General features: G+C 42.8%; 15 protein-coding genes and 1 long non-coding RNA gene across 21 annotated transcripts; 11 read left to right on the top strand and 5 right to left on the bottom strand.

Annotated features, from left to right (window-relative positions):
* The first annotated feature begins 2,643 nt into the window (after positions 1-2,643).
* LOC122757543 lies at positions 2,644-3,360 on the top strand. Its single transcript, XR_006357610.1, has 2 exons — positions 2,644-2,720; positions 3,075-3,360. It is a non-coding gene; the product is annotated as an uncharacterized LOC122757543 (long non-coding RNA).
* A 23,109-nt stretch (positions 3,361-26,469) lies between these two features.
* Positions 26,470-32,108, top strand: LOC6583240 (mediator of RNA polymerase II transcription subunit 1). 2 transcript variants are annotated; one of them, XM_032730883.2, is made up of 4 exons: positions 26,470-26,605; positions 26,669-28,024; positions 28,087-29,960; positions 30,694-30,958. In XM_032730883.2, exons 1-4 carry the CDS (start codon positions 26,572-26,574, stop codon positions 30,868-30,870), a joined length of 3,441 nt encoding a protein of 1,146 aa, XP_032586774.1. In that variant the 5' UTR covers positions 26,470-26,571; the 3' UTR covers positions 30,871-30,958. The 2 variants fall into 2 exon arrangements, with proteins under 2 accessions (XP_032586774.1, XP_002008913.3); XM_002008877.4 differs by having other exon boundaries at positions 26,471-26,605; positions 30,689-32,108.
* A 284-nt stretch (positions 32,109-32,392) lies between these two features.
* LOC6583239 (adenylosuccinate lyase) lies at positions 32,393-33,996 on the bottom strand. The gene has a single exon (XM_002008876.4). It carries the CDS (start codon positions 33,912-33,914, stop codon positions 32,469-32,471), a length of 1,446 nt encoding a protein of 481 aa, XP_002008912.1. The 5' UTR covers positions 33,915-33,996; the 3' UTR covers positions 32,393-32,468.
* Positions 33,997-34,262: 266 nt separating this feature from the next.
* On the bottom strand, positions 34,263-39,864 carry LOC6583238 (mediator of RNA polymerase II transcription subunit 1). 2 transcript variants are annotated; one of them, XM_002008875.4, is made up of 4 exons: positions 39,726-39,862; positions 38,314-39,669; positions 36,381-38,251; positions 34,263-35,653 (listed from the first exon to the last, which is right to left on the bottom strand). In XM_002008875.4, exons 1-4 carry the CDS (start codon positions 39,751-39,753, stop codon positions 34,409-34,411), a joined length of 4,500 nt encoding a protein of 1,499 aa, XP_002008911.3. In that variant the 5' UTR covers positions 39,754-39,862; the 3' UTR covers positions 34,263-34,408. The 2 variants fall into 2 exon arrangements, with proteins under 2 accessions (XP_002008911.3, XP_032586744.1); XM_032730853.2 differs by having other exon boundaries at positions 35,376-35,648; positions 39,726-39,864.
* A 96-nt stretch (positions 39,865-39,960) lies between these two features.
* Positions 39,961-40,947, top strand: LOC6583237 (ORM1-like protein). The gene is made up of 3 exons (XM_002008874.4): positions 39,961-40,240; positions 40,309-40,460; positions 40,523-40,947. Exons 1-3 carry the CDS (start codon positions 40,064-40,066, stop codon positions 40,656-40,658), a joined length of 465 nt encoding a protein of 154 aa, XP_002008910.1. The 5' UTR covers positions 39,961-40,063; the 3' UTR covers positions 40,659-40,947.
* A 91-nt stretch (positions 40,948-41,038) lies between these two features.
* LOC6583236 (galactose mutarotase) lies at positions 41,039-42,511 on the top strand. Of its 2 annotated transcripts, none has more exons than XM_002008873.4 (2): positions 41,039-41,240; positions 41,317-42,511. In XM_002008873.4, exon 2 carries the CDS (start codon positions 41,340-41,342, stop codon positions 42,471-42,473), a length of 1,134 nt encoding a protein of 377 aa, XP_002008909.1. In that variant the 5' UTR covers positions 41,039-41,240; positions 41,317-41,339; the 3' UTR covers positions 42,474-42,511. The 2 variants fall into 2 exon arrangements, with proteins under 2 accessions (XP_002008909.1, XP_015018268.1); XM_015162782.3 differs by having other exon boundaries at positions 41,308-42,511.
* An 84-nt stretch (positions 42,512-42,595) lies between these two features.
* On the top strand, positions 42,596-44,308 carry LOC6583235 (fumarate hydratase, mitochondrial). Its single transcript, XM_002008872.4, has 2 exons — positions 42,596-42,907; positions 42,967-44,308. The coding sequence occupies exons 1-2, from the start codon at positions 42,722-42,724 to the stop codon at positions 44,236-44,238; spliced, it is 1,458 nt and encodes a 485-aa protein (XP_002008908.1). The 5' UTR covers positions 42,596-42,721; the 3' UTR covers positions 44,239-44,308.
* An 89-nt stretch (positions 44,309-44,397) lies between these two features.
* On the top strand, positions 44,398-46,057 carry LOC6583234 (probable fumarate hydratase, mitochondrial). The gene is made up of 3 exons (XM_002008871.4): positions 44,398-44,614; positions 44,676-45,684; positions 45,744-46,057. Exons 1-3 carry the CDS (start codon positions 44,480-44,482, stop codon positions 46,001-46,003), a joined length of 1,404 nt encoding a protein of 467 aa, XP_002008907.1. The 5' UTR covers positions 44,398-44,479; the 3' UTR covers positions 46,004-46,057.
* A 349-nt stretch (positions 46,058-46,406) lies between these two features.
* LOC6583233 (fibrinogen-like protein 1) lies at positions 46,407-48,612 on the bottom strand. Of its 2 annotated transcripts, none has more exons than XM_002008870.4 (5): positions 48,471-48,612; positions 47,848-48,176; positions 47,242-47,784; positions 46,635-47,182; positions 46,407-46,569 (listed from the first exon to the last, which is right to left on the bottom strand). In XM_002008870.4, the coding sequence occupies exons 2-5, from the start codon at positions 47,908-47,910 to the stop codon at positions 46,452-46,454; spliced, it is 1,272 nt and encodes a 423-aa protein (XP_002008906.2). In that variant the 5' UTR covers positions 47,911-48,176; positions 48,471-48,612; the 3' UTR covers positions 46,407-46,451. The 2 variants fall into 2 exon arrangements, with proteins under 2 accessions (XP_002008906.2, XP_015018267.1); XM_015162781.3 differs by having other exon boundaries at positions 46,635-47,188; positions 48,471-48,610.
* Positions 48,613-48,638: 26 nt separating this feature from the next.
* LOC6583232 (galactose mutarotase) lies at positions 48,639-50,019 on the top strand. Its single transcript, XM_002008869.4, has one exon. It carries the CDS (start codon positions 48,842-48,844, stop codon positions 49,943-49,945), a length of 1,104 nt encoding a protein of 367 aa, XP_002008905.1. The 5' UTR covers positions 48,639-48,841; the 3' UTR covers positions 49,946-50,019.
* Positions 50,020-50,145: 126 nt separating this feature from the next.
* Positions 50,146-51,289, top strand: LOC6583231 (copper transport protein ATOX1). Its single transcript, XM_002008868.4, has 3 exons — positions 50,146-50,361; positions 50,455-50,530; positions 50,721-51,289. The coding sequence occupies exons 1-3, from the start codon at positions 50,356-50,358 to the stop codon at positions 50,852-50,854; spliced, it is 216 nt and encodes a 71-aa protein (XP_002008904.3). The 5' UTR covers positions 50,146-50,355; the 3' UTR covers positions 50,855-51,289.
* A 3,406-nt stretch (positions 51,290-54,695) lies between these two features.
* On the top strand, positions 54,696-81,374 carry LOC6583230 (ankyrin repeat and BTB/POZ domain-containing protein 2). Of its 2 annotated transcripts, XM_002008867.3 has the most exons (7): positions 54,696-55,459; positions 64,134-64,314; positions 76,952-78,911; positions 78,969-79,944; positions 80,016-80,379; positions 80,438-80,765; positions 80,848-81,374. In XM_002008867.3, exons 2-7 carry the CDS (start codon positions 64,196-64,198, stop codon positions 81,091-81,093), a joined length of 3,993 nt encoding a protein of 1,330 aa, XP_002008903.1. In that variant the 5' UTR covers positions 54,696-55,459; positions 64,134-64,195; the 3' UTR covers positions 81,094-81,374. The 2 variants fall into 2 exon arrangements, with proteins under 2 accessions (XP_002008903.1, XP_032587825.1); XM_032731934.2 differs by lacking the exons at positions 54,696-55,459; positions 64,134-64,314 and adding an exon at positions 71,340-72,666.
* Positions 81,375-81,384: 10 nt separating this feature from the next.
* LOC6583229 (endocuticle structural glycoprotein SgAbd-9) lies at positions 81,385-82,006 on the bottom strand. Its single transcript, XM_002008866.4, has 2 exons — positions 81,906-82,006; positions 81,385-81,836 (listed from the first exon to the last, which is right to left on the bottom strand). Exons 1-2 carry the CDS (start codon positions 81,915-81,917, stop codon positions 81,411-81,413), a joined length of 438 nt encoding a protein of 145 aa, XP_002008902.1. The 5' UTR covers positions 81,918-82,006; the 3' UTR covers positions 81,385-81,410.
* A 5,990-nt stretch (positions 82,007-87,996) lies between these two features.
* On the top strand, positions 87,997-90,241 carry LOC6583227. Its single transcript, XM_002008865.4, has 2 exons — positions 87,997-88,579; positions 88,637-90,241. The coding sequence occupies exons 1-2, from the start codon at positions 88,108-88,110 to the stop codon at positions 90,097-90,099; spliced, it is 1,935 nt and encodes a 644-aa protein (XP_002008901.1). The 5' UTR covers positions 87,997-88,107; the 3' UTR covers positions 90,100-90,241.
* Positions 90,143-95,782, bottom strand: LOC6583226 (alsin homolog). The gene is made up of 5 exons (XM_002008864.4): positions 93,174-95,782; positions 92,492-93,116; positions 91,280-92,425; positions 90,750-90,901; positions 90,143-90,695 (listed from the first exon to the last, which is right to left on the bottom strand). The coding sequence occupies exons 1-5, from the start codon at positions 95,491-95,493 to the stop codon at positions 90,466-90,468; spliced, it is 4,473 nt and encodes a 1,490-aa protein (XP_002008900.1). The 5' UTR covers positions 95,494-95,782; the 3' UTR covers positions 90,143-90,465.
* A 240-nt stretch (positions 95,783-96,022) lies between these two features.
* On the top strand, positions 96,023-99,188 carry LOC6583225 (coiled-coil domain-containing protein 18). Its single transcript, XM_002008863.4, has 4 exons — positions 96,023-96,193; positions 96,245-98,302; positions 98,366-98,491; positions 98,553-99,188. Exons 2-4 carry the CDS (start codon positions 96,260-96,262, stop codon positions 98,790-98,792), a joined length of 2,409 nt encoding a protein of 802 aa, XP_002008899.1. The 5' UTR covers positions 96,023-96,193; positions 96,245-96,259; the 3' UTR covers positions 98,793-99,188.
* Positions 99,189-103,570: the final 4,382 nt, after the last annotated feature.

Genomic DNA, 103,570 nt, shown 5'->3' with positions numbered 1-103,570 from the left:
GCAACTCTTGAAGTGAATGCCACCTTTTAGCTATTAGAACCCAAAATACACACACATAGAGAGACACTCGTCTCTCATCTCGCATCCAGTGGCGCCGTTCGCCAACCGCATAACCGAATCGACAACGTAATTTTATCGGCGCTGCGTCAGCTCCTCCTCCTTGACCTGCCAAACAGCCAGCAGCCAAGCAGCGTTCACTAATTAAACTTAAAAACCCACAAAAGCGCATAATGCTCATTGGCGGCGACATATGTCGGCAACATCTCAGTAGAGATTATGATGGCTCGGATTAGGTGACTATTTGATACCGTGGAAACTACCCTCGGTCCAAAAATGTGTACTATGAGGAATATGGAATTTTTTGAAAATATATTATATTATATTAATATATTATTATATTATATTAATATATTATGCTTAAAGAAACTAGAAGATTTTGTTTGTATTTTTCATTTCTTGAAACAGAAATTTTTAATTATTATTAAAATTTCATTAATTTATATAAGGTTCTTTGGTTTTTCATTTGCCTGAAACGATAACGTCATAAGTGACTGACTCCTACCATGTACAGGCTTAAAAGAGCCCAGGCCATATTCTAGTTCATAGCTCAGAGTCTCATTTCATATCCCTGCCTTCATCTAGCTCCCACCAGTCTACACTCACCTCTTTTATAATTCGTTCACGCAATGTTTAATGTTTAATTAATGCTTAATTTTTAGTGTTGCATTTTTAATCTTTAAGAAGTTTTAAAGTTTCTTGCTGAAATGGGACGCGAAATTATATGTTAATAAGTCTTGTAAAAAAATAAATAAATAAATAAATATGTATGTAAATGTATAAATAAATAAATAAACAAAAAATAAATAAATGAATAAATAAATAAATAAATAAACAAATAAAGAGATTAGGAATAAAAAAATTAATAAAAAATAAGTAATAAAAAAAAATTTAAATAAATACATAAAAAAATAATGAAATATTATATTAAAAATAATAAATATTAATAAATAAATAAATAAAATAAAAATAAAATAAAACATTTTAGATCAAGACGAATCAAAATTATATAATATAATAATAATTTTACAATGATTATCGAAACATCTATTTGCATGGAATATGAAATCGAGACGAATCAAAATTATGCCTAAACGAGAACTCAACTGAATCAGAATATTACGATCTGATAAGCCACTCAAAATAAAGGAGTATTTCTCCGTTGCTCATAGCTAGACGTAACTGCCTTCTGAGTGCTTAAGTTTGTTGTTGCTCTGGCTGCTGCACAAACGGGCCACTTTGTGTTTGCTTTGCGATGGTTTCCACTTCGCTGTTTGTCATATCACCGCTAATATTGCCAGCCCGGTGCCTGTGGCTTAGCAGCTGTGCTCGCTCGCACTTGCCCTCTCTGTGTTTGTGTGTGTGTGTGTGTGTGTGGGTGTGGGTGGGATTGTTGTCGAATGTCAAATGCCAACACACAGTCTGGCAGCTTGAACTTAATTGCAAGGCGAACATGAAAGCACGACCACAATTTCAATAACGTATAACACATCGAATCGTTATTGCGCAAATTCCAATTACATATTCATAGACGGTGCATGCATGCACCTAATGATGTAATGTAACACAGCATTTGTTTAATTTCTGTTGATTCGAAAAGAGGATTAAGCAATCGAGTGACAGACTAATAACTTGAATGTAAGACTTCATTCACCAAGTCTTAGGCATATTCTCAACTGTTTTAAGCATAATCGAAGCATATAGAAGATGCTGAAGAGCTGTCAATCAAGTGTTGATGAATGCAAGATAATTGTTACAAATTGCATTATGAAGGCAGGTTAGAATGCTCTGATCGAGACTGCTCGAGTACGAGATCTCCTCAGGCATGCTGAAACTCCAATCATGTTACGCTTTTTATGCACACACTCATAGATCTGAGTGGATATTCCAGTATCCAGAGTATCCACTTACTGAAACAGATAACCTCATCTTTTGTAAATATACAAAGGTCCTACTGACGCCCTCAGTAGGTATATCCGGAGGTGTTCCAATTGAATATGCGCTTATGGAATGTACCACAATTAGATTCACTTGGAGCTCAACTCATCCCGTCCTACAGAAATTAGCAACATAGCGAGAGTCGATTACTTTTACTCGTTTAGCAATAATAATAAAAACACTTTACACATTGTCAAATTATCGCGGCAAGCTAAATTTGTATTTGACTATTTAGTAGCAGATTGGAAGCACGCACTCATTGCGTTCACAGCACTCCGGTGGGATGTGGTCGTAAGGCAAAGTCAATGCCGTAGCGATTGCCATACAGAATGTGAGCAGTAGAATCCACTTCATAACGGGGCTTTGTTGGACCTTGCTCTGACACCCTTTAAATAGCCAGATGGAAGGCGTATCTAATTATATTCCATAATTAGCATATTTTGTTAATTAGCATTCTGTAGCGTATTTGATTTGATTAAGTAACATTCTGTCACGTATTTGTTAGCCTTCTTAGTTTGAGAATGTCAACGTTTATCCCATTTTATATTACTTATGCATATGTATAAATTTACATATATTTATTCTATACAAATACACTCAATCTTCAATTTCCTCTGGTGGTCCAATTGCATTTGGTGCCCCGCAGCTCACAGTTCGAATCCAGAATGCGGAGTTTACATTCCTCAGTTCATATCGTATGGCTCGAGTTGAGCTGAGTACTTCAGGTAATCTGAGCTATTTGAGTGATTTTTATTAGCTACCGGCAACTTGTTGATGATCTGGTGGCAGCCTCTGGCAGTCTCTGGGGCCAATCAGAGTGAAATTTATTTCTTGACCTTATTTAGCGCGTAATTTATGCCACACACGGATGCCAGCGAATGGCTCCGCATGGCTCAGCAGCCTCACAAGATTTACACGTGGCCAGCCATAAAAACGACATTTATAACTGAGGAGAACCAGGCCAGGGGCAGCTGGAGCTCATCCACCACACGCTGGAGCTCATCCCCCAGCGCACTAGTGGCCGCAATTTTTTCAATCTCTACTAATTTATGTCAATTTGTTTATTTATGCTGCCACAGCGCTGTGCTGGGCTGTGCCGGGCGAAACTCCATTAGCTCCGACCTCTGGCCGACGCCCAGTAATTACAATTTGTTATCGCTTTAATTCAATATCGACGGGCACACATGGACTTTGCCGCACTGCGGGTGGCCGGCCTCCTGCTCGCTGCTCCTGTTGACTCAATCAGCAAAAACTTGACTCTGCGTTTCCCCTGGCATTTTGGGCAGTGTTTAAGCTTGCAGCTGCGCCTATCATCAGCTCGGCCTAATTTCATTTGACTAAATATATTTATTGTAATTTCATAGTTGTCACACAAAGGAAACGGATTAGCTGGGGAATATGATATATTTTGGAGGAAATATAGTAGAGCATAGCATTGGTAGGCTGGAGGCAGACCCAACTTCATTTAATAATTACAGTATTCACACAATTGAAAATCAGTGTTAATTGGGCCTTGTTCTCCTTTGATTTGCCTAATTTATTAAGTAATATAATTTATAGCTGCAAATATTTGGAGTACGTCAGCTATCTACATAAATGTTTTCTAATTCAATCTTCAATTATTAAGTTTATTTTTCCATAAATTTGAGCGACGAATGCCTGTGATTTGACAGACCTTGGTATAATTTGCGAGCTAGCCAAGTTTTTATCACAGCCTGACCCAAAACATCTGCCGGTGACAATTCGAGGACTTCATTAGGCATTCCGAGCCATAGAAAATTAGCCAGATTTTCGGGGCGACAGCCCAGTTGACTCATCACACTTATCTTTCCCTCTTAGCTAAGATAGAAAGAACGAGGGAGAGAGCGAGCGAGAGAGAGAGAGAGAGGCGGAGCTTTTATGTAAATTTCTGAAGGGTCTTTACTCGGAGCGTGTCAAGTTGCCAAAAGTAGTTTTTGGATTTGTTTGTTGTTTGCTGTTTACATTTGCTCCCTGCGCCTTCAGCTTGGCATGTGTTGTGGATTTATGGCCTTAAATTGAAATGGGGTTCGCGCTGGCTGGGCGCTGGGTGGGCGCTCAAGGGTGTGCAAGTGTCTGGAATATGCGAGTTGTTCGAGCAGCTTAAAAGAATTCAAATTACCAACAAATATTTGATCCTCTGCTGCCACGGGCAATGCCCACTTAGCGCTTTGATTTGCATAGGCTTTGCGAAATTCCGTTCAGGCGAAATGTCCCTGCTTACAGATAAATATTGTATGCGAAATAAATGAATCTACTTTTATTTATGGATAGTTGTTTATGAACCCTTCTGTAATTCAATTAGCTATTTATGGAAATTGAAATATTGCTTATAGTTATAGCTTATAAGGATTGTACAGAGAGCTTATGTGAGCACCATGTAAAGTAAGAGTATTGCATAAGATTTTTATATTTCTTAATATATGTATATCATTCTGGGACTTTCTCTATCTTTCTCTTACTGTTAATAGAAGTAGGCGTAATCATGAGATGTTTTTATTTGTTTGTATTTGTCGTTCTCTTCTCTAGATATGTATATATATATCTATCTTACTCTATCTTATCTAATGAAAGGCTATGAAGACAGGAGACAGAAATCCGCCTAAAGTAAGAGTAAGCTGGAGATAGTTCATTGTATCTCTTTCTCTGTCTCCAACTCGATTTTGCAGTTATAATGAAAGGAGATGAAGAATGAAGACAATGCTTCGTCTAAAGTAAGAGAATTTTTTAAGATTTCTCTATGTTTCTCTTACAGTTATAATAATAGGAGAAGAAATAAAACGTAGGCTTAATCATGAGATGTTTTTATTTATCATTCCCTCTCTCTCTCTATCTTACTCTACCTAATCTAATGAAAGGAGATGAGGATAGAACACAGTCACGTCTCAATGAATATCACTTACTATATCTCTTTCTTTCTCTCTCTATCTTTCTATCTTTCTCTCTCTCTTCCTCTCTCTCTCTCCATCTCTTTCATAATATTATAACGAAGGGAGACGAAGAATGAAGACAATGCTTCGTCTAAAGTAAGAGTAATCATGAAATGGTTTTCTTTCTCAAGGTATATAATTCTCTTTCTCTCACACTCCCTTTCTCTCTAGCTGTCGATCTCATAGTTGTAATAAATAAAGAAGAAGCAATTCCAAATTTCAATTAGTTTTTTATGAATGACTGGAAAGTTTTTCAAGGAGAAAATGTAAGCTCCAGTGGCTCATTCTCTACATTCTCTACTCACTGCTGTCGCTCCTGGTCCTGAACAAGTCGAGCAGTCCACACGTGTTGCCTGATGCTTCATTATTTGCTCGTCGGTCTACCTGTCAACGGCCTGACAACTGTCCAAGCTATGACGTAATGTGCCGCACCCCATCAGATGGCAAAGGCGAAACCCTTTGCCATGTTTTATTTTTCAATTTTCTGCTCCACTCACATCACTCTCTGCCTACATGGGTGTGTGCCGCGTGTGTGTGGCTGTGAGCGTGTGTGCGAGTGTGTGTGTGAGTGTGTTATGCATTTTGAATGATTGATTGAGTTTCGATGCACATTGAAAATTACTTTTTAGTGACCAGTTGTGGCTGCGAGCTCATCTCTTTGCCAACTGGGCTGTCGAGTCGTTGTTGTTGTTGTTGTTGTTGTTGCTGTTGCTCTTGTTATGCCAACATTGATCGACAATTTAAAAGATATTTTTAAATCTCGCACAGACTTAGCTCAGTTCCATGGCTAAAACCGCAAATCGGCTAAAACTCTTTTTTTTTAGGCAGTTGCAACCGCAACGAAATGCCAACGCAGGCATCCGCTTAACTTTTAGTCGTAATTAGCACACATAACCACGCAGAGTACGAGATTTGTAGGCCATCAATTAGGAAGTGGTCGTAATTTTGCCTAGTCCAAATACTGAGTGCTTTTTCAAGGTTGCAAGGCCCGAGCCCACAAAGTAATTTGTGGACTATTCAGAGAGCCTGCACATAATTATGAGAATGTGACTGACAATAATTTTGTGAGCTTTGCATATGAAGAGCACAACTTAAAAAAACTGAAGTAGCTGCAGTATTCTTGACTCGATTGAGCTAAGTGCGATTGCTGGGTACAAATGTTCTCTATAATAGAAATAAAAAAGTTAAATAAAATCGAGCTCAAATATACATACATATGTATATTTATGTATGCATAATTAACATAAATCCTTTAATAGTGACTTAAAATCACGATTCAGCTCTTTCGGGTGGATTTACAGCTATATCATAGCTGGTGAAAGCACATGAGAGCATTCGGCAACAAACATACTCCCACCCTCTCGCTCTGAGCAAGACGCTTCGGTTATTTCGTTTGGGTCTTCGGCTGAGCGCTTTTCGTTCTACTATTCGTGCCGCGATTTTATTGAACATCGTTTATGGGGGATACGATTGAAGAAGAAAAAGAAACGGCTGTCTATGCTATCTAATAAATATAAATATTAATGTACATATGCTTTTTAGCATATCAACACTTTGCATTATGAAATATATATATATTCTTGAACAGCGAAATGAGGTAATCCGATTTAGCTATGCTTTTTGTTTGCCTATATATGTACGTCTGTCCTTCAATTGGATGAAGAAGAACTACAGAGAATCATTTGGGTTGAATGTATGCAGGCAGCAGTACTCATTTGGTATTTATATTTGAGTAAAACGAAGCTAGAGAGCTCGAAGCAGAAGAGAGTGCTGCCATTGGTAATTTTATGCTCGACTACAGCGATCTCTACCTGGCGCCGTCATTGAGTGAGAGTCGCCCTATATAAAGGGCAGCAGCTGCAGCATTTCTTCAGTCGTCCAGGCCTGGTGGGGGTCAGTAGTGCAGTGCAGCAGAGTGAACTGAAGTGAATTGAAGTGTGTGATCGTTCAGCTAAGCATTAAAGACTTGGGAGAATATACTTGGAGGAAATACTTAGAGGTCACGCCTCCTTCTGCTTGTTAAATACAGTTAAGAAAACCAATATCCCGGTTTCCCATTCTGAATGGATAGTATATGGGTTTACTTTCGTGAATAAGTGTAAATACTAATCAACAACAAAATTAAAAATTAAAAAGATTTCTGTTGGATCTGGAGCGAATTTCTTGAAGAGCTGGCGCCATGGGTTGTTCTCTCTCAAAGTGTAAATGAAAGAAACGATCAACAGATATTTGCTCTACTAAACCCAAGTCATTTCTCTTTCAACATTTCTCACATACAAGCATAAATAGTGCAAGCTTCAGTTATAGGAAAAATGTGCTTGGAATTCCTGAAAAAAGCAGAAAACAGAATTTAAATAAACTTAAGCTCTTTAATCCATATCGCTTGGCAATAAACTAGTTTTTGTATGACGCTTTAAACTACATTCTTACAACAATGTGCACACATTTTAGCCGTGACTAAAAAAGTTAATAAATAAATACAATGGAAATAAAAACTCAATTGCTGATGTGGCAAAAAAGCAAAGAGGGGCGAACGCTGGCAGTGACAATACAAATTGAACAGCACATTGCAGACAGGAGGGAAAGTGTACGGGACAGGAAATTACTTACAGATGCACAAGGTAAATATGTACTATATAAATATATATAGAGACAGAGACAGAGAAAGGGGCGAGAGTGAGAGAGCATGTCCAGCATGCAATGAGATTTGTTAGAGTTGCACGACACAGGAAATGGCCAAATCCTAACTGAATTTTGGCAAAGTTTGAAACTTTTAGCCACGTGTAGAAAATAAAAAATAAAAAAATAAAAATAAATAAAATAAAACTAAAAGATAAAGCTTTTAGCAGTTTCGTTGGTTTTTCTTAAATTAAATGGTACACAGCCTTAACACTGAGCTAGCTTATTGATTACTCAATTTATTCCTACTCCTCGGAAATATTTTAAAATATGAATCGACTTTGAGTATTTTTCATTCCAAGCTGCTCATTTATACACTTGAGCCCAAATTGTGACCACGCTGACTTTTTCTGGCAATAAATCATTTTTTTGGCGCAGGCAAAGTCTCGTCATATAAATCAAGTAATAGCTAAAGGAACAGAACACGTAACCAATATACCCTTTTCACTTGACGAGGCAAGCATGGCAGCAATAAAGTATTTTTTCTATCTGTTCGCTCCGATCCCCAAACAGCAGCTAAAAAATCACTTGAATGCATAACAAAGCATAAAGCCGCGCCACGCATCACTGAATCTGGGCAATGTCCGAGTCCCGTGGTCAGCTCGTCAATGTGCGCGCTTTGTTTTGCACCTAAAAAAAAAAAAAAAAAAAAAAAAAAAACAGAAGAGGAAAATAAACTCAGAAAAGGACTGGCTAATGATACAAAATGACAACGTATAAAAGTTTGCATAGGAATTGACATGAAATAGATAAATTAAAAAAATATATATATAAAAGAGAGAAGAGATATACTATACCACAAGCTTATCACTCTCTTTCTCTATATATACCTCTTTCTCTCTCTCTTAAAGTGAACTAAAAAACGCGCAGTTTTACTTTGGTATTCTAATTTCCTGAACAAAGAAGTTGCTAATTTGATATACTGAGCATTATGTTGGAACAACGCGCAAAGACTGTTGATAGAGTAACTTACATTTAACTTGTCAAGTAGATCTAACTAAATCATGATCTAGCAAACTACAGTCAACACGATCTGCCAGTTTTGTTGGCGTATTTAATAAGAATCTTTAAATGGCATATTACGTTAAGTAACGTGCTGTAACGTATTTTATTTTATGTTACAAATCATTTATCCAATGATAATGCATAAATTGAAAATTCAATATCAGAAGAGACGCGGCTGAAAGTTTTCAAAAAACGAAGACAAATTCTAGATTATTATCCATAAACTCGTAAACTCGACTCAACTTGTCGCCTTAACCAAGAATATGAACACTTTATGGGGTCTGCCTTAGATTTCATATGCTGCCAGAGAGCTAGCTCATATGGCCAGAGCTAACATAAGATTGTTATTAGCTGAGCCGCGATGTGAATCTAATTTATGCAGAGGCAACCGCTAATAAACCAAAATGCGGCTGCGACACGATTGGAGCTGGCATTGCGGCAAGCAGGAGTGTGTCAACTCTTTTGGCATAAATCAGGGCTAGGATAACGCCGCTTCCACAATGCCGCAACAATGCCAGAAATGTCAAATTAATTTAGCGCGCTGGCGGCAGCCGGAAAACGCTGCGTGCGCCTTTTGGCTTTTCAATCAAGGTAACAGCAGCCGTAGACTGAGCCGAGCCGACAATGCCGAGTATATCGAAATTCCCGGAGTTGGCTGTCACGTCTTGTGAATTCGCCCGGACGACAGCTCGACAGGCTCACTCACATAAGACCAGGCAGAAAAACGAGCTGACTGCCGAGATTGTCAGCGGCGGCGTCAGCTTAGATAATGCGCCGCAAGGCTCAAGCGACTTTGGGGGAGCAGAGGCAGCAAATCCGTATGGCTACACAAGTGGGCTATGAAGTTCCGTGCGATTTGGTGCTGGGCTAACGGAAACGCAGCGACAAATACGCATAAATTACTCAATTAGTAGTCAAGATGCGAAGTGAAAGGGTCGCTCCAAGCCGAGTGTCGTCTGCCATCTGCCATTCTCCGTTTTCCAACCTCCATCCTCCGTCTGTCGTCTGCCAGGAAGTGGCAAAAGCCGCTGCCATTTCCCCCATATTGACTAATCAAATGGCAGGACATTAAATGCGCCTTACGGCCATCCAGACTCCCAGCGGATCACATAAAACAGTCGATGCGCGTGGCCGATTGCCATGCTCAAAACTGACACATTATTAATGGAGCCGTTCAGATTTTCTAATTACAGACAAAGAGCCGGATCCTAGAAGCGAAACAGCCAAAGACCAAGAGCGAGCAAGAGCTGCCAGCACTTGCAATCACAAAGGCTAAAGCCAACAGTGCCCAGAAAATAAAGCATATTTCGCACAATGCGCATAACGGCGAAATGCCCAAAAGGCGCAGCCAGGGCCTGCCCCAGAAAGTATGCTATACATAAATACAAATATATAGACACGAAATATATATATATGGTATATATGAGCAGGCTGAGCAGTTGTTGAAGTGGTGCTCGTGTGCCACGTATATTCGTGCGGGTATTAAAATAAACACAAGAAGAGTATATACCCTGTAAGGAATATTTGTCTACTGAATCGAGAGGCTGGCAAGACTTGCAGTCATAAATGAAGCTGTTAAGGTTTTTCAGTTGAAAATTGACGAACAAAATAAATATAAATATGGAAAGAAAGCGAAATGGGGCAAGCAAAGGGTTAACTAGTGTATACACGTTTCGGCTAAGGTAAACTCCACCGCCTGCTTGTTGATAATTTTGAGCATAATTTGTGTGCGTTGCACAAACAGCGCCGCCCACGCAGCAGTGGGTCGAGCTGGAGCTGCGCGCTGACCCGCACTTGGCAATACGTGTCCGAATTGTGACAATGTGGCTATTTATTTTGCTGCCTTGGCGCTTGTTGCTGTTTGTTAGTTTGTTTGCCGTAAGCAATTAGAAATTGCACGCAGCTATAATTAGAAATGCCTACGCAATGGGCGCCCCAACCGAAAACAGTGCTCAGCTGATGGATATCAGTTTACGGGCAGTTTTGCTGGTTAACCGAACAAATACTACCCTCATCACATAATGGGACCTGTTTGGGCTTATTAGCTTGATGAATTTGCTTGCGTGGCATTCGAAGACAACGAAACTAAATCTAACGAAACGAAAACTACGTTTTATCACATATAACAACAACAAACGTTAGCAAAGACGTTTACTTTACTCAATTGGCTGAAATGTAAATACATTTTTAATAAAGCTATAACAAATATGCTTATATTTATATAATTTTAAATAATAAAAAAATATTTAATAAAACTTATTCATAAAATATATCAATATTCTTACAAAATTGTAATATCTTTATTTTTTTAATACTTAACATTAAATCTGTTAATTCTTATTTGCGGTTTATTATTTTATTTTAGTATATATAAAAATGTATATTAAATACTTAAAAAAATTGCCCAATAAAAAATTCAAATGTTTTTAATTTGTATATTTAAATTATTCATTTAAGTATTTAATAATCTTAATCAATACAAAAAGTATTCATTGTCATAAAAAAGCATTCATTGATTGATAAAACTCTATTTTTTATGAAGCTTTCATTCCTGTATTACTTATAACTCTACATTAAAAAAAAAAAAAGAAAAAAAAAACACATACGTACATATATATTATTTTTTATATATATCTATATACATATAATGTATTAAATAATATATAAGATTTATATATGTTTATTGTATTTATATTTTAATAAATAATTGTCATTATTTACTTATGCAATATACACACATCTATGCTATACAGTAATACTCGTGTATGCCCCACTTGATGGCCTAACAGCGTATTCCCCACAAATGTCAAACTCGTAAAGTAAAAAGTAAGTTTTTTCTTCTTTGTTTGACCCGTGCAGAGGGCGTAGCATAAGCATAATTAATTAATTAATAAGTGTGCTGATTCGAACTGTATATAGTATATATATATATTCGGAATGGAATGGCTGTGCACTGACAGCAGACTTGGGTGTGGTATTCACTGAAATCAAGGTCAATTTTTGGTTCATTAATCACACTGCAGTGCGGTGCGGCAGCAGAAGCGACGAGTGACAGCCAAGCAAATGGACAGCAGACACACCCCGAAGATCTCACTCTCCTGCCCCAGCCCCAGCCCCATACCAATTCCAATCCCAATTCCAGCAGACTGTCAAAGGTGCCAGCTGTCAAGTCAGAGCAGTATCTGCAGCATGAGCAAGCACAGCAGCAGCAGCAGGAGGAGCGGCTCGAGCTGCACACTTCAAGTTATTCTGTGCCTTGAGGCGTTATATGAATGCCGCACCACGTTGCGTATGATTGATGTTGTTCAATGCGCGACTGACAGTGCCATTAAATGGCGGCGCTCGTGTGTGAGTGTGTGCGTGTGCGTGTACGTGTGTGTGTTTCTAAGGGGCTGTGTGTGTTGATAGGTGTATTGCTATTTTGCTGTACATACTGCAGCCTGCACACGACGATCAACACTCTGAACAAAGCTTGAAGGAAAACTGAAAAAGTCAAGAAAGCAAAGGAGAAAAACCATTGCACAAAATAAACAAAGGACTGAGAGCAACACCTTTTTTTTTTGCTCAGCGCCCTTGCAATTACATTGCGCTTCTGTGTAGGCGTGTTCACCAGACAGAGCTCTGACTCTGACAGCGGAAACACTGAGCAGTCCAATGGGGAGCGTCAGGTGCAATGCACTGGAGGCGAGCACGCTGTCAGCCCTGCCTCGAGCCAAATGCCACTTGAGAGCTCTGCTGTAACTTACATAATGAGTGACTATTCTGGATATGTTAAAGGCAACACAAATATTTTATATACAATAATAATGTGCATAGTCAGTACTAAGAGGATTATATACAAAAAGAGTTTAGATATGAAATATATTCAATTTTATACGTAGATAAAAACAAAAATAAAAGCTATATATCTGAAGCTGTATTTCAGGCTATAGCCTCATCGAAACACCCTTCTCAGCCCTTGGCTAGGGTATCGCAGTTACGTAACTTTTGTTAATGCATATTAAATAAGCGAAGCCCATTCCGTAGACTTCAGGCTTTTCCCAGAGAAAACTTTGCGCTTGCACATTTTCACGCTGATGAATTAAATTATGAAGAATGAATAATGTTTGAAGCGTTACGAAATTAACTTTCGTAAATGCCGCACCTACACACACAGCCCGCCCAACGGCGATGCCTGAACTGAACTGGCCGGCGAGCGTTTAATCATATGCAATTGCAATAAGTGTTGAAGCAGACAGAGACCTAATTATATAAATGCTTAAATGAGAAAAATTCAATTAATGTTTTATTCACATCCAACCAGTTTTTCTCATTGTAGCCGCTTGTTTTATTTTTTCTTTTTTTCTTTCCTACTTGTTTTTTTTGCGATGCATTTCCGCTAGGCTCAGCCGCACGCTTCATTACGTTCACAAAATGGCGTAAATGATTGTAGTACATGGAGCGGAGGCGCTGATGTGGAGGCGTGGCAGTCAACTGAGTGGCGGCATTTGCCCAGAGGCGTGTCAAAAAGCCTTGCACGTGCCCATCCATGTCCACACTTATGGCAAAACATTTTTTCAAAATATATCTTAATTTATTTTTCTTTCCCTTTTTATTTGCAAAAGCAAAAATTCTGCGAAAAAAATTGTGCTGGAAATTGTGCGGCTACTGCCAGAGTGATGAAAACAGCCTCTGGCTGTTTATGAAAAAACAACACTATCTACAACAATAACAACAATCAGAATAACAACAATCGAGCTGACATTCGCTTTGTGTGTCAACTTTAATTTTAAATTCAACAAGAAATGACCAGAGCGCATTTATTTTGTTATGAATGCATATATTTTTTAATAATTACTCGCAATAAAAGAATTTATATATAAAGGAAATACATTTTAATAATTTTTTTTTTTCTTAATTATTTTAGAGCCAGTAAATTCTGAACCAGACAAAGTAATCATATTAAGGAATAACCTTTGCTTTACTATTATTTTATAAATTGAATAATTCCCAGTTGCAATATTGTATGCTCACAGCTCTTCAAGCTAAATGGCTTTACTTATGATTACCTACAAAACCAGGTACCCAGATTCAATCAGCTTCTAGAATGCGCCTGTTGAGCTACCAAGAGTTTTCGTGTAACTCTCAGTTAATTCAAAGAAATTCAAGACATCTGTTCACTTTTTGATTTGTATAGATTTTTTGCCGATTCGTTCTAAAGTGACTTGGGATGTCTTACTGTCCCCTAATATATTCATATAATATGGCCAATCTGTAGAGCCTTCAATGCACTTGCCAAACAATAATAGGTACTCCTTACATGCATGAGAACGAACACGTATGCAACGAAAAGAGAGAGGAGATAAGCCATGACCGGAATCTATTTATTCTCTCTCTCTGTCTCTCTCTCTACCTCTATCTTCACTTGACTCTCATCCCCCGGGAGTACCACAAACTCAAACATAATGCAAACATAATGAAAAACAGTTTATGCATTTTCCAATGATCGCGGAAAGCAATATTTATTCGATATTACTTCCCTCGTGACTTAGGACAGAATACGTGGGGACAGCCATACCCATCAAAGCAGCAGTCAGGTGGATCTTGTTGACTATTTGCCGTAGCGATTGCCATCACAAATGTGAGCAGTAGAATCCACTTCATAACGGGGCTGTAGTCTTCAGTAAACTGGTTTGTTAGACCTTGGTCTGACGCCCTTTAAAGTAGCCAAACGGAACTTGTGTGTCCAATTAAAGTCTGTAATTAACTTATTGCGTTAAGTGATATATCAAATAATTTATCCCATGGAAATGCGCTAATCAGAAGAGGCATGAAAATATCATCACATATATAGTAGGGTTAATAGACCTATGTGTCATTACGTGCGCTGAAATCTGAAATCTGCAAGTCGAAGAGTATTCAAATTACATTTAAAGACGAAGTGAAACTATCGATTATTATCGATAAACTCAAAAGTGTATGTGTATTATATTCTATTTTGAATTCAGTAGATTTTGTTGACCTATCTTAATAATAATAATAATCACAATAATAATAATAAAGTTTAAATACAGTATACATATATACATACATACATACATATATCATAACCACTGTCAATGTTTAACCATAACCATGATTGGAATTTTGTCCACGCCTATTATAAAATAATTAGCCAAAACTTTGATGATAATCTAATCAATAGGCTAATCAACTAACAAAGTTACAAAATAATTAAATACTAATCAGCAGAATTATATTTGACTGCACAAAGAAATTCATTATCTGCAGCTGATGATTGACGTTTATCGAGCTGCGGTTGAGCGCAATGCCAAAGGCAAATGTAAACGCATTTGGTGTTAAATTGAAATTAAATTTTAAGCTCTATTCAGATGAAAATGTCTGTGGAGCCTCAGCTGCAGTTGTTCTGATTCGAGTTCGACTTTGAGCCGAGTTCATATGAAATTGCAAAGGTGCAGCCAATTCTCTAAATCAAAGCAACAAGGACGTGCTGCTGTGCAGTCCCGTTACCAGGTGTGGCACCTTTTGAAGACATCTCAAAGTACATACAAGGCCAAGGGCAAGGGCACGGACACGGACAACTACTTGGACATCGCAGGCGAATGATTAGGGACGGCAAAGCTGACTGTGTTGCCCCTCGGGCTGGCTACTACTTATCAAAGGCTTCGTTGAGCATTTCATTTCGCTTTTCGAGAAATAATGGCGCCGCTTGCTGCCCAGCGCTAAATTCCGTCTAGAAAGTCGTCTCTGTGGCCCTTGGCGAGCATTTGTAAGCTGTCTGTTGCCCACGTAATTGGCGGAGGATCAAAAAGGCTCATTTCCATCGCTTGGCACGTGGTCAATAGCCAAAGCAAAGCAGCCAGGTCGAGCGCAAGACGCATAAAGACAATCGTAAACACTTTGCAGATCAACAGTTGCCCAAAGGCTCTCGATTGAAAGGAATTCATAAGCCGATTACACTGCTGTTTACTACTGAAAACTATACTCGAATAGCAAGTTTAATTCAGTTTCAAAGGTATCGATGAAGATTTGTCTTGACCAAGAATATCCTTATGAATGTATAACTGTTGACATGCTTATTGATATTTGAAATTGAAAATATAATATCTATATGTAATATTAGGTAAATTAGATGAAAATATTGTGCAATACTTGATAATTATACAAGAAAAAGTTAATAAATAAATTTAATCTCTCAAAAACTTTGATGTTAATGAGCTTATTATTTATTTTGTTTATTTAATAAAGCCAATTCAATATATAATTTCCTTTGAGAAATTAATAAGCAAGTAATATGGATAAATAGGCATAGATACTCCATAAAGGAATATACTAAATAATTTTAACAATATATAATTCCAATTACCGATCGTTAATAATCAACTAAAGAACTTTGTCTTTCTTTATGTAGAGTCTTTCATTATAAACTAAATAAATCCAAAAATATAATTGTATAGCCTAAAATGTACAAAAAGTTATTACAAGCCGATACCACCAATTTTATTATTAAATTTGATACTGACAATAAATAAATACATGGAACAACCTTAAATTAAATACAATTTGTAAAACTTATGTCAACAAAATTTTATATTTCTCAGGAGCATAAACAACAATTCCCAAACGTATTTATGAAATTGAGTTTGGCTTCAGCAACAGGTTTGAGTTATTCTATGAAAAACATAGAAATTGTCGAACCACTGGAGCAGATGCTTGGCAGATACTGGAGTCAAAAGTTGACGCATGCGTTGAGAAAAAATACTCAAGGAACGCCAAATAGGGGAATCGAGCTGAGTTGAGCTGAGTTTGAGTTGAGTTTGAGTTGAGTGAGTTTTCGATTTCGTTTGAATGCTGAAAAGCTGGGCTAGTTGGAAAAGAACAAAGACAAGGATTTTGGTGTCCAGAGCAACGACCGTTCTGTTGGCAGTTACCAGAGTCAGATATGTTTTTTCCGGCACATTAAAGCAGAGACCGAATGCCATAAGTTGACCGCAGAGTGCGAATGCGTTGCAGATGCAGTTGCAAGTGCTGAGATGCAAAAAGGTTGCTCAAATCAAATGGGGGCGAAAAGAGCTGTATGTGTGTGTCTCTGTGTGTGTGTGAGGACATGTAGAGAAGTATCTTTCTGATTTCCGCAACAAATTAAATTAAATGTGGCTTGTAATATGATTGCAATTGGGGCAGGAAATGTAACGATAACGGCATACGACGGAAGCCAACGCCAAGTGGACAACAACTACACGGATGCCAACAATAAAGGCATTCCGACAACACGAAGAGAGCTGATGCTGGTGCTGATGCTGAAATACCATCATCAGCAGGCAGCAGGAAGCATTTGGCAGCCACTGACTGCAGCCAAGGCAACCAGAAGAATCAAGCGCTGGACGAGCATTTAAGTGTGTCCCTGGACATGAAACGACTTCTATGACTCGCTCGACACATTTTTATTGTAAGTGCTTTGCTTGAACATCTCATTGAATGTTGCTGCTGCTGGTAGTTGCTGTTGCATGCATTGTTTTGTGGCACTGATGTTTGCTTTCAACTTGTCGCTCTTGTCGTCACAGCGTTGCTTATCATACGACGAAGGCGTCTCAAGTGCCACGGGGTATAATAGAAAAGGTAGATGTGTGCTGAATATCGAGAGGAGCGAGATATTATATTTATTGCCAACATGTAGAGCTCGTTGGGCAGCAATGTGAAAACAAATGTGTTTATTATAGACTTTAAAGAAAGCATCATAATTGCGCTTGCTGGAGGACTTCCACAGTGCCAGAGCAACCCCATAAGAGCAACGTCTGCCGGAGTCCCATCAGGCTGCGCTATGTGGTGGGCACATACATACATATGTACATACATATGTCGTGGGTCTTTTTAAAGTATTTCCTTCCTGCTCGCACACTAATTGCCGCACAAATTACTCTTAACCAAGTGGCTCGTGCCCATTGTTGCTTACATTTCTTGATGATGGCTGTTGTGGCGGCTTCAAGAGGGCCGCCTACATGAAAAGCAAAGAGAAACTCATCAACAGCAATTGTAAGGAAGGAGATTTTTAATACATGTTTGCTTAAAGTACGACATGTGATACGAATCCGTTTTTTAATTGCCAGGCGAGAGGCGATTGGCGAGTTCGCTTTAAAGTTTCATTTTCTTTCGACTTTCAGGGCTTGCCACAGTTTGTTGCGTGCGGCATTCGGCATACAAATTGCAGCATTGAGCAAGCGAAATCGCATTTCAGGCAGCCAGGCAGCAACGTGGACGGTGGACGAGCTGATGGCTGCACTTAAGGTGATTCTTACGCGTGTTTTACGAGTTTTCACAGCGTTTGCGGCTTTGCCGACGAGCAATAAAAGAGCGTATGCATTGCCATACGGCCGTAGAAGGGGCAGAGCAAGCCGTATTAAAGTGCGAAACTGCGCACTAAAATAAAATATTTGAATACAAGTTTCATTCCACCGAAAAATATTAACATGAGAGCTGTTCTTTGATCTCGCATCCGTTCCACAATAAAATGCAAAATGAAAACAATTTCTCTTTTTTTTTTTTTTTCATATTTTAAACGTGCTCGCACATTAATTCATTGCGCACAACGAGAAGTGAAATTTCATTGTTTTTCCTTTTTTCTTCTTAAATCACAACAAAAAAAGAAGTGGCAGCAGTTGGGGTCGGCACTGAATGCCGCAGCAATATTTACAGAAAAGCAATAACCCACATTATTCACAAAAGACAACAGCGAATGCTTCCAATAATGCTGCACTGTGATTCGAAATGAGTTCAGCGAGAGCCGAAACGAATATGCAGAATATGAGCTTAACAAGAAAGGATATTAAAACCGTGAAACTATGAGGATTTTTAAGAAGCCGAAGCCTATATGCCCTTAAGACATAAGCTGCACGGGCTTAAGGTTATTGTAAATATAATATATAGAAATGAGAAGAGGCAAGAATAACTATAATAATTTTAAGTCTTTATGTGCACAGATGAGAAGAGGGAAGCATTAAAGAATAGTAAATTAAAATATATTATAATAGCTATAATAATTTTAAATGAAAATATATGATGTAAAGAATAGATATATAATTGAAATAAATTACGGCATATGTTATGTTTAATAAAAATTCATATTTATATCTATTTTCTAATTTCCAAATATAATATTTCTCTGTGGCATCGAATTATAAATTATACTTAAATTTATATTTATTATTTAACTATTCTCATTTAATGTACCAATATATCAAACTAGAATAAATACTCTAATTAATATTCAAAATATAGTTTGATTTAAAATAAAAATATAAAATTTATGAAATTTATATATAATTTAAATAAATAAAATTAAAACTTAAAATATTATATAAATTTCCCACATAACAATTATGATATTTCTATATCAAATTATAAATTATAATAAAATTATTTAACTAATCTCAATTCATATACCAATACATCAAAGTGGAATATATACTCAAATTAATATATATTAGTATTCTACGTTACGTCTTAATAATGAAATCGATTCTGTATATATACGTATCTGATATCCAAGTCGACTTTTTATGTGTATGTGTAAATAAAAATAAAAATATTTTTAAAATAGCATAAGTCCGTAGAAGGTTTTACAAGCAAAAGTGCTTACAAATGGAAAATGAAATATTTGGAATAGAAAAAAAGGCAAAAGGTAAAAGCAAACAGGATTTTATTGACGCGGCCATAAATGTCTCACGTCTAATATATGTATGTGTGTGAATGAATTGCAACGCAACCCGAAAATTGAATGTAAATTTCTCTATGTAAAAATGGCAAAAATGTTATTCGCGCAATCGAGCCAGGCAGGCACCAGGCCTGGAAAGTGCATCAGCAAGGCGTCCCACCATGCTGTTCCTGTGGCTGGCACTGACGCCAGTCGCTCTGCTGCTGGGGCTGCTGCCATAGTTGTTGTTGGCCGCTGTCAGTCAAGCAGTCACTAGGAGTTCCCTTGGCGTGCACGAAATTCCGGCTGCAACAAACGGAAATTGCATTTACACGCTTGCCTGGCCCTGGCAAACTTCAGGCCCACCTACTCAGCAGCTCTAGGTCAGCCTTTTTTCCCCTCATCAACTTTTTTTTTTTTTTTTTGTTATTGATTACAATGCCAAAGGCGTAAACAATAATACATACACACACACACACACACACACGCATACACACACACGCACACGTACACAAACCGATACTTCTCGGTTTGATCCTGCTTTTATTGAACTTGGCAACATGGCCGCCAGCGTTGATAGCACTAATCACCTGATAAGCAGACGAACGCCAACTCATAAATGTGTGGCAAATGTAAACAGCAACGTGTTGAGAGCTGATTGAAATTCTTTGCCAAGCTGTTATCAGATCTCCTCATAGAGATGCGCACGAAATGGGAGCTGAAGAGCTATAGTGCTCTATAAGCATGGTAACTAAGATATTAAATAAATAAATTAAAAGGTTTGCTACAAACTTATAAATATTTAATGAAATAAAAATATTAAAAATTAAAAACTTAATAAATTAAATGCAAATACAAATATAGTAATACTTAATAAATTAAAATAAAAGTAATATTTAATAAAAATAAATAAATAAATAAAAAAAAAATATATATATATATATATATATATATATATATATATATATACCATAATAATTTACTTTTATTTATTAAATACTAGTTTTTATTCTATTTATTAAATATTATTATATTTTTTATTGTACTTTTTTTTTTCAAAATACAAAATTTAGTAAATTAAATTAAATTATAATAATACTTGATAAATTAAAATAAGGATAATATTTAGTAAAGTAAATAAATAAATTTTATTTTACTATTATATATAAATATTTGTTAAATTAAAAGAAAAAAAATATTTAATTAATTATTATAAGTTAGATATTAATATTTAATAAATTATTATATATTATATATTAATATTTAATAAATTACAAGAAAAGTATTATTTAATATAATATATATTTAATGTCCATACAAAAATATTTAATTAATTATTATAAGTTAACTTATAGCTTAAAAGGGACTATTTCTATTAAGCAGATTAAAATTAAGTCAATCTTAATAGACTCTATATTTACAAGTGAATGCTGCTCAAACCTTAATTATCAATCTAGATTTAAAAAAAAAAAAAACCATTAAATGGCAAGGATTTCATTATTTTAAATTAATATTATGGCCATGTACGTTTCGAGCTTAAGCGTGATTTCTTTATAGTTTTCACTATGTTACGCAACACTAACGAATCCTTGTGTTTACTACTCAAGTTATGTGCCACGCCCACAGTTGGCATTCGGCCAAAACCAACAGGCTAAACAAACTGAGAGCCAAGCAAAAACAAAAATCAAAAAACTAAAAACGAAAAACAAGAAACGAACAACGCGCAACGAGAAAAGGAACCTGCCAGAATTTAAGACCACAAACATAAAATCTTATAAGTGCAAAATTGAAAATTTCAAACTGCAAAACAAACAGTGCGAAGGACCCCAACATATGGACAAGATTAATCGACGAGATTTACCCGAACGAGAGCTGTTAGGCTTCCACATGCAAATAATTTGCGGCGCACAGAACGTGTAAACAAATCGGCCAACTCGGTGTGTGTTGTACATAGATGGTCGGAAAGTTGCTCAAAACTTTTCTCTTCTCGAATCTGACACACTCCACGTAATCGGAGCGCCGCATTGCAATCCGCAAATACATCAAAGAGCCAAACAGAGCAGAGCCGTGGGCGGTGTCGCTGATGACAGATAAAGCGAGCAGCTGTCGGTTTGTTTGATGGCAAAAGTTGTTGGGAAACTTCAATTACTTTTCACCTGACAGCGTCAACAACAACAACAACAACAGCAACAACAACAACAACAGCAGCAACAACCAGAACAACTACAACAATCAATTGTTAAGCAGACACAGATACTAGCAGATAGATACACCCACTGCACTAACCTTACAAAGTTGACCATGTAGAACATAACCTCAGGGACATTAACAAGGACTGTAAAAATAGATCAACTGTAGCTAGTAAAACAGATTATTTGCTGTAGACAGTAATCATATAACATATTGTAGTATTTAAGTCACTAGTAGATTGTCATTGAGTAAGTAATGATCGATCTATCGATCTATCTGCTATATAAGCTGAAAATAAATAATGCAATAAGTATGTGTGTATATATAACAAACTGAAGTATATGTATATATGTATGTATGTATATGTATGTACGCCAAGATCTCGTAATATATATTCTTGTATACCATACGCAATACGAGCTTATCATACATTTTCGATAGCTCTTTCCCTTTCTCTTTATCGATAATTATCGATCATTTAACTTCGTTAGCAGTAAATAATAATGATGTTAACTGCTTGCTACTCCCGGCACTTTTCATCACACAATAAAATTTTAACATTTTTTAATGTATGGGATTTTATTACTACTCTTCTCTTCTGACATTGAATTCTCATGCATTATTATGCATATTCATGGGTTAAATATTGTATTTTATAATAAAATATATGATAATCTTTGGCATTTTCAAAATGAATGAACTAATCAAATACGTTACAGAACATTACTTAGCGGGATGCCAATTAAATATTATAATTAGATACGCCTTCCATTTAGCTATTTAAAGGGTGGAAGGCCAAGGTCCAACAAAGCAGTTTACTGAAAACTACAGCCCCGTTATGAAGTGGATACTATTGCTCACATTTTCAATGGTAATCGCTACTGCAATGAGTTTGCCTTACAACCCTCCGCTTTGCTGCGCTTTCGGTTGCCAGTCTAGTCTGTGCTATTTACCTAAAGTATCAAATCATACTTTGTTTTAGAGTCGAATATAAATGTTTTGCAGTTTTGCAGGTGATGCCTACCGACCTATATTTTATGGTGGCGACGACTCGTATAGTCAGTTTCTTTAACTATTCGTTTAGTAAATTACAACAGTATTAACTATATAAAAGGGTAGCAGGCCTAGATCCAAAATCGAAAATTCTGAAGATAACGGTCCCGTAATGAAGCGGATTCTACCAGTCACATGTTTTATAGCAATCGCTGTGGCAATCAGCTGGTCAGATATCCGTTTTCTAATTTCGTTGGCAAGGGATGCGTTGAGCTTGGAGCTAAAATCTTAATGCAGAATACAAGCAAAGAATTATTGTAATATCAGTTCCTCAAAGACTTCCGAAGGTCTCGTAACCGAAGGTGACGTAACTCTTAATTAGATAATGTTGAAGCTATTCTGATTATTCATAGGAATAGGAATTAAGAATATATTAGCTACAGTGAATCATTGATGACAAAACATAGGAATATTTTAAACTATTTGAAAAGCTAAAGCATGTCAAATAGGCCATTTAAGAATATATTAGCTACAGTGAATCATTGATGACAAAACAGCTCAATTAACGACATGATTGCCTATTCATGCAGGGCATCTGTTAGCCTGTACAGCTGATTTCGGGTGAACACATAATTGGCATAATATGTAGACAGAATCTCATGAGCCTATCTGGGAATCCGGTGTTAAGCTGCATTTAGATCCGTTTTGTACTGCCTACGTCATTCAGTGTGAGTCCCACTTTAATTGCTTGACATGCATTACGTGATTTCAGTTCAAATGTGTGCAAATTAAATTGAAACCACTGACAATTTCAGGTAATTGCCAAAGCGATGCAAGAGCCCACTAAGCCCTGTTCAGGATATGTTTGTAAATTAAGGGAGTGACGACAACTGTGACTTTCTGGAGCTGTTTGGAGAATTAAGGCTGGCAATCAATAAGCAGTGCAGCCAAGCGACATGACTCCAAGGACCAAGGCCCAAGGACGATGTCAGCAAAAAGGAAATTGAATTGCATTTGAAATGCATGCAACGCACGGCTCGGCACCTACGTGGCGCTTAAAGGTGCTGCAATATGTGCTCGGGCTTACGGCGGCTTAAGGCGCATTTGCCAGATCCGTTTGCCAAAATATTTTCATGGTGGATTAGCAGCAAGCAATAGACACTGCTAGGGCAAACACTTAAGTATCGCAAATATATCCGAGGTCTTTTTTTGTAAGTGTTAACCAAAAAAATAACAAAGAACTACATTGTGTGCTCTCTCATTCTCCTTCTCATTCCTTCACTTTCACTTTCTCTGTCGCTTTCACGCGGTTGCATTAAGTCTCACCCGAGTCCAAAATATAATCCTATTAAACATTATTACATCACAAAACGTTTATGAGCTGGTGTAAATCGAGCAGCCGCAGGGATAATATCAGCGATGCCAACGTCGGCCGCCCAAGGATCATCGGGGCGAGCTGATTGAAGCCTCAAGTGCCCATTGTAGCCAGCCAAGCAGAGGGCGAAACTTTCAGCAGCGGCTTCGTCAATTTTATGCAAGTGTAGTGCATACAAATTTCATCCGTTTTTCGCTTGCTTTTATAACTTGCGGTTAAGAGAGAGAGAGAGAGAGAGAGAGAGAGAGAGAGAGAGAGAGAGAGAGAGAGAGAGAGAGAGAGAGTGAGTGAGAGGGGGAGAGGGAGAGAGGGAGAGAGGGAGAGAGGGAGGCTAGCCACACTGAACTTGGTCGCCTCATCGTGACACGAGTGTCACGCATACATAATCATTTTTATAAATGGCCAATGCTGTACAATGTTGTGAAATGTGCAACAGTAAATTTGTGTAAATGTGTGTGTGTGTGTACGTTAATGTACGTACTAGATTATAACCAAAACTAAAGTGGAAAGGCTTATATACTTACTTAAATTTTTGCAGACATTATATTATACAACATTTTAATATGAATACAAAAATACTGTTAATTGGCAATTTTGTATTATTTTGTATTTATTTTCAAAATATAAAATAAATTTTAATAGATTTTTCACTTTATTAACTTATTTATATATTATGATATACATATATACTGGATTTTCTGAGAACTGCGAGAAATATTTTGAGGATTTTTATTGAAAAAAAAAAAAAAAAAATAAAAAAAAAATAAATTAAATAAAAAATGTAATAGTATACCAAACTTATAATTGTTTATTTAATTTATATGATAAATAGAAAATCCGTAAAGATCATATTTAGTCAGAATTAAAATTGAGCTTTTTCCATGTATCAGTTTAGAAATATGAAACTTATCTTACGCCTGATTACTAGACCTGAAAATAAATACATAGTAAATATATTATCATATAAAGGATAAATGCAACAAAGCTATAAACACATAATATATGCAAGAGCAAATGTGAGTATAATACAATAAAGCATATTCTATTTAATTCTTTGTTAATATTAGTTTGCTTTCTCGATTAGAAAATGGCCTTAACGGCCATCTCTAGGCGGATGGGTTTGGAGCACGGCCTCAGCAGTATTTGCCACCGCATGATGCAAATGTTGGTGCATATTAAAAACGCTGCAAGCGCACTTTGTGGCAGCCATAAGACGAGGTTGATGCGATAATCGCTAGCTATTCTATGTAAATTGGGTCTTGTTTGTTGGCTTTGTGTGAGACAACAAAGGGTGGGGGCGTGGCATTGGCCTAATGCTGAACCAATGAGGTTGTTACAACTTTAAGAAAATATTTGGCCAGGGCCATATTAAATCAGAGCTGAACTCCAGCCAGGCCAAATTATGCACATGATTGCGTTAATCAAGTTAAATTGGATGCTGCTGTCAGCAGGGGAGCAGCTGGAGCAGCTGAAGCATTTCATTTGTGATTTGTGTTGGTTATCTATCTCTACATCGACTTTTTCGTGAGCTAATTGAAGTGTGAATGAGAAGCAGAGCTGCTCTCTAGATACCCTACATAAAAAGGCTGTAAATATGAGCACTTCAAGTATACATATATTAGATATTTAGATTTAAAACAAATATATTTTACAGGCTCAACACAAATTGACAGCTGGAGAATTTGAAAATATCTGATTTATATTACAGCAGCAAGCCACGCGAGCACGCCAATTGTGCAGCCATTGATTGACTAGCCAAGTGGCATGCGGCTCCATAAGTACTCATTAAATTGTTAATGTGGTTGGCTTTTCGGCTTTTTGGCTTTCATGCCCCCTTCATGCTGGCATGAAACCAGACGGTCGACAGGCCGCCCAACTCAGCCTGCAAATTTAAATTGAAAATGCAATAAAGCAATTGTAAATAAAAAATGAAATCGAATCGTGCAGAGCGTATGTCATAGATGATGATGTGTGTAAGCATCTGAGCATGTTGAATGCGGTGATGCGGGGCTCGACTTGAAGCCAGAAGGCAATTGAATTATGAGTGAAGCTGCTTGTTTTGGCAGTTAGGATATTTGACGCAGCTTCCGGTAACCGAGCGGAAACAGAAGACTTACAGGCAACCTGCTAACAGGTTACTCTTGTTGGAGCCTAATGAAGTTAACATAGCTGCTTCGTGTGTCCTATTGTAGAAGTAAAATGTGGGGCAATCTGTGATTCCTGCCGTCGGGATTACTGCAGTATGGCGTTTGATCATACCCTATAATTCAAAAGTACATTAACTAATAAAGACTCTAATAATGACTATCAATGATATGTGATATGAATAACAATGAAGTGAATAACATTCTACATTTTTATTTATTCTAAAATCAAAAATTGTTAATCAATAATTTATATAACTATAATAATCACTTCAATTAAATTTAATAATTTAACTTACCTACCAACGTTGAAAATAATAATAAATATACATCCTCGGTATGGTTATCTACAAAAAGAAAAATACACGTTACAATTTAAAATCCACATATCGATATACTTTATCGATGAACTAGTTCCGAATATCGAACTAATCGTAGTGTATGGCATTATTCTGCACAGCATTGGTTCAGTAGGAAAAAATGGACGCGGAAAAAAAGTTGTATGTGTAAAATCCCTATTATTGCTAAATATCGATTTAAAATTAAACGAAAATGAGTGGGAATCACCCAAAAAACAGTGGCGGAGGTAAGTACTACAACTGCATATCAGAGCAACGATTTTTTGACTAATTTACACTGATACATGCAGCCGGCTACAGCAGCCAAGCACCCATCACAATCTCCATACCGAGCATTGAGCAAAAGAACAAGCAAATGCAACAGGAGACGCTGATGGAGAGGCTACGCGCCAAGTACCGCAACAAGCCAAAGAGCTACGAGGAAATCAAGAAATCGGTGCGCATGTATTTCATAGAGAAGCATTATCCGCTGGACCCACTCTGCAAGGCAGCGCTGCAGTCGGCATTGGATAAACTGCAGCACTACATCAAAGTCACGTCCCGGCACGGTCTTGTGGAGCGGTTGGAGAGTCTGTCCCGCCAGCTGGGCCTCAAATTCATGGAGGATCAGCAAACGCTATTCATTTCCACAGACATGTTCTACGTGGAGATCCTGCTGGACGCCAGTGGTAACCTCAGCGATGTCAAGGTGCACCATGAGTGCAAAATTGAGCAGCAGTCGAGTTCCAGTGCCAGCTCCACCGAGTTGCTGAATTGCTTGAGGGCAGGCGACTTCGCTGACTTCACAGTACAACTCGAAGGTCTCTCCTCCATTTACCAGCTGAACGCTGAGCCCAAAGTCAAGAAGAAGGCCTTCGTGGCGCTGCAGGCCATGGAAACGGACATATTCAGCCTCTATCAGCACCAGCTGCAGCTGCAGCAACAGCTCAGCAGCAGCACTGATAGCTACCACATCATGAACAACTCCTCGGTGGGCTTGGTCCTGCAGCGACGAGGTGGGCACCCGGTGAAGCTGACCTACTTCTGTCCGCCCCTCCACCTCATCGAGAAGAAGGTGAAGGGCGAGAAAGTGGCCACTAGCAGCGGAACCGCGAGCAGAGACCTGAGCATTGAGCAGGTCATAAAAAGCCCCAACGGACTCAGCGTCACGCTGAATCTTGAGGCCTCCTCTGCGAACAAGCTGCAAATTCTGCCGATTGTCAGCATCACTAACGAGGCTGGATTGCCTCTGGAGCAACCCGTCTATGCGCCGCTCACGCAGAACAACTCAATGCTGATGCCGGCCACCTATGTCCTGCGCCTCAGTAAGCCGATGCCCGTCTGCATTGAGTCTCTACGGGCTCTGGGCCTGCCGGGCCTCACAAGCAATGCAAACGAGGAAACGCCGACAGTAATGAATCTAATTGTGCAAACGGCCTCCAGGCAGTTGATCAGGAACACCCAGAAGGGCTTGTATGTGAATCTGCCCAAGGAGACGCACTGCTACTTCTTTACGGACAACCACAGACTGAAAGGCACCATGATCTCGTCCCTACCATTCACGGAGCCTGCGCAGGTACCTAAGATAATCGCGTTCCTCAAGAAGCAGGCGCTCTTCTACACGCTCCTCTCCAGCTGCATCAGGGAGCAACAGAAGCAGTACAATGGTGGGTAGAACCTCTGGGAAATTGCATAGTAACAATCTAATATCCGAGTGCATTTGTTACAGACATGGACAGCACCGTCATCTTGGAGGTAACCGCTGTCTCGCTCAGTCTGATCACAGTGGAACTGCAGCATCCGTACGAGGAGTCGCTGGCCACAGTTGACTTTCTATTGGAGGACGGCCAGGTGACCTGCACCATTTACTCCGTCAACGACGAATACGAAGCGCTCTCCGAGAAGCTTACCAGAACAGTGCGGCAGGTGCTCTCAATTCCGATGGTTATATACAAGCTGCTTAAGTGCTGGGATGAGGAGCACCAGAAGAAGATGCACGGCAACTTGGCCCCAGGCGCTGGCACAGGGAGCGGCGCATCGGGCGGCTTTAGCGGCACAGGAGGTGGAGTTGGCGGGGGCAGTGGCGGGATGCATGGAGCAAGCAACTTTGGACAGTTCGCCATCGATGCAGCTGGAGAGGGCGGCAGTGGAACTGGCGGCGGATTCAGTAGTCTTGCCAATCTCAAAATGGACTCAAAGGTGCGATCCCTGGCAGATGCATTCGCTGCATCTACTTCGGCTGCTGCGGCTATTGCTGGCCTCATTAGTTTGAAGCGAGAAACTGATCCGCAGTCAAGTGGAGGAAGCAGTCCTGTCCCCCCTTCCAGCTCTGGGCTGGATTCCAAGGCCACCGAGCACGAGATCGCCGACAAGTACAAAAATATCTGGAAAGACAAAACGCCCAACCTGAAGCATTGCGTTAGCATCACGCCCATTGCTGGCGATGGCAAATCTCCACTACAGCAGCAGCAGCAGCAACAGCAGCAACAGGTGGACGTGCAGCGCACGGGCGGCATCGAGATCATACCACTGAATGCGGCAGCCAGCGTGGGCGCCACGCCGAGCACGGGGTCTGCAGCTACAACAATCACCATCACACCTATCACTGGAGGTGCCAAAGAGGCGGGGAAAGAGGCGAAGAAGCCAATCCCCACTGGAGGTGCTACCAAGCGACCCCACGAGGGCACCTCCTCTTCGAGCTCGAGCAGCGGCACCGGCAGCAGCGCCTCCAGCGACGCACAGAAGGAAAAGAAGCGCAAGAAGAAGCGGGACGACTCGCCCATGGGGCCTCCAGAGAAGGTATATTCGCGCCAGAACTCGCCAGCCTCTGGCGGGATGACGGAAGCCTCAGCAGGGGGTGGAGTTGCGCGCAAGTTCTCGTCGCCCTCAACTTCGTCTTCATCCTCGCCCAAGGGAGGCAGTGCCTCGGCTGCAGCTGCCCTGGGCCTCATGGCCGGCCAGCCGTCGGCCCGGCCCAGCCCGAAGCATTCCCCGGTGTACAGCAGCCCAAAGCACAACAGCAGCAGTAACACGGCCTCGAACAGCCCCAAGTCGCCGTTCGGGACGCTCTCGCCCAAGCACGGATCCTCTGGCAAGCCGAGCATGTCCACTCTCAAGAGTGCAACAGCGGCCACCGGTCTGAGCCTCAGTCCCAAGGGTGAAAAGTCCATCACGGGAGCTGGAGGCGGTTCGAGCATTCCCTTGTCCACTGCTGGCTCTGGCTCTGGCTCTGGGTTAGGGTCAAGTGGAAATCCCTCTATGCTGCGGCCCGTGCCACCGCTGGCCAGCAGCAGCCAGTTGCCCGCTGCTATAAAAAAGGACAAGTCCATCGCCAGCAGCTCAGCATCTACTGCCCCATCGGGGGTGGCAGCTGCAGTAGCCGCACTCAAGAGCTCCCAGCAGCAGCAACAACAACAACAACAACAGCAGCAGCAGCAACTGAAGTCACCTGTGGCCAGTTTATCGCATCTGGCTGCAGGAGGGAATCTGAGCAGCTATGGGGCTCCTGCCGTGGCCGCCTTGGAGCTGAATGCACTGCGCAAGGGAATGGCGGGAGCGGGAGTGGGATCGGGATTGGGCGCAGCTGCGGGAGCGGTAGGTGCGGTAAGTCCGTTTTCAATTTATGAGTAGCTCTCGTTGTGTGCCCACCTCCGCTTCCAACTCAACCCCCACCCCACCTGCACCTCTAACCCCTAGTTGATTATCTGTTTCTATTTTTGCATACAACTAAAACTCTGATCGAATGCAAAATATAAAAGGAATACTTATAGTCTTATATTACTCTTATTATTATGATTAATGCGCTGTCACTGCTGTAGTTTTTGTTCCTTATTTTTTATCTGATCTACTGTATGTTATGTTTGTAAATATATTTACTTTTATTACCTATTTTCTAACTGCATCCGTGTTATTTGATCTTATTAATCCCCGTGATGGGCTCTATGCTTCAGTAGTCCTAAAGAAAATCCTCCTTTATGTAGTCTCCTTGCACGTTCTCTTCGATTTCGACTACATTATTATTCCCATTTCAAGAGATTACTTAGTGTTAATATCAATGTGGTTTAAGAGAACTCTATCTGGTATTCTTGCGAGTACTCCTTATATACCTCTGGCAAACTTTATACTAACGAGTTACTTTCTCTTTCGGTCTTCCTGCACATTCGCTGTGGTCCTGGCTTGACTCGGGACCTTAACCCTCAATCGACACTGTGCTACTTTTTGATTGCTTTAATTTGCGTTCTCGGTTCGTTTTTCATTTGTTTGTCTTCACACACACACACAAAAAACACAAACACCCACACACGCACACAACCACGCGCTTCCTTTGTCAGGTTAGTTTGATGACGTCGACGGCAGCTTCGACGGCAACCATCCAAACCACAACAACAGCAGCGGATTCCTTGGGCACCGCAACAGCAGTGGTGGAGGCGGGACCAGCAGTGGGAGCAGCACATGCAACAGCAACAGCAACAGCAGCACAGCAGCCGCTGCCGCAGCGGGCAGCGCCACATAGCACCGACAGCTCCAGTTGTACTAGCAGCAGCTCCAGTGCGGGAGTAGTCTCTGGTCTCTCCACGGGGTACATGGTGAAGCCGAGCAGCCAGGAGGGCCTCAAACTGACCATCAATAAAACGAGCAGCGGAAAGAGAGAAAGCAAGGGCGGACAGCCTGGATCATCTGCGTCCGCGTCTGCGTCCGCATCCGCATCTGCGTCCTCGTCCTCGTCGTCTTCAGCAGGCAGCAAGAAGCAGCACACGGGCCTAAAGCCAGGCGTCAACAGCGGACCAGCCTCGAAGAAGGCACTTTCATCAGCTTCGAGCACAGGGGCAAGCGGTTCTGGCTCGAGCAAACACCTCTTCCAAAAGGCCAACTCCTCTGGAAACCTGAGCAGCAAACTTGGCGGATCTGCATCGCTAGGCGGTGGCCTGCCACTAACGAAGAGCAATAGCACCAACTCTTTCCAGGAACACAGTGTGCCTAAGCGCCGGCCCAGTATGTGCAGTCCGGGGACTAGTGGTGGCAGTGGAGGTGGCTCGCAGCGGAAGTCATCATCAGGATTAGGGCCGGGAGGGGGAGCGGGAAGAATGTCACCAGCGGCATTGAGCGGGTCAATGTCACAGCCACCACCACGCTTCGATCACCACACAGACATGATGACCATTCTGCAGTACGCCTCGCCCTCCATGGCAGCCAGCATGGAGGGCTTCATCAAGGGACTGCACAACAAGTTTCAGATACCCAAATTGTCCCAGCGGCCAAGCGGCAACAATGGGGGAAGTGGGCAGACTTCCAGCACCACAGATCCGGCGTTAGCAACAGGCACATCAGCTTCATCTTCCTCTTCCGCCTCCTCGTTGGAACAGCAGCAGCAGCAGCTGAACGCGGACTTAAATGCTCTGGCGTCCAGCATTACCTCCACGTCCTCGTCCACGTCCAATAGCAGTAGTGGAGGGCAGAAGCCATCGACAGGTCCCTCTGCAGCGAGCGATTTGCTGCTTACTCTAGGAAGCAGTGGCACAATGGGATCAGGTGATGGCATCGACGAGGAGCTGCTCGCCAGCTTGGCCGGCGAATGACAGCTCGCGCTGATTCAACCACTCTCTGCAATCCAATCTTAGTTCAATTAATGTGTTAAAGGCCTTCGGCTGTACTCTGACAATGAGCTGTTCGTTCATAGTCTTAAGTGTTTGTTAAGTGTGGATGGGCGTATCAAGTGACTGCCGTAACTCAATAAAATGCTGCATTATTTAATATAGCTTTGCATACTTTATCTATATAGATACCTCTTAGTGATAATAGTCGTCAAAATAAAGGTTCGTGTATGCTCTCGACTGGGCTCGAGGGAATGTGTAAACAAATGCCGGGGTTATCTGATGCGGTTTCCGAATCAACGCTGGAGGCCTGTGGTTTTGATCACGTCAGGCACATGCGAAGTAAATAGGAATTGCATCGGGGTCTGCGGGTCAAAGAACTGCAGCGATAACCCCAACTCGTGGGGAGGTGCAGGGCGTGTGATCAATGAAACAGATACGTCATAAAAGTATATGCGAATGTATTTGTGCTTTGAGCTTAAAGGCCTAATAAATGATGCAATAGTTGCTTATGCTTGTATTAGATATTGAGCTGGACATCCTGGACGCTCTTCAGGGCGTCACTGTAGCGGGCCAGCACGGGCTGGACCTCCTCGGCAATGAATTCGTCCACCTGCTCGCTGGCACGACCCGTGAAGGTGCGCGCGTCCAGTATGTGGTCCAGCTGATCGAGAATGGGTGCAAAGTAGGCATCGTTGCGCACGCGGCTTATCAGATCATTGTCCTTGCCATACTGCTTAACCTGAGCAGCGGCCTCTTGGGACAGAACTCGGATCTTCTCGTGGCACACTTGGCGGTCTCCGCCGGCTTTCACCATTGCCATGATAATGTTCTCCGTGGACATAAAGGGCAGCTCCTGGGCAATGTGTCGCTCTATGACCTTCGGATAGACCACCAGGCCTTGGGAGATATTCAGCAGCGTGAGCAGAGCTGCATCAGCAGCCAAGAAGCCCTCCGACAAGGTCAGTCGCCTATTGGCCGAGTCATCCAGAGTGCGCTCCAGCCACTGCGTGGCGTGCGTATTTGCGGCATTGCTGAACAATGTGATCAGATGACGAGCCAGGGCGCAGCAGCGCTCCGAGCGCATCGGGTTGCGTTTATAGGGCATCGCCGATGAGCCAATCTGGGTGCTCTCGAATGGCTCCTCCAACTCCTTGCGTGAGGCAAGAATGCGCAGGTCAGAGCACATCTTATGAATAGTAGTGCCCAGGCTGGCCAGAGCAGCCATCACCTCGACGTCCACTTTGCGGGAATACGTTTGCCCGGTGACGGCGTACGGCTTACTGAAGCCCGCCAGCTGGGTGACCAGCTTGTCCAGTTGCTTCACCTTCTGGCTGTCCCCGTTGAAGAGCTCGAGGAATGAAGCCTGCGTGCCCGTGGTGCCCTTTACACCGCGAAAGCGAAGATCCTCAAGACAGCGACGCAGCGCGCGCTCGTCCATGAGCAGGTCCTGGATCCACAGGCAGGCGCGTTTGCCAACTGTAGTCAACTGAGCCGGCTGCAGATGCGTGAATCCCAGGGTCGGCAGAGCCTTGTATGTCTCTGCGAATTGCTGCAGGCGTCCCACAACGGTAGCCACGCGCGGCAGCAGCAGTTTCAGTGCATCGCGCAGTACAATGAGATCCGTGTTGTCGCCTACGTAGCAGGAGGTGGCACCCAGGTGGATGACCGGTGCAGCAACCGGGCATTGCTTGGCAAAAACGTGTACGTGCGCCATGACATCATGCCTGGTGAGACGCTCCTCGGCGGCTGCCGCCTCGAAGTCTATGTCCTTTATGTGTTGCTCCATCTGAGCTATCTGCTCTTCGGTAATGTCTAGGCCAAGTGAATGCTCCGCCTTGGCTAGCCAAACCCACAGTTGTCGCCAGGTCGAGAACTTGTTCTGGTCACTGAACAGAAGCTGCATCTCCTTGCTGGCATATCGTGTGCTCAGAGGAGACTTGTATCCTTCGTAACTAGCAGACATTTTTCTCAATACTTCTCTGACAATTCAGCGGACCAACCACAACACCACCTCTCAAATAAAGATTTCCTACTAACCAGAAAAAAATACCACATGTTGCGCATTCCGGTATCAGTGTTACCAGAGCAATGAACTCGTCAAATCTACATATATACGATTAATCAGTCGTTTATGCAACAATCGTATTTAGTATATTCATTCTTCACATGGCGCTCGATTTAAAAACTCATTTTTCCTTATGAACCATTCTAATTAAAGAGAAAGACGCAATTACAACTATGTAAGTATGTAAGTACATAATCTCATTCCAAAATGTTTATATGTTTATGTTGGCCAAGACAAACAATTTAATGCGGATAAATTAGTTAAATATTTAATTCTTATTCTATTTGACATTTTAAAATCAACAGCTCATTGTCAGAGTACAGCCGAAGGCCTTTAACACATTAATTGAACTAAGATTGGATTGCAGAGAGTGGTTGAATCAGCGCGAGCTGTCATTCGCCGGCCAAGCTGGCGAGCAGCTCCTCGTCGATGCCATCACCTGATCCCATTGTGCCACTGCTTCCTAGAGTAAGCAGCAAATCGCTCGCTGCAGAGGGACCTGTCGATGGCTTCTGCCCTCCACTACTGCTATTGGACGTGGACGAGGACGTGGAGGTAATGCTGGACGCCAGAGCATTTAAGTCCGCGTTCAGCTGCTGCTGCTGCTGTTCCAACGAGGAGGCGGAAGAGGAAGATGAAGCTGATGTGCCTGTTGCTAACGCCGGATCTGTGGTGCTGGAAGTCTGCCCACTTCCCCCATTGTTGCCGCTTGGCCGCTGGGACAATTTGGGTATCTGAAACTTGTTGTGCAGTCCCTTGATGAAGCCCTCCATGCTGGCTGCCATGGAGGGCGAGGCGTACTGCAGAATGGTCATCATGTCTGTGTGGTGATCGAAGCGTGGTGGTGGCTGTGACATTGACCCGCTCAATGCCGCTGGTGACATTCTTCCCGCTCCCCCTCCCGGCCCTAATCCTGATGATGACTTCCGCTGCGAGCCACCTCCACTGCCACCACTAGTCCCCGGACTGCACATACTGGGCCGGCGCTTAGGCACACTGTGTTCCTGGAAAGAGTTGGTGCTATTGCTCTTCGTTAGTGGCAGGCCACCGCCTAGCGATGCAGATCCGCCAAGTTTGCTGCTCAGGTTTCCAGAGGAGTTGGCCTTTTGGAAGAGGTGTTTGCTCGAGCCAGAACCGCTTGCCCCTGTGCTCGAAGCTGATGAAAGTGCCTTCTTCGAGGCTGGTCCGCTGTTGACGCCTGGCTTTAGGCCCGTGTGCTGCTTCTTGCTGCCTGCTGAAGACGACGAGGACGAGGACGCAGATGCGGATGCGGACGCAGACGCGGACGCAGATGATCCAGGCTGTCCGCCCTTGCTTTCTCTCTTTCCGCTGCTCGTTTTATTGATGGTCAGTTTGAGGCCCTCCTGGCTGCTCGGCTTCACCATGTACCCCGTGGAGAGACCAGAGACTACTCCCGCACTGGAGCTGCTGCTAGTACAACTGGAGCTGTCGGTGCTATGTGGCGCTGCCCGCTGCGGCAGCGGCTGCTGTGCTGCTGTTGCTGTTGCTGTTGCATGTGCTGCTCCCACTGCTGGTCCCGCCTCCACCACTGCTGTTGCGGTGCCCAAGGAATCCGCTGCTGTTGTTGTGGTTTGGATGGTTGCCGTCGAAGCTGCCGTCGACGTCATCAAACTAACCTGACAAAGGAAGCGCGTGGTTGTGTGCGTGTGTGGGTGTTTGTGTTTTTGTGTGTGTGTGTGAAGACAAACAAATGAAAAACGAACCGAGAACGCAAATTAAAGCAATCAAAAAGTAGCACAGTGTCGATTGAGGGTTAAGGTCCCGAGTCAAGCCAGGACCACAGCGAATGTGCAGGAAGACCGAAAGAGAAAGTAACTCGTTAGTATAAAGTTTGCCAGAGGTATATAAGGAGTACTCGCAAGAATACCAGATAGAGTTCTCTTAAACCACATTGATATTAACACTAAGTAATCTCTTGAAATGGGAATAATAATGTAGTCGAAATCGAAGAGAACGTGCAAGGAGACTACATAAAGGAGGATTTTCTTTAGGACTACTGAAGCATAGAGCCCATCACGGGGATTAATAAGATCAAATAACACGGATGCAGTTAGAAAATAGGTAATAAAAGTAAATATATTTACAAACATAACATACAGTAGATCAGATAAAAAATAAGGAACAAAAACTACAGCAGTGACAGCGCATTAATCATAATAATAAGAGTAATATAAGACTATAAGTATTCCTTTTATATTTTGCATTCGATCAGAGTTTTAGTTGTATGCAAAAATAGAGACAGATAATCAACTAGGGGTTAGAGGTGCAGGTGGGGTGGGGGTTGAGTTGGAAGCGGAGGTGGGCACACAACGAGAGCTACTCATAAATTGAAAACGGACTTACCGCTCCTACCGCTCCCGCAGCTGCGCCCAATCCCGATCCCACTCCCGCTCCCGCCATTCCCTTGCGCAGTGCATTCAGCTCCAAGGCGGCCACGGCAGGAGCCCCATAGCTGCTCAGATTCCCTCCTGCAGCCAGATGCGATAAACTGGCCACAGGTGACTTCAGTTGCTGCTGCTGCTGTTGTTGTTGTTGTTGTTGCTGCTGCTGGGAGCTCTTGAGTGCGGCTACTGCAGCTGCCACCCCGGATGGGGCAGCAGATGCTGAGCTGCTGGCGATGGACTTGTCCTTTTTTATAGCAGCGGGCAACTGGCTGCTGCTGGCCAGCGGTGGCACGGGCCGCAGCATAGAGGGATTTCCACTTGACCCTAACCCAGAGCCAGAGCCAGCAGTGGACAAGGGAATGCTCGAACCGCCTCCAGCTCCCGTGATGGACTTTTCACCCTTGGGACTGAGGCTCAGACCGGTGGCCGCTGTTGCACTCTTGAGAGTGGACATGCTCGGCTTGCCAGAGGATCCGTGCTTGGGCGAGAGCGTCCCGAACGGCGACTTGGGGCTATTCGAGGCCGTATTACTGCTGCTGTTGTGCTTTGGGCTGCTGTACACCGGGGAATGCTTGGGGCTGGGCCGAGCCGACGGCTGGCCGGCCATGAGGCCCAGGGCAGCTGCAGCCGAGGCACTGCCTCCCTTGGGCGAGGATGAAGAGGAAGTTGAGGGCGACGAGAACTTGCGCGCAACTCCACCCCCTGCTGAGGCTTCCGTCATCCCGCCAGAGGCTGGCGAGTTCTGGCGCGAATACACCTTCTCTGGAGGCCCCATGGGCGAGTCGTCCCGCTTCTTCTTGCGCTTCTTTTCCTTCTGTGCGTCGCTGGAGGCGCTGCTGCCGGTGCCGCTGCTCGAGCTCGAAGAGGAGGTGCCCTCGTGGGGTCGCTTGGTAGCACCTCCAGTGGGGATTGGCTTCTTCGCCTCTTTCCCCGCCTCTTTGGCACCTCCAGTGATAGGCGTGATGGTGATTGTTGTAGCTGCAGACCCCGTGCTCGGCGTGGCGCCCACGCTGGCTGCCGCATTCAGTGGTATGATCTCGATGCCGCCCGTGCGCTGCACGTCCACCTGTTGCTGTTGCTGCTGCTGCTGCTGCTGCTGTAGTGGAGATTTGCCATCGCCAGCAATGGGCGTGATGCTAACGCAATGCTTCAGGTTGGGCGTTTTGTCTTTCCAGATATTTTTGTACTTGTCGGCGATCTCGAGCTCGGTGGCCTTGGAATCCAGCCCAGAGCTGGAAGGGGGGACAGGACTGCTTCCTCCACTTGACTGCGGATCAGTTTCTCGCTTCAAACTAATGAGGCCAGCAATAGCCGCAGCAGCCGAAGTAGATGCAGCGAATGCATCTGCCAGGGATCGCACCTTTGAGTCCATTTTGAGATTGGCAAGACTACTGAATCCGCCGCCAGTTCCACTGCCGCCCTCTCCAGCTGCATCGATGGCGAACTGTCCGAAGTTGCTTGCTCCATGCATGCCGCCACTTCCTCCGCCAACTCCACCTCCTGTGCCGCTAAATCCGCCCGATGCGCCGCTCCCTGTGCCAGCGCCTGGAGCCAAGTTGCCGTGCATCTTCTTCTGGTGCTCCTCATCCCAGCACTTAAGCAGCTTGTATATAACCATCGGAATTGAGAGCACCTGCCGCACTGTTCTGGTAAGCTTCTCGGAGAGCGCTTCGTATTCGTCGTTGACGGAGTAAATGGTGCAGGTCACCTGGCCGTCCTCCAATAGAAAGTCAACTGTGGCCAGCGACTCCTCGTACGGATGCTGCAGTTCCACTGTGATCAGACTGAGCGAGACAGCGGTTACCTCCAAGATGACGGTGCTGTCCATGTCTGTAACAAATGCACTCGGATATTAGATTGTTACTATGCAATTTCCCAGAGGTTCTACCCACCATTGTACTGCTTCTGTTGCTCCCTGATGCAGCTGGAGAGGAGCGTGTAGAAGAGCGCCTGCTTCTTGAGGAACGCGATTATCTTAGGTACCTGCGCAGGCTCCGTGAATGGTAGGGACGAGATCATGGTGCCTTTCAGTCTGTGGTTGTCCGTAAAGAAGTAGCAGTGCGTCTCCTTGGGCAGATTCACATACAAGCCCTTCTGGGTGTTCTTGATCAACTGCCTGGAGGCCGTTTGCACAATTAGATTCATTACTGTCGGCGTTTCCTCGTTTGCATTGCTTGTGAGGCCCGGCAGGCCCAGAGCCCGTAGCGACTCAATGCAGACGGGCATCGGCTTACTGAGGCGCAGGACATAGGTGGCCGGCATCAGCATTGAGTTGTTCTGCGTGAGCGGCGCATAGACGGGTTGCTCCAGAGGCAATCCAGCCTCGTTAGTGATGCTGACAATCGGCAGAATTTGCAGCTTGTTCGCAGAGGAGGCCTCAAGATTCAGCGTGACGCTGAGTCCGTTGGGGCTTTTTATGACCTGCTCAATGCTCAGGTCTCTGCTCGCGGTTCCGCTGCTAGTGGCCACTTTCTCGCCCTTCACCTTCTTCTCGATGAGGTGGAGGGGCGGACAGAAGTAGGTCAGCTTCACCGGGTGCCCACCTCGTCGCTGCAGGACCAAGCCCACCGAGGAGTTGTTCATGATGTGGTAGCTATCAGTGCTGCTGCTGAGCTGTTGCTGCAGCTGCAGCTGGTGCTGATAGAGGCTGAAAATGTCCGTTTCCATGGCCTGCAGCGCCACGAAGGCCTTCTTCTTGACTTTGGGCTCCGCGTTCAGCTGGTAAATGGAGGAGAGACCTTCGAGTTGTACTGTGAAGTCAGCGAAGTCGCCTGCCTTCAGGCAATTCAGCAACTCTGTGGAGCTGGCACTGGAATTCGACTGCTGCTCAATTTTGCACTCATGGTGCACCTTGACATCGCTGAGGTTACCACTGGCGTCCAGCAGGATCTCCACGTAGAACATGTCTGTGGAAATGAATAGCGTTTGCTGATCCTCCATGAATTTGAGGCCCAGTTGGCGGGACAGACTCTCCAACCGCTCCACAAGACCGTGCCGGGACGTGACTTTGATGTAGTGCTGCAGTTTATCCAATGCCGACTGCAGCGCTGCCTTGCAGAGTGGGTCCAGCGGATAATGCTTCTCTATGAAATACATGCGCACCGATTTCTTGATTTCCTCGTAGCTCTTTGGCTTGTTGCGGTACTTGGCGCGTAGCCTCTCCATCAGCGTCTCCTGTTGCATTTGCTTGTTCTTTTGCTCAATGCTCGGTATGGAGATTGTTTTGGGTGGTTTGCCGCTGTAGCCGGCTGCGTGTAGTGCGTAAATTAGAAGAAAAAACGTCGCTGTGATTTGCAGTACTTACCTCCACTTTTCGAATGACTTTTACTCATTTTGACGACTTTTAGTTTCAAGAAGACATTATAAAATTCAGTTTTACTATAGGAAATCACTTTTATACAAATATTTTATGTGTCTGTTGCTCAGCTTGGAAAAATATGCCACACTCATTGCAAAATGCAATTAGTGTTTGTGAACTGAACCAGTTCAGATTTGTTGACATTGTTAAATATCGATACAAGAAATGGTGGGAAACAACAATCGATATTCGATTGTAGCTCTTGTAGTGTAAATTGCGCTCATCTCTATTGTATAAAACAATTACCAAAATTCGCAGCGACTAAAGTGCAACTCCGTACAAAAATGACATCTATTGCCGGCGGACATGGCGAAACAAATCCAAATAGCTCTTGGCTAAGTGCCCGTGGTTTCTGGCTTGCTTATTTTCTTGGATTGCTGTTTGTACATTTGCTGCTGTTATCAGTGCCCTTTGTTACAATTTCTGCCGCCTGGACCGCAACTAATTTGCTGCACAACGTAGTAAGTATTGATCTTCCACGCAAGTTACGTAGAATTTACTAGAATTAATATTTATTGATTTCTGCCAGGCACACTTGTATTTTCTACATATAGTCAAAGGAGCTCCTTGGCTAAGCATCGAGAATGATGCCAGTCGGCAATGGACACACTGGGAACAAATAGATGACGGCGTTCAATTAACCCCAACTCGTAAATTTCTAACTGCTGTGCCAATCGTTCTGTACGTCGACACTTATACATTTAATATTGTTTGCATTGCTCATTAATTTATATTTATTGTAGATTCCTTTTGACTTGTCTGTACACCCGTAATAGCACTGAGCATTTCATTGCAAATTTCATATCCTTGGTTGTGGTCACGCTGCCGAAGTTGCCGCAGTTCCATGGCGTTCGATTGTTTAATATTAATAAGTACTAAAATGCAGTCGCATGTATGAATGTAAATAATTTCTGCCAGGCAGGTGGGCTTATCGTTCAATGAGTTCAATGTATATACTATTTATAGATAATAGACTAAGCAAGTAGCTGGCATTTAACTGGCTGTTGGATATGTGTAAATATACTTCTGTTTGCCACTGACAAATGTGTATCGATACAAATAATAAATTATCGATTCCATAACTGTCATAAAGATACATAGGTATTTGAAACAAAATGTGTAATTAAAATGCGGACAAATATATAACTGAGATACGTAATACATCTAATACATTGTGCTGTCTCAAATTATATACGAATTTCCCACAGAGCGAGAGGGGAGAGGAATGGACGGTGCGCTAATCAACTACTACCTGTGTTATACAACTCTCTCATATATGCACATGCACACAGATAGATCTATAAGCTTATCAGCGACGTCGCTCTTTAACAGTATAAAGAAATACATTCGCATTGCAAAATGCATCAGTTTGTGAAGCGCCGGCGATCTGCATCCATTGCCCTTTTTGACTTTGCTGCAACAGCGCGCGACCTTTACGGAATTCAAGTACAATAATAAAAGGTGTGTAAGGCTGCCTGGCAGTTATTGTTAAATTATTATTTGAGTTAGAAGCTACTAAATTTGTCAGTTTGACCAGGAGCCAACAGCAGCGATAGGAAGATGACAGTCACAATCACGGAAGAAATCTTTGGCCTGGCAAAGAATCCCTTCACCAAAGTGCCCGAAATGGTGCGTCGCTACACAATGACCAATCAGAACAAGATGTCCGTTTCGGTCATACAGCTGGGCGCCATCATCCAGAGCGTCTGCATGCCGGATGCCTATGACAAGATCGAGGACGTGTGCCTTGGCTTCGACGACATTGCCAGCTACGTGAATGCCAAGCACGCGTATATTGGCGGCACTCTGGGCCGTGTGGCGAACCGGGTGGCCAATGGCTCGTACACTGTGGGCGAGACCAAGTACGAACTAACGAAGAACTTCATGGACACGTATCAGCTGCACGGCGGCTTTGTTGGCTTCGATAGCGTCATCTGGGAGGTGGCACGTAAATCAGATATAATGGGTATTACGTTTAAGCATGTATCGCCCGATGGGCACGAGGGCTATCCGGGCAATTTAACTGTCACTGTAACGTATTGGCTGGACAACCAGAACCGATTGGGTATACGCTACGAGGCGTTTACCGACAAAACGACTCCCATCAATCTGTCCAATCATGCCTACTTCAATTTGGCTGGCCACAATGCCGGCTTCAAGGGACTGGCGGAGCATACCGTGGAGATAGCGTCCAAGAGGATTATCGATACGGATGACGACCAAATCCCGACCGGTGAATTCTTGGATGTGGATGACACGGTCTTTGATATGCGTATACCCGTGCTGATTGGAGATCGGCTGAAGCAGTTCGATAATCGTCTAATCAAGGGATACGACAACTGCTTTGTGGTCAACGAGGGCAAGGAGGGCGTCAATCTGATTGGCAAGCTGGCCCACCCACCCAGCGGCCGCGCCTTGGAGATTTATTCGAATCAGCCGGGTCTGCAGTTCTACACGGCCAACAATTTGCCGGACGAGGAGAAGGGTGATGCTCCTATGATTGGCAAGGAGTGTTCGCATTATCGCAAGCACGGCTCATTTTGTGTGGAAACCGAGAAATTTCCGGATGCTGTCAACCATCAAAATCACGACTTTCCCTCCATATTTCTCAATCCCAACGAAAAGTACAACCATGAAGTCATATACAAGTTTGTCGTCGAACAGTCCTGGAAATGCTGTTGTAATAACAAATAATAGATTAATAAAACAGCTGACGGATTTATAGTATTCAATTAAAGTCTTCTGTTTCCTATAGTCAAGCTCTACTGCTCTTCGCATGAATGTAAATTGTATGTAAATAGTAGCCTTTGCACTAATTGAAATGGATTTTATGTGGAATAACATAAATAGATATTTTATATTCGAAACATAGATCCCAGTAGTATCCATACACAATCTCTTCGCCACTTCATACAGAGTTTGGTTCCCATATTAGTTGGAAGATGTCGTTCGACCAAAAGGAAATGTTTAGTCTGCTGTACAAGCTGGCGCGCATGAGCCAGCCGGATACGAGGATCGAGTACGATGAGATGGGCGCAATACGCGTGCCTCTGGATCGCATGTACGGGCCGCAGACAATGCGTTCGGTAATGAATTTTCCCATAGGTGGCGTGGAGGAGCGCATGCCGGTAAGTAGGCGCACTCATTGAAGCATCCTGTGTAAGACGCAGCCAGCTGTTCCCTGCAGCGCCCCATCATCGTAGCCTTGGGCATCATAAAGAAGGCCGCCGCCCAAACGAACAGGCAGAGCGGACTGGAGCCGCTCATCTGCGACGCCATTATGAAGGCTTCTGACGATGTCATCTCAGGCAAGCTCTACGATGAGAATCATTTCCCGCTGGTCATTTGGCAGGCGGGCTCGGGCACGTGCACCAACATGAATGTCAACGAGGTGATTTCGAATCGCGCCATCGAAATTATGGGCGGCCAGGTGGGCAGCAAGGAGCCAGTGGATGCCGTGGGGCATGTGGACATGTCTCAGAGCTGCTGCGACAACTTCTCGTCGGCCATCAACATTGCCGTGGTCATGCAGCTGAACGAGAAGCTCTTTCCTTCAATCAAAGCGTTTATTGAGGTCCTCGACAATAAGGAGCAGGAGTTCAAGCATATCATCAAGATCGCTCGCACCCATCTCATGGACTCGGAGCCCATGACCCTGGGCAACGTCTTCGGCGGCTACAAGCAAATGATGATCAACAACAGTTCCCGACTCGACTCGTGCATGCAGCGACTCTACGAAATTTCTCTCAATAGCGAGGGCTGTTCGTGTAAGTCGTGCAGCGAGGATTTTGGAGCTGGGTGCATCAGTGGTATTGCGAAGCTCACGGGGCTGCCCTTCGTGTCCGCACCCAATGTGTTTGAGGCGGTCAGTGCACGCGACTCTCTGGTGGAGCTGCATGGCGAGCTGAACAGCACTGTGGTCAGTCTGATGAAGATTGTCAGTGATGTGCGACTCATGGCCTCCGGGCCACGGTGTGGCTTCGGCGAGCTCGTGTTGCCGGAGGACGCGCCAGGCAGCTCCCTAATGCCGGACAATGTGAGCACAAGGCAGTGCGAGGTGCTGACCATGATTTGTGCCCAGGTGATGGGCAACCAGGTGGCCGTCTCCATTGGTAGCTCCAACGGCCACTTCGAGCTGAACGCCTTCATGCCGCTGATCGCCTCGAATGTGCTACGCTCCATTGGTCTACTGAGCGACGGCCTGAATGAGTTCACCAACAGCTGCCTCAAGGGCATCCGGGCGAATGAGAAGAACATTAAGAAGACCCTGAATGAATCTCTTATGATGGCAGTGCCTCTCCAGCCATACATCGGCCACGACAAGGCAATCGAAATTGCCAACCTGGCGTATGCCAATGGCACCACCGTCAAGTGGGAGGCCTACAAGAAAGGCCTCTCCAATGCCGACCTAGACAACTGGTTGCACGTAGACAAGCTCTTATCATTCAGTTATCAATGACAAGTGACTAAGGCAACTAAATAGATTAAATATCAATAAAGTATGCTCTATATATAGAAAGTTAAATTTATTTAATTTTCTCTTATTTTACTGTGTTTACATTTTTCAATTGAGATATTTGAGAGTAGTATGCAAAGATCAGGTAGGCTTGGCCTTAACATTTCTCATTTGTAATTCAATTCAGTCTATATATAGTTACATATGTGTATACTACAGTTGGGTAGGGATACAAAACGTGCAGATGAGTAAGTCGCAAAGTCGCACTGAGAGCGACACGCTCGGAAAGATCGAGGTGCCAGCTGATCGTTACTTTGGGGCCCAGACTATGCGCTGTCTGAACAATTTTCCCTTCGGGGATCCGAGTGAACGCATGCCGGTAAGTGCTCGAAAGACATGTATATAAATATGATATTCATGTGCTCGGATGATCTTCCCAGAAGTCCATTATACAGGCCATGGGCATAGTGAAGAAGGCCGCCGCTGAGGTCAACCTGGAGTACGGGATGGAGAGCTCCATCTGCTCATCCATTTCGACTGTCTGCGATGATCTCATCTCGGGCAAGCTGTACGATGAGGGCCACTTTCCACTGCCCATTTGGCAAACGGGATCTGGCACAATGACGAACATGAACGTCAATGAGGTGATTAGCAATCGTTGCATTGAGCTGCGGGGCGGCGAGCTGGGCTCCAAGAATCCGGTGCATCCCAATGATCATGTGAACAAATCTCAGAGCTCGAATGACACCTTTCCAACTGCCCTACACGTTGCGGTGGCGCTTCAGCTGGTCAAGGGCCTGAAGCCGGCGATCACCGACCTGCGCGACGCTCTCCAGACCAAGTCCTTGGAATGGAAGGACATCATCAAAGTCGGACGCACACACACCCAGGATGCGGTGCCGCTGACATTGGGGCAAGAGTTCAGCGGATATACGCAGCAGCTAACCAATGGTCTGGAGCGGATCAATGCGGTCCTGCCCCACGTGTATCAACTGGCTCTAGGAGGCACTGCCGTGGGCACCGGGCTGAATACTTACAAGGGATTCGCCGAGAAGTCCGCCAGGCGCATTGCTCAGCTCACATCTCTGCCATTTGTAAGTGCTCCGAACTTCTTTGAGGCCCTGGGCTCCAGGGATGCCATGGTCGAGGTGCATGGCGCATTGAACACCATCGCCGTGAGCCTCATGAAGATTGCCAATGATATACGATTCTTGGCCTCCGGGCCGCGCTGTGGTTTGGGCGAGCTCTCGTTGCCGGAGAACGAGCCGGGCAGTTCGATAATGCCGGGCAAAATAAATCCCACTCAGTGCGAGGCGTTGACCATGATCTGTGCTCAGGTCATGGGCAATCAGGTGGCTGTCTCTGTGGGCGGATCCAATGGTCACTTCGAGCTGAATGTCTTCAAGCCGTTGATAGCGTCCAACGTTCTGCGCTCGATACAGCTGCTAAGTATTTTAAGATCCCAGTTTCCATTGAACATTAGACTAAGTGCTTGACTCATTTCTCAGCTGATGGCTGCAACGCGTTCAACCAGAACTGCGTTGTTGGCATGAAGCCGAACAAGGAGAGGATAGAAAAGCTCTTGAACGAGAGTCTGATGCTTGTGACCGCACTCAATCCGCACATTGGCTATGACAAGGCAGCCACAATAGCCAGGGCAGCTTATAAGAATGGCACCTCTCTGAAGCATGAGGCCCTCGTTGCTGGCATCTCTGAACAAGACTATGATAAATGGGTACGTCCGGAAAATATGCTTGGTCCCACCTAAACCAGTTTGTTCACGTTTCCTTAAGCCGTTAATAAACTCGAATGTATTATGTTATATGCATATATCGACAGTTTCTTATAATTGGAGTTAGGTTATTTGGAAAAAGGAAAATGGGGTACATAACATTGTTTATAAGTTGATATCCATAATAAAATAAAAATATTTATAATCAGATATGCCTATGCTGAGTGAGCTCAATCCCTTAATCAAAAATATACAGATATAATTTAGGGGAACTGTGAATATGTAGTAAAACCTCCTAGCAGAACCACTGAGCCCTATCCCCTCAGACTATCTAATTGTCGACCAATCTTACTAGATTTTAAAAAAGTTTTAATTTTATTTGTAAATTTTGATATATACATATTATATATGGATACATTGAATTATGTATATATGTATATAAAGGTAAAAATATAACAAAAACGATTTTATTGACTTTATAAAATTACACTTGCTTTCGCCTGATTAACATTTGTACGGATTCCACAAATTTATATGTGCCATTGCCTCGACACCACCAAACACCGAATTCAGTTTTCTCACTGAAGGTTCCATTCAGATTGCTGCAATGGTACCGTTCGTCATGGAGATGGGTCTATATATTGCTTAATTTCGGATCTCTACTTACCAATTGGGGTACTCATGTTGCCACCAGCGGTTGTACTCCACAGTGGTCTTGGTATCATACCTGATTGTTCTGAATATGTGGTGTTCGTGTGTGCGTAGTCCATCCCCTGCATTTCCCACGTAGTTGCCGAGGGATCTCAGCTTGTAGTCGTCACTTTTGCCCGAGATGGCAAAGTTATCATAATAGGCGTATCGAGTTTCATTATTGGCAAACACTAAGTGGATATAGAGCTCGTGCATGTGACTCTTGGTCATTGCATGTATCTTGTCCAGGCCAATCCAATAATCTTCGTCCAAGTTGCCGAAGCCCTCCACAAAGGAGAACCAGCCTTGATTGAAGTCCACCACCTTATAGCCACGGCGCTGAATGACCATCCAGCAAGGGCCAGTTGCGACATTTTCGACGGCTATCTTAATTGGACCAATGCGGGGCAGGGGTACGATTTTGATTTCAGATCTGTTCTCCCCCGATAGAATCTCCTGCAGTTCCTTGATCGTACTGCTGACCACACGATCATTTTGCTTACAGAGCATCAGTGCGGCATCAAACTTTAACTTGCGTAAACATTAGATATAGCTATATTCGGCTGGGCTATCCGATTGCTTACCAGATTTTGAGTTGTCCGTATTCTTTCCGCTTTGGTTGATAACTCAGTTTCGAGTTGGGTTATTTTCTGATCTCTTTCCTTGATTTTTGCTTCACTATCCTCAACAGTGGCCCTTAGCGAGGAAATCAGTTCATCAGACTTAATAGTTAATTCATATTGCTGCTTAATTTTGTTTGCCAACTCCTCGATTTGTTTCTCCTGTCCCTTAATAATGCCATCTTGTGTGTTGATCATTTCATCTTTCTCGCAAATAGTTGATTCGTAGCCAGCGCTTTGAGTTTCATGCGCTTTCTTCAATGCGACCATTTTGGAATGTCTTTCCGCGAGTTTCGTCTTTAGGAATGATATCAATTCATTATTGTTCTCATTTGTGTTTTTATAGGTTTCCAAACATGTTTGAAGAGCCAATATGACATCATCTTTGATTTTACATTTCTCGCTGTATAAATTTAGCTTCTCCTTGTACACCGACAATTTAATTTTCTTCAGCTGAGAAATGGTACTGCAGGTATTTTCTCGCAATATTTCCCACTCGTTCGGCGGCTATACAAGAACAGGGCGCGTATATCATTTAACTACTCAGCAGTGACCTTTATCAACGCTCACCACAGGCTTCTCTGATGTGTCCTCTGGCTCCAATTGGATAGTAAATATATTTTGAGTATTCATAATGGTAAAAAATTATGGCATTGAAATTGTTGAAGTTCCATTGAATGTTGACTCGTCCACATCTGATTTTTTTGCTAAATGTCAGACAAATTTCACCACAACAGCAAGCTATGTGATAAACAGTTTGATACATATATCCAGAGCATATACGGAGAAAACTTTTTTTTAAATCTAACTGAAATGTAGAATAACAAAGTGCTATTGATTCATTAGAAATGGTATTTTCCTCGTCCTCTTGAATGGGCTCACAGTCCTTTCAGCAAAACCTATTCTTCGCAAGAATATCAGAAATATAATAAGTAGTAGTAGTATAATATTGCAATGCGTTCGCTTCATTAATTTGAATTAAATTATTATTATGAATTGGATGTAATAATCGATCTATCGATGTTTTCAAATTTAAGCTTAGATTTAAAATACAAAACTTGCAAGGCGATTGTGCACAGCTGATTCAGATATCGTGTATTTATCGTGCAAACGATATCTTGTGGTCATACCGGCTATTTGAAAATACTTATATTTCAGCAATTACGAAATGTTATTAAAATGTAAATACAAACCACATTGACCACGATTCAAATATGCCTATATGTTTATCTCATTATTATAATGCATTTGTTATTTTATAAAACTTAGCCTTTTTATAACGAGATGTAATAATTTTTGAATTCGAAAATTCTATGCTTCAACTATGGGGGAGTGCTGTTTTTAAGTCATTGTAGATTGAAATTTTATGTAGAGTAAACGTACTTTTTGTATTTTGTAAATTTTATACAAATATCTTTCGTTTTGGCTTCTGTATAAGTTGGCTGTGCAAAATTCGGATGTATTGAGCGACCAGCAATACACTTACATTTTAAATTTTTTTTTGACCCATGATATTCGAAATTGTTGTTTTGTCTTAAAACCTCAAATTTATCATCGCATAAAGATGGTGCGAGTGGTGGAAGATGTATTTGGCATTGCCGTTAATCCCATGACCCAAAAGACCGATCATGTGCGCCGCTTCACATTGTGTTCGGAGAAGGGCATGTCCGTGGCTATATTGACATTGGGAGGTATTATACAAAGCATCAGGGTGCCTGACGCTAATGCTAAACTGGAGGACGTTTGTCTTGGCTATGACGATGTCGCTGGCTATTACCGCAACCAGAAATTCTATATAGGGGCCATAATTGGACGCGTTGCCGACCGTGTGGCACGTGGCCGTTTCAGCCTGTGTAGCAAGGACATAAGTCTATCTCGAAACCACAAGGATCATTACCATCTGAATGGTGGCTATGTGGGCTTTGATAGCGTTATTTGGGATGTGGTTGGCATACACAAGGACGGTGTCACATTTCAACACGTCTCGCCAGACGGGCACGAGGGCTATCCGGGCGAAGTAACAGTCAACATTAACTACTCACTTAATGAAGCTGGTTGCCTAGGGTTGCGAATCGAGGCGCGCGCGAAAGAGACAACATGCATCAACATAGGCCACCACTGCCTTTTTAATCTTGCAGGCCACAGTTCGGGTAGGGATACACTGTACCAACATATGATAATGATCAAGGCGAATAAGATTGTGGACACGGACCTCGAGCAAATACCCACTGGAAAATTAATGCCAACGCGTAACACACCTTATGACTTTTCCACCTTAACAAATTTGGGCAAACGCCTCAATCAGGTTAATCGATGCCCCATTAGTGGATTTGATAACAACTACTGTGTCGATGTGGATCCGAATCAAGTGAAGCTGGTTGCCCGCGCAGTTCACCCATGCTCGGGTCGTTTTGTGGAAATTCACACCAATCAACCTGGAGTGCATTTCTCTACTGCAAATGGTCTGCCCCAAGAAGACCGCGGGGATGTTCCCCATGTTGGGAAGGGAGGTGCACACTATTCACAACACAGCGCGTTTTGTTTGCAAACTCAAAAATATCCTGATGCAATGAACAACCCGGAGTTTCCAACGGTTATTATTAATCCGGGTCAGTTATATGACCATCAAGTAGTTTACAGATTTGGCGCATGCCCAAAGCGTGTGTAGAATTGGGTATCTGATGAGCAACGTTTAAGATGTGCATAAAAATAAATTATGAATAAATTAGTAGTAAATCATCATGGGCTTATCGAAATTTATTTTGAATTCATTAGCGATTACATAATTTCGATGAGAATTTATACGGTGCTACCGGACTGCTTGTTTCAGTATCGATACATCGATAAGTGCAGCACAGCATAACACGACTATCGAATTCCATCGATTGCCTTAATAACAGTGCAAACACAAAAGAAAAAGTATTTAATTGTTTGTCAACGCTTGTGAGAATAGAGTGTGCCACGTTTAATACAACAATAATATAAAGGAGCTTCAAGCTGTTTAACTTACCGCAAATCTATAAGCATACTACGGCTGACTCGAGTCGTCCAAGCAGCAGCAACAGCACCAACAGCAGGATGCCAGTACGTACTGCAAGCACAAATAGAGAATGCATTTTAAATGATTTAAACTTGAATAAAAATAACAATTGGCATTACTATCCATTTCGCGACTAGGTTCATGAATTCAAAGTGGAAATGTCGTGTGGCGGATGTGCCGGCGCCGTGGAAAAGGTCTTATCCAAATTAGGTGGTGCGTATACTTACATATATACATACATATATATTTACATAGGCTAGTTAAGCTTTAGGCTTTGTGCTGGTATGTATATATGTACACTCATTCTTGTTTAAGTACATATTAATACAAGTGGCGCTTATCAGCGAGACGGCGTTTGTTTGGGCGCGTTTATCAACTAAAATGTGAATTTTGCATTTTGCAGATAAGGTGGAAAAAGTGAACATCAATTTGGAAGCAAAAACAGTAACCGTCACATCAAACTTAACGTCCGACGAACTGTTGGCCCAGCTGCGCAAGAGTGGCAAAACGGTGTCATATGTTGGTGTGAAGAAATGAGATGAGTTTATGAGCAAGTTTCAGAAATACGGCAAGCTGAAACTTGAAGTCTAATAACCAAAGGAATTCTCAAATGGATTTCGTGATTGCCTTTGCTTTGCCAGTCGATGCCATCGATGTCATAATGTGAGAAACACCCACAACAAATCATTGAACATAACAGCGTGATGCATTCGTACGACAAGATGAAACCTTACAAATTATACATTAATCGTCAATTCATCAAACGAACATGATATAGGCATGGGCAACTTATCTACAAAGTTTGCTTATGGATTTGCTTTAACTCCAAATTTTAAGTAGTTGAACATTAAAATTGTATCTCAAGAAGATAGTATTTGTATTAAAAGAGTTATACTCCCATAGATGCAGAATTTAAAATTCAAATTTTTAACAACTAAGTAGAAAATGCAATAAATAAATGCTCCAATCAAATATTTAGAAATATTTTAAATATATCCAATACAAGTCAGCTAATAATTAAATGCATACAAATTATGCCAATTACCTTCTTATGATATACCAATTTACATACATATATACAAATTTTAACTAATTACAATTTTTAAGATTATAAATCTTATAATAAATAAATATGTTGTGCAAATCTTAGCTCTATCGAAGTTTTCAAATGAGATTATAGAAAGTAGCGCCTTGAAATTATTCAATCTAATCACGATCATAATCAATGCGAGTCCAAATAAATGATAACGGGATTTCTTTGTTGGCTTCTGCTGCCAGCTAACCTAATTGTCTAGCATGTCTATAAAGAAGACGAAGAGACGGACTCCGTAAATAAGAGGATCCCAGTCGAATGCGGGCACTTAGTCATGCTCGAAGCGCGTTCTTGTCCAAACGAATCAGCGACAAATATCATGCTAATGCCTAACAATGGCAGTAAACATAATATGTCATAAATCTGGGGAGGGGCGAAGGGCGAGCCCATAGCTATCAAAAATGTATTTTGAAACATGTTCGAGGCGTAACGAAATTATCAATCAAATGCCACATTGGCATGCAAAGAATGCAACACACTCACACACACACACACATACACACTTATACCAATGCACTAATTGAGTTTAGAGTTGGGTCGACAAACGGAACGTTGCGTTTGTTTGGAGGCTTCGGAATTTGATGTTGTCGTCGTCGACGTCGTCGTTGTTGTCGCTACCTGCGTTTTACCTTTGGCTTTGTTGTGGTTGCAGTTTGCGGCTCGCGTTGATTTATGCCCCATGCAGCGACACAGGAACGGAACGGAACCGCATCGAGACCTAAGCACCTGAAGGCTGCTGCAGCCAGCTATTCAGGCAGAAGGCACAGAGAAAGCAGTCACCACAGCGCGGCTGTCACAATAAACGTCAACGATGCAGTCACGTCCTTGCCCAATGATTATTCTCAAGTGATGCAAGAGATTTTCAGATTACGGCGCTGCCCCGACGCAATCCCATCCTCGAAGTCAACAGGCACCAGAACCAGTCGCCAGGCAGTAGGTAAACGCAAATTATTAGCGCTAATGCCGTTTAAATTGCCTCAGTAAAATAACAGCTGGTGTGCCACTGGTGCCCTACACATTGCCACACAACTAATGAGCAGCATTAACATTCCTCGCAACAATGTTGATTATGAGCTGTGCAGGCTGTGGCAGCAACTGCCTGCCAGCTCGACTGTAATATGCTCTGTCATCTAATCATATGCAATATCATGTCTATTCAGATCGTTCTGCACTAATTACATATATCAAAGAGTTCTCTTTACACTTTTTGCATCTTTGCTCTCTGATTATAGTCTACGAGATCTGCAGTCTAACTATAATTCTACAAGCTGTAAAAAAGACCACCTATAATTATTCTATAATAATTGCATACAATATATATATATATTTTTTTATATATTATTAAATTTATTTATTAGAAATTTTCTAAAATTTTGATTCGTGATTTGTTATAGTTTACTGAGGGTAACAAGATTAGTATGTATTTTAAAAAAATTAAAATTAATGTAAGAATATTTTATTCATACATTTATTAGATCTGTTTTACCATGAAAACATTATATTTAATTTAATTTATATTTTAACAATACATATAAGAAATTTAATTGTTAAAAAAAACTATTAAAAATAAATAAAATCTTACATTTTTAAAATCTATTATTTTTTATTTATAATAATCTTTTATTATATTTTCAATTTATTATTATTTTTTGTGTTTTATTTTTATCTCACATCGACCTCTTACTTCTTTTGTTTTAGGAAAGTTTATCAACAGCTGAGCAATGATTAAATTGAATTTATTTAATGAAAATGACGGTACAAATTGATTTTTGAATTAATACATATATTTATAATAGTTATATTAATAGTTTATTTTTAACATTGACTAAAAATCCTATAAAGTTAAGTAAAACTCTTGCAGCTGTCCTGCTTAAGGATATACTTATGACTGTCAGGCACATGGATTGAATAGCAAAGAACGCATAAGTTATTAAGAGAATAGAAAGCTCTAGCAATTTTTTAACTCAGCATCTATATGATGCTGAACAAGCTCTGTCAGACAATATAACGTAAAGAATATAAACACAGATAGTGAACATGTTTAAAGCATATTACTTCGATCATCGCCTTCATCGCAAACAACTTCAGAATGAAGTATTTTTGTGTTCTTTGTTTTTGGTGTTTGAACACTTGGTACATTGGAAACATTCCGAAAATCGTTGGCTAAATTCTTTGGCGCATGCTTTTCAGCAACTCTTAACCAGTTGGCTGCCAGTTGATCAAGTGACTGCCCTGACGCTCGGGCTCGGTTCACGTTTGGGGCATTGGCAGGAGCAGAGCACAGAGTACAGAGCGCACGGACGGCGACTGGTTTTATACATTGCGGCAGCTTCAAGCACAAAAAAAAAAAAAAAAAAAAAAAAAGCAAACCTGGGGAAAAATGCCGCTCTTTATTGTCATAAGATTTGAAAAGAACCGACGAGCTGGCCAGAACAATGCCACACTAAACTAAACTGAGCTGAGCCGAGCCGAGCAACGGCTGGGCAATAAATTCTGAAATAAGTTGAGGCCGATGCCAGCACAAATCTTTGAAACTTCGCACACACGACAAGGTCGTTTCAAAGCTTCCATTGCTCACACATTCTCCCTGTTCTACTCCTCTGCTCCTTCTTTGTTTTGGTCTCTCCTGCTGCTGGCTCGGTTCATTGAACCAGCTACTCCTACGCCGCAAAATAGAAATCCGCGCAGGAAAAGGAGCGGAAAAATCGAATACATTTGGCAATTGGCAATTGGCAATTGACAACTGGAAACAGTAGCCAATAGATTTACGCCAACTGCAGTGGAGTCGGGAGTGCGCAGAGCAGCGCAAACCTGTCGCCGCCGCCATGGACATTCCTGGGCCACCAAACATTGCACGGGGTTGGAGGCTGAACGTGTGCCAAGCCCACGACAACGACCACTGCCACGGCGCGACGCTGCGACGTTGCGGCGTTGGCAGCGGAGCAGTAGAGCCACGTCTGGTCATAACAAGAGCAAAAATGCTAAGCGTAAATAACTCATAGATAATAATGCAATGCATTTGCGAGTAAAGCAATTGCAATGCAGGCACAACAAAAGACTTAGGACACGAACTCGCCAAAGGAGCAGCGCGCAGCAGCCGAGTCATGTAACAGCCGCAGCCGCAGCCGCAGCGGCAGCAGCACTCGCAGTAAAATCGGCTCAAAAACAAGATCAACTGGTTTCAAAGCAGCAACCAGAGGCAAAATAAAAAAGAGAGAAAAAAAGACTCACTCAATATGTTGAGCTCAAGACCTGTTGAGACCCAAGCAAGACCCATTGTTGGTCTATTGCGCGTGCCGTGCGCTGTAAAAATACTTTTTCCCAAAGAAGTTTCAGTTGTGTTTTTGACTTTTCGTCGTGCAGAACGATTCTGCTCTAAACGTGATTATCGCCCAGACGCAAAACGCAGACGCCGCGGGCGTTTTATGGGTGTATGTGTATGTGTCTGTGTACGTGTATGTGCATGTGAATGTGTGAGTGTGTAATATTCGCGAAAAGTTGTTTTCGCTACAACCCATACTTATATACATACAAATATACAAATATATATATGTATATATACAGTGTCTACCCATATGCATGCATACATATTTGTATATAAAGTCAATTTTCCTGTTAACGAAACCTGCCAAAACTGCAGCAGCAGCAACAACAACAACAACAAAATGCAACATACGTAAATTTGGTGTCGAGTGCAACTCCCCCCACATCCTCCGCGCTCTCCGCACTGGGCAAACATCGCATCTCTGTGTGCTCTGTGCGCGAGTTTAGTGATGTGCTAAATGCTAAACGTCTAGTAGATCAAAGTACTCGCAAATATGCAAATGCTACATGAATAATTATATGTGTATACGTATCTCTCGAGTGGCCGCCGTTGGGTGAAAGTAAAGCGATTTGTTGTAATTAATTGCACGCGAGCATCGTTTATGAAGTCTACATACGAAAGTGGATAAATATTTAAGACAATCTTCGTCTCACTTGGATAAACAGCGAGCGACATAGAATTGATGGGATTTGTCGACAAAGCTAAATGGATAAAACTATTTGAGGTGAGCTGAAGAGATGCCCAGGTGCATGCTCCAATCATTCATTATGTTAGAACGAAGACTGAGATTGGGCCCAGCGAATGAGATGAAGCTAATATTTTGTTGCTCAAATTTACTGTTAACAAGAATGTTCAGCAACGATGTAGATATTTAAGAAATTCTTTTGATTGGAATAAGTCCTCAATACAAATATATATATATATATATATATATATATGCATATATATTCATATGGCGAGTTATATGTATATAATCTTGCCCATTTAGATATCTCAAATTCATAGCTAAACTGTTGACTTTGCATAAGCCTTTAGCGGACCTTAAGTCAAGTAGCGAATTAGATTCCACACTTAAGGCATCCATTTCTATTCACTGATATGATATGAATATGTTAAGAACTCCAGAGCAGGCTGTAGGTCAAAATCGAATTGGTTTATGCAAATATTGAAATCTTACAACGGCTCAACTGTGTCGCCAGCCCCATTCCATAAGTTTCGACAAATTTATGCCGCGAATAAAACCCGAAACCCAAAATTTGTGCCTTTGGCCCGACTCTTTGACAATACGGCCAAGCCGCCTTTTTGGCAGCAGCCACAAAATATGTCGCCTATCAAATAGATACATTTGCTGGTCTCCGTTCGCGGCTCGCTGTTCGCTGTTCGCTGTTCTGGTTTTAAGTGGAAAACAAACAAGCTCTCAAATAGTTTCGAAATAGCATTCAGGCAAACAGAAATGTTTATGCATATACCCACAGTCGCTGGTTAACTATTTTTATTGACTCTAGCTTCGACGCTTGACACCTTTGCGCTTTTGTTTACGATCTCGGCCAATGAGATAGAACTTATTGCTTTCTTCTTCTTCTTCTCATGGTTCCCTATTTTTGGGTATCGAGTCATGTAAAGTGCGGTCCACGGGCGGGAATGACAACATTAGGGCGGACCAAACGATGCTTAAATATGTCATTAAAGTGGAATTTCGACATGTGATACGAATTCAAGTTCCGCAATAAAAGCATTACTAAAATAGGAATAGAATAGAGTGAATAATCTAATATATAAGTGTATAGTCCATGAAACTTTACATATATATCTATATTAAATAGATATATACAAAACTAATATAGCAATTAAAGTTTATTAAGTCTAAGCATGGAATTTGTTGACATAGAAAAATGCATTAAAGATAATAAACAAGTCATTTTTATATAATTTATGAATGTGGAACATATATAAAAAAAAGATTAAAAATATCATATATATTTTAAGTGTTCTGCTTTCCGTTGAGTTTTTTATGCTAACATAAATTAAAGAAAATCAGGGTATAAATAGATACATTAATATTGATATTGAGATAAGCGCCAGATTATTCAAGCTTTAAAACTATATAAATATGTATTTATAACCATGTACATTTGTATATATCTGCTTATATCTAAGGATACAACGTTTAATTAGCTAGTTCTCTACAGCAAATATTAATAATTAATATATGACAAATAAAATAATTAATATATCACAAATGTTGATAATTGAACAAATTAAATTACAGCTAGATGTTATAGAAAGGGAAACTGTATATTGTTCAATACGATCAAAAGCAATTGAACATGCTCAATGATCAAGTATAAAACGAATTGTATAAGCCACATTAGACAATGCTCGCATAGAGCCCAAATATTCTTTTGTGCCAGCACGAGAAACTCAACTGGAGCCAGCTGGTCGGCAATTGAGATGGAGACTTTTGACTCGAGAGTGTGGGTTGGGGTGCCCTCCAGTGGGCTGAACTGGGGTAACACGAGACATAAGCCGCTCGTGCCGACACACCTGAGAGCTGACTCAACGGCAACGGCAACGGGAACGACAATAAGAGAATCGACAGATCGAATGGAACATTACGAGATCATTTTATAGGGCCGTACTCAAAGCGAAAGGGACACAAAAGCCAAATGCGGAGTGTGAGGTGGACAAAAATGAGAAGAGAAACAACAGACAAACAGAGTGTGAGAGAGAGAGAGAGAGAGATAGAGAGAGAGAGACAAAGAGCTACCTTTGTCAGCTTCAATCAAAGATCATAGATCGAGCTAGGTTTTAATTACCAGTGAAGCCCATTTTGTTTTTTGTTTGTGTTGTTGTTGTTTCTGGTGTTTGATGGGCGCATAATCGACACCGTTATTCCGCTCGCTGGAGACAACTTGATACTGTCCCACTTGGAGTTGTCAGCTGGCTGGTGCACGTCAAGCTGGGCGCGGTCCCCGAAGCCAATTGTCCGGCAAATGCGAGCTGAGTACTCCGATTGCATAAGCTGCAAGTCAAACAGATTTTTCACTGTCAGATTTCCGTGTTTCGCCCCTTGGCAGAGATCACGCGACAGTCGAGCTGCTAAAACGCCGTTTCGGTGGCATTTCTGTTGGCCCCAATAGCAAAATGTACACACAAAATCCAAGCTCCACAATCCATAATTTAAATGTCAATGAGCAAAAGAGCAGGCAGCTAGCTAACCCAACAGCTGGCAGCTGGGTAGCTGGGAGATGCTAGCTGGAAGCTGGCTCCAAAAGCTGACCCAATTTCGAGCAGCCAATGCAACAGGTCGAGGCAGACCCGCAGACCCGCAGACTGGCGGAGCCGCAGACCTGCAGACCCGCAGCTCGTCGCCAGCTAAGTCTCAAAACAGAAACACTTTCTCTTGATCGGGTTCTCGAGCGACTTCGGTCGTCGCGTCGACCGTCTGCAATTAAGAGAAAATTTAATTTTGAATTTATTAACAGCAAAGAAAAATACGAGCATGCAACACACAACACACAACATACAGCAGTAGCTCCAACAGCTCCAACAGCAGCAGCAGCAGCAGCCAAAGTCAGTTTGGATCGTTCGTTTTGACATTAATCAAGAGTTTGCCTGTTCTCAGATGAGACGATGGCAGCAAATACAACAATAAATAATTTATGCCATGGCATATAATCAAGTTCAGGTCGAAAGCAGAAGGTATAATAATTAGGCACGTTATAGATTGAGCTTCTTCAACGAATGATAAATAAGGCGGTGCAAACTTTTCCTCAGCTTCTCTCCTCTCCCCCTCTGACTCGTTTAATATTTTCAGCACTGTATAAATCAGTGAATTTTTTAAATTGTTTGGCAGATTCTTAACAGATTAGCTAGTTGGTGGCATGAATAATTTATTTTGTAGTTTTTAGCTAGAAATTCACAAGCAAATATGATATTTGATTATTAACAATATTTATTTAATAATCAAAATAGCCCTGAATGTAATAAAATCTTTTCTTGATTATATTTAAACTATTAAAAAAAATATTATAATGAAAATAATATATTTTTCATTTTTTTATAATTGTTGTTTTTATTTCTAATATTTTTGTATATTTAAGTGTAAAATAGCTTAATAAAATACAAATAGTATTAATATCAAAATTATTATAATAATAAGAAATAAAAATTATATGTAATATTTGTTTTTTGAAGCCGCTCATAGATACTGCAACAGATAAATAAGTTATAAAAATACCTGAATTTAAGAAATGAATTGAATATAACATACTCAATCAAGAAAGTATGAATACAAATATATATATATATATGTATATGTATATATATAAAGTATAAATACAAATACATACATAATGAAGAGTGCTTTTTGTTGTTTGTAGACAAACAAATCGTGGCATATTCAATTTAAAATGCAAAATAAAAAACTATAATTATATATAGTAAACTAAAATGCGGTTTAATATGCAAAAGAGAAATTACATATACAATTAAAAAAAAATTTATTCAGTGGTTTATTTTTTGTAGCATATGTTGTTAGAAATTAAAATAAAATAATATGAACTGATGCCACATTTTGATAAAAAAAATTGAATATAAAACTCAGAGAGTTTTAATGAAACTGAATATTTTTTATATAAAACATTCTTGTACAAAAAAAAAAAAAAAAAAAAAAAAAAAAATTATATATATATATACATATATATTTATATAACATTCAAAGTTAGTATTGTGATCTTTCTATATTAATCATATATAGTTGTCTGGAAGGGTTACTCTGAAGATAAGCTTCATAGAATCGATATGTTCAAAGTAGAGTTTTTTCTATTTTGATCGTTAATACTTATACACATATATAGGATTTACTCTGTATATATGATGTAGTAAAAAATACCTAAAATTGAAGCTGCTATTCTTGATAGTTTTTAGTTATAAAATAGAAATACGCTCTACAGGCGCATAAAATCAAATGGGAATTTCCAATGAAATCATTTTATATATTGTAAAAAAGAACAAGTAAAACTAGATACATACAATACATATATGGAATTTATATTATTCACCGCAGAGACAATCAAAGAGGCCAGCATGATATATGTGAAATTCTCTTCTCATATAGCAATTTATTGGTTCAGTCGGCAATGTGGCCAATGTGTCAGCTGCTTGGCTGCCAGAGTAGCAAGCCCGCAATGCTCCAATCAAGGCGAAGTTACAAGAGCTATAAACTGCTGTGGTATGTCCGATTGTTTGAGTTGAAAACTCGTTCCCAATTCAAGTGTTTGCACTACGCTTGACAGCAAAGCGCAGCCGATGGAATTCCTTGAGAGTATCAGTTACAAAACGTTTCAATTTTTTTTGCTGCCTCACTGCGCCGTGTCCATTGGAAAAGCAATTTCGGATCGGTTATCGTTGGCCATTTGTTTGTTTTGAGCTATTTAAACACGCGCTCGCGCCCCCTGGCCCTAAATGAGCAAAGAAACAGACAGGTAGACAGAAGGACAGACAGATGGACAGACATACCATAGTGAGAGTTGAGCAGAGACAATGAAATGGAAACAAGATATTTTTTGGCATATTACTTAGAACGCTTACCAAATTGGCTATAAATACATAAATCGATGAAATGGATAGCAGCGCCAGTTGAACTCATTGCCTCACATAGACTCACATGGAGATTGGCCATCCGTATCTGTAGCCATATCTGTAGCTGTATCTAAAGGCATCTGCGCAACTGCCACCGCATCTGGCTATAAACGGCTAATGACAATCGATTTGCATAAGCAACGCAATTAATCTTTGTAATAAGTAGAAATCGAACCGCGACCAGACCGCGTAAGACAAACACACAAATCACGCCCGAGGCTTGAAAACTACTATTTAAAAATTTTTCAACGTATATCTTTTAGTATGATTAATGAAAAGATGTCCGAGCCGTGGCCAGACACAGAGACATATTCAGAGTCAGAGCCAGAGTCAGAGCCAGCTAAGCCGGGCTTATCGAAGGGACAGAGTGTCATTATTTAAATTATTTGTAAAGGGCGTCGATGGCCGCATCCATTAGTGTCACGTCTATGCGGCTAGAACAGAGCCCACAGACCATAGCCCAGAGCCCGATCACACCAACGCCTGGACTCTGGATTCTCCACATTGTTGCATATTAATGTGCCATGGCCAGCTGCAAACAGTTAGTTCCATGTGCGGCATATTAATTATGAAATTTCCTACTCCAGTCTCTGTGTGCGTGTGCGTGTGTGTTTATATTTATGAGTATTTTTCACGGCCTCTCTCTCTCCCTCTCTCTCTTTCTCTGTCTGTCTTTCACTCGCTGACTTTCTGGCCTTTCACTTTGGAATGCGGTAGCCGCAAAAAGCAGCCCATAAAGCACATAAAAAACAAGCCGGTCAGTTCAGATTCCATTTAGCAGTAAGCAGTGCAATCAGATTTGCCCAAATATTTCCCCAGGAGTTACGCAGCTTGCGAAAGAAAAGAAAACAACTTAAAATAAATAAATTATGTGCTTGCATTTATGTAGGTACACTGGCAAAATTCTTTGCCTTAAGACCTTTTTAGAGATTAATATATATTTAGTTTATATATTTACATGCATATAAATATGTATGTTTATTTTTATTTAACTTTTTTATTACTATTATATTTGTATTATTAATATGTATGTTTATTTATATTTATATATTTTTATTATTATTGTATTTGTATTATTAATTATTTATTTATTTATTTAATTATTAAATTAAATGCGATAACCCAATTTTGGTAATATTTACTGTCAAATTTGTATTTACTAAAAAATACGAATAGAAAATATATAAATATGTTAAACATGTTTTTATACTCAATAAATTAATAACTGAAAACAAAAAACTATAGATTTCTGCCTCAATCTGTACAGCAAATAAATATCAAAGAATATTTAGTACAAATATTTATATTCCAATATTTTTTTTGTTTATATTATAATGCCGCATAGAGACAGACAATGTTCTCATAATGAAATTTAGTTTCATCTATTAAGATATCAAATATAAAGCTCCCATTCTCGTCATTTAAATTTAAAAATTTGAATAAAACCGCAACTAAAACCCCAAATTCACCATTGATAAATTGAAAATGCACAAAGCCAGCCACTAGACTAGATAACGAGCATACAAAGGCAGCCTTTAGATAAGGAATAGCAAGCAAACAAAGAAAACCCCAGACATGGACTCAACCGTGATTAGGTGCAGCGCCTTAATATAAACACATTAAACCACAAAATTTGTTAGTTTAAGCACATGGAGCTGAAATGGGCTGCCAGTCTATCGTCAACCGAAGAACCGAGAGAGAAATAAAATGAATGAAATTCTTTCAATAGCAACTGCTAGCTGGCAATAAACTCTGTAAACTGATATCGCTGATCGAGCAGAATCATTTGAGCTCTTCAGCTCACAGAGCTTTCTCGGCGAGCGCCATAAATCTGGCGGACAGCACTTGAGACAGCGACAAATGCCGTTTAAAGATGCCTCAGCTGGGCTGCTATCGGGGCTCTATCGATTAGCAACTTGGCTAATTAATGCGCGGCGAGGGAACAAGACATAAAAATAAACTCAAAAAAATCTCCAAGAAGAAACGAGCAACAGAACAACAGAAATCGCTCGTATCTTTTTGGGCTATCGATAAAGGGCCGCGGAGTCGGACGCTGGGCAAATATTGAACAAAAATAATATTATGGTCGAGGTTAATGCGAGCTCCCGGAGTGCTCTTCAGCGGAAGCCCGCACAATCCAAATTGAAGCTCAGCTCGAAATTATGAAATTTCGTGTATGGCACCGACCTTGTCGACCAGCACGAATCATTAATCATGCAGCACTATGGATAGATGGTTAGAGACGCGTCTAACGGTTGCCCAGCCGATCTGCGTTACGTGTGGACGTGTCTTGCTCTGTGGCTATCGCAGAAGCTGAGGCATCGGCATCTGACAGTCGTCTGCTTGGAATAGACAATGCACTCCCATCGCACTCGTCCACACCCATTTAACCAGTGCCACGTCCCCCTTTGGGCACTTCCGATAAGATCGCCTGCCCCAGCGGTTCAATAGAAACCACAGAACAGAAGGCCCTCTGCATTTGCCTGAACCTGAGCCTGTGCATTTTTACCGGGAACGATAACATAACCAGCTGCATAACATTATGGCCATAGAGCGATAGATGTCGAGGAGTGCTTCAGACTCTGATACTCTGTAAAATTATTGCTATTTAAATTCATGTAAGAGACAACAAATGAGAGGAAGTTTAATATACTCAAAATTAAAATTAAATCAATAGTATTTATATATAACTTATTTACCTACATGCATTAGGAACTCTACTCTAAACCTTATTTCAATAATTATGATTACCCAAAATATCAGTTTGAATATTAATTTAGAATCTAAGCAAAGTGCCTGGGCGCCCTTAATCTATAAATAATTTGTTGACTCTGAAAATGATTCGATATTCATATTTGAATTTTCTTTGTTAATCTTGCCGTTCGATCACAATTAATTTAAGTCAAGAATTCATGTAATTTTCTTAAGATTTTACTTTGTTTTAATATTATTTTTGATTTGTGTTTCATTATCAACAAACTTTTAATCACAAATATTTATTTCTTCATCTTCAACTTCTGTTTGCGATGAATCCATACTTTGTCATGTTTTAATATACCCTGTTTTGAAATTTCTTTTGAACTGTCATAGCTTGCTGGGTATTGTCAGAACACTTATAGCGCAAATATCTGGCATTATGCTTGGCAACAATTTCCAGCGAAATGAAATCGAACGGCATTGATTGCATGCCAATGTGGCTCCAAAGTTCTTGGCTGACACCTGCAGCCAGTGCTTGGGCCAGAGTCAGAGTCATAGGCAGAGCCAGAGCCAGAGCCAGACAAGAAACCATTTATAGAGTAGCAAGACGATCAACAGACGATCAACTTTCAAGGCAATGACGCAAGGCACGCAATGCTGCCGCTCCCACTCCCGCTCCCGCCTCCTCTCCCTTGCTGCTGCTGCCGCTCCTGCTACTGTTTCCCGAAGCGCTCCCGGGCCCAGCTCCTTGTCTCAATCACAGACTCTGTCTCAGTCGCATTCTCAGTCGCCGTCGCAGTCGCAGTCGCCGTCGCCGTCGCAGTCGCTGCCAGCTGTCTGGTGACTTTGTTTTGTGGCTTTCTCTGAGAACGCTGGCTTAATTATTATGGGCAGAGGAAGTGGAGACGACGTTGGCAGCGGCTAATTGCGCTCGCTGTGCCTGCTTAATTTGTAGAGCCGGACGACCACTAGACACCTACCTAACTAGCCCAACTCGACTTCCCACTGAACAGAATTCAATTTTTAATAAGTTCTTTGATTTTCCCATTCGATTGCAGGGCTACTGAAATGCTGCGACAAAAAACACTTTAAGCATATTGTACAAGCAGCTCTTCGCAACATGCCCACTCGCCACAACTGGGATACAGAGCGCGTGGGCGTGGCACATTTGGCTGGTGCACTCAGTCCGCTGTGCATAACAGATGCCAATCATGAGATATTACGTCCAAAGCCACGCAGGTAAGCTGAAATTATTATTATTTATTTATGGGAATATATTTTGCTCGAATATAATTTATACCATATCTTTAAATATATATCTACTTTTTTCGTAAAATATATCAAATGAACTTGCACTTTAAGTGCTTAAGTTAGTGTTAAGCGCTCGCAAATGAACACTAGATGGCGCCATTAAATTTTGAAACTGCCTAAAAGCATGCAACACTTTTTGTGATATCGGTTAAGAGAATTAAGAGAATCGATGCAAAATAATGCGTAACGAATTTATTATTTAAAATTAACTAAAATAATACTTCAATTTAATTTGTTATCTTATTATTATTATTATCAATATTAGTATTATTATTGTCTGCAATTCTTTTACATCCATATTAAATCCATGAAAAGAAAATTATTTTATGAAAACCTACCAATTTCCCATATTGTTTTCTCATTTTTCGAATATATTTGTTGTTCTGTGAGATGTACTTCAATAAGTTTTAACATGATGTTGAAATATTTATAGTCTTGTCATTTTTATTTTTTATTTTCAATTTCCATTTCTTTTTTTTACTTATACAAACTCAATGTCTACAGAGTATTCTAATTTGTATTTAATATAAATAATTTATCATGATCTTATTTTAAGAGTATAAACTTATTTATATAGTATATAAATTCTCTTGCACTATCGAAAGACTTTTAGCTAGAGTATTAGAATATTTTGGATAGAGCTTGAAGGGATAGCTCTTCCATTCAGGTGGTTCTCGTGTTTTTATCTCTTTCTGTTGTTTCCGATACGCGTATCCATAGCCGAACAATGGATACTATTTTCGGTCTTGGACACTTGCATGCACAATTGTGCACAAAAGCGTGAAGCGTCTGAAGCTGAATGGACAATAAACTTTTGTGTAGTTTTTGTTGTTGTTGTTGTCTGTTTGTGTTCTTAGGCGGTGAACTTCTTTTCGGAAGTAGTACGTCGCAGTAGTAGTAATATCAAGCAGACGCATTCGAAGAATGGCCAATGGTAGACGCTATTTATTTTTTTCTTTAGGAATTGGGTTTGTTGTGGCCGAACTAGAAGTAGAAACGTAGTAGTAGATATCAAAGTTATTTTGTTTTTGTTTTTGTTTTTCTACTGGCATTGTGAAGCCGGTCAAGGTTAATTTGGGGGGAAAATTAATGCCAGCGTGAGACGAGTAGAGCAGAAGATCTCTTGGCCGCCGGATGTGTGCCAAAAGCATATATATCTATACACCTATTATGAAAGTCCAGATGAATATTTGAAGCTGAATTTCGATAGTGATACGGACAGCACTGGGCGAATTCAATTAACTGCCAACTGGAGCTGAAGGCAATTCAATTTTCATACGCGATTTCTCAATCGAACAAAAGCCGCAACAACAATTGCAGATTGTAAGTATCTGTGTGTGTATGTGTTGGTGTGTGTGTGTGTGTGTGTGTGTGTGTGTGTGTGTGTGTGTGTGTGTGTGTGTGTGATGTACACAGGAAACCGAAATATGACTGGCATTTTGGAAACTTTTTGCATTGGACAAACAATTAAAAGTTTTGAAATACGTGTAACAAACAAACAAATGACAGTAGAAATTCACACAGATGAAAGTGAAAATCGCGAAATGTGAATAATTAGCTGCGAACAATAATAATGCCATAGCAAACGAACTCAACTCAGCTGAAATAGGAAAAATTTACGAAAAATTCGCCACACACAATTCGCCAGCTAACAACAACAACAACAGCAGCAACGACAACAACAACAACAAATTGTATCTGTATCTATAGCAGCCACGTTAACATCTGCGCCAATGACAATGGCACGGGCATGGGCATGGCTCACGGTATCTCTCAGCTCTGGGCTCTGGGCCCTGGGCTCTGAGGTCTGGGGCCTGGAGTCGAGGGCATTAAACCCCCATAGTTGTTACATTTTTTTATTAAAGCATCTTCAGCGCAGCATTAAAAATGCGACGACGACGCGAGGCAAGTGAAAATGTAGTTACCTTTTTACCTTGTCCATGGCTGTACCCGTGCCCATGCACAGTGCCAACACTTTCTTTAACACACACGTACACACACATTCAGATATATACACACGCACACATAGGCAAAGCACAGCACGGCATATTACCCATATGTATCTGTGAGATACTTTTAACGTTTGTCAAAATGCGACTATCTAAATCGCAGCTTAGATAGAAATATCAAGCAGAAAGGCATGGGCTGAGGCTGACTAATAGATACTCCTTAAAATTGAATAAAGCAAATTGAAATAAAACTTTCTATATGATATATTGTATATTAATTAATGGATTGATTAATGAGGGAAATAGTAATCTATAAGCAAATATGTATTATTTAGGTAGAGTTAGTTCAAGGTTTTATCAAAAATATTTGTATATATAATTTATAATTAAATACATATTTTTGATATATGGTATATCATATTTGCATAACTTTTAATTTTAATGGAAAAAAATCAATTAACTTCATTTATTTTTTTTCTTCTTCTCTTAGCTCACTTTGTATTTACAGGGTATCATGTAAATACCAAGCCCTGACTTGAATTCATGACCGAATCATAATTTGGCACAGACTCTGTCCGCTCATTTGACAACTTTCTCCGATCGCTTTATGGCTATAGGTCAGCTGCAGTCAAGTACTAGACCAGAACGTGGCTAAGTAGCCAGAGCTGTCATCAGCATAGGGTATCTGAAGTCAGGCTAGACTGCACAGCTTAAGCCAGAGCTCAGAGCTTCCATCAGCTGTTGCTCAGTGCGCCAGATGCTGCGGCTGCTGCTGCTGCTGATATCTGCAGTCAGCTGTGGATAGACAAACGTCTCAACGTCACACGCTCAACTAATTAAGTCGTTGGGGCCAAATGGGATTTAAAATTGGTTAGGTGGGCGAGTGGAAGGGGCAGCTCGAGCGGGCGGGGTAGCGTACGAGTGCGAACGGAAGCGAAGCAACTCGCATCCAATGACCGCATCTGCCAGCTGCTGGCTGGCTGCTGCTGCTGCTGCTGCTGGCTGGCGCCGTGGTTAATGGCCAATGTAAAGCAGCCAAATGCGGAAATCTTGTTAGCGCCCCGCGCACAATCGGCGCATATTTATCTATATATCTGTGGATCAGGTGCGATGTAATGATAGGGCTCGCTTGTAGCTACTAATGCATAAAACGCTCTGCGTTTCATAAGAGCCGCCGCGCACACAGCACAGCAACAACAGCAACAACAATAATGATAATAATAATAACAATAAAAGAAAAATGAAACAAGTGCGATATACGCTGAGGCTAAAGCCCTTATATAACAACTGCAATTAGCTGCATAAACAAACATCCAAAAAGAAGAAAAAAATACAAAACTAAACGCACGGCAAAGTCGTCTTTGGTCTTTGGTCTTTGACCTCTTTTACGTTTCCTGTTTGAAATCGTACACAAAATAATGTTTAGATGACCAATCATGCGCGGAATTACCAGTGCTCTCAGTTAATGATTATGATTAATATTTGCGAGCAGAAATAAGCGCTTCAGAGATGCGCCAAAAGTGTTTAAATTTATCTTTAAAGGGCATTCATTATATGAAAGAGCTAACATCTTCATAATTCATTAATTAGTTTTAAAAGTGGCGATGGTAAATCAATTCGAATTAACAATTTCATCATGTTTCGAGCCAGCAGTCAAAACTTTGTTCAAATATATATTTAAGTTATTTCTCAAGGTATTTCTGTATATCTTTTATTTAATTTTTTATTTAATAAACTGAACATGACATTTTGTAAAAATATTATTAATTCAATATTTCATTCATTATATTCACAGAGATACACATACATATAATATGATAATGTATGTATATGTATAAATTAGTTAAAAGATATTTTTACATACTCGTAAGACTTCATACTCCTCAATCGAATTTTTTTTAGATTGATTCAACTAATTCAACCGCAAATTACAAATTTCATTAGCATTCTCTTCAAACTTTAGAGCTCTGATTGACATCCAATACAAAACAGGCTGAATAAACCAGTTCGAGAATAAATCTAAGCTCTTTCTCTCTCTCCCTCTCTCTCTTAAAACTGAACCTAAAACAACAATCTCTTCAATCTCTAAGATCTGAGTGCGTTTCTTTGTAATAAAATATATATATATATATATATATATATATATATATATATAACTATACACCACAATATTTTCGGTTTTTCTGTTTTCCCAGACATGACTCGACACAAAAATAGAAACATATTTCGTCTTAAGCAATTTATGTCAAAGAAGTGTCGAAAGCTCTTGCATCGTGGATTATTGATAGCAGACTTTACTCTGACTCGAGTTGGCAGAAAACAAAGAGCTTAAGACTCGAGCTAACCTTGGCTAGAACCACTAGCCACACTAGTTAGCAACCAAAAATATTGGTTTATGTCTGGACGATGCTGTTATTAATGGTTCTGAAGCACAATTTCCTGACTTGAAAAACGAAAGTAACCTAAGCCGCAATGTACTGCAATCCCATTAGTCGACCTCAAACTGAAGTGACACACATACTTTGGATAGTTTCGTATTGCTTGGATAGTTGGGGCAGCTTGGATAGTCTGTCCATAGCACTGCAGCCCAAGGGGCCGGGCACAGCTAATAGGTTTTTGGGCTTTTCTTTGAGCTGCAGTTGCCGCCTTCGGCCAGTTTTTCTACTTTTCTTATATATATGCTTATATATATTTCTTACAGTTTTTGGTTGAGTTGTTTAATAAACACGCAAATATTACATTAAACTCTCTGGTTTACTTTTGCTTTTGGGGGCCTGCTGGAGCGCTGCTTAATGGCTGTACGCGTACTTATTTACAGTCTGTCATTACAATTCCGTAAATTAAGCTTTTTAATGCGCAAATTGTTTCGAGCAACATAATGTTTTAAATAATTAACAACGCCAGTCGGGGTAGACTAGAAGCAGAAGAAAAACAAACACACGAAAAACAGAGGAAAACACCAGAGAAACGATGAAAGTTATTGTATAATCCAACGGGCGGAGAGTACGCCGTACGCATGGAGCGAGCGTCTATTAGAGGTAGCGCCCGCCCAAAGTTTTTCCGCATTACGTGGGCGGCTCTAAACTCTTTCCCTCCAAATGACCGGCTATCGGTCTTAACTTTCTAATTGCGTTCGGGCTTCGTTTGTGGTTTGCCGGGCACGGCCCTAGGATGTAATTCTTCATTGGCACAAAAGAACCTCAGCTAGGTAGCTGCTGGCTGTAGGCTGATAGCTGCTGGCTGCTGGCTGCCCAATAAAAACCTCAAAAGACCGTTATATCAACAAGATGAGCTGGTATAAATCATTAGAAGCAGGTTACGGCCAGCGATTTATCTACGCTACACATGAAATGTATCTGCCAGATGTATCTTGAAAACCTACGCGTGTCTGCACATGCTCAGAACACAAAACGTGATCTTGGGCCCAGGCGCGGAAGGAAGCTGGCAAAACGATCTGATAAGTGTCAAGATTGTATAACCTTCGAGTGCGTCGCAGGCCACATAATTCTCTCTCACTCTCTCTCGCGCGCGCTCTCTCGCTCCCTCTCTCTCTCTCTCTCTGACTCTATGCCTCACTGTGGAGTTGTGCATAATTAAATTCATGAAGTCTATGAATAGAGATGAGCTGAATCGCGACTTGACTCGAATAATGTTAGAGAAAAACCTTGAGCTCTTTTAACTAATCTATAAGTGAGGAAGATGGAAATTATGTGTTATTTAGAGTATTTGATAAATGAATTAAAGGCAAAGCATCCAGTGTACTAGAAGATGATTCAAGCAGAAAATCCATTTTCTTGATAAAAAAAAAATAAATAAAGACATTAAAAAATAATTATTTTTTATATAACATATTTTGTTGCTTTTAAACTATTTAAGTTTATATTTAATTCTAATTTGTGAGTTCATATTATTTTATTATATTTTTATATCATTTAATTTTTATATTGTTTATTTATTGTAATGGAATTTAAGTACATATATAAGCCTTCTTATTTATAAACTATTATACTATATATGTAATTATAAATAAATATTTATGCATATTGTTCATTGCAATTTCTTAACAAGTCTTACAGTTTAATATTATTAATATTTATGAATTTTTCAGTACTTTTTTTATACTATTACCGATTGTTATTAATTTATTATTTTTATTTATTTATGCATATGATTATTTATTATTTTGAATTTATTATCTTTATTATTATTATTATTATTATTATTATTTTTTTTTTTTAATTTTATTCATTTATTTATTTTTTTTTTTTGCATTATTTTGTTGGCATTACCTAATAATTTTTTTTATGAATTGTTTAATTATTTTTTATCACTATTATTTAATTTGTTATTTATTATTTATTAGTTTTCTATTTTCTTAATTTCTTTATGAATTATTTTCTTGACTTTTTTTAAATAAATTTTATTATAATAATATTAGTTTAGTACAAAGATTATATCAATTATAGTTAAACTTAGAGAGAAGACAGATGTAGAGGGGAGAGGTAGCAGTTTGTCATTAAATATTTTAATAGAAATATAGTACATGAAGCAACTCTGTATGCAGACACCCAACTCGCATTCACAGTGACTCGAAAATCACAATATCACTTTCAAACGAAGTACACACAACTGTTGGGCTCTGCCCTGGAGTAAATCTCCGCCTGCCGCTGCTGCTGCCACTGCCGCTGCTGGTGGTGTTTGTTGGCTGTTGTTGGATGTTACAGTTGTGCCATTGTTTTGGTCACACAGCTGAGAAACAACAACTCACGGCAGCTGAAATTACCCAAGCCAAAGACCTGTAAGGTGGCATGGGCATGGGCCCCAAAGGCCTGCGCTACACTCTGTGAAAATCAGGAAAAACAGACGTCGCGTCGTCGCCGCGCTTAGACAATGACTCGGCAGCGCGGCTGACGTCGCAACGTCGACAGCGGCAGCAGCGGCAGCAACTGCTTTGGCTTTGAGCCGCCGGCTGGCAGTTGGCAAGCTTCAGTCAAGCTCGAAGTGTGAGCGCGAGCGGTAACGTGTTCAAGTTTAGTTTTCTCCGAGTTCTGTGAATATTCGGAGTCGGGATTTCGGTTTCGGTATCAGATTTGGATACGTACGTCGGCCACGCAACGCTGCGCACGGCGCTGGAGCAATGAAAATTTATAATTTGCATAATTGTTGTTATTATTTGGTGTATTAAATTGTGTATGCCAGAATCGCAAGTCGAGTGCAAAGTGAAATGGAACCAAAGCAAAAGTCGTAGCTAAATGCGCCGCAACAACATCTAAAAGTTTTACAATTTCGAATTTTCTGAAATCCAACTCGATTCCAATTGGAGCCCCATCATCATGTACTGCACCAAAGATTGCGCCTGTCGCCTCTGCCGCGAGCTGCGCGACTACAAGCTGAGCGCCAAGAAGTCCGCCATGCCGTTCCAGTCGCCCGCCAAGTCGAAGGCGAAGCTGGCCGGCAAGGCTGCCCCGCCCAGCTCCCTGCTGGGGCGCATGCTCAATGAGAACTTTATACTGAGGCGTCGCGGCATCTCGTTGAAGAACTTTCAGCCGCAGTCGCTGCGCAACAGCGAGATGTGTCAGGCGCAGCCGCGCGACTTGCCACGCCCAGCGCAGACACCCTCGCCCACGCCCATCGAGGAGCTGCCCGACTGGGCGGCCACACAGCGCAGGCGGGAGCGGGAGCGGGAGCAGGCACGGCAGGATCGTGATGGGAATGGAAATGGAAATGGGCATCTGGGTGATCGCGAGGTCAAACCAAATCACAAGGTGGTCATCTATTTCGGAGACTCCATGAGTCGAGCACCGCAGCAGCCACAGTCGCCGACACCCGCATTGACTCCAAAGCTGCCCGCAGATGGAGGCAATCTCCACTCGCAGCTGCTGCAGGAGATGTCCCAGAAACTGCAGGCCAATGACAACGCCAAGCCCCAGACCGAGGTGGTGCTGGGTGCAGACGGGGCGGTGCTGGCGGGGGCGGAGACTAGCGCTGATGATGAACTGCCGCCCTACATTGAGAGCGTGCAGAATGGCGTAATTAATATCAGAATTGAAGGCAATTACCGGCGCGCCAGCGCTCTGGTGGAAACGGTGGCAAAGCCAACTCTGGCCGTCGTTGGCCAAATGAAATCCGATGCTGCTGGCAGCAAACCGACTGCAGCTGATCATCATGATAATGCTGGCAATGATGACGATGATGATGACGACGACGATGACGACGACGATGATGATGATGATGACAGCGTCTCTGGCCCTGGCCACGATGCGGAGACCGCGAGTCAGTCAGATTCATGCGATTGGAGTTACGTTCAGGAGTGGCGACGCGCCGCGAGACGGTAGTGAAAATGCTTTAAATGATTTGCCATTATTTTCCATCCATTTCATTTCTTCTTTTATTTTTCACCATTGCTGTTGCTGGTTGCCCCCCGTTTTCGTTTTTGCATCAATTGTTGTCTGAGCTCCCATTCTGGCGCTGTGAAAGCAACCAGCCAGCTAGGGCTTGCCCAAAGACTGGCAAGTGAAAACCCATTTTGGGGCTCAGTTTCTATTTGCATGAGGAAGGGTGGGAGGGGGATTGGGAGGGGGCTTACATGAGAGTAAAAGCGAAAACAGAAATCGTTACATCTGCATATCTCATTTTTCTAATTAGAGGAAATATGAATCAAGCTTCTCCTGTTGCAATTATGAAATTAGCATAATCTAACTTAGATCTAAAATTGAAATAGTAATTGGAAAATGCCGCAGGCTCGAGCGTGCTCAATTAATTCTTTAATATTCTCCCATCTAACTAAAATTGGAATAATAATTGGAAGAGGCTGCAGGCTAGCGCAAGCTCTGTTACATCATTAAGATTCTCTTCTCTAGACTATTTATTGAGATGGAAGACTTGATTCTCTGTTTATAAGTATTGAATGAAGACTCCAAAACAACGGGAATGATTATGAATAATTGGTAGCCATTTATATCCACCATTTTCTTATAGAATATTATTAAATATTATCATTTTTGTTGTATTAATATTATATAGAATAATATTATTTTTAAATCTATAATATAATAATAATAATCTTTAAGTAATATGATTTTTGGCGTATCGGAAAATGTAGGCGTATCGGGAAAATTTTAACACTTTTATGTGTATGTGTATGATATTTTTATCAATCGTTTCCTCTTATCTCTGCAGCGATCGACTGTTGCTGCCGCTGCTTACACAAATGCGAACAGAAATGAGAAATAGAGTTGAAAATGTTCGTTAATAAACATAAGCAGTGCACTGTTACAACACTGTTATTTAACAGAGCAAACACATTATTCTGATACTCATTCATTCTGCTACTTCTGTTCCCCTGTTACCTCTGAAAATTGCCGTTCCAATTTTGACTCCTCTAACTATTTCTAATTTCCTCTCTTTAGCTCTCTCAACTTCACTCCCTCTATTTCTATTTACCATATATTTCTCTATATTTCTATATTTCTCTGTGTCTGTCTCCCTCTATTTTTCCCCAACTCTCTCTCTCTCTATTTCTCAATATCGATATTTATATTTGCCTCTCTCTTTCTCTCTCTGTCTCTCTCTCTATCTATTTATAATTTTCTCCCTTTCTTTCTTCCGTCCCTTTCTCTCTTTTATTCTTCTCTTAAAGCAAATATTTTTCTATAACTTAATACACCATATTCAAAAGTTCTCAATCAGCGCCAGATAATAGCAAAACTTATTTAACCAAACAGAAACATTTTAATTTGAGAATTAATATCTTCGTTAAACACAGCCAACTTCCTCTGCTCATAGTGTTAATCAAGGTGTAAATCATTGGGTAAAGCATGTCATGTCTGAAATGAGATTTAAAGAGATTAAAGTAGTTTGCATAGTAAACATCAGCAGTGCCAGCATCCGTTTGCCATTAAGTGTTTACACTAAAGAGTGGAAGTGGCCAAACGATGACAAGTCGACTACATTGATCAGTCAATCAGCCAATCAATCAGTCAATGTGTGTTCCACATGCATGTATATAGCTACATTATATATATTTTGATTCAGCTCAATAATGTCGAGAGGTCACTGCTCGTTTCAAGTCGGTCAAATGAGCTCAGGTCTCAGCATTGTAAGACAATTCAGGAGCTATAAATCGTATTTAGCGCAACTCAACTCAACTCAACTCAACCATCGGCAGAACAATGGACAGTTTTTGGTGGCTAGAAGAAGAGGAAAACAGCAGCTAAATTCTGGGTCAATCAAACATGGAGACCTCGCGACGTTTTATGTTACAACATGAAATCAAAAATCATAATAAAAGCAAACGATTTAACTTCGGTCTGTGCGCCATGCAAATGAGCGCTCGTAACTGCCTCTTAATTTTCGAGTCTTTTTTTTTCTGTATACTGTTTTCTTTGGGGTTTTTTCTTGCCCGGGCCCAGTTAGTGGGGCCGACGACAGTGCAGAAATGTGAGAACGAATGGCAACCCACTTTCGTAAACAAAAGGAAACCTTTTAATCTTGCCGTGCACAGAGATCGTGATACTCTTCTAATAAATACTCTAATTGAAGCTGATGATTAAAGAGAAAACAAATTGTGATTTCAGTTAGAAATTTCAAGACTCGAGTGAATATTCATATTTTAGATTTAATTTACAATGAATTCCTTCAATATAAAAGATGGAATTAAGCTTTAGTCATATAATATAATTAAATAGATTTTTGTTTTATTCACAAAGTCAAGGAACTTCTTAACAAATTCTCATTGAATTTTATAGAACTAAGCTTAAAGTCAAATAATATTTATAGTATATATTCATATTAAAATCTTAATTAATTGAATTCCTTAAAGATTATGCAGCTTAACAGTCACTTGAGGATTATTATTTTATTTAATGGAGCTGAGCAGACACGCGAAAGTGTTTAACTCATATTGCCAACAGGTCTTTAGCTTCAGGTCCAACAGCTTCAGAAAGGCCTAAGTCCCCTTTTGTTGCACAGATTGCTACAAGAATTTGACAAAGTCTCGCAAGACGCAGCAAGGGCATCAGCGAATTTTATCTGCTTTTAATTAGGTGCCACCACCCAAGACCAAGCCCCAGTCCAAGCTCAAGCTCAAGCTCGGCTAACCTCACACAGATGCAGAGATGGCCAAGTAGATTGGCAAGACGGTGTGAAAGATAAGCGTTAATGTGACTGATAAATAGATACACAGATAAATCCATGGCAGCCGCTGATGCGGCAACCGTTAGGCGTTGCTTTGTTTACTTTCGGTTGAGAAACTCTCTTGAATTCTAATTGGTTGCATAACTGATGGCCCGCTGCCTTGAAATGGGTCAAGTCTCCAAGTATTTGCATAATAAATTTATTTTCTTGCTCTCTTTTTCGCCAGTCTGCTTCAGAGTGTCATAATACCCTAGTCATATAGTAAAAGATCTTTGGCTAAACTTTAGCATCGGCATATTTTAGCATATTTAGTTATGCTCATTCTGCAATTCATAACTTTCAATAGATTATATCTTATAGGATTTCTCTAAATTTCAATAGGGGGCTTATAGACACCATGCGTCTTCTTTGCTTTCTGTTATTTGTCAGCATTCATTCTACACCTCGAACTGTTACGCGGTTCCATTTTGCAATCATGAATAATGGGTAATTCATTCAACTTATTCTCTAAAGAATTTTGGCATATGTTCGCATTGAGGATATTTATGGGTGAGCTAAGGGATAAGTGTAGTTCTTATGTAACTGAACTCAAATCCAGGCTTATAACCTGAACAAAGCAGTTGGAGAAGAAAAGATTTTAATCTATTTATTAAAAGACTGAGTAAAACTGTTGTAAAAATTATTAGGGTTAAAAAAAAGACATCATTTTAAAAGGCGTTTTACTTTTTTATTTATTACTATTATTCTTTCATTTTTTAATATTACATAAAATATTTTAATAATATACATATATGCACATAGTAAATATATTTATGTATTATTCAAATAATTAAAAATTGAAAAAAGAAACGGAATGCTGACTTTAACTTGAATTGACTACCAATAAAATCTGTTTAGATCAATTATTTAAAGTAATATTCTTAAAGCTTGCTTTGGTCTTAAAACTTTTATGAAAAAATCAAGGCAAATCTTTTTTTTCTTAATAAAATTTGGTTACAACCATTAAAACAACTAATTTGAATTGACAGCAAGTAAAATATATAAAATAAATAAAACAGACGTTAATCTATTTAAAATTGTCGAGTAATAATAATTGGCTTCTATATATTTTCTGTAGTCTTATTTCTTTACTTCACCTAAATTTTTTATATTTTTTATAACCGGATTTTGGAGTGTTTATGATACTTAAAAAGTTAAGTTAGTTTATATTTCTATGACTTAGTTTAGCTTTACATTTCTAAAACATAATTCCAAGTTCTTACGACTGATATAAAAATATCACGCATTCATTTTTCTTCCTGCTTTATAAGATTATTATACCTATACTAAATTGCATATTTTATTTATTTAATTACTTAAATTGTGTTTTACATTATGTAAAAAGAATTAAATATTAATTGAATTGCCTTATAATAGTAATTAAATAATAATTAAAGCAAATAATATAATTTTAATATTCAATATATCTTATGTAATTGCAGACCCACGGGAAATTTGCCGCCCAACTTTGGACAGCAGGCGTCCGGTCAGATGACGGGACTACCGCCGGTGCCGGTGCCGCTGCAGTCGCAGCTGCAGGCACAGCAACAGGCGCAGCCAGCGCTGGCGCCACACACGTTGCAGGTGGGCGCTGGTGGTGCTGGCTTGGCGGTGGCCATGGCCACTCCAGCGCCACGCGTCTTCAAGGAGCTGGCGCAGCAGCCCAACAAGGCGGCGCTCAGCAACAAATCCGCAGCGAATGCGCTGCCCTTGCCACAGCAGCAACAACAACAGCAACAACAGCAGCAACAGCAACAACAACAGCAACAGCAACAGTTGGCATCGCCAGTCATCAAGGCGGGCATGCCGCAGCGGGCGGTGGCTGGACCCGCCCGGCTGACGGTGCAGAGTACGCCCGTGAAGTCGCAGCCGCCGCAGCTGAGCGGCAGCCTGCAGAGCTCGCCCAGTCGACCCACGTTGGGCATACCGACGACGACAGTGGCAGCGACGCCGACGTCGACGTCGAATTCAACGCCGGCACCACGCGCGCATCAGCATGAGCAGTTCCGAGCCCTGCAGCGGGTGCAGGAGTGCCACAGCTCGTCGGACGAGAATCGCAGCTCGGGGCATGCCAGCATGTCGGACACGGGCGGGCACAGCTCGTCGCCAGCCGGGGGCATGACATTGGGCCCGCTGCCCGAGGATCGGCTGGCCGCCGGCGTGACCAATCGCAGCACGCGCTCGCGACGCCATCGGGGCATCATGCCGGCCGGCAAGGCGCCCTGGAGCGGCAGCGGGCTGGAGGACATCAAGCTGGCCATACAGCAGCTGACGATGCGCTCCCAGACGAGCAGCAGCACCTACAGCAGCCTCAGCGCCGGCTCGGAGAGCTCGGAGCCGGCCCGCCGTCTGGGGCGCTACTCCTCGCTGGAGACGGTCATCACCAGCACCAGTGCGGATGAGTTCGTGTGGGTGGACTCGCACAACCGGCTCGTGGAGCTGCAGCACCCGCCGTGGAGCCAGCAGTGCATCATGCGCGTGCTGCGCAACGGGCGCTGCAAGCAGCAGGCGGATCACATCTCGGTGGAGGTCATCTCCAGGCTGGGCTACCTGCTGCAGCGGGCTCTGGTGCGCATCGCCAGGGAGATTCAGCGGTTCTCGGCCGGACTGGGCCTGTGCTCCAAGCAGGAGGTGACCGGCGCCTTCAAGGTGGTGCTCTGCTCCACGCTGGCCGACTCCTGCACCAAGGCGTGCCTGCGCGCCGCCGCCATGTTCGCGGTGCCCGGCGAGAGCGCCCTCAAGCAGAGCAAGTCGTCGCGCGCCGGCCTCCAGCTGTCGGTGGGCAGCTTCTTCAGATGGATGACGGACGCCCGGCTGGGCAAGTTCATACACGAGTACGCCGCGGTCTACCTGTGCGCCGGCATTGAGAATCTGCTCGAGGAGATCATGCTGCAGTGCGGCGGCGCTGGTTCTGGGGCAGGAGGCGGCGGCAGCATCACAGCCGCCGCTCTCGATCAAAACATCGCCAGCTCGGGCGACTTCTGGGGCCTGCTGCAGCCGTTCGCCCACTTGAATGCCGGACGCATTGCCTCCGGCGCGCTGGCCATGCCGCGCTGGGCCAGCCCCTTCTCGCTGGCCACCTGCGTGGGCAGCATCCGCGAGCTGAAGGAGAAGGCGCTGCGCACCCAGCAGGAGTTCCAGCACGCCGCCGCCCTCTCCAATGCGGCGCTCAGTGCGCTCTTCTACTTCATGCGCTGCTCCCAGCTGGAGCACACGGAGCTGGCCGCCCAGAGCTCCACGGCCGGCCAGGCGCCGCCCAACAGCGGCACGCAGAACGTCCAGGAGCTCTGCTACGAGCGCGCCTATGTGGTGCTGCCGCCGCTGGCCGAGTGGCTGCGGGTGGCCTCGGCGCACGCGGAGCACCGCAACGGCCTGATGATCGACAAGGATGACATATTGCAGGTGAGCTTGATTCGAATCCTCCTCTGTTCTATGAACTCAACCGAATTCCTTTCGCAGGCTGCCCGCTTGCTGCTGCCCGGCGTGGACTGTCCCATACGCCCGGTGGCCCACGACGAGGAGCTGCCCACCAAGAAGACGCACTTCAGCAGCGGCAGCGCCACGGGCAGCTCCACGGGCTCGGGCTCGGGCTCGGGCACTGGCAGCAGCGCCAGCTCGCCGGCCGTGAGCAGCATTGGCGAGGACACCTCGGAGCTGGGCAGGCGCGCCACCATCGCCGTCGCCTTCAAGCTGCTGCTGACGGGCCGCGCCGAGCTGCTCGCCCAGGCGGCGCAGCTGCTGCCGCCCACGACACGCTACGACACACAGAACAGCGCCGGACTGACGGCCCTGATGATTGCCAGCATACGGAACGACGAGGTGGCCCTGCACGCCCTGCTCGACGCCGGCTGTGACCCCAACGTGGAGGTGCCGGCGGCGGGCACGGCGGGTTACCCGGCCATACAGCCGGATACGCAGCACTGGACGGCGCTCAGCTTCGCCGCCAGCCGCGCCAACTACGTGGCTCTGCGCATCCTGCTGGAGCGCGGCGGCAAGGTGGAGGGCGGCGCGCGCAACAGCGAGGAGCGGTGCACGCTGACCCCGCTGCAGCTGGCCGCAGGCACTGGCAACCTGGAGATGGTGGCGCTGCTGCTGGCCCATGGCGCCAACGCGTTCCTCTCCACCCAGCAGAAGGACACGCTGTGCTTCGCGGGCGCCGCACAGAAGGGCTGCTTCTGCGCCATCTCCGTGGCGGCGGCGCACGGACATCGCTCGTGCCTGCGCAAGCTGCTCACGCATCCGGTCTCGCCGGGCAACCGGGATGTGCTCTCGCTGGAGGAGATGCTCGCCGAGGGCGACGTGGGGGGCGTGCGCGGCGCCGGCGGAGGCGCTGCCTCGGCGGCCTCTGGCGAGGATCTGCTGCCGCTGCTCAACAAGACGCAGATCAAGCGTCTGCAGGAGGCCATGTACCACAGTGCCGAGAACAATCACCTGGGTGAGCAGCAGAGCACACAGGATTCGTATTTGGCCAGAGCTAATCTCCAGTCTTGTTTCTCATTCCTCTAGATATTACCATAGAGCTGCGCAAGCTGGGCGTGCCCTGGACCCTGCACTGCTGGATGCACGCGCTCTCGGCGGCCCACGAGCTGCGCCTGGACGCAGTCATCGACCAGCTGCTGCAGGACTTTCTGCAGGTCTGCCCGGACGACTACAGCGCCCAGTTCGTCAGCGAGTGCCTGCCGCTGCTCTTCAACATCTTTCGGAACAAGAACGAGGGCACCACCCTCCTGCTGGCGGACATCTTTTCCACCTGCTTCGGCTGGGAGGCGCTGCACCCGCTCAAGGAGCAGCCGCCCATGCAGCCAGTGCAGGGCACTCGCATCGATCCGAAGTTTGTCAACAATCCGGAGCTGAGCGATGTCACCTTCCTGTAGGTCCACAGCCCGAATCCCAGCCTGATTCTAGCTCTAATCCTGGTTTACTTGCAGTGTCGAGGGCAAGATCTTCTATGGCCACAAGATCGTGCTGGTGACCGCCTCGCCGCGCTTCCAGAGCATGCTCAGCTCCAAGCTGAGCGACGCCAACAGCACGCCCACCGTGCAGATCAATGACATACGCTACCACATCTTCCAGCTGGTGATGCAGTTCCTCTACAGCGGCGGCTGCCAGGCCCTGGACGTGTCGCACGCCGACGTGCTCGAGCTGATGGCGGCGGCCAGCTTCTTCCAGCTGGAGGCTCTGCTCAACTACACGGAGGCACGCTGCTCCGAAATGGTCGATGTGGACAACGTGGTGGCCATGTATATCCATGCAAAGGTGAGTCACGGCAGAGTCCCAGGCCAGCGAGCTCGGGCTTAATTTGATGCTCTTCCCTCTGTTCTCTTCTCTCCCCCGTCAGGTTTACAATGCCAACAATCTCTTGGAGTACTGCCAGTGCTTCCTGCTGCAGAACATGGTGGCGCTGCTGACCTACGATGACTCTGTGAAGCGTCTGCTCTTCGCCAAGAAGATACCAAACCACGACGTCCTGGCCGGCCTGCTGCAGACGCTGCAGCAGCGGCTCAGGTCGCGCAAGCCGAACGCCGTCGGGCTGATCAACTCCTATCGCTCGCCGCCTGCGACGGCCACGCCCATCAAGAAGTAGCCAGCCCCCGATATAGATACATATATATAATATATATATATATATACATGTTCCGCTTATGTCATATTTATTGCATTGTTTTCTGTAACGAAGTCTCGCTCGTATGTATTATAGAGTCCAGAGTTCCCCGAGTCCCCCGATTCCCCCAGTCCCAGTCCCAGTCCCACTGTTAATTTAAATACATATGCTAGGTAACGTGGTACGGATTAGAGCGTCCTGTAGCTACCTGTAGTTAGTTGAAATTGTTTCTGCATTAATCTAAACAAAAACTCGAATAAAAACTCGACAAAGTTTTACAAGTTGTCTGTCCTCTGGGTTTATTTGTAATTGGGCGGCTTGATGTAGTCCGTGACGAGGACGGACTCCGCCGGCTGCTGCTGCTCGCTGGTCAGCTTGGCTGCCTCCGAGATCTGCGGCAAGATGTTGTTGCCCTCGGGCACGAATCCGTGATCGTCGGCCTTGTAGTGCACCTCCACCTCCTTGCCGTCGCCGTCGAAGTACGAGTAGGAGCCGCTCACCTCGAGGAACTCCGCCTTGGTGCCCGCGTTGTGGACAACGGCTGTCTCCTCGCGATGCGAGCCATCCTCGCCCTGGTAGAAGAAGTGGTACGAGCCATCGTCGTGCTTCTCCTGCCCGGAGTCCACAATGCCCACGGCCGCCGTCGCCGTCGTCGTCGAGCTGACACGCAGATCAACGGCGTCGCCCAAGGCACCAACTAAACACAGTCCGAGAAGGCTAAGGAGCTGCGCGAGGAGAGAGAGGAGAACCAGAGTTAGCATAGACTCCCAAGCTGAGCCGCTCAGGCTACTCACAAGTTTCAACATGTTGATGTTCGTTCCGCTGCTCGTCACCGTTTGAGCTTGAGCCGGGCCGGCGCTCGTCTTATATAAACGCCCAGAGCAAATCGAGCAAAACAGATCTCATTGCGGTCATCTTCCTTACCGGTTTTCGCTTGTGACATGCATAAAGTTGCAAAAATTCGTGAACCGAAACTCGTTCTAAGAATTAATATTATATCAATTAAGTGCATGTCCACGCCCTCCAGAACATCCAGCCACACACACACAGAGACAGAGGGTCCACAAGTACTTGAAGAGATTCATAAGTATTTAAATTATATGTATGTATACTCATTTATATATAGGTAGGTGTATGTATAATCTACCCCCGCAGCTCGCATTCCTTGCACTTGTTTACTCTGCTCTTAACGCCAGCCCGGTTCAGCTTCACTTTGCATTCATTATACGGCATGATTATGTGATTATGGTGGGGTGGGATGCTGCGGTTCGCCGAATAATTCTGCATGCATTGTTGCCTCTCGTCTCTTCAGCTCTTCATTTGGCTTTAAATTCTTTTCTTTTCGTTTACTTTTTTTATTCAACCAGGAATCGAATGCTTATGAGTTTCGCATCGATCGTGGTCATTTTTCAGCTAAAAACTATTTTCGATTTTTCTCGAATGGCGATTTTCTCATTTCTCAATTGCAATTGTTTATACGTGAAAAAAAGAGGAAAATGAAAATGAAAAAAAAAAAAAAAAAAAAAAAAAAAACTATAAACAAATCTGTGCTTCCCCCACACACTCGCCGCTCGACCATTTCGAAATTGTTATTTTTGGCTCGTTTCGTGCGGGAGCACGAAATTTTCCAGCCCCTGCAGAACACAATGCGCTCCACATAGACCCAGCCGGATCGGACCCAGGCGAGGGCTGGGCTGGGGCACGGCACAAGTCGAAATACTTAAAGGTGCCACATGCGCTTCGGTTGCGTTTCGTTCGATTTTCGATTCGGTTTCGTGCCTTTTGTTTATGCAACAATAAATTATACATTTAATTTCGTTTCATTAGAAATGCTACAGAAATATCGAGCAGCGCTCCGATTGGGGGTGGTATACCACTGGTATATAGTGTACATACCATGCCATAATCATATACATACACATATATATTCATATTTGCAGAGATTATACATATATGTATATATGTATGTATATATATTTATATATGCAGCCATTGGGCATTCAATATGAAGACGCAACTGGAAATATTACCAAGTGCATGACTGTGCCTTATATATATTTTATTTATACATTTAAATAATGTATATACATGTAGGTATATTGAATAGCTGTACTTTTCTGTGTGTATTTGTTAAATATGTAATTTACAATTTAATGTTTATTTATATGCCATTCATTTTATACTGAAGCATTTGATGTTCCTTTTGTTGTTCGTGTCAGTTGGCAACAGACATAAATCGACGGATTCGTATAAATTGGAACTGTTTTGTTTTAGCTGTTCAATTGCTTTATTTTTAGATACCAAATACACATATCTCTCTGAAACATATGTTAATCAAATTTTGAAGGCTTACTGAAGGCAAGTATGCCTTTGAAATGGCTAAGGAACACTTAAGTTCTTTTATTGGACTTCTTGAAATAAAATAAAATGAAATAAATTATTTCAAATATATTGAAATATACATATGTCTTTATATTGATGAATATATCATATAAATATGTATACATGAATACATTTTAATATATGTACAATGTTATATTATATTGAGGATAAATTTAATAAAATATTTAATAAAATAAAAATGTACATTTTATTATTAAAGGTAATAAAAGTAATAAGTAAGGTAATGTAATTAGTAAAGTTATTGTTTATCGCAAGAAAAATTGCAGCAGCTCTTGTTATAAATTAAATATATTTTTATTTATTATTAATTACTTTGCAATTAAAGATAATCATCTTACATGAAAAAACACAAATTATTTAAGCTATGACTTACAGCTAAAAATATGTTTTGAACTTAGTTAATTAAATTAAATTAATGAAAATTAAATTAATTAATGGAAAAAAATGAAATTTTGACACAATGAAAAAAAAAGAAAGACATTAATTGTTCAACAAATAAAAGTTAGCATAAACAAAAACTAAAACTTTAAATTGGATTTAAGTCTTTTTTAAATGTAAAGTACTGTGAACAGAAGTTTCAGTTATAAGTATGAAAAACGAAGATTGTGAAAATAGCTCAAATATAATTTAATGAAAAGTCTAATAATTTATAAATAAATAATAATCTATATACCATAGATTGCAAGCCATGCTATATATTCATAAAAATTGCTTTAAATTCTTTGGGCCTCTGAAAATTTATTAATAAAAAAAAAACAAAACAAAAAAATTATGAGTGGGAAGTTTTTAGAAAAAATTTGTATGTATAATATAATATGTAATAATTAAACGTAAACAATTTGTTATATCATTAAATCCAAAATCACTTTTAACTATTAGGCCTAAAAATTTTATAAACAAACAAAAAAGGTCTACCATAATAATTATAAAATTTTTATCAAACTAATTCTCTACATAAATTTAGACAAATCCGTATGGTATGTGTTTAAAGCAGCTCAAGCATTATTTTGATATTCATGGCCTAAGCATATCATTAAACTCTTTTAGATTATGACTTTTAATCAGATGAAACGTTTCATTAAATTAGGCATTAAATTGTGAGTGCAAGCCTCGTTGAAGATGTCGGCCTCGATAACTAATTAGATGGTAATAGAAAATCAGAGTTCTAAGGGAAGAAGTACTCACCAGTTATACTCTATGTCTATCTCTAATATTGTCTGTCTCTTTATCACTCCCTCTCTCACTCTGATTATTATTTTAATAGAAATTTTTATATCGTTGAAATAATTCATAGTAAATACGCCTTTTTCCCTTCCCTGCCGTTGTTCAATAAAACGTCAGTAAGCGGAAAAAGACAAATCGACTAGAACTTTATATAAAAATCGATTCAGTTAGATCAAATATTATTTTGACAATTAAGTATGTATATTTCTATAGCTGCTTCTGCTGCTGGGTCTGCTGCTGCCACATTGCTTTAATTTCGTATTCGGATTGAATTAATTGAATTTGCCATGATTGATTTATGTTCGAGGCCAGGGGAGTCTGGAAAACTGTGCCAAGAGACTGCCGGGACTGTCTTTGCAAAAAGCCAAATACTCTGATCATCGACTGTTCCACGCATGCCGCACACACGCACACACGCACACACGCACACACACACAAATACATTTACAAATATACGAAAATATAAAAATAGTTTTATTTTTATAACTGTGCGCTGGTTTGATTTTGTTTTTAGTTCTATTTCATTCCTTCTGCTTTTTTTTTTTGCTTTTATTTTTTATGGACTTCCCCCACATACGCAGCATGGCATCTGCCAAAGAGCACACAGCTGTCTTCCCATGCCACACAGATGTGCACACATATATATATCTATAACATATATAACAAATATAAGTATATCTCTATATATATAGAGAGAGATATTCAAGGAAGTTGTAAACTACGCGCTGTGCCTATTAAATTGTGATTTGTTTCATTGGGTTGGCAATCTGAAGACGGTTCTATTCCTTGTGCTCCTCCCACAAGACAAAGGCTGCAAATTGTTGGGAATGGGGCTGGTGGTGGGGGATAAACAAAAATGACGACATGCGAAATCGAATGAGCAACGCAGAGCTCGGGAGCAAAATTTGTTCGTCTATACGAAAAATAAATAAAGATGAAAAATTATGAAAAACAGGCGGCAGTCAGGCGCTGAGACGAGTGGATTTTCCTCTTTTCTTTTTGGATTTTTCAGCGCTTTTAACGGAAAATATTTTTAGCCAAGAGGCAGAGCAGAGTTGAGTACAAATATTGGAAAGCCGAAAATTGTGTACATACGTATATATGTATGCGTGTGTGTGTGTGTGTGTGTGTGCGTGTGTGTGTATGTCTATATATATGTGCATTTGGAACTTGGCAACAGGCACAACGCCCACTTCCGCAGCTAGATGAAACACTTCCTACCCAAATATCCTGACGTAGCACTTCAAGTTGTGAAACAACCACAAATAGTTTATAATTTTTGATTAACTTTTATCCATTTTTTTGCAGTTGTTCAATATTATCAGATATTCCTTAATTTGATCTGTTATGTGGGTGGATTGATTGGAAAACTATAGCGCACCGATCCGTACACGCCGACGCGTCGCGACACACTGCAACTACGCTCCAAAATTTTGAAAACTCTAAGACAGCCAAATTGTTGAAAAATTCTATTCACAAAACGAAATGAAGAAGAAGAAGATGAAAAAATGTATTGAAATGCCGACACGAAACGAAACGAACTGTAAGAGATGGATGGCAGATTTTCGGGAGCGGTGCGAGCGAGAGGCCCAAATGGACAGGCGAGCGAGCGAGCTGGTGAGCGAGTGGCCCGGAACTCAAGTGCACGAGCGATCCACGACGAGCACGGCAATTCATGTTCGATGCTCAGCAGCTGGCCGCCCATGGTCTCGCAGCAGTACGCCACACACGCCCCCAAGCCCCCACCTCTATACATAATCTCCCACCCACACACACTAGTTTCCGCTGCCTCTGCCGCTGCCGCTGCCATTGCCTTGTGGCAGAGGAATTGTTTCTAAAAACGGACAAAATAGCTTATTGGGGAGGAGTCCCAGGCCCCTGCCCATGCCCCTGCCCATGTCCATGCCCATACCTAGCCATAGCCCCACATCCGACGGCTGCAGTTCACGTCAAAGTTCAAGCGGCCTGCACTCGAGTGTGATTAGGTAGCAAAAGGGAAATGCTGCTGCCGTTGTTTAGACTAGCTCGTGCACTAGCCACACCCAAGACCTGGCCCGTGTCTCTCAAAATAAACAATAACAGCAGCAGCAGCAGCAGCAGCAGCAGCAGCCGTAGCAGCAGCAGCAGTCCAAAAGAACAGATCAGTTGAAACTGGAAAACTGAGAAATGTTCGCCTGGAATATGAATTTTTTATTCTCTAAACATTCCGTCTGTTTATGTTTACGGGGCGCTGGGCTGGAGGGATGCTGCTGCTGCTGCTGATTTCAAGTGGCGTTGGAAACTCGGAAAATGCTCAGTTACCCATGCTGCCAGCTCCCATTTAACTTTCTCTCACATTGTAAACATTTCACTTGACGCGTTGCTAAATTTAACATTCTCGCTTCACAAAACACACAAATAAATTACGGAAATAAACAAATTAAAGCAAGCAATGATCGAAAATTAAGATAAAATACCTGTGCGGTTTCTTCTAAATAAAAGAAATCAAAGAGATTCAATTTTCAATCATTTCGGCAACTTTTTTTTATGTATATACTTTATTATAAACTTTTAATTTTATTATTTCTTTCTTTTTGTATTATTTCTAATTGTTAATATACTTTTTCAAATCTTGAACAAAATTATGATATCCATATTAGGTTCCTTGTAGTCCTAAGTTAACAAGTATGTTAAGTCTACGCTCTCCCTCTCTCTCCCTTTCTCTATCCACCTGTCTTTAGCATAGATCCATCCATACCAATACTAACTATTTTATTATATATTAAACTGCACGAATTGTTAAGTGAATTGTGGAATGAAATCCATGTTAATAAAAAAATAAAAATAAATAAATACTTAAAAATATCAGGTATAAGCAAAATACAATTCCTAATACAGGAAAAGTTTAAGCATCAATGTGACATTTCAAAAATCCTTGTTATTCCAGTAGAATCTGAAATCTCAGCTCTGTTGAGAAAATGACAAAAAAAAAATATGTCCCCAATATCTTAATCAACTTGTCTCTTTTAACCATAGAATATAATACTGAATGATCTATTAATCGAATAATCGTAGGGATACAGACTTCCTTATTCCCAAGTTTCATATCCAAATCGAAATTGAGGCTGCCCCACATGGATTTCCCATATAAAAGCTATATATGCTATATATACTACTACTACGATTTTCAGACCCAGGTCATATATTTGAATGGTACCAACTTGGTTATCTAATAGAAGAATATGATTGTTTTTTAAGTCCTACTTTTTGATATACTCAAATCTAAATTGATTTTATTTAAACATATATTTGACACTCGTAAATCCTTGTGTTCGACTTTACTTTTATATTTGATTTTGTATTGAAAGAGGAAGGCGAAACTTGAGCACGATGTCCACAGTATCGAGACTAGTCGGCTCTACCAGAGGGAGCCAGATAGAAGTGTATGAAAATATTTGGAAGAAGCTCAAAATAGCTACCATCGATGTGGACAAGGTGCTAAAGGCCAAGGAGCTGCTGGCCGCGATGCAGCGCCGCAAGGCATTCAGGAATCTGTTTGGCCTGGAGGTCAGTGATGGCAGTGAACTGAATGTTGACGCCATGCAGCGGCTGGAATCGGTGCACAGCCTCAGAAAGATGACCATTTTGGAAGACGCCAGTACCACTGAAGATGTCGATATCGCTGAGGAAGAGGAGCTAAGCGAGGATATTTGCCAGTTGCCATTTGACGAAGAGCGCTGGGGCAATTTCTTCACCGACTTTGAGATCCTCGGCGTACCGGAGGGCGTCAATCCCAATGGGAACAACCAGTGCATCGAGCTGGGCTACGGCAGCACCGACGAGGAGCTGAATATGTATTTGCGTGAGTGTGAATGAGGGCATGAATGCACCTTGGAATTATTTTATAATATCGTTGCAGAGACTGGCGTTCGCTGTTTTCTGGTCGATTTGTTCCGTGGACCCCTGGGCAGGACTCAGGATCTGGTTGTCCGGCTGCGCGAGACAGAGATCGCCGTGTCCAAGGAGTACGGCTTTCCCGTCGTGTCCACCATCATTGCCAAGCTGTCGCCGCGCCATCAGTACAGCGGATATTTGGCCGAAGAGTACACGACGGGTGTTAAACTGTGCCGGGGCGAGAGAGTCACCCTGACTACCGACCGGGATTATTCGCTGTTTTGCACGTCGCGCGTGATTTATGTGAATGCGCGCTTCCTGCTGGTGGATATTCAAAAGTTTGACATAATCCTGGTGGGCGAGGATATACAGCTGATGGTGCGCACCGTCCGTCAGGATCATCTCATTTGCTGCGTCTGCCGAGAGGGCACCCTTGAGTCGTTTATGCCGGTGCTCTTCCCGCAACGCTGCAGCCGATATCGCGTCTCCTACGAGGAGGTGGAGGACTTGACATTCTCCCGCGAGGTGGGCATCAATGTGGTCATATCCAACATCGTCGGCACCGTGCAGTACGTGAACGACTTGGAGAGGGTCATGACGCAGCTGCAGTGCGACGGTCTCAGACTCTACGCCCGCGTGGTGATCAACGACATTAAAGGCTGCGATGGTGAAATGAACTGGGTGGCGCAGCACTACGACGGACTCCTGGTGGAGCTATCGGAGCCCCCGAATGCCCCAGATATTTTGCAAATCTGTCCCGATGCCCAGTGCATCCTGCAGCTGACCCATGCTGCCAAGAAGCCCATCATATTCAATCCCTGGCACATTAGCCAGCAACGTTTGCATGTCGATCCCGAGCACTATTACCACGTGTTCTTCTATCCGGACAAATATTTGGTCAGGTCGGACCAGTACCAGGGAGTCTTCTACTTTAGTTTCTTGCAAAGCGCCATTTTCGATCAGATCCTGCCAATGGCCCTCTCCAAGATGCCCCTCTGCGACAGCTCGCACACGGGCGCCGACGGCATGGCCCGGGCTGTCGTTACCGCCTCCATGGAGGCGAACGCCGCAGCCATTGTCATTTGTGGCGTCACCACGCGCATGGTCCAGAAAGTGGCGCACTTCAGACCCAAGACGCCCATCCTGTTTGTCAGCCACATGCGCTCCGCCGAGGACTACGTCTCGCTCTACCACAATGTCACCATGCTGCCGTTTCGCACCAGCTTCTTCACCGGCCATCAGCGCAACATCTACAGCAAGTCCGTCTTTGCCCTGGCCTATCTCGCCTCGCGCAAGAGCATCAAGGACGGGGACAAGATCATACTGGTCTACAACTACGCCACGGGCACCACGTTTCCCGAGAAGTATTTGATCTATACCTTCGATAAGAAAAATTTCGTATCCCATTTGGGCAAGTCGCTATTTCCACAGGATGCGCAATGCGATGTCTGCCCGGATAAGAAAGGCATCTTTATGTGTACTCATTGAGCAGTGATAACTACCAAGTTACCGTTAGCTATGCAAACTTAAATTGAATTGTTATGATAAATGTATTTAATCGGAATGTGTTATCCTTAAACTGTAAGCTAATCTGTAGAGTTATTCAAATATACATACATTATACATTATACACAGATCGATGCAAAACCCATCGACAACTGTACAGACAAATAACAAGCCTACAACTATGAGGACCTACGAGGACAGTTGCACTTAATTTCTATATACAGGGTATATAGCGTTTCATGGATATCTCGTTGTAACAAAGCATAAACTAGAAATTATATTGATCGTTGGCATCCAAAGCCATAACAATTGTAACAATATTAATACAGGCGTCCAGTTGGGTTGAGCTCAAGGCAAGGAGTTCCGCTGCAGCGCTCTCATCGTGATATGCTCGTAGGCAGCCTTCAGGGTCGTGTAACAATAGCCCGCCATTCCATTCATTTCGGCCTGAAAGTTTGGCCCGCCCGTCAGATCGTCCAGCAACGCCAGCTCGGCGCCCAAATGCGGCACAGCGGCGCGCAGCATGCACAGCATAGAGAGCGGAATCATATTGTCAGCATTGAGCTGTGCGGCACTCGCTGCAATATTTACAGATTATTGACTTTGTTATCAAGCGAGACTGAAGTACTCACTGGCCATCGCGTGCTCATACGCCTCTGACAGCTGCTCCATGCTGCGCTGTATCACAGTCAACATATCCTGGGGGCTGAACTTCTCCTGCAGCTGCTTCAGCGACTGTACCGCGGCCTCGAATTGCGTGTCCAGCATCACAGCATTGAGGCAACTACAAAGGCAAACAACATTATGCAAATCGGAGCCGTTGAGGGGAACGGGATAGACTTGTTTTGGCAATTAAAATGTGGTCATTAAGATTCACAATGTCGGGGCAATCAGATAACTGAAACAAGCTGACAAATTATTGTTAAATATTGTGATTAAGTCGCTGAGAGTTTAAATCTAGTCCATGTAGCTCCAAATTGCGACGGTGGTTCGTTTGGGCAAAGATTCGAATCGCCCTCGCAATTTCGAAACAGGTAAATATTAAAAAGATCATGCAAATATTTTATGTTAACACAAATCGTAGAATTGCGAATGAGCCCATCAATTTTAATTGCCATCGAAAGTGTAAATAAAATAAACGCAATGTTTATAATTTGTTAACCTGTCGTGGCCGAGCAGCTGGACCAGTTCCCCGTCGCTCAGCTTCTCGGCATGGTTTAGGTTGTGCCGGTACAGCTCATCCTTGCGATTGTATTTGTTGGCGTATAGCACGAACAGCGTGGAGTAAATGCCCTCGGACAGCATCAGTGGGTAGAGGAGCGTTATGTGGGAGATCACCTCTCTGCTGCCCTCGAGGTGACAGTAGTCTTCCGGCAGGGCAGGAAACATTTTACGCACGAACCGATACGTACGCCTCGATATGGACTCCCATTCGCGCATCGCCTGCTTGGCCAGAATGGAGGTGGGCTTCACCTTCCAGTAGCCGTAGGAGTAGTGGAAACAGTTGGCGATGCGCTCATTTAGTGCATACAGCGGATGATATTGATCCTTGAATGCTTGCTCCAGATAGAGCCGAATGCAGCTCACATCGTGCTCGGTCAGTGTCGAGGCCATGCCAAAGCTGGGCACCTGCTCCAGCAGTGCGCTGCCCGTGGATGTCGTCGAGGTGATCGAGCAGTTGCTGTTGTTAATATTCTTGGATATGTTGTTGTTGTTATTATTATTCTGCAGCACGCTGCCAAAGCTGGTGCTCAGATTGCCTGGCTCCTGTTCGCCATTGAAGCTGCGCTCCAGCAGGCTTTCGTTGAGACCAAAGCTAACCAAGCTTCTGGTGTCAATTGTCGAGTTGTGCCCAATGGAGAGCAGGCTATCCGAGCGCTGCAGATCGTCCTGCTTGCTGCATAGCGTCTCCTGCGACTGAATCCGACGTGGCGTCGAGCCGAACAAGTCCAACGAAGTCGACATCTTGCGAGTCACCAGCGTCGACTGCAACGTCGGCGTGCTGCTCATCAAAGGCTGTGTCGCTGGCTTCGGTGGCAGCGGCAGACTGAGTAGAATGTTGTTGAAGTAATTGCCCGGCTTGGGGCCGTCTCGAGAGCGCTGCTTGTTCATATAGATGGCTATGCAGCTCCATATCTGGGCCGTGCTCATCGCGGCTTTAGCCGGTTTCTTAAGGGTGCCGCCCAAAATGCCGGAGAAGACGCTGTTGCTGCTGCTGGAGGCGCTGCAGTTCGCCAGGTCCGATTCAAAGTTCTGGAACAGTGCACGCCACTTGCGATTGTGATCCACTACCATGCGGCCAAGAGAGCTAAAAGCAATTAAATAAGAAAAAAATCAAATATTATATGAATTAGCGTCTGTTTGGCATAATTACCTAGGGAACTTGGGGAATCGTCGATTCAGTGCCAGTTCACCCGTCTGGATGCGCACCGTTTCCCAGCTGCCACTGAGCTGGCCAAACATTTTATTGCCTATGAGCTCATAGTTGTCGTCGTCCTCCTCGCTGGCACCCATTGAGGCATTGCCAGCATTGCCAGCATCGCCGCAGGGCATATAGTAATCGCCGCGCCCGTTGGGTCCCTGCAGCGTCAGCTCGCCCTCGTAGTAGTAGTCGTTTTCGAAGACAGCCACGCCGCTGCCAGTGAGATCGTCGGCCGCAAAAGTGCCCTCAAAGTAGTCGCCACGATTCGTGATGCAGCTACCGGGCCCGCAGCGCTTGTTGTCCGCAAACATGCCCATGTACTTGTCCCCACTGATCAGGTCTTCCATGACGCCGTAGCCGCTGCGCGTGTTGGCCACGTACTCGCCCACATAGATGTAGCGATTGTTGCGCATCATGCCGTGGCCGTGGAAGAGCCCCTCGCAAAAGTTGCCCTCATAGATCTCGCTCTCCTGCGCCGCGCTGCCGTTCAGCTCGTAGATGCCGAAGCCATGAAACCGACCGCCCTTGAAGTTGCCCACGTACACCCCGGTCGAGGGAATCACCATTTTACCATAGCCTATAAATGTGGAATACAGTCATTAGAAAAGTTTAAATATGCGAGGAGGGGACGCACCTTCGATGACGCCACGGTGAACCTCGCCGCAGTAGACACTGCCATCGGGATACTCCAGATAGCAGTTGCCATGGAGCACGCCTTTGCGCCAGGTGCCACAGGCCTTGACTCGGGAGAACTTTGGATGCTCGCGACTATACTCGTAGGCGGTGGAGCGCACGCTGGGCACGGGGCTGCCCAAAGGTCGCCCCAAGGCGGCCACAATGCTCGCCTGCAGCTGGTCGAGCCAGATCTTGCGCGACTCCGCCTTTTTGGTGGTCAGAAGAAAACTCTTCTCGGGCGTCACAATGCGCAGGTCGAGCTCGCCCTCCGACCAGACCCACAGCGCGCTCAGTGGATAGGTGTAGAGCGCATTGCTGCCCACCTGGCAGAGGAAGTCAGAGAAGAGTATAAAGCTGTGGCTGGATATGCTGATGCGAGCGTTGGCCAGCTTCAGCGGCACCAGCGTCGAGGTGAGTATGACGCGTCGCTGACGCTGCCTCAGATGCGAAATGCGGGGCGTGCACTCCTTGCTGCTCCAGAACTCTTTGGTATTGTCGGCCAGCTCCTGACTGATGCAGCTCTTGCGCGCGAACTCCAACCAGGCCAACCGATGCTCATCGTACTCGGGCTGGGTCTTCACGAGCAGCTCCATGAACTGATTGAACAGCTGATAGATGCCGAACGGCTGCTGAAACAGGCGCGTTAAGTAGCTCTCCTCGCCCAGCTCTGCCAGTGGATTGTGGTTGCTCAATGGGGGCGAGCAAATGGCGGCCACCGCTTCGCCAAAGCCGTTCACGGAGAGCACATCGCAATAGGCACTGGTGTAGCTCTCGAAGAGCTCGATATACTCGCGATGATAGCAAATATAGAGCAGATCCGCCGGCTGCACGTAGTCCGCGCGATAGAACCCTTCGAGGGAGTGCAACGTGGCTGCCAAGAGGCACACGATGCGCTCCCAGTTGAGCAAGAGGGGCGCCAAGACGGGAAACTCCCAGATCATCAGCGTTTGCACAGCCTGACGCTGCTTAAGGAGCAGCTGCAGCTGTGACTCCAGGTGACTAAGAAAGTAGTGGTACTGCCGCTGGAACTGGCGGCAATTCTGGAGAGTGTATCCGCCGGCACAGTGCAAGAGGCGCAGCTGACGGGGCCAGGCAGCGCCCATCTGCAAATGCAGCACCGTCTGCGCATAGGTGCTGGACTGGGATTGGGGCAGCGTTTGGATCTGCCCAGCTGCATCCAGCACTAGCGTGCGATAGTCGCCACAGGTGGCCTCCAGCGCTGTGTGCTGCTCCGGCGTAAGCTGCTCCGCCAGGCAAATTTCCATGGGAGAACTCAGATCCTCGCCAAGCTGTTCGCGATTGTTGATGCCCCAGTGGTAGAGGCGCCCGTCCAGAGTCCGCGCCACGCTGTGCTGCCTGCCGGCGGCAATGCTGCAGACGCCCATGCCGTCGAGCTTCTCGAGGCGAGCGACATGGGCACGTCGGATGTGATCCCCTGTGCCCAGCAGGCCGCCGTTAGACGCACCAAATGTAAAGAGCTGAGTGTGGAGCAGCGCATAGCCCTGATGGAGCAGATGACGGGTGTTCGCTGCAAAGCTACGCTCCGAGCTGCCGCTGTGTATCGATTTGAGTGAGCCTTGTTCCTCTTGTGGCTGCTCCTGCTGCAGCTGCAGCACGTCGTCGGCTTGCTGATGCGGCGCCAGGAGCATCACGAAGTGCTCATCTCCAGCGACGAGGTCCAGCAGTTGCTTACCTTCCTCGCAGAGGCGCATGTGGCGAGGTTCCTCGGCGTTAAACACCTCTCCACAGCTGCCCAGCACATATGTTGCTCCGCGGACGCTGACAAAGACCACGCCCTGCTCTGAGCAGCATACGCGACGCATGCTGACACCCTCGTCGTGCAACTCTAGCGGATCAAAGCTGAGCGTTTGCCATGCGCCCGGGCGACAGCTGCCTGCAATGAGCTGCCGTTGGACGCTGCCATTGGCGAGCACCACAAAGAGCTGTCGGCTCCCGCGACAGTAGTCCACGTCAACAACATCCGTTCGCAGAAGGCTCAGCTCCAATGTGTGCACATCGTGCGTCGGCAGCAGCGTGGCCGAATAGAGCGAATGATCCGCTGTTAGCAGCAGCAGCCAATCAGAATCGAACTGGACTCCAGCCTGCGAATCAGTCTCGCGCCCAACTTCGCTCTTGCTGCTCCCTATGCAGCAGAGTCGCAATGCAGGCGAGCGGGTGAGCGGAGGCACGCCCTTCCATTTCAGCTGCAGTGCCTTGCCTTTGTAGTAGATGGCAAATGCCTCGGCATTGCTGTTGGCTGCCTCGCTGGAGCTCGACATGCTTCTTCTTCCAGGACCTTGTTTTTGTTTTTGTTGTGGTTTTGCTTTCCACTTGCGAGTTTTGTAACACGCAATTGCAACTACTCTAATTAGACTCTATTTACACATAATAATTGCATTTTGCCCCGCAGCTTAATGCATTCTAAGAGCACATTATAACTACTTTTGAAGTTATCCACGGACGCGAATCGCCAGTTGTGTGTTATGCTTTTCAAATTGGCAAATTTTTAATAAGTTTTTATTTGTGATGGTTTTGCGGCCAGCGTGACCGTAGATGCACAAAGTTAGCAAGATTCCAATATGAGAAAACATACACTAGTCAGCAAAATTCAGATAGTAAAATTAGCTAGTCCGCATTGTGTAATATGTTATACTTATTTTATTGCAGGTTCTATAGTTATAATGAAAAATATTAATAATGAAAAATAAATTATTAAATATGATGAAATATATAAATAAAATATGTTATCCATACAAAGCTGCAGACACATGCAGTGCTGGTATTTATTTTATTGAGACATTTTGCTTTTAAGCAGCAACGGTCACACTGCTTCGCCATCAACAGCTGCACCGCTGGCAAAACTTATTAAAATTTGTAAATTTTGTTTACAACGTGAAAAATGTATACGTTCCGCTTGTGTGCTGACTATTATTAACAGGCCATAATTGAAATAATTTTGGCAACGTGTGCGAACAGCTGGTAAGCACTAGTGATCTTTAATAAAACGACCTTGACTATTTTGGTTTCTAGGTCTCGGCCAACGCAATGGAATCTGAGAATTCTGGGGGCGTAGCGCGGGCAGATGACTCTGGCCTTTTCAGCTGCAGCAGTGATGCAGATGATACAGCAAGTCATTCCAGAACATGGCAACTGCCTCCGGAACGGGTGAAACAGGACGAGCCACCTCACGAAGCAGAAGACTCACTTTTTATGGTCTCGCAGGAGCTGCGCAAGTCGCGCAGTGAAGTGGAACGTCTGAGCAAGTCGGAACGGTGGTACAAGCAGGAGTTACAGTCACAAAAGCATAGCCGTCTCGAAACGTTAGAGCGTCTCTATGTCCAGGAGCGAAAGTATATGCTAGAGAATCAGAGACTACAACAGGAGTCCCAGCGACTCCAAGCGAAATGCGCCGCGCTCGAAAAATGTGGACTGGCGGCAGCGGCTACAACAATGCCGTTGTCGTCAGAAACAGCACAACAAGCCACAAGCGAAAATTTATTCGAATCTTTTGAGGCACAGCAGCAGCAGGCAAAGCTAATGGACCAGCGACAGCTCACGGAAGTGCTGCGTAAGCAAAAGAAACAACTTCTCGCCGATATGGAGCGTCTGAGTCTCGAGCATGACAGCAAGCAACTAGAACTACAGCGGCAGCTTGCGGGTGTCGAATTGGAAAACAAACACATGACGCGTCAGTGCAAGCAGCTGATCGACGAGCAGCGCGAACTGGCTTATAAGCTGGAGCTGAAGTCGACTACGCTTCGGCATGTGACAGAAGAGCGAGAGCAGCTGCGTCAGGTCATCGCGGAGCTCAATGAAACGCTGCAAACGCAGGAACAGTTGCTTGCGTTGAAGGAACGGGAGTTCTTGGACATGAAGCAGCACTACGAGCAAAAACTAAGCAACGAGTGCACCATTGACGCCATGCACAACTATAGCATGGCATTCCATGGCGCGATCATTGCCAAGACGAGTGAAATAGCAACCCTAAAGCACGCACTGCTTGAGCTGCAATCGGAGTTGCTGCTCATGTCGAAGCTAGAGGCCCAAAATGAGGAGCAGCAACGGCAGCTGGAGCAGTTGAATTTTCAGCTGGAGGCACAGCAATTGGAACAGACTCTTAAAGACGCTCGACTGAAGGATTTAACAACGGAAAAGGAAGCTTTCGCTAGGCAGCTGAAAGAATCGCAGCAAGCACTGCAAATAGTGGAGCAGCAGCTTATGGAGCTCCACAAACAATACGCCGAGACGAGTGCCAAATGTGAACACACAAAATACAAGCTCGAAGAGCAGCAGTCACAAAATAATGAGAAGCAAGAGAAGCTTATTAAGCTTCGGGAACAGCTTCAACTTAATTCGGAGCAATACAATCAGCTAAGTGAGGCGAAGGCCCGTATGGAAGAGAAGCTGAATCTGAGCCAGAGCAAGCAGCTCACAAGTGCTGGCACCCAAACGATGCCCGTTGAGCCTGTGCTGGAGCAGCGCATTGAGTCTCTGGAGCAGCAGCTGACGGCAGTCAGCAAACAGAAGCAACAAACAGTTGCGCTGCTGCAGCAACTGCTGCAACAACAGAATGATAAGATAAGGAATACCAATGAAATGGAGGCCGATTGGATGCAGCTGCTCGAAGCACTGCAAGCCACGCAGCAATTGGAGCAGCAAATGGAACTGCAGCTGCAGCAAAAATCGGACGAGTTGCAGCAGCTCAATGAGCTGTTCGCTCAGCAAAACGAACAGCTGCAGCAATTGCAGCTGTTGAGTCGAGCCCATGAGAGCCAAAATAGCAACGAGCTGCAAAAGCTCAGGCAAGCACAGGCTGCCGATGCGGCTAACCTGAAGGAATTGCAGGCACAAGTCCAGGCGCTGCTGAAGGAGCGACAGTGTGCTCCCAGGAAACAGCACAGCAGCCTGCTGCAGATTCTGGAAGCGGAAACGGGTCGCAAGCTACAGCATGTCAAAAGCTGGCCCCAGCTGACCAAATTGCTGCGACAGGAGCTGCGCGCTGCAAAAGCTGCAGCAGAGCTGCCCATGCTTAAAGTGAAGCTAGCTAAAATTGGAGGCCAATACGAAGAAGCTCTAAGCAAAATCAAGGTGGGTGGATGAATATGTATAGCAGAAGATGGGAACTTCTTTTCACAATATCTATTTCATTAGTTTCTAGAGCAAAGTCTGGCCGCAGAAAAGGCTCGTTTGAAACCTGCAGATTTAGGCAAATCCGCGAACTCTACACCATTGGAGCCGGCTCATGAGGTGCCCAATCTGATTGATGACTACAAGAAGGTGAGCACTGCATATGGGCATTCCAACTGAATAACTCAATTCAACTATATTTTACTTTCAGCTCATTCAGCAAACTGCACAGGAGACGGGCCGCCCACGCAATAGTTATATATTGGATCTAATTGAACGAAGTCAACGTAGTCAGCCAAATTTGTGCCAACTGAGCAAAGGCTTGGCCGCTTGCCGTGAGGATATGCTAAGTCTCACTACGCTGCTGGCCGGTCTGGAGTCAGGCAAGGCACGCCAAGAGAGCATGCCATCCCTTATGGAGGAGCTGCGCGCCGTTGCCGAAAAGGCTTGAGTCACAAAACATCAGCCATATCCATTAAACTTAGTCACTTAGCATAAATCGTAGATGATAAATTAGCTTCAATTTTTTGTTGTATTATTTAATGTACTTATTTTGATTTCTTATTGTTTTTCCTTTTCTTTTTTGTGTGTGTTATCGTCTTTGCCAAAGCAACTATTTATGTTTGTTAATCATCTCATTTCAAATGTGCAATTATTTCGAACATTTCATTAAACATTTATTGAATAGCCCACCTTATTGCTAACAAGGCTAACTAGTCCCACAGCTTTCAGCTCTACATAAGATCGAATATGTATTTTCTAAAGGCATACATTTCCATCTCTATTTCTGTTTGTTAATTGAATTATTTTCTTGAAATATATCGAATATATTACGAATATATATGTACACATAAATGTATATTATTCATAGTGTATATTTTTTTATACATTTCATATTTATTATATTACATTATGCAAATAAAATATATTTATCCCTATACATAATACAAAAAAGATACATAAATATTTGTTTTATTTTCAATTTGAATTTTTAAAGTACCTGCAATAATTATTTATTTTCTAAGATTCTTAAAATTTACCATATAAACATTTGATATAATTTTAATCTTTGAACTTATGAAAAATTAAATTAATTGAAAATTAAATTAAATTAATGTGTCAATCGATTTTAAACATTTTTAGCAATACAATTTTCTGAGAAATAATATATTTATATTGTACTATCTAATATTATTTATTATATCTAATATTTTGATATTAATATTTCCCAGTTTTGGCTAGCATAATAGAGCAGCAGAGCGTATGTTTAAGTCTATCCCAGTCGATTATTCACATTTCGCTTGCTCACATTTTATGTGGCGGCTTCGTTTTATATATGAAAACCTGGTATTGTCAACGCCTGGGCCTTGGCTATTGGCATTGGCATTGGCATTGGCGTTGGCATTGGCATTGGTAGAGGTTGTGGCTAAGGTTCTGGCCAAGGTACGTGGCCACTTGGGTATTGATAAATGCGTTGAAAAGTAAGCGACCGCCCAGTAGATTTGCACCCAAACGTCGCCCTTCCGTCTTTCTGGCAGGGCACAATCGTTGGCCAAATTCAATTGGCGCAATTTTTCATCGTTCGCAGTGCCTTTAAGGGGAACCGCGGATCCATTTCTGCTGCGCTGCCTGTTGTAGTTTTTGCTGTAGGTTTCGGCCGTTGTTGTTGTTGTCTATTGTGCCTGCTTCTGCTCCTGCCGCTGCTGCTGCTGCGCTGGCAATTGTTCTCTGCTGCAGCTCAAGGTTGTTTATTTTGAAAAATCACCAACTGCTGAGAGCCGCCCGGCCGAACATCGTGGCCATGTGGCGGCCTGGGATTTAATTCAATGCCCGGACATTTATAAATTGCATTCAATTTATACACAACACGAAAGCGTGATTTTTACATTTTTACAATCTGGTGAATAATAGATCAGCGTCGCATTATTGCCGGCCGCTCGTTACTGTCCTTTGGCCACAGCGGGCACTCGCACTTCTCTGACACCACGATTGTCGCCTAGCCAATATCATAATTTGTATAATTTCACAGAATCAAGATACGAATTCCATCAGGTCTGGCAAATCCTGACTTTGATATAGATATGGTGAAATGACATAGAAATTGATATAGTGAAATGTTATTTTTGGTTGATCGATTGTGCATCTATATCTCTCTTTGTAGCTGTCCCTCTTTCTCCCTCTCACTTTCTATATCTCTGTCATATGCTCAATACATTCCTTTCCATTCTCCATTCATATTTCTATGTTTCTGTACTGTTTGAGAGAAGTCTCTGTATCCCAATTTATTCCTCCTTCTTTGTCTTACTGTCTCTTGTTTTCTTCCTCTCTCTCTCTCTCTCTCTGCCTCTTTCTCTCTTTTTCTTGCTCCCTATTTCTATATCTGTCTGTATTTACTTCCATTTCTTTACATATATCTCTCTTTCTCTCACTCTCTCTCCCTAATTGGTTTTCCGTACCTTCTCTCGACTTATCTTTATTAAAATATCTATTTTTCTGTCTCTGTTTCACCTTTCTATCTTCTTATTCTCCTATTGTTTTTTTCCTTACATTTGACACATAATTTATATATCTCTTTCATATTTTCTCTCCCTTTTAATTTTTATCAGCCTTAAGGTATAACTAATGAAATTCATGAAATTCCATAGAAATCTAGCTCACTCATAGTATAAATAGAGGCAGCGAAATCCTTTACAACATCAAGTCGATGTTGTAAATTCATTAAATCGACTTGATCCCAACATAAAAGAGCCTCAAAGAGTTTAATCGACGTGCTCAGCAGCAGGACAAGAGCTGCTTTAATGAGGTGCTTAGAGTGCTGAATAGCTGGCAGGAATCCGAGCATGGCTCAATTTCAGTCGTGTCCTTAGTCGTTAAATGGCACAACATTGTTTGGGAGTGTTTAGGCTTTAATTTGAGCAACATTTTAGCACTAAGATGTCTGCAATCAAACGTATCAATTGCCCCGACGGAGAGTGCTTTTTGCTGTACATGTCCACGGCGGTTGTGGGATCGGCTCAGCTAGGTTCGGGTCGCTCATTAAATTGGCTCTGGGCAAACACTGAGGCCATAAACATTTAATTCTCACCAAAGCGATTGATGCGGCCAGCAGTCGAAGGGTCGTCGGTCGTCTGGCTGCAGTTCCAAATTGCAAATGCAACTTGTTAACCTTGAAACTATGCAGACAAACGAACAAACGGACAGACTAACTGACAGACAGACAGACAGACGGACAGACGGACAGACAGATAGGAACGGCAGCAACAGCCCCACAAGAACCCAGCGCAGTATGAGGCATTTAGTCAGACATCGTCGTTGCTGTTCGTCTGCCGATCAGTCGTCGTCGTCTGTCTAGCTGCGGCAGTCCTCCATCTCTTGTGGCCTGATGCAGCTTCTACCCCAAGCTAGCTCAAGTATATATTGAATAATGCGTTTATGGGCAGATGAATGACACTTCATACAGGCGGTTGCCTGCTCTGGCTGCTGGCTGTTGGCTGTTGACTGTTCGCCTCCTGCTCGCCACCTTCAGCCGCATCCTGCCACCTCGGCGCAGTTAGCGTCTCCTTCGCTCTGGTGGCCAAATGGCCTCAGCTGCATTTTTCATGCGTAAACTTCGGCCCCAGGCGGCGGGCTGGCAGCGACTGCAGCGACTGCACCGACTATTCGTCATATGTGCCTGGGCCATGTCAGAGCTGTGTTTGAAAGAAATTCGTTTAAATTGTCAATTGTCTGGGATCTGTGCCCCTGCAAACTGGTTTCCAGCCACTCCTAATGAGGCGCATCAAAAAAAAAAAAGGAACAGAAGAAGAAGAAAAAACTAAATAAATAAAATAAACGAATCCAAGCCAAAACCCTTTTAGCATTCAGCTGCGACGGTGGCCACGCTGGCTCAGTGCTTTGGCTGTGGCTGCGGCTGTGGCTGCTGTGCGTTTGCATTTAGCAGGCAAACTACATTAAATTCAACTTACCCACACACACACACACATAGACACATATTGTGTAAGTGTGTGTGTAAACTGCATCTTTAGTGGCAGATTCTGTGATTCGGTTTGTGACGCTGATGCGGCTCCTTGTGCCGGGTGTTGCAATGTCATTCGTTGCATTTTATGCACTTTTTGCACTTTACGGCTCGAAGGATCGTGAACTTGGCGCTGGCCATAAATAAACTTGTATCTTTAAGATACAAAATAGTCGTAAAAAGATCTGCAAATAACCCCAAACCGAAAGGCACTTGAACTTTTGAGCTTTTAGCTAAACGCGCCCATTAGGCCACAAGAAGGGAGCAGAACAGATCAGGCCAGATCACCGACAGCAGCTGCGATCATCTTCATTTGGCTTAAACTGCACTAAGAGAGCGAGAGAGAGAGACAGAGAGAGAGCATTACACATATAGCATGTGTATGGTTGCAATATTAAATTTTATATTTAGCGCACGTTTTGAGCCTTTTGCATACAATGGCTGGCAGCCCGGCAGGCGGCAAGGCGGCAAGGCGGCAGGACGGCAACTGGCAAACCTGAATAGAACATCTCTGAAAAAAGATGATTTGGATTAGCAGATGCCACAGAAAGTCGTGATTGAAGCTTTAAATAGAACAAACGATTCAGTGACGTTTCAGACGCAGCCATTTAATTGCAATATCATTGAGCCTATCCAAGAGGCTTTTCAACCATGGCCTTTAATGTTCTAGCCATTAGTAAATAATTACCGATTATAAGCCAACACTTTCCTCTTCAGACATAAATTACAATTAAACAGTTTCTGAAAGGTCTCACCTCCCACTCTCTCTGTCTCTCACCCGCATTCCTCTCAACAACTCAATCAAGTAACAACTTGATGAACTTGCATTTCCTCGCTTCAGGCTGTAAAAAAAACACACACAAACACACAAAAGTGAAGAAAACATACAAACATATTTCAATCTTCTTAGCGCTGCTGAAACAATTTGGCCCAATTCAATAGAACGCATTCGACTCGAAGCATTTCGAGTTCAACTACACGAGGGGCATCCAAAATTAATGGCATGGAGATAAGTTACGAGTGCTGAGTAGAGATGTGAGAGATGAGAGATGAGTCGGTAGCCATTTCACTGGAGATCATAAAAAATAATTACGTATTCTCTAACATCGTTTACTATTGCGTAATGCCCTAACATGAATGCGGAGCATCAGGCATCTTAACTTTGATGATGCTTTCAAATATATTAAATGAAACTAGGGCAATATTTTTTTATG

The sequence above is a fragment of the Drosophila mojavensis genome, unplaced genomic scaffold, assembly GCF_018153725.1.
Source record: "Drosophila mojavensis isolate 15081-1352.22 unplaced genomic scaffold, ASM1815372v1 contig_74, whole genome shotgun sequence".
NCBI classification, from domain to species: domain Eukaryota; kingdom Metazoa; phylum Arthropoda; class Insecta; order Diptera; family Drosophilidae; genus Drosophila; species Drosophila mojavensis.
Note: the sequence above shows the minus strand (reverse complement) of the source record. Positions and strands in the feature narration are given on the sequence as shown.

Excerpts from the sequence above, each read along its gene's own strand:
- LOC6583240 (XM_002008877.4), top strand. The coding sequence starts at position 26,572 with ATGAGTGGGAATCACCCAAAAAACAGTGGCGGAG. Across the intron at positions 26,606-26,668 it reads CCCAAAAAACAGTGGCGGAG|CCGGCTACAGCAGCCAAGCA; the intron begins GTAAGTACTACA and ends TGATACATGCAG. Across the intron at positions 28,025-28,086 it reads GCAACAGAAGCAGTACAATG|ACATGGACAGCACCGTCATC; the intron begins GTGGGTAGAACC and ends CATTTGTTACAG.
- LOC6583239 (XM_002008876.4), bottom strand. The coding sequence starts at position 33,914 with ATGTCTGCTAGTTACGAAGGATACAAGTCTCCTCTGAGCACACGATAT.
- LOC6583238 (XM_002008875.4), bottom strand. The coding sequence starts at position 39,753 with ATGAGTAAAAGTCATTCGAAAAGTGGAG. Across the intron at positions 38,252-38,313 it reads GCAACAGAAGCAGTACAATG|ACATGGACAGCACCGTCATC; the intron begins GTGGGTAGAACC and ends CATTTGTTACAG. Across the intron at positions 35,654-36,380 it reads CTGCGGGAGCGGTAGGAGCG|GTTAGTTTGATGACGTCGAC; the intron begins GTAAGTCCGTTT and ends TTCCTTTGTCAG.
- LOC6583237 (XM_002008874.4), top strand. The coding sequence starts at position 40,064 with ATGACATCTATTGCCGGCGGACATGGCGAAACAAATCCAAATAGCTCT. Across the intron at positions 40,241-40,308 it reads CTAATTTGCTGCACAACGTA|GCACACTTGTATTTTCTACA; the intron begins GTAAGTATTGAT and ends GATTTCTGCCAG. Across the intron at positions 40,461-40,522 it reads ACTGCTGTGCCAATCGTTCT|ATTCCTTTTGACTTGTCTGT; the intron begins GTACGTCGACAC and ends TATTTATTGTAG.
- LOC6583236 (XM_002008873.4), top strand. The coding sequence starts at position 41,340 with ATGACAGTCACAATCACGGAAGAAATCTTTGGCCTGGCAAAGAATCCC.
- LOC6583235 (XM_002008872.4), top strand. The coding sequence starts at position 42,722 with ATGTCGTTCGACCAAAAGGAAATGTTTAGTCTGCTGTACAAGCTGGCG. Across the intron at positions 42,908-42,966 it reads GCGTGGAGGAGCGCATGCCG|CGCCCCATCATCGTAGCCTT; the intron begins GTAAGTAGGCGC and ends TGTTCCCTGCAG.
- LOC6583234 (XM_002008871.4), top strand. The coding sequence starts at position 44,480 with ATGAGTAAGTCGCAAAGTCGCACTGAGAGCGACACGCTCGGAAAGATC. Across the intron at positions 44,615-44,675 it reads ATCCGAGTGAACGCATGCCG|AAGTCCATTATACAGGCCAT; the intron begins GTAAGTGCTCGA and ends TGATCTTCCCAG. Across the intron at positions 45,685-45,743 it reads GCGCTCGATACAGCTGCTAA|CTGATGGCTGCAACGCGTTC; the intron begins GTATTTTAAGAT and ends CTCATTTCTCAG.
- LOC6583233 (XM_015162781.3), bottom strand. The coding sequence starts at position 47,910 with ATGAATACTCAAAATATATTTACTATCCAATTGGAGCCAGAGGACACA. Across the intron at positions 47,785-47,847 it reads ACACATCAGAGAAGCCTGTG|CCGCCGAACGAGTGGGAAAT; the intron begins GTGAGCGTTGAT and ends GTTCTTGTATAG. Across the intron at positions 47,189-47,241 it reads TACGGACAACTCAAAATCTG|TTAAAGTTTGATGCCGCACT; the intron begins GTAAGCAATCGG and ends TGTTTACGCAAG.
- LOC6583232 (XM_002008869.4), top strand. The coding sequence starts at position 48,842 with ATGGTGCGAGTGGTGGAAGATGTATTTGGCATTGCCGTTAATCCCATG.
- LOC6583231 (XM_002008868.4), top strand. Across the intron at positions 50,531-50,720 it reads GGTCTTATCCAAATTAGGTG|ATAAGGTGGAAAAAGTGAAC; the intron begins GTGCGTATACTT and ends TGCATTTTGCAG.
- LOC6583230 (XM_032731934.2), top strand. The coding sequence starts at position 71,669 with ATGTACTGCACCAAAGATTGCGCCTGTCGCCTCTGCCGCGAGCTGCGC. Across the intron at positions 72,667-76,951 it reads TGGCGACGCGCCGCGAGACG|ACCCACGGGAAATTTGCCGC; the intron begins GTAGTGAAAATG and ends ATGTAATTGCAG. Across the intron at positions 78,912-78,968 it reads ACAAGGATGACATATTGCAG|GCTGCCCGCTTGCTGCTGCC; the intron begins GTGAGCTTGATT and ends TTCCTTTCGCAG.
- LOC6583227 (XM_002008865.4), top strand. The coding sequence starts at position 88,108 with ATGTCCACAGTATCGAGACTAGTCGGCTCTACCAGAGGGAGCCAGATA. Across the intron at positions 88,580-88,636 it reads GGAGCTGAATATGTATTTGC|AGACTGGCGTTCGCTGTTTT; the intron begins GTGAGTGTGAAT and ends ATATCGTTGCAG.
- LOC6583226 (XM_002008864.4), bottom strand. The coding sequence starts at position 95,493 with ATGTCGAGCTCCAGCGAGGCAGCCAACAGCAATGCCGAGGCATTTGCC. Across the intron at positions 93,117-93,173 it reads TCACCGTGGCGTCATCGAAG|GCTATGGTAAAATGGTGATT; the intron begins GTGCGTCCCCTC and ends CCACATTTATAG. Across the intron at positions 90,696-90,749 it reads GTATGAGCACGCGATGGCCA|CGAGTGCCGCACAGCTCAAT; the intron begins GTGAGTACTTCA and ends TAAATATTGCAG.
- LOC6583225 (XM_002008863.4), top strand. The coding sequence starts at position 96,260 with ATGGAATCTGAGAATTCTGGGGGCGTAGCGCGGGCAGATGACTCTGGC. Across the intron at positions 98,303-98,365 it reads AAGCTCTAAGCAAAATCAAG|TTTCTAGAGCAAAGTCTGGC; the intron begins GTGGGTGGATGA and ends CTATTTCATTAG. Across the intron at positions 98,492-98,552 it reads TGATTGATGACTACAAGAAG|CTCATTCAGCAAACTGCACA; the intron begins GTGAGCACTGCA and ends TTTTACTTTCAG.